At 45.9% G+C, this 116,868-nt stretch overlaps 1 protein-coding gene across 8 annotated transcripts; it reads left to right on the forward strand.

Annotated features, from left to right (window-relative positions):
* Window positions 1–22,084: 22,084 nt before the first annotated feature.
* On the forward strand, window positions 22,085–104,781 carry SMARCA4 (SWI/SNF related BAF chromatin remodeling complex subunit ATPase 4). 8 transcript variants are annotated; one of them, XM_081137355.1, is made up of 36 exons: window positions 22,085–22,385; window positions 37,669–37,710; window positions 38,760–39,009; window positions 41,015–41,147; window positions 41,276–41,680; window positions 42,007–42,105; window positions 43,044–43,302; window positions 45,585–45,711; window positions 46,299–46,472; window positions 47,902–48,075; window positions 49,306–49,473; window positions 49,560–49,610; window positions 54,202–54,332; window positions 54,495–54,552; window positions 61,874–61,995; window positions 62,343–62,493; window positions 63,883–64,046; window positions 64,663–64,729; window positions 65,618–65,728; window positions 67,362–67,604; window positions 69,439–69,552; window positions 70,495–70,602; window positions 71,707–71,793; window positions 72,608–72,654; window positions 73,764–73,930; window positions 76,390–76,553; window positions 78,683–78,910; window positions 79,163–79,261; window positions 79,518–79,595; window positions 80,267–80,485; window positions 84,654–84,907; window positions 99,386–99,494; window positions 99,846–99,947; window positions 100,769–100,901; window positions 101,106–101,248; window positions 102,745–103,249. In XM_081137355.1, exons 3-36 carry the CDS (start codon window positions 38,788–38,790, stop codon window positions 102,775–102,777), a joined length of 4,944 nt encoding a protein of 1,647 aa, XP_080993481.1. In that variant the 5' UTR covers window positions 22,085–22,385; window positions 37,669–37,710; window positions 38,760–38,787; the 3' UTR covers window positions 102,778–103,249. The 8 variants fall into 8 exon arrangements, with proteins under 8 accessions (XP_080993481.1, XP_080993482.1, XP_080993477.1 ...); XM_081137349.1 differs by having other exon boundaries at window positions 22,295–22,385; window positions 38,757–39,009; XM_081137352.1 differs by having other exon boundaries at window positions 22,295–22,385; window positions 99,389–99,494.
* The last annotated feature ends 12,087 nt before the right edge of the window (window positions 104,782–116,868 follow it).

The raw sequence follows: 116,868 nt of genomic DNA on the forward strand, positions 1-116,868 counted from the left end.
TCAATGTCCTGGGGTAGGTCCCAGGCAACCAATTTTTAATCCTCTCCAGGTGATGCCAATAAACAACCATGTCTGAGAACCACTACTCAAGAGGTTTGATCAGAATCCTTTTCAAGTGTTCCAGCATGTTCCTTCCTGGAGAGTGTTGCTTCTAACTAGCGCATCACTTCGAGAGGCATACCAGGTCTGGTTGTCCCACTAAGACTTGTCCCTCTCGTTAGGTTTCCTGTCAGCCTTTCTTCTAACAAAGTTATCATTTCGATCAGTGGGTGAATGAATTGTGTCATTGTGGCTGTGAGATGGAGCCCAGTACTCTTGCTCTTGGATCTTATTTGGAGCTGGAACAAGAAGCTTTCTAGGAGACTGCAAACAGCTTATACAGCCAAGGAGGGCCCACCAAAAACTTTTTCTTGGATCCACTGCAGTCCTCAGAGGTGTCCCAGGGATTCCCTCCCACGCCCTTTTTTTTTCTTATGTGACTCACTTTGAATAAAGGAAAAAAAATGCTAGGGTAGTTAGCACTGGTAAAGCTGTAAGTTTTTTATTTTTGTTTATTATAATTTTCTTTGTTGTTGTTAATCCTCACCTGAGGATTTTTTCCACTGATTTTTAGAGAGAGTGGAAAGGAGGGAGGGAGTGGGAAGGGGGAAGAGAGAGAGAAAGAAACATCTGTTTGTTGTTCCATTCATTTATGCACTCATTGCTTAATTCTTGTGTGTGCCCTGACTAGGGATCTAACCTGCAACCTTGGTGTATTCAGACGATGTTCTAACCAACTGAGCTACAGGCCAGGGTGGCTCACTGTAGTTTTAATTTGCATTTCTTTTGTAAGTGAGGTTGAACATCTCATAAATTTAAAAGCCATTTGTATTTTGTTGTTTGGTTTCATTTTGCTTTCTGTGTAGTGACAGATCATATCCTTTGCTCTCTTCCTCTTTGGTTGTTAATTTTTACTTACTGATGAGAACTCTTCATACTAGCATGTTAGGCTTTTCCCTGTGGTCTGAGCTGTAAGTATTTTTCCCAGTTAGTTATTGACTTTGGCCATAAAAAAATTATTTCTATGTGGTTGAATTTATCAATATTTTATTTTCTAGTTTTAAAAGCCATAGTTAGAAAAGTTTAGAATGGTATTTTCACAAAGTTCTTTCAAATAATTGTATGATTTCCCATTTCCTTCCCCCCTTAGCTTTTTTAAAAAAAAGTTTTTTGTTAAAATACGTGTAAAATTTCCGATGGATTTGTAAACCCCGGAGCAAGGTTCTGCCTACCTGCGGCCGCTGCTGTGCGGACATCACCATGTCTGCCAGGAGGCAAAACCTTCACCTGAGGACTTGGGGGATAAGAAGGAAGGAGCATACATTAAACTCAGTCATTGGACAGCATAGCGGTGCGAGTCACTTCAAGTGAGAAGGACAACACGTCTCAAGAAACTCGGAGAATCATACTGTCAAAAACAGGGCGTTCCAATGACGACACTCAGCTTTCTCTTTGAAGGTCAGAGAATTGCTGACAATCACACCCCAAAAGAACTGGGGGCGGAGGAAGAAGATGTGATTCCTTTTTTATCAGGAACAAAAGGGGTCATTCAACGGTTTAGATATCCTATTCCTCTCCTCTCCTCTCCTCTCCTCTCCTCTCCTCTCCTCTCCTCTCCTCTCCTCTCCTCTCCTCTCCTCTCCTCTCCTCTCCTCTCCTCTCCTCTCCTCTCCTCTCCTCTCCTCTCCTCTCCTCTCCTCTCCTCTCCTCCCCTCCCCTCCCCTCCCCTCCCCTCCCCTCCCCTCCCCTCCCCTCCCCTCCCCTCCCCTCCCCTCCCCTCCCCTCCCCTCCCCTCCCCTCCCCTCCCCTCCCCTCCCCCCCCCTCCCCCTCCCCCTCCCCCTCCCCCTCCCCCTCCCCCTCTCCTCTTCCCTCAATCTTTTTTTTTAAAAAAAATAGGTTTTTTTGTAATGTGGTGTTCAAAATAGAATTGAAAACTGACCCCCATCTCTTTAAAACATCTGGTAATTTGAATTCTAGTGCCCATTATTTATTATTGTTTGTTTTCATTGTGCCGATTTTTGGTGATCAAACCTCGGCCCCCTTCATGTTGCCCTCTCCTTTTGAAATAGTACGTGTGTGCACGGGAAGGCCACCTTTTTCAGGACTGCGCATTTTCAGGCTTGTGATAAATGAGCAAGTGCTCATAATGACTTCTAATTGGCCCTGAAGTTCTAGCATGTGATTGCTTCACTCCTGGGCTATGACTTTCAGTGGGAGGTGGAAGTTTTTCAGAGAACTGAACTGTGGAAAAATGACCTTTCCTCAACTTGAAGCTACTTCTAAAATATGAAGGTCGGGACCAAAAAAAGAGGAATATTAGGTTGGAGTCAAGATGACAGATACAGTAAAAGTAAAGACTAACTCCAAAGATGGCTTCATGAAGAGAAAGCATTTTTTTAAGAGGTTTTTCTTCTTTTTTTAATATATCTTTATTGATTTCAGAGAGGAAGGAAGAGGGTGAGAGAGAGATAGAAACATCAGTGATGAGAGTCATTGATCAGCTGCCTCTTGCACGCCCCTGACTGGGGATCGGCCCCCAGCCTGGGCATGTGCCCTCACCGGGAATTGAACCACAATCTCCTGGATCCTACGCCCATGCTCAACTGCTGAACCACACCCGACTGGGCTCCTTCATATTTCTTAGGTATCCTCTTTCTATTGCCCTGACCTGGAATCAAACCAGGATCTCCTGGATCATAGGTGGATGCTCAACTGCTGAGCCACGCTGGCCGGGCTGTCTTAACCATTTTAAGTGTCCAGTTCAGTGGCATTAGCAATTCACATTGTTGTGGAACTGTCTCTACCATCCATCTCCAGAACTCCTTCATCTTGCAAAACTGAAACTCTGTCCCCATTAAACACTCACTTTCCAACCCCTTCCACCAGCCTCCTGCACTTGCCATTCAGCTTTCTATCTTAATGAATTTGACTCCTCTAGGAACCTCATGCAAGTGGTTTTATACAGTATTTGTCCTTTTGTGTCAGTTTTTATTGCCAGTTATCCTCAATAAAGCTGTTTTTTTTTAATAGACTTCAGTTTTAAGTTTACAGAAAAAATGTGCACATAGTACATAATGTCCCCATAGACCCCCCTCTCCCCCATTCCCTAGTTTTCCCTATTATTAACAGCTCGTGGGGAAAATTTGTTATAATTGATAAACCAATATTGATACATGATTATTACCTAAATTCCACAGTTTACATAGGGTTTGCTTTCTATGTAAAGAGAGTGGGTTTGGACAATTATATAAAGACACGTACCTGTCATTATAGTACTGTACAGAATGATTTTACTGCCCTAAAAACCCTGCTCTCCATCTATTCATCCTTCCCCCACCCCGGTCAACCACTGATTTTGCTGTCTCCATAGTTTTGCTTTTTCCAGAATGTCTTACAGTTGGAATCATACAGTATGTATCCTTTTCAGACTGGCTTCTTTTACCTAGCAATATGCATTTAAGGTCCCTTTATATCTTTTCATGGCTTGAAAGCTCTGTTTTTTAAATCGCTAAAGCCTTGGCTGGGTTGCTCAGTTGGTTGGAGTGTTGTCCCATACACCAAGAGGTTGCTAGTTCAATTCCTGGTCAGGGCACATACCTAGGTTATGGGTTTGATCCGTGGTTGGGGCACATACAGGAGGCAATCAATCAACGTTTCTCTCCCACATCGATGTTTCTCTCTCTCTCTCTTCCTCTCTCTCTAAAACCCAATAAAAACATGTCCTCAGGTGAGGATTAAAAAGAAATAAATTGCAAAAAATAAAATCACTAAATATATTCCATTAGTTGGATCACCACAGTTTGTTTATCTATTCACCTATTGAAGGGCCCCTTGGCGATTCAGTTGTGTTGGTGCATTATGGGTGCCTGTGGAGCTGCACAGCCTCACGAGTGTGTGGCACGTAGTGACCACCAGAGGGTGCCAGATCCCGCCTTTTCTCTCAAATTGGGTGGGCGTCAGCCACTTCCCCATCTGTTCTAATCCAGGGTTCCCTGAACTACTGTTGATCTGGTCTTTGCCTGGAACTAGGATTGATCTGGAAAACACTGTGGGAAAAGTTAAATTGGACTTGCTTCTTTTGGAATAAAATCCAAGGATTCATGACTAGATGTTTTCCTTGGACTTGATGGGGGTGGGGTGTTCTTGCTTCAGCATTTATGGAGCTTTTCTAGAATATTACCCCCAAAGAAGTTAACTAAAGTGCCATCTGAATCTTCCACTGTAGAGATGAGCAGGGAGGAAAAGCAGACCCAAGTCCTGATTTTCCATGAGTGTGATGCCACCAACCTGTTGTGTTGGATGCTTGCATCTGGTTGGATGAGAAATCAGGGGCCGAAGAGAAGGGGGGATGGTTTGGGAATGTTATGGGTTGCCCTGGTCTAAGGGACCCATCTAGGAGAGGACATCTTCCTTCATCTAGTGATCATGTTGAGCGGCTGTTGCCTGCTGCAGACGGAGCTTTTTTCCCATGTGTGTGCAGATCCCCCCTAGTAGATCCCAATGCAGGTGTGACAGGCCACCACAGCAGTGACACACCTTGTTCACCCTGTGCTGTCAGGCTCTGTAGAGAAGATATTGCCTGTTCCCCAATTATTGATCACTTTTTAAGAATATGTTTATTAAGGATTTAGGGTGATAAGGGGTATGAATTTTTACCCGCAGATAGGTTTTTAATTTTTTTTTTTTAATATATCTTTATTGATTTCAGAGAGAGGAAAGGAGAGGAGAGAGAGAGAGACAGAAACATCAATGATGAGAGAGTCACTGATCAAGCCCACAACCCGGGCATGTGCCCTGACCGGGAATCGAACCCCAATCGCCTGGATCCTAGGTCGACACTCAACCGCTGAGCCATGCCCAGCCGGGCGGTTTTTAATTATTAATTCATGATGAATTATTATTACACACTGAATCCAATTGGGGAGAAATAGGGCATTTAAAGCCACTTAAGTGTTCTCATGGAAACTTGAGTGAAATTGGAACACTTTTAACTCTTTTCATTCCTTATTTCTTGCTCTCTCTCCCTTACCCTTTTAAAGGGAAATGACAACTCGTTTTGGTGAGAGCAACCTGGACAAAGATAAATTGTCTCTAACAGGGACTTTATAAAAATCCAGCTCCTGGCCATGCTTGTGGTACTTGGGTTCCTCAGACCCTCACACAACATCTCGTCTAGATCATCACATCCAGAAGCCAGGGGGACCGTGGATCACATGGGGAGATTTCTGGGGAACCCAGCCTGGGAGTACTGGAGGCCTCCAGGGTAAGGAGGGGCATCCCAGGCAGAGGCAACAATTGTGTGCTAAGATCACCAGGTCATGCCACCTTGGCCATGGTGTAGAGATGGACTTGGTCCTAGGCAGTTGGGATGGGACCTCATACATTTTGTAAAAACTAATAGCCTTTATCTTTTGGAACAGTTTTAGGTTTATAGAAAAGCTGAGCAGTAAGTAGAGTTTCTATATGCCCCCCCACTTCTCCCCACCCGAGTTTCTCCATGTATTAATATCTTGCTTTAGTGTGGTGCATTTGTGATAAGAAAAAAACTGACAGTGTTTGGTGCCCAGCTGGCGTGGCTCAGTGGTTGAGCATCAACCTAGGATCCAGAAGATCCCAGTTTGATTCCCAGTCAGGGCTTATGCCTGGGTTGCAGGCTCGATCCCCAGCACGGGGTGGGCAGGAGGCAGCCAATCAATGACTCTCTCTCATTGTTGATGTTTCTATCTCTCTCTCCTTTTCCCTTCCTCTCTCTGAAATCAATAAAGATATATATTTTTAAAAACCCTAGCTGGTTTTGCTCAGTAGTTAGAGTTTGGACTGTGGACTGAAGGGTCTTGGGTTTGATTCCAGCCAAGGGCATATACCTCGGTTGCAGGCTTGATCTCCCACCTTGGTCAGGGCACACGAGGGAGGCAACCAATCGATGTGTCTCTCTCACATCTATGTTTCTCTCTCTCTCTCTCTGCCTTCCACTCTCCCTGAAAAGCAATGGAAAAAATATTGTCTGGTGAGGATGAAAAAGAAAAAAAAGGAATGAAACAAAGTTGATACATTACTATTATTAACTGAGCCCCATAATTTACATTAGGTTTCACTCTTAGTGTTTTACAGCCTATGAATTTTGACAAATATATAATGACAAGCATCTACCGTCAGTCTCACAGAGAACAGTTCCACTGCCCTAAGACTCCTGTGTTCCACCTATTCCTTCCTCACCCCCAAACTCCTGGAAAATACTGATCTTTTATAGTCTCCATAGTTTTCCTTTATCCAGGATGTCTTATGGTTGGAATCATATAGTATGTAGTGTTTTCAGGCTGCTTCTTTCACTAAACAATATGCATTTAAGGTTCCTCCATGTCTTCTCATGGTTTGACAACTCTTAGTTTTTCCTTTTTCTTTCTCACATACATTTTTGCTAATTGTGCTGAGATACACATAACATAAAATTTACCCTAGCCAGTTTGGCTCAGTGGTTAGAGCATCGGCCCTCAGATTGAGGAATCTTGGGTTCGATTCCAGTCAGGGGCACGTGCCTCGGTTGCGGGCTCCACCCTGGCCCTGGTCGGGGAGAGTGTGGGAGGCAACCAATTGATGTGTCTCTCTCACAGCGATGTTCCTCTCTCTCTCTCCCCCCCCTTCCATTCTCTCTGAAAGGCAATGGAAAAATGTCCTCAGGTGAGGATTAAAAAAACAAACAAACAAAAAACATAACATAACCTAAAATTTACAATCATAATCCTTTTTAAGTGTCCAGGTCTGTGGCGCTGGGCGCGTTCACGCTGCTGTGCAGCCCTCACTATCACCCATCCGCAGGGCTCTTGTCTTCTCCCCCAGCTGAAGCTCTGTCCCCACTGAAGATACCTCTTCCTTTTTTTTCCATTAAAAAATGTGATAAACTACACATATAATAAAATTTACCATCTTAACCATTCTTGAGTGTATAGTTCAGGGGCATTAAGCGCATTCACGCAGCTGTGCAACCATCACCATCTACAGAACTTTGTCATTTTTTTCAAACTGAAACTCTGTCCCCATTAAACACTAGGTCCCCATCCCCCCCACTCCCAGCCCCTGGTGAATTTGACCCTTCTAGAGACCTCATTTAAGTGGAACCATACAGTATTGGTCCTTCTGTGACTTATTTCACTAAGCACAATGTCCTCAAGGTTCACCTATGTTATTGCACCTGTCAGAATGCCCTTCCTTCTTACAGCTGATTGCTAAGGTGGGACTTATTCTGTCATGTTGCTATTTGTTTCCTATATAACTTACAGCTTTTTTCACCTCTCATTTCCTGCATTACTGTTTTCTTTTGTGTTTAATTTATTGTAGTGAAACATTTAAATTCCTTTCTCATTTCCTTTTGTGTATATTTTATAGCTATTTCCTTTGTGGTTACTATGGGGGTTATATTAACATCCTAAAGACACAACACTGTAATTCGGGTTTATGCCAGCTTGTCAATAACATGCAAAAACTGTGCTTCTGTACATCTCCACCTCCACTCCTTTCAGTTTTGGGTTTAAAAAACTTACATCTTTATACATTGTGTGTTTGAAACAATTACATTTTTTTTACTGCTCCAGTCAATGACAGGGGAACTTTATTGAGGCCCCAGGGCCAGGGTTCAGGTAGGAGGCTGCCCTGCGGGCCCGAGAAGGCAGTGGAGAGGCCTTATTTGACCTTCTTCAGGGGGTGCCGGTTGTTGGTGTGGCTGCACTTCTTGGGGCAGTTGATGGCACAGGGGGTGCACGTGGGCATAACACTTACATCAGATTATCTTGTCACAGTTGTACTGGGCAAGGTGGCAGAGGGAGGGGTCGATGATGCCTATCCGCAGAGGAAGCACCAAGTGCAGGGTCGACTCTTCTGAATGTTGTAGTCTGGGAGAGTGCGGCCATCCTCCAGCTGTTCATCCACAAAAATCAGAGACTTCTGGTCCAGCAGGTTGCCCTCTCTGTCTTGGGTTTTAACTTTGACATTTTCAGTGGTGTCACTGGGCACAACCTCAAGGGTGATTGATGGTCTTGCCAGTCAGCGTCTCCACAAAGATCTGCTTCTCTGCACCTGCCAGGGAGGCTGCTTGGCCACCTTGTTGAAGAGCAAGAAACAATTTTTAAAATGTATTAGTCCCTTAAATTATGTATAAAAATATGGAGTTACAAACCAATATTATAATAATACTGGATTTTAGACTAATAGATTATTTTTTTAAATGTATTAATCTCTTAAATCATGTAGAAAACGTAAGTGGAGTTACAAACTGTTGTTATAGTAATGCTAGCTTTTGTAACTGCCCATGTTTTTACCTTCATTGAGCTCTTTATTTCTCCATGTGGCTTTGAGTTACTGTCTCATGTCCCTTCATTTCACCATGCAGGATGCCCTTGAGTATATCTTGCAGACCTAGCTCTTGTTTATCTGGAAATGTCTTAATTTCTCTCTCAGTTTTGAAGGACAATTTTGCCAGATATAGGATTCTTGGCTGACCATTTTTTTCATTTCTGAATATATTAGGTCACTGCCTTCTGGCCTCCACAGTTTCTGATGAGAAATCTGTTGATAACCCTGAGAATCCTTTGTATATGATGTGTTTCTTCTCATTTGCTGCCTTCAAGATTCTCTTTGGCCCGGCTGGGCGAGGCTCAGCGGTTGAGCATTGACCTAGGATCCAGGAGATCGTGGTTCGATTCCTGGTCAGGGCACATGCCTGGGTTGCGGGATCGATCCCCAGTCTGGGGTGTGCAGGAGGCAGCTGATCAATAACGACTCTCTCATCATTGATGTTTCTTTCTCTCTCTCTCCTTCTCCCTTCCTCTCTCAATAAAGATATATTAAAAAAAAAATTATCTTTGTCTCTGGCTTTGGACAATTTGCTTATAATATGTCTTAGTGTGGATTTCTTTGAGTTCATTCAACTTGGCGTTCATTGATTTTCTTGGATGTTTATATTCATGTCTTTCATTAAATTTGGGAAGTTTTTAAATATATATATATATCTTTATTGATTTCAAAGAGAGAAAGGGAGAGAGAAAGAGAGAGTTGAAACATCAATGATGAGAGAGTCATCATTGATCGGCTGAGGATTGAGTCCGCAACCTGGGCATGTACCCTGACTGGGATTTGAATCTCGATCTCCTAGATCCTAGGTCGATGCTCAACTGCTGAGCCACACCCAGCCGGGCAAATTTGGGAAGTTTTCATCCATTATTTCTTCAAATATTCTCTGCCCCTTTCTCTCACTCTTCTCCTTCTGGAAAATCCTACAATGAGTATGTTGGTTCACTTGATGGTTTCTCACAAGTCCCTCAGACTCTGTTCATTTTTTTTTCTGTTGCTCAGACTCAATAGTTACTATTATCCTATCTTCATTTTTGCTGATTTTTTCTTCTACCTGCTCTTTTTAGGATTTCTATGTCTTTATTGATATTTCCATTTTGTTCATACAGGTAGTCTTGCTGTCCCCTTGTCCCCATCTTACAGGCAAGTGGAGGGGTCTGAATTCAGACTCAGATAGTTAGGTTCAAGCCCAAGGTCTTAACTATTGTTCCTCCTTCCCCTGGCCACATATTCAACATTAGTTGACCTCTGTGGTGCATATCATCCTGGGGTTTCCTGGTTAGTTACCTAAGAAGATACAAGGCCCAAGGGGGCAAGAGACCCCATCAGATGACATGAGTTAAAGTGAGACCATGCATCTTAACCTATCCAAAACAAACAAACAAAAATACAAAAGCCTCTCCCTACTTTGTCCAGAAAGCAATTTTAGGTAACTGAAGTTCAGCACACACCACGCTAGGGCATAAGAACTAGATGACTTCCTTTCCTTCAGCCCTTGGCACTTGCTAAATGCTTTCTAGGTGCCTGTGCGGGGAGCACAGATGATCCAGTAACCACCAAAGTCTTCACAGCAGCCTGTAAACCCCTCCTGGTTCATCCTGCACTTCTCTCCCCTTGCCCATGCAGTTCTAGCTCTTTTCACTTTTTAAAAAAAAATATATCTTTATTGATTTCAGAGAGAGGAAGAGAGGGAGGCAGAAACATCAATGATGAGAGAACCATTGATCAGCTGCAGCCCACAACCCGGGCATGTGCCCCGACCGGAAATCGAACCCTGACCCCCTGGATCCTAGGTCGATGCTCAACCGCTGAGCCACTCCCAGCTGGGCTCTAGCTCTTTTCAAACACAAATACACAAAGCCCATCACACCTCAGTGCCTTTGCATTTGCTGTTTCTTCCACCCAAAAGCTGTTTTTCCCATGTACCTGTGTGGCTTCCCTTCATCCCGGGCTCTGCTCAGCATCGTCTTATTGAAAAGGTGTTCCTTGCCCACCTTTTGAAATCACCCTCTAGCCTCTTGTCCCACTTTACCTTTCTTGCCAGTCCTCATTAATATTTTCTCTGTCTGTCTCCTACACCGGGCAAAGGTCTGAAGGGCAGGAATCTCTCTCATCTTCGTTACCGCCTTTCCAGTGCCCAGCATGCAGTACACACTCAGTCTATGTTATGGACTGAATGTATATGTCCTCCCCAAATTTACATGTTGAAATCCTAAGCCCCAAGGTGATGATATTAGGAAGTGAAGCTTTTGGATATGATTAGGTCATGAAGGTAGAGCCCTCCCTCATGAATGGGATTAGTGCCCTTATAAAGAGACTCCAGAGGGTGTTCTTGCCCTCTCTTTCCACCATATGAGGACACAGCGAGATGTCCCTCTATAAACCATGAATTAAACTCACCAGGCACCAAATCTGCTGACACCTTGACCTTGTACTTCCCAACCTCCAGACCTGAAAGAAAGAAGTTTCTGTTGTTGATAAGCCACCCAGTTACGGTATTCTGTTGAAGCAGCCTGAACAGACTAAAATAGTCATTGTTTGGAGTTAAGTGCATGAATTTACATCCTGCACTTTGTTTTGTAGAGAGGGCATTGAGGTGACCTCCAATGACAGCCTGATTTTCTGCAAATGGAAAATCCTGTCCAATCATGGAGCAATGAATGACAATTACTAGAGCCCAGGCATTAGGTCCTGGTGGCTATAGATCTTATTTAGGCTTCCTGCCATCAGAATACTACTTTTTTTGCAAAGAGTAAGCTTCATCATTGTCTCTGCTCTTGAGACCATAGCTTAGAGGCTGTTCCATTTCAGCATGTGGTTGGGGAAAGGTCTCTTCACCTGTTCAATTTCCGGCCATTGCTCCATGAAGCTCTGCTTTGAAATGCTATTTTGCAAAGCAGCCGAGGCCCATTATGAACTTTTTTGCTCTTAATGCATTGTAAACTTGACTTACAGAGATGGTATTTGTTTAAATGGAGATTTTAAAAATGCACCAGGTCCTGGCCAGTGTGGCTCAGTTGGCTGGAGTGTTGTCCTGTACATGAAAAGGTGATGAGTTCAATTCCTGGTCAGGGCACATACCCAGATTGTGGGTTCGACCCCCTGTCAGGGCACATGCAGGAGGCAACTGATTAATGTGATGTTTCTCTCTCACATTGATGTTTCTCTTTCTCTCCCTTCATCTCTCCAAAAAAAAAAAAAAAAATCAATAAAAAAACATGCACCAGTATCTTTTCCCTTCCTGGTTCTACCTTGATCCCTGTGCAGCCATGTTTTTGGAGGGTTGAAGGTGACATTGATAAGGTACAATGTTGCTATGGAGATGATTGAGACTTGTTCTATGAACCATGTTCTCGAAGGGATGCAAATGACATCGATACAGCACAGTGTTACTATGGAAACAGCTGGGCCTAATTCTATTAGCTGCAATCATAGCAAAAACATTGTGAAGAAATTAATATGCCAGCAGTTCCTAGGATATATGACTGCCAAAAAGTCTATTATAGTTTGTGTTTCTACTGACAAATCAGCAAATGTCACCTGGAACTATTGTGAAAATGAAATACGCAAAACTGCCAGAAAGGATGTCAGAAAAATCTTCTAGTCTACCCCATTGTTGGAGACTTGTCCTATATTAATAGGAAGATAAAGCAGAATGTTTGCACCATTAGTTGTAAATATAAATGCAAAAGAAAGCAAGTAAGGCAAAGAACAAAATAAGCCCACCTTGAAAATTCATAGTTGGTCTACAAATCAACCTGCAGTAGTCAGAGCAGCTGGGTCTATGCCTCTATATGCTCTATGCCCAGATTTTTTAGAAGAATTTTAGTTTTATTTCAGTGGGCTTACCATTTTGTTTCTCTTTTTTTTTTTTTTAAATATATATTGATTTCAGAGAGAGGAAGGGAGAGGGAGAGATAGATAGAAACATCAATGGTGAGAGAGTCATTCATCAGCGGCCCCCCGCATGCCCCCAAATGGGGATCAAGCCCACAACCCGGGCATGTGCCCTGACCAGGAATCGAACCCAGATCGCCTGGATCCTAGGTTGACGCTCAATCGCTGAGCCATGCCCGGTCGGGCTCTTTTTTTAAAAAATATATATATTTTTAATTGATTTCAGAGAGAGGGAGAGGGGGAGAGAGAAACATCAATGATGAGAGAGAGTCATCGATCAGCTGCCTCCTGCATGCCCCCTACTGGGGATCGAACCTGCAACTGGGCATGTGTCCTGACCAGGAATCAAACTGTGACCTCCTGGTTCATGGGTCAATGCTCAACCACTGAGCCACGCCGGCCAGGCTGGTCTATGGTTTTGCCACAGTTTGCATGTTGCAAATTGCAATTCTCTGCTATTCCTGAATAAAACCATTTTTGCTGACAAAATTGTTTTATTTTTAAGGTCAACACTGGTATAAACACCGTGTACAAATATCTCTTTGAGACCCTGCTTTCAATTCTTTTGATCATATGCCCAAAAGTAGAATTGCTGGATCATATGGTTAATTCTGTTTCTAACTTTTTGAGGCACCGTCATATGTTTTTCCTCAGCAGCTGCACCATTTTAGATTCCCACCAACAGTACACAAGGGCTTGGATTTCTCCCCATTCTTGCCAACACTTGTTATTTTCTTTTTCCTTGTTAGTAGCCATCCTCATGGGTGTGAGGCGGTAGTCACTTCCCAGTGTTGAGTCTGCTTCTGCCTTCCTAGAAGTGTGCCTCGGGTTTATAAAGTCAGTAGAAGAACCAGGGAGAAGTAACAGCCAGAGAAACCCAGGACAGTGGAGCCCTTCCCCTGAGAGAAGCAGAGCCACTGAGGCCCTAACTACTGTGCCTTTCCCAAGGTCACCCTGCAGATGGGAGCACAAGTGTAGGCAAAGTTCTTGGAACCCCAGCTCCAGCAGAGACAGGTTCTTGTTTCTCCAGTTCAGGGTTGGACAACCTGTTCTGCCACAATCACAAATGCCACTCCCAGGCTCAATTTGCACTGCAAATGAGGTCAGTGGAAGAAAGGTAGGAGAAAGCACAAGAGAGGCAAAGAGAAGGCTGATGGAAAGGGGCCAGTGGGACAGCTACTTGGCTCTGTCACACCCATGCCCTGCTGCAGAGTCTGCACAAATCCTGGGGCTGAGATGACAAGTCATTCCTGCTATCATTGTCCCAAGACAGGTGAAGGCAAAAGGATGATTAGAAGCTATCCAAATCAGTGTTTCTCAATGGGGGCAATTTTGCCCTCCAACAGATATTTGGCCATGTCCAGAGACATTGTTTGGTGGTGATAACCCTGGGTTGGGAGGGTGGGAGTTGTTTTTTTTTTGTGTGTTTTTGCCCTAGGTGATGTATTGGTGAAAATACCGGTATGTGAGATGTCTCAGATTTTACTGCCTATGTTTTCTTCTAGGATTTTTATGGTTTCATGACTTACATTTAAGTCTTTTATCTATTTTGAGTTTATTCTTATGTATGGTTGTAATTTGGTGGTCTAGTTTCATTGTTTTTATGTACTTGTCCAATTTTCACAATACCATTTATTATTAAAATTTATCTTTATTGTTGAAAATATTACAGATGTCCCCCTTTTCCGCCATTGACTCCTCCCACCCTGCATCCACTCCCCACCCCAGGCCTTCACCACACTATTGTCTGTGTCCATGGTTATGCATATATGCATATAAATTCTTTGGTTAATCTTCACCCACCCACCCCATCTTCCATTGTATACTCTTACCTCCTTTTTCAAATATTAATTGACATATTGCTGTGGGTTGATTTCTTGGGTCTCTGTTCTGTTCCATGGTCTATATGCCTGTTGTGCCAGTAACAGGCGGTTTTGATTACAGTGGCTTTGTAGTATGGTTTGATATCCAGTATTGTGATCCCTCCAACTTTGTTCTTCTTTCTCAAGATTGCTGTGGCTATTTGGGGTCTTTTTTGGTTCCATATAAATTTTTGGAATATTTGTTCTAGATCTGTGAAATATGCCATTGGTATTTTATTTTTATTTTTTAAAATATAATTTTACTGATTTCAGAGAGAGGAAGGGAGAGGGAGAGAGAGATAGAAACATCAATGATGAGAGAGAGTCATTGATCGGCTGCCTCCTGTACATCCCCTACTGGGGATTGAGCCCACAACCTGGGCATGTACCCTGACCAGCAATCAAACTGGGATCTCCTGGATCACAGGTCAATGCTCAACCACTGAGCCATGCCAGCCAGGCACCATTGGTATTTTAATAGAGATTGCATTAACTTTGTAGATTGCTTTGGGTAGTATGAACATTTTAATGATGTTAATTCTTCCAATCCATGAACACGGTATATGCTTCCACTTGTTTGTATCTTCCTCTATTTCCTTTTTCAATGTCCTATAGTTTTCTGAATACAGGTCTTTTACCTCCTTGGTTAAATTTATTCCCAGGTATCTTATTTTTTTGTTGTTGCAATGGTAAATGGGATTTTTTTTTTAGTTTCTCTTTCTGAGAGTTCATTATTGGTGAATAAAAATGCCATCGATTTCTGTGTGTTAATTTGTATTGTACTACTTTGCCGAATTTATTTATTAAATCTAAGTTTTTTTGGGTGGAGTCTTTCGGGTTTTCTATATACTACCTCATGTCACCTGTGAATAATGACAGTTTTACTTCCTCCTTCCCAATTTTTGTTTTAATCCTCCCCTGAGGATATATTTTTCCTCATTGCTTTTTCAGAAAGAGTGGAAGGGGGGGGGAGAGAGAGAAACAGTGGTGTGAGAGAGGCACCTCGATTGGTTGCCTCCTGCACGCACCTCGACTGGGGCGGGGGATTGAGCCTGCAACCGAGGTCGTGCCCTTGGCCAGAATCAAACCTGGGACCCTTCAGTCCATGGGCTGATACTCTAACCACTGAGCCAGACTTTCCAATTTTAATGCCTTTTATTTCTTCTTCTTGTCTGATCGCTGTGGCTAGAACTTCCAGTACTATGCTGAATCAGAACGGTGAAAGCGGACACTCCTGTCTCGTTCCTGATCTTAAGGAAAATGCTTTTAGTTTTTGCCCATTGAATATGTTGGCTTTGGGTTTGTCATATATGGCCTTTATTATGTTGAGGTATGATCCCTCTATTCCCACTTTGCTGAGAGTTTTTATCAGAAATGAGTTTTTATCAGATTTTGTCAAATACTTTTTCTGCATCTATTGATATTTTTTGTCCTTCATTTTGTTTATATGGTGTATCACACTTATTGATTTTTGAATAGTGAGCCATCCTTGCATCCTGGAAATAAATCCTACTTGGTCGTGGTGCATGATCTTTTTAAGGTATTGCTGGATCCTGCTTGCTAATATTTTGTTGAGGATTTTAGCATCTATGTTCATCAGGGACATTGGCCTGTAATTTTTTTTTTTTGTAGTGTCTTCATCTGGTTTTGGAATTAAGATAATGCTGGCCTTGGAAGTCTTCCCTCCTCTTTAGTTTTTTGGAATAGTTTGAGGAGGATAGGTGTTAATTCTTCTTTGAATGTTTGGCGGGGCACTTTTTATTAACAAATTCTGGAGCCCCCAAAGAGGGTCTCATAATCTCCAGGAGATTTTCTGTTGTGTTTTTTTTTTACATTTTAATTAATTAATTTTTAAATTTTTATTTATTGATTTTAGAGAGAAAGGGAGAGTGAGAGAGATTTGTTGTTCCACTTATTTATGCATTCATTGGTTGACTCTTGTATGTGCCCTGACTAGAGATTGAACCTGCAACTTTGGCATAAGGTGACAACGCTCTAACCAACTGAGCTACCTGGCCAGGGCTCCAGGCTTGTGTTTTGAACAAGCCCCCTCAGCAGTTCACCTACCTATTGATTTTGGGGAGAGCTGCACAGGCTGATGCCCTTTCTTTGTATATTTCTCTAGGACATAACATCCACCAAGGCAGAGGAGTTGTACAATACACATGAAAAACCCAAGTAAGGAGTTAAGTCCTTTTTGTGGAATTGTCTTACCAGCCAATGTGACTATAGCTTTCAGAAAAGAGGCCCTTTTCATTTTAAGTTTCTTCTAGCAACTAAGGTATGATTATAACAGATAAGGGACCCAACATATCTTACGAGATCACTGATAAGTGGATGTATCTCCCTCAACCTGCTCATCTATTCATTTGCCCAAATTCATATGTGCTTTAAAAACCTGGTGAAGTTAAATAACCATACGTTATACACAGCTAATGATACAAAAGCCATGATGGTGAGTTCTACAGACTTCAGAATATAGTGCCTTGTTCTTACAGATCTAGGAGGGAAAGTAACACAGAGCTTAAACTGTTCCATTGTCCTGAGTAAGCTGGGAAGGAGGGGAAGCTGAGTGTACTGACCAGATCTCATTGTTGCTCCTGCTGCTTCTTCAGGAGTAAATAGCGAGAAAGGCCACAAGGGGTGTGATTTTACACACACACACACACACACACACACACACACACACACACACACACACTTGCACTCTCACACAAGACCAGCAGAGACCAAACATACCCAAACAAATACAGCTAAGTTTTCTTTGTGAACGTTAGCCTGCCCTGGCCCATGTAGCTTGGTTGTTTGGAGCATCGTCTCATCCACTGGAGGGTTGCAGGGTCCATTCCCGGTTGGGGCACACACCCAGGTTGTGGGTTCAATCCCTGGTTGGGGTGGATACAGGAGGCAACTGATCAATCTTTCTCTCTCACATCAATGTTTCTCTCCTTCTCCCTTCTTCTCTCTCTCAAATCAAAAGAAACACACATTAAAAACAATAACAACAACAAAAACCACGTTATCCTAAACACCTTGCTGACTTCCCTGGATGGCAGCTTAAAGACATCCAACAAAGTCTGCAGCTTTGCTTTGTTTAAGCCCATGTTAATATGTTTATGAGAATTTTTATCCCAATGATCTTTAAGATCTTCATATATATGTTTTAAAATCTTTGAAGGAGACTCTTATATGGCAGAAGCAAAACATTTGTGTAGTAGCCAAAATATGTAATAATGTTAGGATTAATTATCTGCATATTGACTTATTTTTTTTGTTTGTTTAATCCTCACCTGAGATTATATATATATAGAGAGAGAATGGAAGGAAGGGAGGGAGGGGGAGAGAAAGAGAGAGAAACATCAATGTGAGAGAGACATATCAATTGGTTGCCTCCTGCACGTGCCCTGATGGGCCGAGGATGGAACCTGCAACCCAGGTACATGCCTGTGACCAGGTATCGAACCAGCGACCCTTTGGTGCATGGGCTGATGCTCTCACCACTGAGTCACACCGGCCAGGGCATACTGACTTAATATTTTAATGGAAAATTTTATTTAGATTATTGTTCATTCATAAGCAGTTGTAAGAAATAATACAGATAGATCCCTCATACACTTTACACTTTATCATTTTCTCCCAATGGTAACTCCTTTTTTAAAAATTTGTGGTAAAATATACATAAAATATACCTAAACTTTACCATTTTTATGTGTACAGTTTAGTGGCTTTAGGTACATCCACATTGTTGTGCAAACATTCCTGCTATCCATCTCTAGAACTCTTTCATCTTTCCAAATTGACTTTCTGTCCCCACTAAACACTGATTCCACATCCCCTTCCCCCAACCTCTGTTCTGCTTTCTGCCTCCATTTATTTCCTGTTCTTGGTATTTCATTCAAATAGAATCGCACAGTATTTGTCACTGTGTCTGGCTTATTTCATGGGCAGTGTCCTCAAGGTTCACCCATGCTGTAGAATGTTCCAGAATTTCCTTCCTTTTCAAGGGTAAATAATATTCCATTGTATGTATGGACCACATTTTTTTATCCAGTCATCTCTCAGTGGACACTTTGGTTGCTTCCACATCTTGTCTATTGTAACTAATGCTGCTATGGGTGTACAATTAATTTGTTTGAGTCCCCAGTGGTAATCTTTTGCAAAACAATACTATAATATCATAGCCAGGATATATATATATAAAACATAACTCCATTATTTCCGCCCCCCAGCTTTCTTGAGCTATAACAGCCAGGATATTGACATTGATACAATCCACTCATCTTATTCAGATTTTCTCAGGTTTACTTGTACTCATTTGTGTATGTGTGTTTGTGTGTATTAAGTTCCATACAATTTTAACAAGTGTGTGGGTTTGTATATCCACCACCATAGTCAAGATACCAAACAGTTCCAATGATCTTCCACAAGATCTCCAGTGCTGCCTTTTTATAACCACACTCACTTCCCTTCTGGAAACTGCTAATCTTGTCCTTCATCTCAAAAATGGTGCCATTTCAAAAATATTATACAAATGAAATCAGACAGTATGTAAGCATTTTGAGAATGGCTTTGTTTTTTGGTCAGCATAATTTCCTGGAGATTCATTCTTCTGGGTTGTTGCATGAATCAATAATTCATTCCCTTTTATTGCTAAGTAGTAGTTCACGGTACAGATGGACTAGTTTGTTTAACAATTCACCTGTGTGAGGGACACTTTGTCTATTACAGATAAAGCTACTATGAACATTCATGCACAGGTTTTCTGCATGAACATGCATTTTCATTTCTCTAGGATAAAATCCCAGGAGTATAATTACTGGGTCATGTGATAGTTGTCTGTTTAGTTTCTTCTGAAATTTCCAAACTGTTTTCCAGAGTGATTGTGCCATTTACATCCCCACCTGCAATGTATTCACACATATTCCAATATATTCCAATTTCTCCACATCTTTACCAGCATTTGTTTTTATCACTAATTTTAAAATTTATCTTATTTATTGATTTTAGAGAGGAAGAAAGAGAGAGAGAGACAGAGAAACACTGACCTGTTGTTTCACTTATCTATGCGTTCATTGGTTGATTCTTGTATTTGCTCTGACCAAGGATCGAACCCACAACCTTGGAACATTGGGATGACGCTCTATTGGTTAACTGATTTACCCAGCCAGCAAGGTGTTGTCACTAATTTTTATTTTAGCCTATTTGCCATCTGTGGTCAAATGTCTAAATGTACCAAGCCTAGACCAAATTATGTTTGAGGGGTGTGTGTGTGTGTGTGTGTGTGTGTGTGTGTGTGTGTCTGTATGTAAAACCTATTGTTTACTTTTAAAATATATATATATCTTTATTGATTTCAGAGAGAGGAAAGGAGAGGGGGAGAGATAGAAACATTAATGATGAGTCATTGATCGGCTGCCTCCTGCATGCCCCTGACTGGGGATTGAGCCCGCAGCTCGGGCATGTGCCCTGACTGGGAATCGAACCCCAGTCGCCTGGATCCTAGGTCGATGCTCAACCACTGAGCCACGCCCAGCTGGGCAATTGTTGATTACTCTTGATGGAGGATTAAAGTGTAATAATTCAGAACAAGGTTTTAGAAGAGCGTAATAAATGCAACCTAAAATAAAACATACTATACCTAGAATAAAACACCTACAAAAATTTTGACAAATGTGAGCAGTTAGGTTTCCACCTGTAGTTGTAAGAAGGGGCATGGTTTAGTGCAAGCATAATGTGACATGCTGGTTATTGCTATGATGGGTTAAAACCATGGCTACCCACTGCAAGAAATCTATTCTGGGTTTGTCATTTGGAAGGACTGCTTCTTGTTTTCCCACACTACACATCTCACTGCTTGATTTGGGAAAATTGTTTTGTGAGGCCCGCTTTTCAGGGTAGTAGGTAATGTTTGAGGAATAAATACATGCCTGGTTAATAAATAAGCAATTTCATGTTGCAAGGAAGATCAGAAGAGATTACTTAAAAATTATTCACTTTCAGCGAAAGACAAATATCAACCACTGAGCCACACCAGCTGGGCTATGCTAGAGTCTTGAAGAGAATTTCTTCTTTGGGAAACCTTGGTCTTTGCTCTTAAGACCTTCGTCTGATTGGATGAAGCTCACCCACATTATGAACTGTCATCCATTTTACTCAGTGTTGACTGATTTAAATGTTAACCATATCTTTAAAAATATCTCCACAGCAACATCTTGACTGGTATTTGACCAAACAACTGGTGCCATACTCATGTTGATGCATTAAATCAACCATTGCAGAGAAAATTGATTTATCTTTTGACTCAACAATAAGGACTTGAAATAAAAAGCTCAACCGTATCCAATATGTGAAAAGTAAAATGCATCCTTTCAGTTGCTGCTTTTCATGGATTCCTCATAACCAGCCTATGGAGGTGGGCACCATTGTTTCCATTTTACAGGTGAAGAAAGGGAAGTGTAAACCAGTCCCATAAACTTTCCTGGCACCCCCAGCTACTGTCAACATTGGAGTCAGGTTTTATTTTTTATGTTTTTGTTAATCCTCACATGAGGGTATCTTTTCCATTGCTTTTCAGAGTGGGAGAGAGAGAGAGAAACATTCATGTGAGAGACACACTAACTGGTTGCCTCCCCAGTGCCTGGGATGGAGCCTGCACCTGTGTTGGAATCGAACCTGAGACCCTTCAGTCCGGAGGCCACTGAGCCAAACCGGCCAGGGCAACATCTCTGCCACTTAAATTGAGGGCAGGGAGACAGACAATAGAAAGAGGGTACCTAAGAAATATGAAGGAGCCCAGCCAGGCATGGCTCAGTTGTTGGGCATGACCTAGGATCCAGGAGATCAGTTTAATTCCCTGTCAGAGCACATGCCCCAGTAGCGAGCTGATCCCCAGTCCAGGTCCTGCAGAAGGCAGCCCATCAATGACAACTCTCTCATCACTGATGTTTCTCTCTCTCTCTTCCTCTCCCTTCCTCTCTCTGAAATCAATAAAGATACATTTTTTAAAAAAGAAATATGAAGGGAAAAGGAAGCAGTCACCAAAAAGGAGAGGTTTGAGGTGGTGAGCTGACACCTGAAAAATGAGGACGGGCAGGGACAATTACAGGCTGTGTGGTACCTGACCTTGGGGACCCTTGTTCAGTTGCAGAACTAAATGTGGTGGGCCCTGGAGATCCTTTTAGAACACAGAAGCGGCCACCTAGACGCTCACATGCGGAACAAGGCTCTCTCCCCCTCACTGCTTTCATGACTGCTTTCATGTCTTGACTCAAGTGTCTTTGCAGCGAGGCCTTTTAAAATTTCTGGCTGCCCCATTTTAAATTTCCATGACCCACCATGTCTCCCTCTCAACCCATGTACTTATTTCTCTTGCCTCTCGCCTCCCTCCCCCACTACTACACCGTGAGCACCACAGCGACTGAGATTTTTGCGTGTTCCGTGCTGTGTTCCGCCTGGGACACAGAAGCAGGTCAATAAATATTTGCTAAACTAATTAATAGCACAAGGTAGGCTTAGCAGAAAGGGCAGCCACGATCGAGGCTCCCTTGGCCCCGTCGAACAGGACCCACCATCACCCGACCAGGGATGAAAGCGACTTCCAGGCCTACGCTTGGCCGACTCTGCTCAACTTCAGTTCAGCCTCACGCATGACCTAGGCCCTCACTTCCGAGTCTCGGGCGCCTTGCCACCCATTCCCCGCAGACACCACCACCTCCAGTCCCAACCCCCAACCTCCCGCTACCGCCGCCGCCATCTCGGCCGCCGCAGTGCCGTCCGCTCTGCGCACGCTCGGCGGCGTGGGTGCGCGCGGCGTCGGAAGACGAAGACCCCGGCGCGTTGGCGCAGGACTGTCCCAGACAGAGGTGGGAGGTGCGTCGGCCTCTTGTGCAGTCCCTAGCCCCGCCCACCTACCCTGTTAACGAGGGGACGGGCATGCGCACTGGGAGCGGAAGAGCGGACGGGCGCGCGCACTAGGCTGGGAGGGCGGCGGAAGCGTGAGAAGCCTTCCGTAAGGGGGGGTAGAGGAGTCGTCTAGTGCGCGCGCCGCGGGGGCGCGGGCGGCCAGTCTGTGGGGTGGGGGGAGGCCAAGGCGGGCGGGCGCGCGCACGAGGTTTATCCTCGCTTGGTGGCGGCAGCGGCGGCTCCTTTGTTTCGTGAGGAGAGGCGAGACGCCCACTCTGCCCCTGGCCCAGAGCAGAGGGGCGGGGGCGGCGCTGGGAAGGCGACGGTGCAGGCGGCTCCCGGTAAGGAAGGAAGGCCGCGGAGGGAGCGGTACAGGGTTGGGAGGACGGTTTGAATGGAGTCGGGGCGCCGAGGGGGGAGGGGGCTGCTGGCGCCCGGAGCCGGGCAAGGGTACGGCGGCGCCCAAGGGTCAAGAAGCCCGGCCGGCACCGCGCGCGCCGGGAAAGCTACAGGGTAGTGAGGCCGCGGCGGCTCTAATATCCGCGGGCCGGCGGGGTGGGGGCCGGTGCCGCGTGGAGGCCGCGCGCCACCCGCGCGCGCTCTCACCGGATTCGCCGGACAAAGCTTGCCGCCCCCTTGGCGAGCCAGGGTCCCGGCCGCGATCGTGGTCTCCGCGGCGGCTGCAACAAAAGCCAGGCGTCGAGGATTTTCTGGCTACGTTATAACGGGTCCGACCCGAATGTTGTTTTTTGGGCGAGGTTGCTCAGTAGGAAGAACCCCTAATGTGTGGGGTGTCTCCCGAATACGAGCATTCGCAGTCCCCTTGGGCTCGATGACCTAAGAATCTTTTAAAATCACATATTCTAGATTTTCAAGGGAAGGTAAATAACTCGCCCCATGCCTTGCAAGTGGTGACTTTAAAACGTTTGTCCTGAGTGGAGAGAGGGGTCGGTAGCAAGTAGGGTAGGACTGGGGAAATTATTTGCTATTGAAAGCATTGTTTTTGTTTTGCATCCTTTCCCTTCTTGCCAGTTGATTTTCCAGATTAAGGTTTTTATTTAAAACGTGGACCTTTCAGGAGAGTGTTTTGTGCCAGCTTGAAGATACTGGTTTTGATTTTTTTCCCCTCAGTGAATCCTTGGGAAAATAGGAGATAAGTGTAAGAGCCACTTCCCAGGAATTTGAAACAAGTTTTCAGTTTGAATTGACAGACCAGATTATTGTTTGATTCCTGGCGCTGGCTTGGTCACTTAGCTGTGTGACTTTAAGCAGATAGTTTAATCTCTCTGAACCTCTTAGTTTCCTCTTTTGTGAAATGGGAATAATGTTACAAGTGGAGCTGGGTGAAAGCCTGTAAAATGGTTCCTGGCAAGTGGAAGCACTGTTACTGTTTGGTCCATTCTCTTTCATTGGTCAGAAAATCCGTGTCCCTACTGGGTGTCAGATGGTTGGGAGAACCCTCTCCAATCTTTAGGGTTACTGGTGGGAAATGTGGGAACAAATCCCTCTGGCCTATAATTTCATCCTCGCAACTCTTTCTGTGAGAGCAAAGCAGTGGATGCCCAGGGGAGTGGTGTGAGCCAGAGATCAGGAAGGTTGCATAGGAGGGGACTTTTACTCAGAATTAGGGAGGATGTCCAGTCTCGTATTTTGAGTGCCCTGTAACAGTCATTGTTCCCTCTGCTACACTACCATAGTGCCTCTACCCTCTCCTGTGTAGAAGTTAACCTCAGTTTGTAATTAGACATCAATTTTCCGAGGGCCATCAGAGCAGGGGGTTGTGTCTCCCATAGCTCCCTGGGTCTGGCACGTGGTAGGCCCTAGTGAACATTTGTGCAATGAATGAAGGGCCCTTGGAAGGATTGAGTGAACATGTGTGTGAAGTGCTTGGCACAGGACCGGGGTGGTTGTAAGCAATAAACATTAGTTGCTGTTGTTGGGTTTTAACTTTCCAGGCCATTGTTTCCCAAACCTCATTCTCCTGGGAAGGAGAGAGTATGGGGTGGTAGTGTGGGATGGTGGTGAGGAGTGCTGGTTCTGGAATCAGACCTCCTGGTTTCACACCCAGCTCTCTCAATGTTTTTAAAAAATATATATTTATTGATTTTTAGAGAGAGGGGAAAGGAGAGGGGGAGAGAGAGAAACATTGATGTGAGGGAGAAACATTGATTGGTTGCCTCTTGTATGCACCCCAACCAGGGATTGAACCCACAAAGTGCATGTTCCCTTACTGGGAATTGAACTGGCAACCTTTTGGTGCGTGGCATGACGCTTAACCCATTGAGCCACACAGGCCAGGGTCCAGCTCTCTAAATCTTAATTTTACCTTAAGCAAGGCACTTACTAGTGGGGTTCCCCACTTGTGAAACAAGTATGACAGTGATGCCACCTCAAACAGTGGTTGTGAGAGTTGAATGAAATAATGTGGGTATATGTTTAACACACTGCAGTGCCTGGCGTGTAATGAGTGGTTACATATATTTTTTCCTAATTTGTTTTAAAATCACTGCATACCTAATTGTGAAAATAAAAAATGTTTTTCCATGTGCCACCTAAAATAATTTTGTGTCCACCTCTTCAGGAGATTTTGGTCTTGTGGATTTTAGAGTCAGGGCTGGGGGATAATGTCAGAGCTGTGACATCATCAGTGTCTGATCGCCAAACTTTTTCTGTCTGTGAAAAGCAAACATACACATTTTTATTTGCACACCTTTGCCACTCCTTGTGGACCCTCAAAATACTGGGAGGTAACCCTAGAGCAGATGTGGGAGGGTGGGAAGAATTAGGTACTTTGGGTGACTGTCTTGTGAGAACATTCTGCTGGCAAAGAAACACATCCAGGGGTATTTCTTCACCAGGGACTCTCCAGTCAGCCACCCTGGGTTTGACTCCTGGCTTTACCACTTTCCTAGGTGCCTCAGAGAAATGGAAGTCTCAGTACCTGGCACATAGTAAATCCTCAGATGTGCCAGCTGATTTTGGCCCTGGTTATCATCCCTTGGCTGCCATGGACAGAGGGACCTATTCACATTAACAATAGACTGAACACAATGTGAAAGGCGCCCCCTGGAGTTGTGAGAGAAGTGGCTCAAGAGGGACTCATTCACCAGCCACAGAGAGAACACAATGTGAATGGGAGTTGTGCAAGAAGCAGCCCAACCACTCATTCCCCATTCATATAGCGAACAAACGTGCATTGAGTGTCTGCCATGAGCTAGGCTCTGCTGGGGGCTTGCGATTCAGCCAGGAGCAGGCAGACAAGGGCCCTGTTCTGGTTCTTATTTGCAAAGGGCGGCAGTAATAGTACCCAACTTGTAGGATTGCTGTAAGGACTAAACAACAACAACAAAAGACAAATGTAAATTGCTTAGAAGGGTGCCTGGTGCATAGTGCTAAACAGTTGGTAGCTGTTGTTATTTATTAGAATTCCTACAGCATATTGGTGGGTACAGAATATATTTTTGCCGAATTGTAATCATTTTGTATGATTTCAAGGTGGTAACAAAGGAATAGACTCCTCCATTTTTCCTTAATACTTAAAAATTGTATGCTTTTCAGTTTCATCAAAAGGCATTGGAAAGGAGGAAGCATGGTTGGTGGCATGGCTTTTGAGAAATAGCAAACATTTATTGTTCATTTCACATATTTTCTTACAACTTGTAACATTGATTGGAACACTTCAGAGCAAATTGAAGCTTTTTAAAAAATTAGAATTAAAGGGCATGGGAAATGAAATTCGGCTGGTACTCATCTTCCTGGTGGGCAGGGAGGGAAAGCACCAGGTGTAGCTGGGTTTATGAGGAGATCAGATTTCACAGGGCAGAGAAAAAGGGGATGCATCGATTTCTCTCTAATTCTCTCAGGTCAGGTGCTTTCTTTAGAAAACAGGTACATGTTAGTGGACATAAACCTGCCCTGGCCCCTTCCTGGCCTCTGCACACCCAAGTGGTTTCCACAGCTTCACTTTGGTACTTGTTTACTTTGCTAAAGGAACATGTCTTCGTTTTTGCACATGGACACTTGTCACTGGGAACAGTCTTGAGTTTTGCTCAGTGTGAAGTTCACCAGCCTTGAGTGTGGTAAAGGAGGGTTGACTCTGTTTTTAGTAGCAATGGCCTTTAAAATGGTTCTTTGGGCTGGTTTAAGTTCTCCTTTAACCGGCAGGTTGCACCCCGCTGGCTCAGGAAGCAGGTGGCTGCGTGACAGTTGCTGCTTCACGTGTTACAGTGGGAGACTTGAGTTGGCAAGTTTGATGTGTGCCACCCTGACTTGCCCTGAGAGTCCCAGTAAAGTGACACAATGTATGGTCTCACTGTCCTAATGGTGATGCTGAAGCACAGTGAGCTGTTCGCTACACCCTGGGAGCTGCACCTGGCCCTGGTTACTGCTCAGTGTGTTTCCGATCATGGCCTGGATTGCTGGCACACTGAGCACCCTTGCCCATCTCCCCAGAATACCTCCTGCGTGCTCCTCCCGCCTGTTGAGGGGCTTCTCTTTGCCTGCACTCCACACCCTTCCAGGCCTTCTTATACCTTCTGATCCTCAGCCGGAATCAGTTACTTATACCTTGTAGTCAGATAGACTTGAGGCAGAAGTCTACTCCCTGCATGGCTTTGGGCAAATGACTTAACCTCTCTGAGCATACAATCCTCTGTTCCTCCTGTAGTCTCTTCAGTTGTCAATGCTGAACCAAGGGGATGTGAGTTGGGGCTGAAATCCATCCTGGCTGGGCTTTACCAAGCTTGGCTCCAGTGTTGGGCAGCCCCAAGTAAGGGGCACCTTTTATATTTCAAATGGCATGTGCTAGCTGAGGCCCTCCTAGTCACCTTGGTTATCCTTGATTCTCACCCCCACATCTGTTCCATTAGCATGTCCAGAGAAATCTAAAAGCATCATCAAGTTGTGTCACTGCCCTGTCCATAACATTCCAGTGGTTTCCCATTCCACCTAGAGTAGATCCCTGACCTCCTTACCATTGCCCTCAAGATCTGTAATCTGCCCTCCCCACCAATATCTGACCTCATCTGCCACACCCCCATCACCTGCTCCACTCCCATCAAGGTCCCACCTCAGGGCCTTTGCACTTGCTGGTCCCTCTGTTCATATATAGCCATGTGGCTCCCATTTCACTTCAGGTTTCTGCTTAGATATGTCCCCATTACTGAGACCGTCCCTGACCACCATGATTGAAAGAGCACCTGCTGTCAGCTTGAGTGTTAACTCCTTGATTATTTTATCAAAGCACTTCCACCCCCTCTATGATGTGTTATATTTATTTGTGTGTTTGTCTCTGTCACTCAATTATCAGTCCCACCAGACAGTGGGTGCCCAGTGCCCAGAACCCTGCTTAGCCCAGAGTCAGTTGGTATTTGGAGTGGTTGGGAGGGCCTATCCCAAGTGATACTCAACATGTATAGGTGCCACTCCTCCCTGCCCACTCTTGCACTTTCTAAGCTCCTTTCTTGGGGGACTTCCCTCCAGCCCTCTCCACAGATCATGCGTCTTGCTCAGTGTTGAGTATATAGCAGGCCATAACAGACCCAGCAGTGAGTCATGACATCCATCTAGGGTTGACCAGCCTTAACAGGAACAGGGTCAGGAAAGATTTGTAAAGCTTGTTGCAATTACTTGGTGTATATTTGTGTTGGGCCAGGTTGTGACTCAGGGTCATGGTCAGAGGGTTTAAAAAACACACATGTAGTGGATAGATAAGATAGTGTTTGTAGTCTTGAAGTATAGACATTACACCTCCCTGACAGATTAGACTGAACTTTCTCAGGGCAGAAAACCAACCTGGTTGTCATGTCTTCTGGCATGTTGTATATGGGGAGGTACTCATCAGTGGATTTGAAGGGAATGGAAAAACTTTAAATGGGCGAGGGTGGATTCCAATGAATAAAATGATATATAATTCCCAGTGCTAAAAATAATACTTGAGCCTTGGCAGGTGTGTTTTGGCTGGAGTGTTGTCCTGCCCTGTACACCCTGAAAGGTGTCAGGTTTGATTCCCTGTCAACACACATACCCAGGTTGCAGGTTTGATCTCTGGTCAGGGTGCATGCAGAAGGCAACCGATTGATGTTTCTCATATTGATGGGTTTTTTTTTTTTTCTCTCTCCCTCTCCCTCCCTCTCTCTCGCAAATCAATGGAAACATATACTCAGGTGAGGATTAAAAAAAAAAATTTATTATAATAGTAATACTTGGTGCCAATTCAGCATGCCTACCTTTTAAGTAGAACCAAGAAGACATTAATTTATCATGACATGACTTTTCCTTTCCGAAGTGAATTCCCTTTTAAATGCAGGGCAAGGTTTTGCTACTTAATTGTATTGCAAGGAAAGTGCTACTGGACACATAGTGATGGGGAAGCTCAGTCTCAAGAATAAGCCATTTCCACAGGGTCCCTAAGACCACAGATACTCTGCCCTTAACATCCTTTTAGGTTCATGGACTAGAGCACCTCACACCATCAGGTCTGGTGTGAAGGGTTTTTCTTATATTTGTTAGGAGGGAAATGTTTTGTATTTTGAATGTAAGGAATGGGGCTGATTTTACCCAGCTGTCATTGATGGGTATGAGCACCCTGGTATGACTTGACTGCAGTGTTATATCTGCTGATGAAACATGTCTGTGAGCAAATTTCTCCACACGCCCCCCAAAACACATAGCAGATATCCTGGGCCAACTTGAAATATAATGCTGTTTTTCTGGTAAGATGAAAAAAACAAAAACCCGTCATACTCCCAGCAAGCAGATACTAGATGGTCCAGATTGCCTGTTAGCAGCTTGTCCTACCACAGTGGCTGGCCACTGGAGTCCTTTTTTATTTATAAAACAAAAAGCAAGGGTGTTAGGAAAGAAGAAACTCGACCTTTAATTCTCCAGCAGTCTGGTTCCGCATTTGAATGTTGAGGGACGTTTCTATATTAAATAATTTTGATGAAGTAGATTAAAAATAATGCAGTCTCAAATCCTTTCATCTTTCTCTTTTATTTCCACAAAGGCACTTCTTGGGCATCTTTTCTGGGTGTTTGTTCCCAAGTATTTTTCTAACCTAGGCTTTTTTCCTTAAAAAGTGTTTTCTAGCCCTTGCCAGTATGGCTCAGTTGGTTGTGTGTTGTCCCATGCTCTGAAAGTTGCCGGTTTGATTCCCAGGTCTGGGCACATGCCCAGACTGTGGGCTTGATCCCCAGTGGGGGGGTATGCAGGAGGCAGCTGATCTATGTATCACTCTCACATTGATGTTTCTCTCCCCTATCTTCCTCTCTAAAAAAGTCAATAAAAAATCTTAAATTTTTAAAAGTTTTCTAAAAATCTGATTACAAAAGTAATAGATGGTTATTGTAAAAAAAACAAACACACAGAAAGAAAAAGACACCAGAAATCTCTGATATGGAAAATGTTACATTCCCCATTAAACACCTCCAGAGAGAGCTGCTGGTTGCTACCGACAGTTTGGTGTGTTGGCTTCTGTGCTTGGATTAACATGCATATACAGTACAGTTGATCCTTAAACAATGTTGGAAATCTATGAGTAACTTTTACTCCTCCAAAACTTAACTACTAATAGCTTACTGTTGATGGGAAGCTTTACTGATAACATAAGCAGTTAATTAATACATATGTTATAGATACTACAGTATAATAAGCTAGAGAAAAGGAAATGTTATTAAGAAAATCATAAATAAGAGAAAATATAGTATTTATTGGGAAAAAATCTGTGTATAAGTGACCCTTGTTATTCAAGGGTCAACTGTATTATTATTCTTACCAAATTGGGGCTTAAGCCAAGCATTTTGATCTCTTTTTCCCTGCTTTGTTTTGGACCATCCTCTGTGCACAAAGTTACCTTACTCACTTTTAATGGTGCCACAACTTCTGCAACAGGGATTGTGTGGGGGTCCTGATTCTTTGGCATTTGGGGTGCTTCTCAGAGAAATAGAGGTGACTTGGTCAAGTCACTTCCAGATTCTGTGACTGGGGAATCTGGGAGCCTGTTTTTATCTTGTGGCCTCCTGAATGTCTTAGCTTTCAGCTTTTTGATTCTTGCCGCAGTATTCACATTCCTTCTGGCTGCCCACTTGGATTCCCAAGCTCTGTTCCCTCGTGTGGAACCCCAAACACATCCAACCCATGGGCCACACACGTCTTGATTAGGCTCTCAGATACACATGCTGGCAGTTTCGCCATTTTGGCCCCTGTGTCCCCTTGTCCTTCGTTTTGTGTCTCTGCTTAGGTGCAGCTCTCTGGTTGGAGATGGATTTCAGTGTGTGTGAAGTTGCCCTTACTTTCCCAACCAAGTGACTTGTCAGAAAAGGGTTCATTGTGGGAGTTTCATGGCAGCAGCATGGAAGCCACCTGAGACCTACAAGGCCTTAGGACTACCCTTGGGACCGAAGGAATTTGTTGGAAAAGCCAACTCTTTAGTTTCCTCTGTAGAAAGGGCAGGGGTGTTTGGTGGTGAAGAAAGAAGGGATGGGGAAGAGGGGTGTTCGTTGCTATAGGATCTCACCTGGTCAATCCTGTCTGGCCCCCCTGAGTAGGCATCTCGCTGGAGTACTGTGGTATCCTTTCCCACACCCTCTCCAGCCCTCAGCAGGGCCAGGCCCACTTCCTGCCCCTCAGTTGGCTAGCTAAAAGGAACTTGATAATGGCTAAACAAATTGCTTTTGTGGCAGTGGGGACCAAGAGGGCAAGGGGGAGTTTGCAGCAGCCCAAATCCTGGCCATTGATTGCCAGGCTGGACCTTGTTTGCACCGACCTGTGTTGGTCTTCAGGCAGCCTCTGCCTCTTGAGGGGAGAAGCAAGACTGTTGAGGGATGGGAGCATTAATCAAGGTTTGTCCCTTAGCAATTTAGCAGGAAAGCTAAATTTAGGAAGCAAATTCTCTACAGTGGTTACTTATTATGTGGCTAGTTTACTCATTTTTGGGGAAAGGAGGGTGGAAACTCTTAATCTGTGTGACATTTCTAGGGCAGTAGTGACAAGCAGTAAGCAGCTGTTTAGTAAATGCTAGGACCCTTGATTTCACCAGATTTGTGGTCACGCTTTCTGCCTATATGTGCCTTGCATGTGTTAGCTTATTTGATGCTGGCTGTGACCCCTGAGGAACTGGTCTCAGCTCCAGCCTACAGAAGAGGAAACAGGCTCAGAGAAGTTAAGTCACTTATCCAGCATTGTGCAGTTAGTAGGTGACAGAGTCCTCACTCAGAGTCTGAGTTGCACTGTGATCTTGGCTTTGTGACCCTATCTCCTCCACTGACCTGTGTGGCTTCTGAGCCTCAGGGACATCTCTGTCAGTGGGACCAATGATATTCCTTTCCTGTAGTGTGGTGGTATGGCTTGGTGAGTAAATCCGGTTCCTTACCACCAAATGGGCCCACAGCTCTCTCTGGCTGGATCTTCCTTCCTGTGATTTTGCATCCGATGCATCCTCAGCAGTTGTAAATCACTAGGGGCAGGGACAAGGCACAGTCCCCTTGGATATTAAAATATTCCTTCCCTTCCTTTATCCCATGACCTTGAGGTAGTAGAGGAAAACCTGTTTCCTCTGCTCACATTTCTGACATCAAACGTGGATTTTCTACACCAAGCAATTCTCTACAAGTTTCTGCTGATGCTAATTGTCCCGTAGTTCAGTTCTGGCACTAAGTAACTGGAGTTAGTGCATACCCCACAGGTTAAGGGTTCAGTCCCACAGGACTGTTCCCCAGCTCTGACACCTTTGTAAGTAGTGGGTCCTCAGGTTACCCACACTTCTGTCCAACTTAGCTACAAACCAGGGTTTCCCAGAATCCCTTCCTCAGTTTTGAAAATTTGCTACAACAGCTCATAAAATCAAGGAGACATTTACTTATGTTTACCAGTTATTGTAAAGGATACAGATGAACAGGCAGATGAAGAGATACTTGTGTGTTTTTTTTAAAAATATATCTTTATTGATTTCAGAGAGAGGAAAGGAGAGGGAGAGAGATAGAAACATCAATGATGAGAGAGTCATTGATCAAGCCCACAACCTGGGCATGTGCCCTGACTGGGAATCAAACCCCGATCACCTGGATCCTAGATTGACGCTTAACCGCTGAGCCAAGCCCGGCCGGGCAAGAGATACTTGTAAGGTGAGGTCTAGAAGGGTCCCAGATGTAGGAGCGTCTGTCCCTGTGGAGTTGGAATTTACCACCCTCCTGGCATATGGATATGTTCATCAACCCAGAAGCTTTCTGAACATGTAGTTTAGTTTTTATGGAAGCCTTATCATGTAAACATCCCTGGAGGGTGAAGATTGAAAGTTCTAAGCTTCTAACCATGGCTTGGTTTTTCTGGCAACCAACCCCCACCCATCCTGGAGCCATCCAGGAGCCAACCAAGAGAAGCCTCATTAGAACAAAAAATACTTTTATCACTCATGGAGTTCTAAGTGATTTTGGAGCTCTGTGTAAAATGATCCTATCGCCCCTATCACTTAGGAAATTACAAGGGTTTTAGAAGCTCTGTGTCAGGAACAGAAGGTAGATTATGTCACAGGTAGACAAAAATTTCTTAAACTGGACCCCAAAATCATTAACCATAAAAGAACAAACTTGATAAATCAGACATCATTAAAATTAAGAACTTCTGTTTATCACAAGACACTTGAGAGAGTGCAAAGGTGAGTCGTAGACTGGGATATGATAATTGAACCACTTATTTCCAATAAAACGTTAGCAGAAACGTAGAGCTGTTACAGAAGTGCATATCTTGATGGCCAGTAAGAATATGGAAAGGTGTTTAACAACATTAGTCACAAGGGAAATGCAAATTAAAATCATAAGATATTCAGGGTCCATTGCATTCCTGTGGAGCCTGTGGGTAACAGGGTGTCACCTGGGCTTTATTTCTAGTGACCTCTCGCGTTCATCTCCAATTTGGTACTAAGGTGTGATCATTTGTTACCTCTGCAAGTGAGCTAGACTGTAAGATGCTGCAGAGTAGATGGGATTAGGGCATGGGCCCTGCAGCCTCAGCACCAGGGAGGAAGGCCATGGCCCTGGGAACACTTGGACATTTGTTCTGGAGCAGGACAGAGAGGTTTCTCAGTGAGCCAGGATGGAGGGGTAAAGATGGTGTTTCTGAGGCCCAAGGAAGTAGTGTTGGGATAAGAGAAGGAACAGGCTGGGGGCTATGATAGCCTCCAGGTCCAATGCCCGAGGACCTCTGTGTGCTAAGCTTGAAGTTTGCCGTCTGCTGGTTTACTCTTCACAAACTCCAGCCCCCTGTTGGGTGAACTGCTGGGTAGTCCTCTTTTTGACCAGAGTCCCACCAGGATACAGGCTTGGCCATGGGGGTGGTGCTGATACTTCGGCTCGAAGTTATCTGTCGACCCTATAGACATGGGTTTATGAGACCTGAAGTCACTGTCTCCTAGGAGCTCCCCGTCATACCATGTGTGCCCTGTGTTACTGCAGCTTTACCCACATGGCATTCTAGTTTTGTTTGTTTTTGGTGTCTGTGCCTCTTGGTTTTGGTATGTTTGTTTCCTGTATATTGGTGTTCTTACATCACCCTGGTGGAAAGTACATCTGTGCCATGTACCTGGTGGCTCGAGCTGTGGGCTGTAAACACACTCTCACAGAGCTGGTGGTCTTGGGCCTGTGGTAGTGCAGACACTCGCTAGTCTGGTGTTTACCACTGTTATTTTTATTGTTCAGAAATACAACTTTCCAGCTAGTCAAAATTGTTGAACTTTTACTTTGTAATCCTTTCACTCCTTCAGTCCTTATTAAGCAAGTATGTTCTATATCTGGGGTAGATGTTCTCTTTGCTTTCTACTGGTTTCCTGTGGCCTACTGTCCATGTGGTCTCCTAATTCAGACAATGCCACACTGATTGCTACATTACTCCCCAGCTGCCTCTGCACTCATCGCAATGCTCCTGTCCGGCTGCCTGTTAGTAACTGTTTTTCTGTGTAATAAACATCTGCCCATAAAATATTATACACCCACCAGAATGTTACGAATTAAAAAGACTGGAGCTTCCGGTGGCGGTGGAAGGGTCTGGGGAAGGAGTAGCAGGCACCGTGTTTAGCCAAGAAGGTGGCAAGAAGCAGGCCAAGGACATGGACGACGAAGATAAGGCATTGGAGCAGAAGCAAAAAGAGGAGCAGAAGGAACTAGAGTAGCTAAAAGCGAAGGTTGCAGGAAAGGGCCCCTTGGACACAGGTGGAATTAAGAAATCTGGCACCTGGCTGGCGTGGCTCAGCAGTTGAGCATCGACCTATGAGCCAGGAGATCCTGGTTTGATTCCCAGTCTCAGGGCACATGCCCAGATTTTGGGCTCGACCCCAGCACGGGGCGTGCAGGAGGCAGCTGATCAATAACTCTCTCTCATTGATGTTTCTATCTCTCCCTCTCCCTTCCTCTCTCTGAAATCAATAAAAACATATATTTTTTAAAAATCTGGCAAAAATGAGCTGTTCCTTGTGCCTGGGGCAGTGGTGATCCGTAATTCTATTCCTGTTTGAACATCTGGATTCTCTGTCAATATCTGTTGCCACCTATAGAATGAAGTGTTGCCTTGGAGCCTGTTGTACATTTAAGAATAAACTTCTGTAAAAATAATAATCATGCAGTGGCTCATCTCTTTAGTTCTTTTCACTCTGTCCTTTCAGTCTTGCTGTGAGGTCAGAGTAAACCCAGTCCAAAGTCTTGCCAGAGTGTGTTCTTCAGTCTTTGTTCTATCCAGAATTCTGTACTGCCTGTAATTAAACAAATTCATTAAAAAAAAAAAAAAAAAGAAAAAAAAAGCAAAGCACCAAGTGTTGGTGTAGATATGGAGGAACTGAAATGCTCGCCCACTGCTAGGGGCAGGGCGGTATGTAGGATTGTATTCCTAATTTGGAAAACTGGCAATATCTACCAAAGCTAAATTTATGTTTCCCTTATGATCAACAGTTCCACTCCTGGATACTCAAGAAAAATGAGCATCTGTGTCCTGCAAATGACATTGTTCATAGCAGCTTTATTCGCGCTAGCCCAAACCTGGTAGCACAGTATCTGTGAACAGGACAAATAAAGAATGAATGACCACTATACCCAACAACATGGATGCCTCTTCCAGATGAGCAAAAGGACAACTACTTGTGTCATTTTCTTTTCAAATGCAGTTCAATAGCAAGTGAAACTAATCTACAGTGATAGGACAGTGGTTTCAACTGGGAAAGGAACTGAGAGTGCCTTCTGGAATGTTGGAAATGCTATGTCTGATCTAGGATTCATCCAGATATGTACATACAATCAGGGCACTTTAGGTATGCCCTGATTGTCATTGCAAGTCATTACAGATAATTAAAATAAAAATCCGCTCCTCAGTACTACACTGAGAACCAGAGAGCTGCTCCCAGTTCCATTTTCCTGTTCACCACCATGACGGTGCTTGTCCACATGTGGCACCAGCACCCTGATTGGGCTCCTCAGTGTTTGACAGAGCTCTACCCTTTGTGCTGCTTGGAATGGTTTTGTATTGTATCTGCACTTTTTTTGGTCCCCATCACTGTTACTCCCTACATGTGTCTGAGCTTTTACTCCAGAAACGAGTTTGCTGCTGATGGTGGCTCTGTGCACTTACCTGCTTTATTGCAGCCTAACTCTTTAGAGGTGGCAGCTTCTGAAGCAAATATTTTTAAAAGTGTGTCATGAAACCCTGTGCTTCTCTCAGAAGTGGACAGTGTCATACTTAGGCACATAAATCTTTTTTGATGCCCTTCAGTGTCTTTGGTGGGTGCTGTGTTGTCGATGAACTTAGCCCTGCTCGGTGGAGGCAGTTAATTTCTGGAGGTATCACGTGCATTGATGGGAAGAAGTGGGAAGGTCTGATTATAAGTATAAACTATCTTTAGAAGAGCCATCATTCCAAAGGTACTTCCCAGTGTTTGCTTGTCAGCATGTCTGCCTTTGGATAGGGAGATGATGTTCCTTAGGTGGTATGGGTTCTATTTTGCTGTCAGTTTCAGTTGGCTTGACTTAGAATAGAGACCTCCATGTGAGAAAGAAACCGTGAGTTGATGGATGCTGCAGGATTCTTTAAGGATTTGCAGAACCACCATTCCTCTTCCCATTTCACTGCAGTGCTCTGTGGGCCTGAGAGGGCCTGTGGACATGAAGGGGACAAAGAGAAGCCCTTGGGGAGCCATCATCTTTTGCCCAGCTGTGCCATGTCAGTGTTGCTTGGTTTCCCACCTGTGAAGCGTGACTGCAGGTGCGTCCTCCTGGTAGACAAACCCCTGGACCAGAAATTTCAGACTCAAGAATCATGATTTTAACAAAGGTGATACAGAATACATGACAGAGACTGGGGTGGAGTCTCGGGATCAGCAGGATTCTGTTTTGGTGGCAGAATGTGTGAATACTCACACAGAGCTGAATTAGGTCAGATGTGGCTTCCAAATGGCTTTGAAATGAGTTTGTCTTAAATGTATATATATTTTATTTTTAATTTTTTATTGATTTGAGAGAGGAAAGGAAAGAGAAGGAGAAACATTGATTTGTTGTTCCACTTATTTACACATTCATTGGTGGTTTTTTGTATGTTCCCTGGCTGGGGATTGAACTTACAACCTTGGTGTATTGGGATGATGCTCCAACCAACTAAGCCACCTGGCCAGGGCTGTATATATTGTTAAAAGTTTGATTTTGTTTCCCTGAACTTACTGGATTTGGATTTATGAAGAAGGGATTGTGAGCAGACACAAATTCTCCAGTACTCTTGTGAGGTTGATTTAAGGTCCAGCACTGAGGCTTCTTGAGCTTCGGATGAAATCTGGGTGGCCCAGAGGATGGAGGAGCATTTTCTCGCATGTTGGGGTCTCTTCACAGTCAGGCTGATGTGTGGCCACTGGTTTCTGCCTAGCCAAAGTTTCTGATCCTCTCTGCTCCAATTATTTGGTCATGAAATTGGAACAAAGAAGTTTGGGCTTTTGATTTATTATCAAGGAAAATGCCTCCACCTTTCAAATTAAATCAAGAGAATTAAAAATGTTCCTGAGCTTCTTACCAGGATTTATTCCTTAGAACCAGAAATGCTGGGTAAAGTCTAGGGGCAGTAAGACTCATTGTAAAAACCAAATAAATCCCCAGAAACAAACCAGATTTGTGACATGCCAAGAGGAGAGTGGCTTTTCAGTAACTCAGGATGCACAGGATGAGAGAATGGGGGGGGTGTTGAAGTCTATTAAATTATGAAAATCCTCATAGCTATGATTATGTGAAAAAAAGCTTGCCTACAATGTGCTGAGTAATTTTTTGAGAGAGTGTGTGTGTTTGTGTATGAGGGTGTGTCTGTGTGTGTCTGTATGTGGAACAGTGTAGAAGGACTGATGCACTGAAGTGTGATGGGGTCCCAGAGACACCACCAGGGCATCTCTCCGTCCTAAGAGGGCCCACCCTGGATGTCTCAGGTTCATCCTCACCACTCTGGGGGTCTCTGAAGGTCTCTTGGAAGCCCTCCAGCCCTCTCCACACACCTCCTGCACCATGCTGGGAAGGGTAAGAAGGGCACGGTTGCTTCTTCCTCTCTCTAGGACCAGCAAGCACTTATTTCTGTGTCTGGTAGGATTTTAAGCTTCTGTATTCTCTTTGTGTTTTCCAGATTTCACCACTGAGACTGTATTACTCCATCATGATGAAAGAGGTTATTAAAGAAAATTTTATTTAAGGCCATCTAACCACATAACTGATTAAGGGTTACTTGAAAATTGAACCCTTGTTGTAGGAAGCATTTATAGAATTTATCAGCTCATGATTCTTCTTAGCAAGAATAATTTATCAACATCATTGAATTTTTTTTTAGTTCATTTATGGAGTTGTTAGAAGCTTTGGGTCATAGCTCTGGGTGACAGTTTTTAGTTTACAGTAATATTTATTAAACTTTAGACACTTGATTATCACTCTCGAAATATTTGAGGTATCTGAGTGCCATTATTTACGTAATACTTCTTTTTAATTGAACCTGCTTTTTAAACTTATTTTCTTTTTATTTTTTTAAGTATGTTTTTATTGATTTCAGAGACAGACGAAGGGAGAGGGCGAGAGAAATAGAAACATCAATGATGAGAATCATTAACGTGCTGCCTCCTGCGCTCCCCCTACTGGGGATTGAGCCTGCCGCCTGGGCATGTGCCCTGACAGGGAATCAAACCTCAGTCTCCTGGTTCATAGGTTGACGCTCAACCACTGAGCCATGCCGGCTGGGCAAATTCAGTTATTTTAAAGGAAACTTGGTCTCACTGCCTTAAGTGGAAAACCAGTATTACTGAGCACGACTATTTGTTTTTGTTGACTTTATGAGGGTCCAGTCAGATGCTGTTGCTGGCAAAGGCTTTGAGCCTTAGTCATGCTGTCCATTTTTGTTAAATTGGAGGGTGAGCAAGCATTAGAGTGGTGTACAGATCAGTGCCACCCTTTGTTGTAATCAGAAAGATGGCAAGGAAAGCAAAGCCCCCCTGCCCCCCCTTGTTCTACCCCTTCCTCGGGATTCTTATCTGATTTTGTGTGTCTGATGTATGACCTCCTCCCAGAGGAATGGAGGAGAAAGGTCTAGGTGACAGGGACTTGCATGTCAAAGGTGCCAGCTCCCTGTCAGATGGGTGCTTCTGACATAACTCTGGTCCTCTCACAATGCCCTGACCCACCCAGCTGATGGCCATTACCCTCAGACTGACCTCCACTTCTCTCTAGCAGGAGACCACTGTCCAGAGCTCCTGTGAAGATGTCCACTCCAGACCCACCCCTGGGTGGAACTCCTCGGCCCGGCCCTTCCCCAGGCCCTGGCCCCTCCCCTGGAGCCATGTTGGGCCCTAGCCCGGGTCCCTCCCCTGGCTCTGCCCATAGTATGATGGGGCCCAGTCCAGGGCCTCCCTCAGCAGGACACCCCATCCCAAGCCAGGGGCCTGGAGGGTACCCTCAGGACAACATGCACCAGATGCACAAGGTAAGGAGGCCTGGGCCCACTGCTCTGACTGGCTGGGTTTTCTCAGTTAGAGACGGGAGGATGAGCCATTCATTCTGAACCCTGCTGTGAGCTGACAGTCATCATTTCACCCAACTCCCCCCACCCCTGGGTATCTCTCATACCCATTGTTCTAGGTGGGAAATGTGGTAATATTACTCCTAAATTGCCTTTTTTTAATGAATAAAAATTTCTAAATCGCTAAAAGATTGCTTAAGGCAAGTGGACTCCTCCACTCTTGTTGCTCTGTGCACCCCAGGTAACCCACAGAGCAGGGCAGTTGTCCTCATTTGGTCACCACATACCTGACCCAAGCAGGGCTGCTTTTGCCAGTGAGGTGAAAAAAACCTCTCAACACAAATAGTTTCTTCTTTCTCTGTGTTCCTGGGAGGTGGTTGGAGGAAATGAGGAACTATCCTCTTACATGTATTAGCATCTGCAGAAAAGGGTGCCATTTGCTAGCCTCAGGGACCACAGGAGACCCACAGGTAGAAGATGCAGATGGTGCGGCCTGGGGGTGAGGGGACCCTGGTGACCCTCTGGGCTCCCTACCTGGGCTTTCCATGTGTTTGCACCCCATTCTGCTCTCCACCCCCACCCATCAGGTATAGGTGAGTGTTATGCCCATTTTATAGACAAGGAACCAGGGTCTCAGAGAGATGGGCACTCAGTGAGTTAGTGGCAGAGTCATCTCATCCTTCTGCTGCTCCCTGTGCCCCTGGCCTGTGCCACCTCAGTGGGCTCCAGCACAGCCAAGCACCCCCATCCCTGCCCTCCCATCTCCTGTATATTTCTGTCAACTTTGGTACAGTATCTGTCTTGTCACTGCCTTCCTGGGAAGTTGTTGGTGACTATCCTCTCCACACACAACACTGATTTAGGCCAGCTTCTCCTCCAGCATAACCCCCCTTTCCCTCTCTGCCCATTTTGTTTTTTCCTTCTAGAACCACTTATACACACTCCAAGTACATTTACAAACATCTCTCAGAGGCCTACTGTGTCTCCAGCCTAGTGTCCAGAGCCTAGGAGCCAGGGTCTGGTGATGATGGGGCACCTCTTGTCTGTACAAAGCTCCCGCTCTGTGTGGAGGCAAGCCCATTGGGCAGGCTCCCACCCAGGGCTCCTGTCAGCCTCCCGAGGGCCCCACCCTTTTTCTGTGTAGACAGTTGCCCCTCATGTCCCAGCCAGGCACCCTCTTGGCCTCCTCTCATACTGTACACATACTGAGCTGCAGGTGACTTTGCTGGGTCACCATTTAAGTTCTCGGAGAGCAGGACATTTGCGTTGACCAGGGCTATCAGAGTGTCCTGGAAGGGTCTTAGAAATGTCCCCTTTACCAGCCATTCCTGTAGGGGAAGTGCTTAGTGCTGAGCATTAGGAGGGAAAAAAGGTGTCATCGTTCTGCCAAGATCTGATAGGGCCTCCTAGGAGGGACAGAGTGATGCTGTAGATAGCCTCCCTTCCAGCTAGCAGGCAGGAGGCCAATCTTGGATCAGTTAAGACATCTGATGTTTTGTTATCATACTCATGGGCAGAGGTTTCTGTCTGTCCCTCTGATTTACAGTCTCCCAAGGAAGAGGGTCCCTGATCTGAAGATTTGTGGTGATAAGGTCTTCTTGTGATAATTACAGTGAGTCCTGAGTCCTAGCTAAAACTGCCCCTGACCAGGACCTGTCACTTGTGTCCTTTCCTTGTGGGATTCTGGCCATCTGAAACTATCTCCTACTCTTGCTGGGTGCCCTGATCTGATTGTCCTCTTGCCTTTCAACCACCGGTCTCCTAGGCAGTCACCCTCCATTGGTTGTATCTGCTTGACACCTAAGAAGCTGCCCGAACCATGTCTTGGACCTAAACTGCTTGGTCATGTTTGCAATTCAGTAAATGCCATGATGTTTTCAGTGATGTTGAACTTGGGCTGTGCTTTGCTGTGCCACCTCATCCTGTCCCTGCTTGCTAATCCTGCTTTGTCATTAATCCCCTTTTACAGCCAATGGAGTCCATGCATGAGAAGGGCATGTCAGATGACCCCCGCTACAACCAGATGAAGGGGATGGGGATGCGGACAGGGGGCCATGCAGGGATGGGGCCTCCACCGAGTCCCATGGACCAGCACTCCCAAGGTATTACTTTGTTTCTCTTCTTTTCTCGTAGGTACCAGTGTAAGGCTGGCAAAAAGGTTATTGTCTTTGCCTTAAAAATCACTGGATGTGTGCTCCCAACTGACCTCTCAAATCTTTATTTCCTACAGGTTACCCCTCACCACTGGGTGGCTCCGAGCACGCCTCTAGTCCGGTTCCAGCCAGTGGCCCATCCTCGGGCCCACAGATGTCGTCTGGACCAGGAGGGGCCCCGCTGGATGGCGTTGACCCCCAGGCTTTGGGACAGCAGAACCGGGGCCCAACACCATTTAACCAGAACCAGCTGCACCAGCTCAGAGCTCAGATCATGGCCTACAAGATGCTGGCCAGGGGGCAGCCCCTGCCTGATCACCTGCAGATGGCGGTGCAGGGCAAGCGACCAATGCCTGGCATGCAGCAGCAGGTGCCAACACTACCTCCACCCTCTGTGTCTGCAACAGGACCTGGCCCTGGCCCTGGCCCTGGCCCTGGGCCCGGCCCAGGACCAGCACCTCCAAATTACAGCAGGCCCCATGGTAAGGCCCACTACCCCCAGCCCTCAGGGAAGGGAGGGGTCTCAGCACACTGACTAAATTGGGGCAGCAGTGTCGGGCAAACTTGGGCTCTGCTGCCTATAGATTTCCCCCTTGGGGCTGGCATAGTGCCTGGTGCTCAGGGCGCACAGGTAGGCAAGGCTGCTTTCAGGATAAAAGTTCTTTCTCCAGCTCCCCCTCTCTCCCTTGATGCCCACATTGAGTGGCTTGTTGGGTGTGTCCTCTGGAAACAGGACTGCCCACTGGGGTGGGTAAAGGATGAACATAGGACACATTTTAACTTATTGTTTGTTTCTCCCTGTGTGTAGGTATGGGAGGGCCCAACATGCCCCCCCCAGGACCCTCAGGTGTGCCCCCCGGGATGCCGGGCCAGCCGGCTGGAGGGCCTCCCAAGCCATGGCCTGAAGGTGAGTTCCCTCTGTCTTGGTGACATTTCTGTGCCCTGATTCCTGTTACAAGCTTATGTTGTGTGGACCTTGAGATGAGCCTGGCTAGAGAGAGAGAGCCAAGGACAAGTCCTTGTTTCTTCCTGCTGTCTTTTTTGTGTCTTACCTATCCCTGGTTATTTCCTAAAGGGTTAGGTTGGTTTCACTCCTCCCTTGTCCTGTCCTGTGGGTCACTTACGGAGATCCTGGGAGTCTTTGATTTGTTAACAAGAAGAGAAGGATATGAATGAACAAGTCCACTGTGACTCCAGTAAGAGGCAATGGGGAGGTATGGCTGCAGCCACAGACATGACGCTTAAGGACATGATGCCTACAAGCCTATAGGCCACAGCTGACTCCCCCTTCCCTCCTGTAATACTCCCCAACACTATGGGAGGCCGGCAAGATAACAGGGTGGCTCAAGGTTCTGTCTCCTCACTGTGCAGCTTCTCTTTCTTCTACCAAATGTAGTCATCAGCAAGTATTTGAGGGTCAGTTTTGGGTGGAAGCAGTAGACAAAATGGACTTGTTTCCTATCCTCTTAGAGTCTGGGGTTTAGTAATGGGCATAGACAAGCTAATCACTTAAATCAGATTTCATCTGAACCGTGGGAGATGGAAATCAGAAAATCTTTCTTGCCCAGAAAGACTGAACTCAGGGTCGGCACTTGGATCAGTGCAGGGCTTCCAGAAAGGGCATGTAGGCTGAGGTCTGGAAGAGGCTTGAACCTTGAGGCAGGAGAGAGGAGACCCCTGAATGAGAAGCTGCCTGCCATGTCAGGTCAGTGAGAGGTGAGGAGATGGGGAGGTGTGGCCTACGCAGTTTGTCCCCGGGGCAGTGAGCACCAAGCAGGCTTTTTATTTCCCCTTGGAATTGACCTGGAGCTCAATGTTGTGCTCCTACTACCTGACTCTCCCCAGGACCCATGGCAAATGCTGCTGCCCCCACAAGCACACCTCAGAAGCTGATACCCCCTCAGCCTACGGGCCGCCCCTCACCTGCGCCTCCTGCTGTCCCGCCCGCTGCCTCTCCTGTGATGCCTCCCCAGACTCAGTCGCCAGGGCAGCCTGCCCAGCCTGCCCCCATGGTACCGCTACACCAGAAGCAGAGCCGCATCACCCCCATCCAGAAACCCCGGGGCCTGGACCCTGTGGAGATTCTGCAGGAGCGGGAATACAGGTGAGAGCACTGTTGCCAACTGAGTCAGCCCTGACAAACGTTGGTGTGGTTCACAGTTCCAAAGGCCAACGGGGTATGCAACCAGAAATCACCGCACACCTCTCTCTCCAGGCTCCCAGCTCCTTAGTTGGTGTATATCCTTCCCAAAAAACTGTGTGCATATGCAAGCAGACAGGTACAGGTAGCCATATTTTCCCCAAATGGTTCATGATATATGCACTGTTCCTCCCATAGTAGAGGTCATCCCCTGTCTGTCCAAAGGGCGCTTTTCTTTTTTCTTGTTGCACAGTATTCTCCCTGGTGAAGATACCATCGTTTAATCAGCCAGTTCTCTGGCTGAGTGCACATTAGATTATTTCTAATCGAGTGTTAATACAGTGTCATAGTAAATGCATTTGTGTGTTTGTTTCTCTTTTCACACGTGCACATGTGTGAGAATAAATCCCTGAAACTGGCATTGTTTGGGTACAGGGGATGTACACAGGAGAATTTCATAGATTCTGCAAAACTGCCCTCCACAGAGATCTTACAGATATATGTTGGAGGGAGTGAAAGTACCTGTTTTTCCTTGCCAACACAGTGTATCCATCTTTTGGTCATCACACTAAAAAAACACACCAAAAAACCCTGTGAGCTCTGCAATGGATCCTTCTCACACATCACTAGTTACTGGCTGCTGTGCCAGGACCTCCTGGGTGCCATGTAGGATGCCTGGCACACAGTAGGTCTGTGATATTTCGTCTCACACTGCCGGGGGTGCCTGAGATTTACTTCCTGAGCGCCTTGCACTTCCCGTTTCCCCATTGCATTTATAACTTGTTCAGGGCAGGCCTCCCTTGTTGAATGTCAGCTCCATGAGGAAAGAGGCTGTGCCTCGTTCACTGTATATACCCAGAGGCATCAGTAAATCTTTGCCTAATGACCATCTCTAGAGTGCATTCCAGCTGTGGATGCTTTGGAGCTTCAGCCTGTGTAGCAAGGTGCCTCCCTCCAACTTGAAAATGACTTGTCCAGATATCTTCATGTTCCTCTGCTTTACCCTCCTGTCTCTGTTCCCATATACCTTCTATCTAACAGCTCATTGGGCCACAGACACTGCAGCCCCTCCTTCATCCCCCTTTGCATAGGTGGTGCATGACCCCTTGGTTAACTGATTCATCTCAACTCCCCTCCCCAGGAATGGTTCTCCCCCCTCACTGTTAACTGCCACTTGTCTATACTTCCCTGAGGCCTCCCTGCTCTCACACTTGCCTATGCATTTTGTTTCCACACAGTAGTTGGAAGTCTCTCTTTACAACTTACTTACATTAGTTCTATTCCCTACGTTAAAACCTGCCATGGGTTTCCATTTATCCACCTAGTAAGCTTTCTGTTCAGCCCCTACCCTATGCTTTGTCCTTTCCTATCCTACTCTCCTTGTTTGTTTGTTTATTTCTGTCTTATGGTCTTTGCTTAGGCCTCATTGCTGAGGTCACCTCCTCATGGGGGTCCTGCCCACTCCCTCACTTCTTGCCCCCTCAAAGTACTTCCCAATCTCTGGAATTACCATAGACGTTTAATTTTTTTTTTTTAAGCCACCTGAGGATATTTTTTCTATGGATTCTTAGATAGAGTGGGAGGGAGGGAGGAAGGGGGAGAGAGAGGGGGAGAGAGAGAGACATTGATGTGGGAGAGACACATCTATTAGTTGTCTCCAGCACGCGCCATAACCAGTACTGCAGATTGAACCTGCAGCACAGGTATATGCCCTTGACACTTCGGTGTGCGGGCCACAGCTCTAACCACTGAGAGACACCAGCCAGGGTCATAGGTGTTTAATTTTTTAACTCCTTTATGGCTCGTCTTCCCAATAAGGCTGTGGGCTTTTAATAAACATGTGTGAAAGACTGAGTAAGGGGATTGCCCCATCTGACTTTAGACCCAGCCTAGAGGTTGCTCTCAGGGATCTCCCCAGTTCATAGATGTGGACACTGAAGCTCCCAGGCCAAGTAGATTCTCAGGGCTTGGAGGGAGAGCCTGGCCTGCTTGACTCCAGAGGCTGGCTCATGCTGCTGAAATAAGTCAGCTGTGCCCTGCCTGGTTTTCTATTTGCTGTAGCTCTAAGTCCTCTTTGGCTGCCTTCCTGTGTGTTTTGTGGCTGGATCCTTTTCTGAGCCATCTCCTGCCTCCCTCAAAGGATGGATTTTTATGAGGCTCCAGCTTTAAAGAAAGGGCATAGGTGGGCTCCTCGTAAGCAGTCCTCTCATTCATTGCCTGTCTTTTTTTCTGTCTTTGCACCCCAGGCTGCAGGCTCGCATCGCTCACCGAATTCAGGAACTTGAAAACCTACCCGGGTCACTGGCCGGGGATTTGCGAACCAAAGCAACCATTGAACTCAAGGCCCTCAGGCTGCTGAACTTCCAGAGGCAGGTGGGCACATGCTCAGGCCTGGAGCCTTAGGAAAAGGGCCCCTTCTGCCACCCCTGATGCTTAGATTCAAATAACTGCTTGTTGGGCAATTATTAAATAAATGTTCCTTGACCATTGAAAGCAGCAGTGCCCACCTACACTTGACTAGCTTACTGTGCCCTCCTTCCTCTTCACGATCTGCACAGTGGTGGCACATTGGGTATTCCTGGTATGAGTAAGCGTGGTTCCCTAGGGCGGTAGTTACCAGCTTAAAGCAGGAAACTTAAATGGATCTGTATCTGAGGGTGCTGTACTTTCGAATGAGCCATAAGAAAAATTTTGTGTGTGGTTGAGAGAACGCAGAGCTAGAGACCTGAAGGTATAAGAGGACCTTCTGCTGGGTATCCAGAAGCAGTTGTCTCCTGACCTGTGCTTGTCCCCTGACCCTTGGGCACTTACCAGACTTCCTGCACACACACACACATTTGTGTTTATGGCATTTTGCAAGAACCCTTCTGGAGGCAGGAATGTTCTGCCTGGCTTGCATGGTGTAATTGTGCATTTTGTGTGGACATTACCAATGTGTGCCCATGTTTCTCTTCCTGAAGCTGCGACAGGAAGTGGTGGTATGCATGAGGAGGGATACCGCCCTTGAGACAGCCCTCAACGCCAAGGCCTATAAGCGCAGCAAGCGGCAGTCCCTGCGTGAGGCCCGCATCACCGAGAAGCTGGAGAAGCAGCAGAAGATTGAGCAGGAGCGCAAGCGCCGGCAGAAGCACCAGGTGTGTCCCCAGCAGCTGCACAGCTTTCCCTGCTGGCCCACCTATGTACCTGGATGCTCACTGCTCGCACATTGTTGAGTCTTGTTTTGTGTCTAAACATGCTATTTCTCTTTTTTTTTGTATGATAATAGTATTCTAGGAACTAAGAATACATTATTGAACAAAACTGAGTGGTAGGGGAAGATGGGCCACAACCAAGGGCATGTAACATGTTGGGAGGAGATAAGATATAAAGAAACACAAAGCAGCAATGGAGGGTGATGGGCAACTGTTGACACAGGATGGTTGCGGAAGTTTTTTTTGAGGAGGTGAGATCTGAGCAGAGACAGAAGGGAGCCCTGTGGATATGTGGGCAAAGAGCTTTCCAGATAGATGGGGAGGTCCAAATGCTCTGGGGCTGATACCTGCTGTGTGTTCTGTAAAAAGCAGGGATCCCTGTGTAGCCAGAGTGGAACAAGGGGGAACGTGGGAGGAAGTGAGGACAGGGAGAGGACAGCCAGAGTGTGCTGGGCCTTGTGAATCAAGGGGAAAATTGGACTATTGCTCTGAGTGAGGTGGAAGCCTCCGTGGAGTCTCTTGAGAGGGGGAACTGATCTAAGTTAGGTTTTTACAGGATCAGTCAAGGAGACTAAAATTTCTACTGAAGTAGGATTTGGAATGATTCTCTTTGTTGTTCACTCATTATATCTTCTAAAGTTTTCCTCCAGTCAGTATCTATTACTGGTGTAGTTTAAAATAATATAAGAAGTCAGTACTTGGTGTAGACCACTGTTAATATTTTGGTACATATATCATTCAGCCTTATTCTGTATATATATAGTAATCAAACACTGGGGTAAGCATTTTTCTTTTTTTTTAAATCCTCACCCAAGGATATATTTGTTTTTTTATTTTAGAGGGAGAGGAAGGAAGAGAGAGAAAAACATCAGTCGGTTGCCTCCTATATGTACCCCAACTGGGGATCAAACCTGCAACCTAGGTATGTGCCCTGACTGGGAATCGAACCCGCCACCTTTTGGTATATGAGACGACACTCCATCCATCCCAGCCAGGGCTGGGCTAGACATTCTTGTTTTTGAATTTTTTTTGGCCAAGCTCTGCTATTTCCATAAAAAAAAGAAATTCTTAGCAATGGAATAACTTGGTTGGAAGGTGGGAATATTTTGAAGAGGTTAATGTTCATGTCAGCATGTCTTAGCAAGATTGGTTGCCTGTTCAATACAAAGGAGCTCCCTTCCAACCACAGTTAGAGCACAGAGTTTTATCCTCACACAGAGAACACTGAACCTTATAGGCAAGCAGTGTTACAGTGTTATTTGAATATATCCTCTTGGTTTTAAACAAGCTACCTTTAAAGTTTTGTCTCTTTCAGGGAGGTGTTACAGTGACTCCTGTGGAGTAGTCAGTCTTGTCTTGTGTGTCCTTGTAGGAATACCTCAACAGCATTCTTCAGCATGCCAAGGATTTCAAAGAATATCACCGATCAGTCACAGGCAAAATTCAAAAACTCACAAAGGCAGTGGCCACATACCACGCCAACACAGAGCGGGAACAGAAGAAGGAAAATGAAAGAATCGAGAAGGAGAGGATGCGGAGGCTCATGGTAAAATTCTGCATTTGTAACCCTGTATCCCTTTCTGTGTGTTCTGGGCTTTGCAGGGACTAGGATCTATCACCCTGCAGTATGCTGAGGCATTTTGCTGCTCAGAGTTTGAGGTGGAACAGAGAAAAAGAAAGGGCTTGGATTTGAGAGTCTGAAGGAACTGGCCTCAGACCTTTGTCCGCTCATACCAACCATTAGAATGACTGTATGATCTTAGCCAGTTAGCTGGCTGCTCTTTGTCCTCCAGAAGATAAAAGTGGCAGCCCCTCCTGGCTGTGAGCCACCAGTGGTACAATCCAGATCCCCCACTCCCACCCCGCGTTTCTGACCATTTATTCCTGGATGATTTTCTAATTGGGTAGATATTAAAAGGCATTACTATGTGTACAGATGCCATAGTAGTAAAGAGAAGGACACAACCCTGCCCTCAAGGGAGTTGTGCTAGTGCCTAAGGAGATAGGTGCCCAAGCAAAACACACAGTTTTGGGTGGTGGAAAGTGCACTAAAGAGAATGAAGCAGGGCAAGGGTGGGATTGACAGGGTGTACTGAAAGAGTAGGCATGACCCACAAATCCACACATCTGGAGGAAGTGCCTCCTAGGGATTGAGGAACCAAGGTCAAGGGCCTGAGGTAGGAAAAAGGCAATTGCAAGGTACAGCAAGTGGCCCCTGGAACAGAATGGTGCAGGGGAGGAGTGAAGTCCGAGTCCCAAAGGCAGGTCATGTGGGGGCTTGCAGGCCACAGGGAAGGCTTTGTATTTCATTCTAAACATGATGGGGAGTCACAGAGGCTATAAGTTGTGGAGTGATCTGATCTGATTTATTCTTAGAAAGCTGGGGTGGGAGGGCTTACTGCAGAGGTCTGTGGAAGAGATATTGCTTGGGCCAGGTAGAGAAAAGAGTTTGGATTTGGGACATGTTTATGAATAGAGGGGACAGAACTTGATACTGCCTTTATAAATAGCTCTGGGCAGGACCATGTCTGTGCAGCCAGGTCCCCGCAGGGCCTATCTCTGGGTAAAAATTGGAGAAATACTGAAGGGAGATGTGATAGTTATGTGAAACGCCTACATACAGCACAGCACAGGGTGTGACTAAGAGCTCCCTTAATGTGGGTCTGATTGCTGGTTAACAATTCCCAGTGAACTTCTCAACTCTGGTTTGCCCGTCTTGGGTGCTAAGGAATGAGCATGTCTCTCAAGCAAATGCTGTATCTGCACGTTTTTGCAGGCGGAAGATGAGGAAGGGTACCGGAAACTCATCGACCAGAAGAAGGACAAGCGCTTGGCCTACCTCTTACAACAGACAGACGAGTACGTGGCTAACCTCACGGAGCTGGTGCGGCAGCACAAGGCAGCCCAGGTTGCCAAGGAGAAAAAAAAGAAGAAGAAAAAGAAGGTACGCTGGGGACTGGATTGGCTGTCTTGGCGTGTGTTGCCTCAGCCTCCCCATCAGGGAGTGACTTTCTCTCTCTTTATTTCCAGAAGGCAGAAAACGCAGAAGGACAGACACCTGCAATAGGACCTGATGGCGAGGTGAGGAACCAGGGTTGTTTTATTCATGGAAATGTCAGCCCATCCCTGGGCCTTAAGTCTATTTCATTCTTTAATTTTTTTTCTTTCGCTTTTTATTTATTTAAATTGATCTCAGAGGGAGGGAGGGAGGAGGGGAGGGAAGAGAGAGAGAGAGAGAGATTGATTTGTCGTTTCACTTATTAATGCATTCATTGGTTGATTCTTGTTTGTACCCTGACCGGAGATCGAACCTGCAACCTTACATATTGGGACAACGCTCTGAGCTACCTGACCAGGACTGTATTTATTTTCATGCTCAAATTGTTACAGTTTGGGCCAGAAGGAGCCCCTTCAAATTGGTTCCTGTGTCCTTTTGATGTGTCTCCATCATTCTTTGGGGGCTTCCTGACTTCTTTGTACATCAAAATGGTCCAGACTTACCTTCTTTTCCTGCCTGAGCCCTGGAGTCAGCCATTTCTCTAAGGACCCCTGATTCCTTTTATCAAAGAATATTTCGAAATCAAAATCTAGGCGTGCTCATTGCTCCTGGGTGTCATTGCTTCTAGGCCCTCTCAGCAGACAGATGTAGGAAATAGGTGTATGTGTGCATATACACATGCACTGTTATTTAGATATACAAATATTAAAAAACCTGAAATCACACTGACACCACCAATTCTAATCCAATACCCTGGGTTATTTCTATCCTTCTCCCTTTTCATACTGAAACTGCAAAAACCTGGCTCCCATTAGCCAGGATACATTTTCCTATTTGCTTAGTCCTAGAATACGCAGGATGCACATTCAGAATTGCTCACGTGTCCCCCTCTATAAAAGGAGCCTCCAAGCTAGAGATCAGTGTTTGTTTTGAGTTCTTTAGCTCGAGAGCCTATTCTCCAAATATTGTGTACAGAGCTACTTGAATTAGTTCTCCCCTTATGCCCCTGTTAGTGTGGTTTCCCCCACCCTTGTTGGTTTTATTTACTCATTGATTTATTTAGTGTGTGAAACACTAGCTTGCTCCAAAAGTCAGAACCATACAGAGTGGCCCACTCAGAGAGGGGTTGCTGTTCCCACCCATCCATCTTTCCACAACATTCCTGCCCATCTCCTGAAAGCAACCGTTCTGGCATAATACAGACAGTTGGAAGTAGGATGTGTAAAAGTGAGATGTGTAAATGAGAAACATTGTTTTTACTACCTTCCCTGCCTCTTTTTCATCTCACTTCCCAGAGGGAAACCATGAGTAACGGAATGCTTGCTGCTGGCCTTTCCTATGCATGAGCCACTGGATGTTTTTTTTTTCACCTAGCATTGTCTCTCAGATATCTCTCCATGTTACCTCATGGACACTTACCGTATTCTTACTATATTTAAAAAGTTTTTTATTTTATTATTTTACTTTATTTTACTTTTGACAGTATTACAGATGTCTCCCATTTTCTCCCTTTTTGCCCCCCTCCACCCAACTCCTGCCCCACCCCAGACCTTCACCATGCTATTGTCTGTGTCCATGGGTAATGCATATATGTTCTTTGGTTAATCTCTTCCTGTCTCCTACTCCCCCCACCCCACCCTTCCACTGAGATCTGTTATTCTGTTCCATGCATCCATTCCTCGACCTATTTTATTCATCAGTTTATTTTGTTCATTATATCCCACATATGAGTGAGATCATGTGATATTTGTCTTTCTCTAACCAGCTTATTTGGCTAAGCATAATAGTCTCCAGGTCCATCCATGCTGTCTCAAAGGGTAAGAGCTCCTTCTTAGAGCCACATAGTATTCCATTGTATAAATATACTGCATAGTATTCCATTGTGTAAATATATCACAGCTTTTTTATCCACTCATCTATGGATGGGTGCTTGGGCTGTTTCTAGATCTTAGCTATTGTAAATAACACTGCTGTGAACATAGGGGTGCGTATATTCTTTCTGATGGGTGTTTCGGGATTCTTAGGATATATTCCCAGAAGTGGGATCCCTGGGTCAAACGGCAGATCCATTTTTAATTTGCCTATTCTTTCTAATGTCTCTGAAATGTAATACTTCCTATAGAAAAAATTTAAATGATAACATGAAAAGCGGAAGCCCCAGGCATGCATATTTATTCCTGGTTCACGTCTTCTCTAAACTTCCCAAAATCTTGTTTTTTTGTGTTTTTTTTTTAATATATCTTTATTGATTCCAAAGAGAGGAAGCAAGAGGGGGAGAGAGATAGAAACATCAGTGATAAGAGAGTCATTGATTGGCTGCTTCTTGCACATACCCTACTGAGGTTCGATCCTGCAGCCCAGGCATGTGCCCTTACAGGGAATTGAACTGCGATCTCGTGGATCATAGGTTGATGTTCAACTTCTGAGCCACGCTAGCCAGGCACTTCTGAAATCTTTATGCTTATATCCTCTTTGTTTTATTTTGGGACTATATGGGTCAATCAGAACATTAGTTAGACCTTTTCCACTTAGCCCAATATCTTGTGCCACTTTCCATATCAAGTCATTAGTTCTATTTTCATTTTATTGTGTTGACGTTAGAATCTATTTCATTATTTAGATTGATAGCTCTTTAGGTTGCTTCCCATTTGTAGCTGTTACAAAGATCCTGCACTGAGCAACTCTTTACCTACCTCCTCCCCTATTGGTGCCTGTTTCCATTGTTTCCTTTTTTTCCTATTGCATACATTGTTATAATGAGCCTCCTTGTGTATTACATTTTGATGCTCTCTCAGTCGGCTTGGGCTGCTGTTACAAAACACCATAGCACAGATAGCCTGGGTAGTTTAAATAACATTTATGTTCTCACAGTTCTGGAGGCTGGAAATCCAAGATCAGGGTGTAGCAAGGTTGGTTCCTGGTGAGGGCTCTCTTCCTGGCCTTTTTCATAACAGAAGCATAACTCAGTGGTGGCTGTGAATTGTCCTTATTCCCAGCCAGTGGTTCTCAACCTTGGCTGTACATTTGAATTACCTGGGAAGCTTTTATAAAACCCTAGAGCAGTTGAATCAGAATTCTTTGGGTGGGCAGGTGCAGACATCAGCACCGTTAAACGCTCCCAAGGAGCACTTGGGTGAAAGTCACCAGTTGATGGTTTGTGCATCTGAGGTTAGTGTCTCCCCCCCCACCATAGTGGACCACTTTGAGGGCTAGGTGGTCTCGTGCACAGAGACTAATCTCTCTCTGCTGTGTGGGTGGTGCTGGTAGTGCAGCACTTTGGACAGAAGGGAGGATATAAGTCCCTGGAAGATGCTGTTAATAAAATTTAACTAAGTAAATTTGAAGATCTAATTGGTTTTATTTAATGATTCATAAATCAGGTAGCATCTCATCTAGCCAACAGAGAGCCACCCTGAGCAGTTATACTGATGAAAGGCTTTTATAGTAACGAGGATGAATTAAGAATGTCAGCAAGAGAAAAATGAAAATTCATTGGAATAGAGTTCGGGTGATGACAGTTTCTCATTGTTTGAGCTGGGTTTCATTTGACTGGTCTTGTTGCCGTGCAGGAGGGAAGCCTTCCTCCTGCTGCAGTAGTATAGTAGATGCACTTCCTTGTGGGACTGCAAGGTAGGTCTCTTCTTACTGGGATCTGTAATTTACTTCCTGTTTGACGTAATTGACTTAGAGTGGTAGGGCATGAGAGCTCCCTCTACAGGCCTTCTGGACTCCAGTTTTAGTTCAGTTTAATTGGATCCAATTTAGTTGATCTAATTTTTTGTTGGTTAATTTTCACAATGCAAAGGTTTAAATTAAGAACTTCATCCTTATTCTGAAGTCTTCAGGAAATTTGAAGGAGGAAATGTTCATCCAAAGTTGATATCTCAAAATGAGAAATCAAAGAATTTCATATTTGTTGCTAGGAGGAAGTTAGTTGTTTTGTTTTTCAGATATTCCAGTTAGCTATTTAACAATAAAGAACGAGGATCTTTGTTGAAGTAACAAACACATCATAAATGGAAAAAAATCAAGGACCAGAAGAGTGTGAATAGTTCAGTCATTTGTGTAAAAATGGGGAGAAACCAGTCCTAGTTTCTTATGCATGGAATTGATCTGTAAGGATGCACAAGAAACTGATATTGGTGGGCATCTATGAAAAGAGAAACTGCCAAGACGGGGTGGGGGAGAATCCATGCTCTACACCAGAGGTGGGGAACCTTTTTTCTGTCTAGGGCTATTTGGATATTTATAACATCATTCACGGCCATACAAAATTATCAACTTTAAAATTAGCTATGACAAAAGCTCCTAGATTTATTGAATTTCGAGTCCGCCTGTGGTTGCCTTTGCAGGGCCAGACCACATGATTTTGCAGGCCGGACGTTCCCCACCCCTGCTCTATACTCTTGAATTTTGAACTATGTGAATATATTACCTATTTGAAAATAAACACATGTATGTCAGTTACCTCAAAGAAACTGGTGTCATCAATGGAATATATTTTTTCCTGAATTATTAATATACAGGAAACCCATTTTCACAACTACTGGCCATGGTTATGTGCCATTTTTTGGGCATGGAATTTGGAGGGCACTTCCCCAGGTGGCATGGTTAGTGAACATCTGAGATATGGTCATCACAGAACCTAAAGTCATACATGTGGCTCTCTTTCAGCCTCTGGACGAGACTAGCCAAATGAGTGACCTGCCTGTGAAAGTAATCCATGTGGAAAGTGGGAAGATTCTCACAGGCACAGATGCCCCCAAAGCAGGACAGCTGGAGGCCTGGCTTGAGATGAACCCAGGGTGAGTTGACCCTTGAGTTCCAGATGCAGTGAGGATCCTGAGTCAGCTGGCTGGCAGATGGGGGTGATTTTGATTGCATTTGGAAAAAAGCCAATTTGCTAAGGTAAATGAATTATGCTGGTTTGGGGGAGATTTATATTAAAACACTAATATTTTTTCTAGGTATGAAGTAGCTCCAAGATCTGATAGTGAAGAAAGTGGCTCAGAAGAAGAGGAGGAGGTAAGAGTCCATTTCCTTCTGTCAAGACCTTCAGTGCTCTGTAGTGTGACTTCTGTCCCTTGTGTATCAGTCACCCCTGTATGCTGTGATCGTCTCCCACGCTGCCTGGGATAAGAGATGGGCAGAAGGCAGCCAAGGCCCAGTCCTGATGGAAAGTTGGTGCTTTATAGCTGCCCTGTCCCATACAGTAGCCTCTAGCCACACATGACTGTTTTAATTTTAAATTAATCAAATTAAGTAATTAAAAACCCTCATCCTTGATCATATTAGCCCCTTTTCAAATACTCGACAGCCTTCTGTCCAAAAGAAATCATCAGTATGAAGTTGTAAGCATTAAATCATGTACATGTTTGCTCAATGTAATCTCTTCATTGAAAATATTATAAATGGTTACTTTTTTGTGCATATGCTTTAAATCATTTCATTATTCCATGTTAAAGTGACTTCTGCTTTTTCCGTGGTTGACAAAGCTATGAGGAAGAGCCTGCTCTTCTACCTGTTGTGCATTGCCTCCTTGGGAAGGATAACTCAGAGGGAGCTAGGGGTTACACTTTCTGAAGGCCGTGTTTGTTTCACACCGCATCAGCAGAGTGGTCTTCACTCCCCCTTCAGCTGGGATGAGATTGTCTTAAAAGGCTTTCAAGTGCCTTAAAAAGTTTTGCCACTTCTATACATTTTTGAAAAGGAGATTTTTAGCCCTAGCCAGTTTGGCTCAGTGGTTAGAGCATCGGCCTGCAGACTGAAGGGTCCTGGGTTCGATTCCAGCGAAGGACAGGTACCTTGGTTGCAGGCTCAATCTTTGGCCCTGGTCAGCGCGCGAGCAGGAGGTAACCAATCGATGTGTCTCTCACATCGATGTTTCTATCTCTCTCTTCCCCCCTTCCACTCTCTGAAAAGCAATGAAAAAAAATATCCTCAGGTGAGGATTTTTTAAAAAAGGAAATTTTTACAGGCATTTACTTGATTGCTGTGAAAGTTGAACATTTTGGAGGGGTGTTATTAGGTTTCTTCTGTGAATGGTTTGCCTCATTTTCTTACTTCTAATCAGTTGTGAGTATTCTTAAACTGAGTTTTTAAGTGCTCTTTTATATTTATCCCAGCCTAAAATCAACTTACTGTTCACCTAAATATATATCTTTCTCTTTGTCCCCAGTAGTACTAGGTGAATTGGCATATCATCAAACCCATCCCTTCTCCATTGACTTGTGATATATTTTTTAAGTGGTATATTTTGTTTTTATAGCCACTGGAATCTTTTTAGGGCTACCTGTTCAGTTTTGTCTAACATTCTAATGATTCTTAGACTAATTGAACATTTTTTTGTAATTTTTTAATAGCTTTATGGGGACGTAATTTACATACCATAAAATGCACCCATAGTAAGTGTACAATTCAATAATTTTTAGTGAAGTTATGGAGATGTGCAATTATCGCTGCCCACCAGCTTTAGAATGTTTTCAACCCCCAAAGTTCCTCCTGTCTGTTTTCAGTTTGTTCCTGCTCCCTTCTCTAAGCCCCAGGAGACCACTGATGTGCTTTCTATCTATAGATTTGTCTTTTCTGAGTATTTCATATAAAGGGAGTCATATAACATGTAGTATTTTGTGTCTGGCTTTTTACACTTAGCATTTTTTTGAAGTTCATCCATTTTGTTCTGTGTAGTAAATGGTCTTTTTTTTTTTTAATTCTCACCCAAGGATTTTTTTTATTGATTTTTAGAGAGAGTGGAAGGGAGGGAGGAGGGGGGGAGAGATAGAGAGAGATTTGATTGAGACACATCGATTGGTTGCCTCTCACACAAACCCTGGGGTTGGGGCTTGAACCTTTAACCCTTTGCTCCATGGGTTGATGCTCTAACCACTGAACCGAACCAGCTAGGGCATCATTTTTTTTTTTTTTTTAAATTCCTGAGTCATATTTCATTGTATGGATATACCACACTTTGTTTACCCTTTCACCAATTAGGCATTTGTGTTTCCATTTTTTGCTATTATGAATGATGTTGCTGTGAACATTTTTGTACATGTCTATGTGTAGACATATGTTTTCATTTCTCTTGGGTAGGTACCTAGGAGCAGCATTGAGAGACTGCCAAACTATGCTCTAGCTGGTTTGGCTCAGTGGTTAGAGCGTCGTCCCTCAGACTGAAGGGTCCCAGGTTCCATTCCACCCAAGGGCACATACCTCTGTTGCAGGCTTGGCCCCGGTTGGTGCGAGTGCAGTAGGCAACCAAGCAATGTGTCTCTCTCACATCAATGTTTCTCTTTCTCCATCTCTCTCTCCCCCTTCCACTCTCTCTGAAAAACAATGAAAAATATTCCCAGATGAGGATTTAAAAAAATCACCTGACAAACTGTTTTCTAAAGTGGCTGTACCATTCAATGGGATCCAGTTTCTTCATATCCTTATCAGCACTTGGTTTATCTGTCTTTTTGATTATAGTCTTCTTAGTGGGTGTGTAGTGGTAGCTCATTGTGGTTTTTTTAAAAAATAATTTTTATTTTCAATTACAGTTGACATCATTATGTTAGTTTTGGTGTACACTCCCAGTGACCAGACATTACATAACTTAATAAGTGATCACCCCAATAAATCCCACACCCATCCAGCACCACTCCTAGTTATTAGATTATTTTTGACTATATTCCCTATGCTGTACTTTACATCACCATGACTATTCTGTAACAACCAATTTGTACTTCTTAATCTTTTCACCCATCCCCCTAACTCCCCCTTCTCATTTGGCAACCAACATATTTTTCTGTATCCATGAGTCTATGTCTGTAGTGCTTGTTCATTTTGTTTGTAGGTTCAATTGTTGATAGGTATGTATTTGTTACCGTTTTATTGTTCATATTTTTTATCTTCTTCCAGAAGACTTTTGAACATTTTGTATAATACTGGTTTGGCTATGATGAACTCCTTCACCTTTTTGTTGTCTGGGAAGCTCTTTATATGTCCATAGATTCTAAATGATAGCTTTGCTGAGTAGAGTAATCTTGGTTGTAGGTCCTTGCTTTTCATCACTTTGAATGTTTCTTGCCGCTCCCTTCTGGCCTGCAAAGTTTCTTTTGAGAAATCAGATGAACAGTGTTATGGGAGCTCCCTTGTAGGTAACTAACTTGCTTTTCTCTTGCTGCTTTTAAGACTCTCTGTCTTTAACATTTTGCATTTTAATTGTGATGTGTCTTGGTGTGGGCCTCTTTGGATTCATCTTGTTTGGGACTTTGTGCTTCCTGGACTTGCATATCTATTACCTTCACCAAGTTAGGGAAGTTTTCTGTCATTTTTTTCAAATAGGCTTTCAGTTTTTTGCTGTCTTTCTTCTCCTCCCAACATTATTCTGTTGATCTATTTTTGTTCTACTACCACTCTATCTTGATTATTGTAACTTATAATTACTTTTAAAACCAGGTAGCGTTATTCCTCTAGCTTTATTGCTTTTATTGTCTCTTCTAGATTCTTATGTTCCTATATAAATTTTAGGGTCAGCTTATTCCTACAAAAATGATTGCTGGGATTTTTATTGGGTGTGAGTTGAATCTATCAATTTGGGGAGAAATCACATCTTAACAATAGTTAATTTTCCGGTCCATGAACATGGAATGTTTCTCCATTCATTTTAATTATCTTTAATTTCTCTTAGCAGTGTTTTGTAATTTTCAGAGTACAATTTTTACACTTTTTTTGTTAAATTTATTATTAAATATTTTATTCCTTTTGATGCTGTTATGAATAGAACCTTCTTAGTTGTATTTTTTGGATATTTTGTTGCTATTACATGGAAATACAATTTTTTATATCGATGTTTTGAAATATTGAGCTTGTAGCCTATGAACTTGCTAAACTCATATTGTTAGTTCTGATAGTTTTGTTGTTTTTGTAGGTTCTTTAGAACTTTTACATACAAGATCATGCCATCTGTAAATAATGGCAATCTTACTACTCTACCTGTCTGTGCCTTCAATTTCTTTTTTCCTGCCTTATTGCACTGGCTAGATTCTCCAGTGCAGTGTTGAATAGAAGTGTCAAGAGCAGACATCCTTGTTTTTTTCCCCTCTTAGGTATAATAAGTTTAGTCTGTTACTGCTCTTTGGTGTTAGCTGTAGGTTTTTTTGTAGATGGTCTTTAACACCTACATCAGGTTAAAGTTTGAGTAAAGTTTCTTTTAATCCTAGTTTATTGAAAGTTTTTATCATTCTGTCTATTAAGTTGATTGGTTTTTATCTGTTACCTGCTAATATGCTTTATTAGATAAGTTAATGTGCTTTATTATGTAAATTAATTTTTGGATATTAAACCAAACTTGCATTCCTGGGATAAGTTCTACTTTGTCCTGATCTACAATCTTTTTTGTATGTTGTAATGTTACTAGTATTTTGTTGAGGATTTTTGGGTCTGTATTCATGAGGGATATTGGCCTGTAGTTTTCTTGTGATATCTTTGTGTGGCTTTGATATTAGGTTAACATTGATGTTCTAGAATGGGTTAGAAAATGTTCCCTTCTTCTCTACTTTCTGGAAGGGTTTGAGAAGAATTGGTATTAGTCTTAAAATATTTGATAGAACTCTCCAGGTAAGCCACCTGGGACTGGCCTCTTCATTGTGAGAAGATTTTTTTAAATAATTTGTGTCTTTCTAGGTGTTTGTCCATTTTATCTTAGTTATTTGTTGGCATAAAGTTATTTATAGTAGTTCCTTATTACCATATTTCTGTGGGGTTGGTAGGGACATCTTTTTCATTGCTCATTTTGGTAATTTAGTAATTTGCCTTTCATTTTGATTCCTAGTCACTCTAAGCTTTTGTTATTATTTTAAAAATATTTTTATTGATTTTTTTTTTTTTTTAGAGGGGAAGGGAGAGGAAGAGAGAGAAACATAAGTGTGAGAGCAAAACACTGGCTGCCTTCAGCATGCTCCCTACTGGGGATCTAGTCCGCAAGTTGGGCATGTGCCCTGGCCAGGAATTGAACCAGCAACCCTTTAGTACACTGGACGATGTGCAACCAGTGGAACCACACTAACCAGGGCTGAGCTTTTATTACTCATTTGAGACTTTTTCTGATGTAGGTGTTTAAAGCTATAGGTTTTCTTCTATGCACTGCTTAGTTTACAGTCCATACATTTTAATTTGTTGTTTCTGTTTTCATTCAGTTCAAAACATTTTCTTATTTCCCTTGTGATTTTTTAATTTATTTATGTATTTATTTATTTAGACCCTTGCATTATTTGGAAGTGTGTGGGGTTTTTTTTAAAAAAATATATCTTTATTGATTTCAGAGAGAGGAAAGGAGAGGGAGAGACAGAGATAGAAACATCAATGATGAGAGAGTCATTGATTGAGCCCTCAACCCGAGCATGTGCCCCGACCGGGAATCGAACCCCGATCGCCTGGATCGTAGGTCGACGCTCAACCGCTGAGCCACGCCTGGCTAGGCAGAAGTGTGTTTTAAAATTTTAAGCATTTGAGAATTTCCCAGATTTTTTTTTTTTAAATCTTCTATCTCCTAAGGAAAACAGCACTATTGAGTATCTATTATATCCTTTAGAGAACTTCATTCTAAGATCATAGTGTCAAGAGCTCCTGGTTTTGGTTCCATAAACTGTCTTTGGGATTACCTGTTTTTTATTTTAATTCTCTTGTATGCATGATTTTAATTTTTTAAAATTTATTGAGATTTATTTTATGGCTTAGCATTCTGGAGGATATTTCATGTTTGCTTGAAAAGGGTTCTGCAGTCTTTGGGTGGGAGTGTTCTATTTATGATAGTTAGGTTGAATTGCTGGATAGTGCTGTTCAGGTCATGTTTATCTTTGCTTTGGTTTTTTTCTCAATCCTGCAAGGAATAGGACACATTTCTTCATAACTTAGTAGTCATCCAATGATTGGGCAGAGATTGTACTCAAACACCTAGTAAGGCTTTTGTCTCCTACCAATGGATTAGCGTATATAGGGGAAACACCTTTCAGGTTAAGGCCATTTTTAAGTTCTCCCTGGCTTTTATTTTCTGCTGGACCTTTTCTTGTTTCCTCAACACATGGGCACAGCCTCAGTCAGTAATATGCTTTCTCAATGCCAGCTGAAAGCCTCACCTCCACCGACAGTGCCGCATGGGTATCGCCCACTGCCATAAAATGACTGAGTCCCCAGGTGCCAGTCCTCATGGCCTCCTGCCCTGGCAGAATATTCATGATGAACCTGGGGGGGTAGGACAGATGGAAGCAGTCCCAAATAAGAACACTACCAATTTCCACCCTTCTTATCCGAAGTTCAGCAGTTTTTCAAGCATTAACACTTCTCAGTCTCCTTGAGCTCTGAAATGGTTGCTTTTGCCAATTTTGTCAAGCTCTATAGTCTTGTTTTGAAGAGAGAATTTGCCTACAATCTGACTCAGACTCAGCCAAAAGTCTCACCCCTATATTAACTTCAGACATGATGATATCAGTTAGGGTAAGTCTATACCAGTTATTATTTTTTGTGTGTGGCCCCAAACGTTTGTGCTGTCGTCATCTGTTTATTATTCCAAATGATCTATAAAATCATTTTGCATGCCCTGAGAAAATTCCCACTGGAATTTTATTGGAATTTTTTAGCAGATGAATGGAATGCTTTTGTTTTATAGAAGTTCCATTATACATAAAGAAAAATAACTATTGGGACTTTGTATCATTTATACAGGAATACAAGGATGGTTTACTACCAGGAAATGCATTTATGTGTATTTTATTAATAGGACAGATGGAAAAATCCCTTTATCATCTCAGTAAATGCTGAAAAATCACTTCCATGAAACAAAACTTATACTTAGTTTACAGGTTTATAGAATACCTCTTATTAAACTAGGTTGCTTGTTATCATTAGTATTATTTGATGTATTTTAGGCATTTTAGCCAATCAGTAAAGCTAGAAGTAAATCAAAAGCAACAAATATTGAAAATTGGCTATTATATATTTTCTTCTTAGAAAATCCAAGAGATTCCAGTGAAAAACTGCTTGAATAGGTTATGCAAGGAATAAATTTGTAGTATATATTGTGTAATCGGGGCAGGGGCATGAAGAATCTATTAGTAGCAAAAGCGCACGGAGTACCCTGAGATAGCCTTAAAAAGAAGTATCCGAACTCTGTGCTAGGAAAACTAAAAGTAATATGCTGAGCAATTAAAAGCAGATGCAAAGAGGAGGCATGACACATTTCGGGATAAGAAGAAGGCATGAGGATTGTAAAAACATCGGTTGCTTCCAAAAGTGTGTTTTCTCCCTGGAATCCCTTTGCCTGTCCCTGTGAGATGTCTTGAGGTGACCCGGGCTTGTCTCTTGGTAGGAGGAAGAGGAGGAGCAGCCACAGCCAGCACAGCCTCCCACCCTACCTGTGGAGGAGAAGAAGAAGATTCCAGATCCAGACAGTGATGATGTCTCTGAGGTGGATGCCCGGCACATCATTGAGTAAGACATCCCTATACATGCTCCTACTCCACCAGTTTCCCTCACAGGGGGCCCCCGCAGAAAAATAGAATCCATCTTCTCCCTGGATGGCCCCAGTATCCACCTGGCAGCCACTGTGAGACCACAAATGGGAGTCCAGTCTTGGCGCTGTCCTCTTCCCCCATTCGTCCCCTGATTTCTGTTTGCTGCCTTGCTTGTCCTTAGACTGTCCAGTTATACTTTTTCTTATCTTAAGGCTCATGTCACCGGGCCTCAGACAGAAAGAGCCTCTCCAGAGTCTTGTGTCAGAAGTACATTGTCACAGATAGAAATGTGTATCCTTAGATGGTGATTGTGTTTGCTTCCAGGAATGCCAAGCAAGATGTTGATGATGAGTATGGCGTGTCCCAGGCCCTTGCTCGTGGCTTGCAGTCCTATTATGCTGTGGCCCATGCTGTCACCGAAAGAGTGGATAAGCAGTCGGCGCTTATGGTTAACGGTGTCCTCAAACAATACCAGGTGAGTGAGGCAGGAGGGAGCTGTGCCTACATAGCAGTCTCGACAGATGGGTTCCCAGCTTATGGGAGGCTGCTGAAGTTGAGCAAGTTCACATTCTACTTCTTGTCTCTGGGTACCTTACGCTTTCTTTCTCAGCCTCAGTTTCCCCATCTGTAGAGTAGAAACATGATCTGTTAGGTTAGCCACCAGGAGGAAATGAAATGGTACAGTTTATCAGTATCTGCTGGGTGCTTGACCTGTGCAGGTCAGGATAATACCTTGTTCTATGCTGTTAGCTCCTGAATCCCCAACGACTCTGAAGTCAGCACTCATTCTCTGCATTTTATAGGATGGGGGGGTGCAACTGAGAAACAGAGAGGGGCAGTGATTCCTCAAACTCTTACAGCTTGGGAGTGGTAAAACCAGTACCAGACCCAGGTTTGGACATAGGTCCATGTTCCCTGGAGCTCTGTGCAGTGTGGGACAGTGAGGGGTGAGCTTAGATGTCTGGAGCCAGAAGCCCAGGTCTTAGCTCTTCCTTCTATGGAGGTGACATGACGCTGGCACTAAAGCTCTTTGTCAGACCTCTCCTGGAACAGCCAAGAATTAGAGCTGCCGTAGTAGAAATTTCTTTTTTTGTGGCTCCATATCCCACGCTCATTTATAAGCTTCCAAGAGGCAGCTGGCTTATATTCGATCAAAGAACACATCTCCCTGATTTTCTGTATGCTTGTGTCCCTTATATCCCAACTTCCCTTGAAAGAACTCTCAGAACCTCTATGCCAATACTGAGTTCCAAAGAGGCGAAGCCAATGACCAGTGGAAATTTCCAGTGGCTAGTGGAATCAAAGGAATCAGAACTTGGCCAGAAATTACTTCCTTAATCTGTTAGAAAATTCCCAAATTTTCCTTCATAACATTATATTCCACTGAAAACGGTCTTCTCTTTAATTCCCGGTATTGTTGAAACCATGCAAGCTTTGGGAAGCTCTCAGTTCATCTTGACATGGTTAGGCTAATGTTGGCCCTGTGGTGGATTCATCAGCAGGTTCCCCTGAATCCCTAAAGATCTCCCGAATCAAGCGTCACATGGTTGTGGGCAGGTTTGTCCCAGTGAGCTACATGGCTTGGTATCAGGCAGTGACAGATGGACTTTGTAACAGAAATTTAAGTTCAGATGTGTATTTGAAAAAGAGATTTTGTATAATGTATGTATATTATTAACATAGCAACCCTATGATTTCATAGGAATGATTGCTGAAGATAAGCCTAAGGAAAAAAGGAGTAGGGTGATTGAGAGCAAAACACCAAATAAAGATGGCTGTGGGCAGTTGGTGGCTAGGGCCGAACTTGTTCCTGGTCGAGTCTCTGAAGCATGGGCTTCAGTGTTGGCCACCTCTCTCCTTGCAGATCAAGGGCTTGGAATGGCTGGTGTCCCTATACAACAACAACTTGAATGGCATCCTGGCTGACGAAATGGGCCTGGGAAAGACCATCCAGACCATTGCGCTCATCACGTACCTCATGGAGCACAAGCGCATCAATGGGCCCTTCCTCATCATTGTACCTCTCTCGTAAGTGAGCCCACCTCTGGAGGTCTGGGTGTATCCAGGGCATATACCACGCTGTCCTACTTCATTGGCACCCCAGCCTTCATTCAGACACCTGTGTGTTAGTTTACTCGGGCTTTCCTAACAAAGTACCACAGCCTTGTGGCTTAAACAACAGGCATTATTTTCCTGTAAGCCTGAGGACAAGGCATCAGCAGAGTTGGTTTCTTCTGAGGCCTCTGTTTTAGCTTTGCAGATGGCCATCTTCTCCCTATGTCCTCATATAGTCTTCCCTCTGTGTTGTCTGTATCCTAATTTCCTCTTCTTATAAGGATACCAGTCATTGGATCATGGCCCATCCTAATGACCTTATTTTAATTTAATTACCTCTTTAGAAACTCTTTTTCCAAATACAGTCACATTCTTCCCTGCCCCTGTCCCCACTGTCACACTTTTGTGTGTCCCTATTCCTTCCACCAGACCACCTTCCCTCACTCGCCCCCATTAGAGATGATCAGTTACTCTGCCAGCCCGAGGGTCATGGCCCCGTTGGCCTCACTTCCCAGGGGACATTGATATGAATGGTAAGCTATTGTTGACTCCTGTAGAACCTGACTATTCCTTTCCTTGATCCCATTAGAACGCTGTCAAACTGGGCTTACGAATTTGACAAGTGGGCCCCCTCTGTGGTGAAGGTGTCCTACAAGGTATGTCACAGCCTGCGGAGGTGGACATAGGTGAGGGCAGGGCAGGAGAGTAGGGAATGTAGAAAAATGAATAGGGAAGTCAACTTGCATTAATAGCATGAGGCATATGTGCACATTTTCCTGTTATACACTTGGGATTGTGGTGTTAATGCAGGTTTGGGATCATTTATTTATTTTGGGGGGTAATGTTTATTTTTGATCATTTCACCCTGTGTAGTGGGGACTATTTGTGCTTGTTTTCTGGTGGGGAAACTGAGGCAGACAGGGCCTCATGCAGCCACTCAGTGGCAGAGCCAGGTTATGCCTGGCCACTGGGCTCTGGGGTTCAGGCTTTTCACCCTGTGCTATGAGGCTCTCTGCCTGTGATGGGAAGAGGAGGTCTTGGCAGAAGGTACTGCATGTGTGGAGAAACCTTGGTATGTTTGAGGAGTTAAAAGTAGTTCTAGCAAAAGCTTATGGGACCCAGTGAAGACCATTCTGTGTGGAATGTGAACCTAGAGAATACTGGGGCTCTGGTCACATGGTTTAGGAGTTTGTACCTGGGAGAGGGCCTGGGCAGATTTGCTAATTGCAAATAATCTGGAGCTTCGGTCAGGGAATGACCTCGGTGGCCAGCAAGTGGGAGATTTTAAGGGGGAGGCCCTGATTTTCAGCTTGGAGAGGCCTGAGGGTGGGACCCAGCAAGAGGTAGGGAGCTGATTTGCCACTGAGACTGAGGCAGATGGTGGTGTAGGCAGCAAGCCTCCCAGTGGGCCCAGGCTACCAATGTCCCACAAGCCTTTCTCCGCTGCATTTGGCACTCAGCACATTGGGGTTGGAGTCCAGGAGCTGTGATCTACCCCCATGTCCCTGGGAGACTGACGTCGTGTGCATGTCTTTTCTTCACAGGGCTCTCCAGCAGCCAGACGGGCTTTCGTCCCCCAGCTCCGGAGTGGCAAGTTCAATGTCTTGCTAACGACGTATGAGTACATCATTAAAGACAAGCACATCCTTGCGAAGGTAGCATGTCTTCGTGTAAAACACCAGCCCTAGGCACTCAGTGCTGTCAGGGAGCCTGTGATCCTGCCCAATCCAGGATTGTCATGTGTGTCACACTTCCCATCTTCTCAAAGTCCCTTGCAAGTAATTTTGCACTGATTCCCCTGCACATGTGTATAAAGACAGCTGCTATGTATGTGAAAAGCCCTGGTCAAGGTGACCTTGGGTTTGCCTCTCTGACTGTTCTAGGCTAGCCCATGGTTAGATCTAGAGACAGGTTCGTCTGTGTAGCACGTGGGCTAGCTCCTCGTGGGGCTTTTGCCCAAAGAGTCTGGTCACACCAGATGCTTCCTGACCTACTTGCTTGTCTGCAGTGTCCCTGGTAGGGCCATGGAGAAGCCAGCCTTGTCTTTACCTGTCTAGCGACCTCAGCCCTCTGTCCCTGCTGACTGTGCCTCCCTCAGCACAGCCACGTGAAACCAGCCCATGATACTCTCTGAGGCCCTCTGGCCTATCAGCCTTGGGCTACTGGGCTGGCACATTCATGGGGGCTGTGCAGGCCCAGGCCCCTTAGCTGACATAGTTGTGAAGGCGGCTGTAGTTAGGCCATAGTGAATTACTGAGAACATACTGTAACCCAGATATAAAACAGACACCATCCCTTGCCTGCAAAAAAAGCTGTTTCCTGGTTTGAGGAGGGGTTGAGGCTGAAGATGATGCATCTGGTCTCACCACTAACCAGTGGAGTGAAGTAGAGGGTAGAGTCTTTGACCCAGGGATGGAGGAGATGTTTACAAGTTACCACGCCTCAGGGCCTTGGTCAGAGTGATATTATTGGGTGCTTGATAGGCGTCTCCAAGCCTACAAGATGAGGAAAGTGGGGCCTAGAGAGCAGATGTACATTGTGGGGGTCATCCTCTGACTCAGTACAAAGCCATCTGTGTTTACCTGACAGTGGCTTTAATTAACAAACATTCTGCAACGGGGTTTCCTCATGGGAGAAGGCTGCTGCATCCTCCCCCCAGTCAGATCTGCCTCTGATGTGCACTGCCTCACGCAGACCTCACTGTGTCCCCAGGAGGCTAAAGCACAGGGCAGCCACACACTGATAGAATCAATGTCTAGCCCCTATCCATCAGATGTGTAGCCACCCACAGGCTCTGGAGCACAGCCCCGGCCCCCAGGCTCACACTCAGAACCTGCCTGTGATGCTCCTACCTTTAGAGGCACAGCCTGCTGGTTGGAAAATGTACTCATTACTGTACCACATCCCTGCAGAAGCACCCCTCCCCCCATGGGGCCCCTCTGATCAGTGAGGGGTATGTTGTTTGGTGATTTTTCTGTGCTACATACTAGCATACGTAATTTTGGGAGGGAAACCAGAATACTTTTTTGCAACTTGTTTTGTTCATCCAGCAGCAGTTCACCGGCATGTCTCTCTGTTTGTCCTCACCCCATGCTTTATAGAGGCATGTTGTGTGGCTATCTCTTGGTGAGCTGGTCCCTTGTCAGGGGACATTCTCATGCCCACATTCTCCACCTCAACGAGCTTTTCCACCTGGAGCCCTCTTGCCTAATGGTTGTGAGAGTATCGCTCAGCTGGGGGTAGCCCCACAGCCTCTCCTCCTCTGAACACCTGCTCTTGGGCCTGCAGATCCGCTGGAAGTACATGATCGTGGATGAAGGCCACCGCATGAAGAACCACCACTGCAAGCTGACGCAGGTCCTCAACACACACTACGTGGCCCCCCGCCGCCTTCTGCTGACAGGCACGCCGCTGCAGAACAAGCTCCCTGAGCTCTGGGCACTCCTCAATTTCCTGCTGCCCACCATCTTCAAGAGCTGTAGCACCTTTGAGCAGTGGTTCAATGCACCCTTTGCCATGACCGGAGAAAAGGTGGGTGTGCAGGGCCAGCCATGTGGTGGTGGGGCAGGGAGGTAACTGAGCTGTGGTTGTGGACCGTCCTCAGAGAAGTTGGGTGTGCACTGAGTGCCCACCACAATGGGCTGGGACTGTGGTAGGTGTTAGGGCTGGAGTCTGTGTCTTTGTGGAACCAGGTAGCCTTGTTCCTGAGGCTGGAGGAGCCACAAGGGCCCCAGAGAAGAGCAGTGATGGAAGTGGTGAACTCTGGGGAAACATTCAGGGCTTCCATGACCCTGTGCCCCGGGCACAGAGAGGGCACAGTGGGAAATATGGCCTTGAGGAAGCTGTGGGGCCAGAGCAAGGTTGTGCAGGTACAGCTGGAGGGCCCAAGGGACCTGTTGATCCATCTCTTTAGGGAGTTTAGGTTTTACCCTAAGGGTAGTGGGAAGCTCGGATGTTTTTACTCACAGGAACAACACGGTCAGATTCTGTGTATTTTTATTTTAAATATCTCTATCGCCAGTGTATCTCAAGGTCTGTATGACCATGGGTAGTATTGTCAGTCTGAAAACCAGACTGTGGCCCATGGGTTGTCAGGGGCCAGGTCTTCATCATTTGATGAACTCCTCAAGCTTACTCGAAAATGAGCTGCCATGCTATTGAGCTGTGTTTGTGGGCCAGCTGCATTTTTGTTGAAAGCATTTAAGCCGCCAGAACCTGTCAGCGGAGGAAGTAGGTACAATTGTAGTGGTAATGAGGAGTGTCACTGCCCTCTAGTTCCCAATTATGAGGTTTTCCTTAGACAGATGCAGGACAGCTGGGGGAACCATACCATGTGTACGAAGGGGCCTCTGCCAGCATCATCTACGAGGTACCCTGTCCTTGACACCAGCTTAGGCTGAAGCCCTTCTGAAGGAGAACCTGAGGCCTTTCCAAGAGTCCCAGGACCCCCATCCCACTAGTTGAAGAGCAAATACTCTAGTTTCATTTATTTTCAAGTTGAGCAAAAGCTTTGCCAAGAGATTTTTTTAGGGGACCCACAGAAGAAAAAAGTTCGGGTGTCAACTTATTTTGCACTTTTTTGTATGTGTAAGTATGTCATTTGTTGTTTTAATTGATTTTAGAGAGAGAAGGGGGAAGGGAGTAAATGAGAGAGAGAAAGAAAGAAACATTAGTGTGAGAGAGAAACATCAACCAGAATCGAACCTGAAAGCTGGGCATATGCCCTGATCAGGAAGCTCACCCTTTACCCTTTGGTGTACAGAAAGACTCTTCAACCCAGGCACACTGGCTAGGGCTTATTTTTCACTTAAAAAAAATTTTTTTTAATTAACTTTTTATCAGAGTAGCAGTCACCGTAGGAGAGCAGTATTTCTTCCTCTCTGTCCCATCCCAGCTGAAATGAGAGTGAATGTGGGGCTCCCAGTGGTAGAGCCCTCCACGAGAATCATCTAGTTTACACCAACTATTTTATGAATATGGCCCCCATAGTGCCACTTAGCTTTCATTTGGATGCGCTGGCAGGGAAACTACACTGTATGCTGTTGTGTTTCTCTTCATAAGGCCTGTGGAACATGGTGCTCTGGGGCCTTTGGTTCCACGTCCTGGCATTTCTAGGGAAGGACCCAGATCCTTGCTTTTTCCAAAGGAAGAGGGTGCCTTTCCATACCTCATAAAGCAGAAGGCAGTCTGAAAAGGAGGGGCAAGGTGCAGGGTGACTCCAGATGGCCCAGCTTAGCCCTACCTCCCCGTTTCCTACTCTAGATGTTTTGTTTGGGCCCTTCTTTACCTGAGCTGTGCACCCTTCGTCATGCCCCTTCCCCCCTTTGGAAATAACGCTTGGTTTACAAGTCTTGTGGAATGCCAGGTGGACCTGAACGAGGAGGAGACCATCCTCATCATTCGTCGCCTCCACAAAGTGCTACGGCCCTTCCTACTCCGGCGGCTCAAGAAGGAGGTTGAAGCTCAGTTGCCTGAAAAGGTACCATGAGGGTTTTATGTAGAAGAAAGCACAGTACAGCATTGTACGGGGCTTCCCTGTGTTGGGCCTGGTTAGGTGGCTCTCCTGTCATCCCTGGCCTATGGTCTCATGGTCTTGGCCTTACACTGGCATTCTAGAGTCACTCCATCCTGGCGATCGCCACTCACCCTGTCTGGATCACTAAAGTGGAAGGCAGGGGTGGTAGGTTAGAGTACAGAATCCCATGTGTTGTCAGTGGGCTAGATGCCTGGGCAGGTCCTGCCCAACCACATCACAAGAGCTTGGAGGCCATGGGCTCTCAGGGCTGCTCCCCATCATGAGATGACCCTGAATTCTTGTTCATGGGACCAGTAGTACCACAGTGGCCCCAGGGCTCTCTCTCCTCCCCACTGGCCAGATGGGCTTCTTGGCCACAGTCACCCTTCCAGTCATTCTTGCCCTTTGTTTTCTGGCCAGCTATAGAGAGGCCTTCAGAAGGTGACCACATGTGTCCCCCAACAGAGAAACAGCCCATCATTTCCCCAGAGTTCCAGGGGCTGGCTGTTATTAGGCTGCTATGAGCCACATGCCCATCTCTTCATTGCCCACGTGGCTGTGGAGCTATCAGTGGTCAAGCCTGGAGCTGGAATCAGTCTTGTACCTGCTGGAACCTTGAGCACTGAGAGTGGGAAAGAGAGGGAGGGAAGCAGATGCTGTAGAGGGTAGGAGCAGCCCAGGACTCCCCCTCCATGTTTCTCTGCCCTGGTATATCTACCGTAGTCCATGACTTCCTTCATGCACCCAGTTGTGAGTCACCCTCATGTGCCTCAATCAGAGCACACATCCCAGGGCCCGGGATGACATCCTCAAGAGACATCCTGCCTCAGAGAGAGATGGGCTCAGGTGGGGGATTATGCTCAGGGCCCCTGGACCCCCACTGATGGCGCTGTGTGTCCCTTGCAGGTGGAATACGTCATCAAGTGTGACATGTCTGCCCTGCAGCGTGTGTTATACCGGCACATGCAGGCCAAGGGGGTGCTGCTGACCGATGGCTCCGAGAAGGATAAGAAGGTTCACCTAAGCCCCCCCTTCCCCACCTAGGTGTCCAAGGCGGGTGGGTTCGGGGCAGCCAGGTGTGTGGGGCTTGAGCGCACTGTAACCAGTGGGCCTTCCACCTCTGGAGCTTGTTGTGGTCTGGGCCCCATCTGGTGGTGATCCTGAGGGCATTACAGAGCTATTGCTTAAGTCATGGCTGGTGTGAACAGACTCAGCCAGTAAGGCTGTGCGAGCAGAGGCTCATGGGCTGATTTTGGGGCACACTTAAGTCCCTAAGACCCTCCCGAGTCAGCTGTTGTCTGGTGTCCTCTTTGTTTATGAAATGTTATCCCCCATTGTTGTGACAGCGGGAGCATAGGGACCAGCACTAACTCCCACAGAATTAGAAGGTTTTAGTGAGCCCCACCTTCCGAGCTGGGAAAAAGCTGCCCCAACAGCCATGAACACTTAGCCCCTTCACCTTGTTAGCAAATGACATCCAGGGGTGAGGCTTGTTTACAGTGGAGAAGAATGGGGGCTGGGCTGGCTGCTGCCTTCTGGGATCTCTCTGAGGTCCCAGTGCCCCCCTTGTCCAGCTCCCCTCACCAGAACTGAAGTTATCTTCCCAGGTCTCTTGATTATGCACCCAGTACCTCGAACTTAGCCCTACCTCCCTATTTCCTCCTCTAGATGTTTTGTTTGGGCCCTTTTTTACCTGAGCTGTGGCAGCAGCATGTTTACTGGTTTACTTCTATCCCACAACACCCACTAACCCCTGAATCCTTTCTCTCCCTATAGCCAGCTATCTTACTAAATCATGGCTACAGCCCCAAGGGACTTGCCACAATTCTCATGAATGAAGCTAGCCTCGCAAAGTGTTTCTGATTCAGCCTCAGTTCTGTCAGTCTTATTTCCCTTACTCCCTACCTTCCACCCCTCCAATGTGCCAGGCAGGCTCTGCTCCCCCCAGAACTGGTTTCAAGCCTCTGACCCCCCACAGGAGCTAGCTCTTCACTCATGATTTCTCTGCCACAAGCCATACCTGCCCCTAAAGCTATTCTTCCCATAGTCCTCTCTCCACCACCCGTCCTACCCCAACCCAGACAAGACCCGATTTGGGAGACTCTTCTTCCTCTGCAGGGCAAAGGTGGCACCAAGACCTTGATGAACACCATCATGCAGCTGAGGAAGATCTGCAACCACCCATATATGTTCCAGCACATTGAGGTGAGGCCCCCTCTGCCCAGCCTGGCGCTGCCCTGAGCACCCATCACCAGGGACAGCAGGCACAGCTGAGCCCCCAGGCAGAGCTAGATTGCTTCTCCCTGACAGCTTAAAAAAAACCAGTTTATAAAATTTTGAATAGGCAATGCCTGTACATTTGTCTCTGTTGATTTGCTGTTTGCAAGTGCTTATGGGAAGGAATCCAAACAGTGCAGGAAAATAGAAATGGAAGCCCCTGAAAGCCCACTGTCACATAACCACAAGTTATTAGGAAACTCCTCTATACGTCATTTTTCACCTGGTGGGGTCATACTGCCTATCGTTACGTTGTTCTGATTTCAAAGGTACTAGCGTTTCCCACTCAGTGACATGTGGGGCCATCTTGGGTCATTGCATTAACTCAGAACAGCTTTCTTCTTTATGAAGTCTCCGGGTCATAACCTTTTGGGTCATGGTGCCCTTTGAGAATTTTGATCCCTACTCTTGGAAAGCACACATATGTTCATGTTTTGGCATAACGTTTCAGGGTTGTTGGAATGCCCCTGGGGTTCCCTTTTAGCACTCCCAGGATGATCTCTGGCGGGCACTGTCCTCGTGTGCTCATTTTGGTGGTTTAATGTTATGTCATGACTTCCTTTCCTTTATTGGAAGAACATGAGGGAAGGGACATGGGTGGCATAGAAAAGCTGTGTTTGACATCTGTGTGTGGCCTCAGAGCCACTGTGGGCAGTTACTAAGCTGGTATGAGGGGTCAGAGGTGTGGCACTGGGCAGCCTCTTTCTGCCTTCCCACTGAATTCTCTCTCATTTCATTGCAGGAGTCCTTTTCTGAGCACCTGGGGTTTACTGGCGGCATCGTCCAAGGGTGAGAACCTTCCCCACTGGATAGAGTAGGCAGGCTGGCCACGTAGTAGTGTTTCTCACACATTTTCACGGCTCTATTGCTATTGTCACATTGGTCCGATTTCAGAGGCATTATGTTCATGGCAGAAAATTTAGAAAATGTAGACAACTCAAAGAAGAAAATAAAAACCCTCTACAGGTTGAGAGTTGCCCACCATTAATCCCAAGAGGCAGAATTCCTAAGGCTGACCTGGTTTCCAGGCCCCACTCTGGCGCTTCCCTCAAGGCTCTGTGAACCTTGCCAGCTTTCGTCACCACTCTGAGCCTAAACTGTCTGCTGACAGAGAGATCCTCTGTATGGTGTGCTACCTACCTTGCCATGGTTCTGTTTTCTCTGGCATTGTTTATAAAGTACAGCCCAGGCTTTATTAAGCCCCTGGTGTTTGACGTGGAAGCTGCATCTGAATTTGCCCATTGCCAACTGCCTTGCTAAAAACGTTCATGTAGCTGAAGTCACCATCATTTCTCCAGGATACTAAGCCACTTTCAAGAGCAGAGGCACCACATCAAAGAGCAAAGAAGTTCTTTTGAGGTGTATTTTTTATTCCAAATTGCATAATGGGGTCCCTCAGATGAGTTTGAGTCCTGCCTCAGGCACAGCAGCAGCTGTGTTGTGCTGTCTCCCTAGCCTCAGTTTCCACATCTGTAAACCAGGGGTTGTAGACTGAAGTGACTAAGAGTACCTGCGGTGGCCCTTAGCCATGTGTGGTTCAATGTGGGCACTCTACAGCATGAGTTGTTTTTCCTGGTTCTTTAACAAAATGGAGACATTGTTGCTGCATAGTTACTAATAGCACCTCTTCTCACTTACAAGTATCCAAGTTGGACAGTGGTCACCCTTACCAAGGATGGCCTGAGTTTATTTTAGTAGGGTTGAAATGGCTTTGCTGAATCTTTATGGAAGAAAGTGGATGCCTAGGAAGTCACTTCTGTGCCCTTGAACCTGATGACCAGCCCATGTAGGCTGGTTCAGTTTAGCCTGGAGACAGGACTGTGCCTCCTCCTTTACCCACCTGCTAGGTGCCGTTGTTAACATTATGTGTATTCTTCCCTTCTCCCTCTGCTCGCCAGGCTGGACCTTTACCGAGCCTCAGGGAAATTTGAGCTCCTTGATAGAATTTTGCCCAAACTTCGTGCCACCAACCATAAAGTGCTACTCTTCTGTCAGATGACCTCCCTCATGACGATCATGGAAGATTATTTTGCGTATCGCGGCTTTAAATACCTCAGGCTCGATGGTGAGTATGACCAAGGGAGACATTTGTTAGGGGTCTCATTATCTACTGCTGGCAGAGCTTGTGGCCAGTATGCCCTCCCTTGTAAAGCCGAGTGAGGCCCAGAGACTCTAGGTGTACTAGCAGGAATGAGCCCAGCAGCATGCTCAGTTACATACCCTTTCAGAACTGGGAGGGAGGGCTCTGGAAGCATTGTAACTGGATCAGAGCCCATGGCTCAGGGGAGTGGCTAGATCTTGGCATTACAATGTTGGGTCCAGTGGTTAAGGGGTACCCAGCAGTCCTGTTTTGGTTGGAAGTGACAAACCCATAGCCTGTGTGCATAAAGAAAACAGCCTTGATAGACTCACATAACAACCACAGCTGGATCCAGGTGTCCAGATGATGTTGGAGGGGTTTTTCTGGAGCTCTTGGCTTCTTTGTCCTTGGGCATCTTCTCTAGGGTTCCCTTCTGCCTGCTCATTGTCCCCAACAGAGAGGCAGCCTGTCATTTCCCCAGAGTTCCAGGGGCTGGCTCTCATTAGGCTGTTATGAGCCACATGCCCATTTCTCCATTGCCCAGGTGGCTGTGGAGCTATCACTGGTCAGGCCTAGAGCTGGAATCAGTCTTGTACCTGCTGGAACCTTGAACACTGAGAGTGGGAAAGAGAGGGAGGGAAGCAGATGCTATAGGGGTAAGAGCAGCAAGACCCTCCTGGGAACACTGCTTGGCTGTGACCCTGTACACCCATAGGGAGTCCTGCACACCTGCCCTTTTCCCACTGCATGGGAGCTTGGGGCAGGAGTGGGCTGGGTAAGATGCTGATAACATGCAAGACATGTGATGTAACATGTCAAATGGCCAGGGAGGCCCTACAGGGAGTCCCCATCCTCTGTCAGATGGCGGGATTGAATAGGGCTCATGAGAAAAATGAACTTGGGAGCCATAGGGGTGAACATGGTTAAGAAGGTTTCCTCATTCCCCGCACAACTTCTCAGAATCTTTAAGCACATTGCCAAGTCCATCTCCATGGCTGGACACCTCAAACCCCTGTGCCCGTCTTTTTTTTCACTGTGCATCTTTTGGAACTGTGGTTTCACAGAGCCTGGACTGGTGGTTGCTGGGCTAATTATCGGTTGATCTCTGCCCTTCCTGCCTCCACCCAGAACCTGCCCTGAATCTTGCCTTTCTCAGCCTTTTTTGGAATTCTGTCAGGGCAACCTTTAAAAACACAAATCTGATCATGTGTCTTACCTTGCCCCTCTCTCTGTGCCTTGGCCTCTTCAGCTGTTCCATCCTTTGGGAGGGCTCATTTTTTTTCTGTGTCACCATTTCAACCCCCCAGAGGAGAGGCTATATGGTATTTGGAAAGCGTGTTTTCACCCACCACAGTGCCCCTCCACCTACCTTTTTATTCCCCTTTTTCTTCCATGACAAGCGTTATTTCCATAAAGATGAAGACTTTGTGGGTTAAGCATAGTTCATACCTAGTACTTCTCATGGTCTCTGACACATAGGTAGGACGTCTAGTAAAGGATGGAGGAAGGGTTCAGTGACACATTGTGAAAAATGAACCTTCCACTATCAGAGTGGTAAGAGTAAGGGTGTGGGCTGGGGACCTGGGAGGTGGTGCCTCCTCCTAGGCATCTTCCTGCCCCACTTAAGGCCTCAGCCCCTCCTCAGATATGTTGCAGCTCTGGGCACATTTGGAGCCCAGGCTCTGATGGCCAGCAGGCCATTGTGCTGTTCATTGGGACATGTAGGTGTGTTTCAGAAAGTGTTTAATTTTTTTGTTTCATCACCAAAAATGACTCCTGAATTTGGCAAGGCACCTCTGCTCTGAGCTGGCAGCAACATGAGGAGCTTAGATGCCTTTCTGACACATGATGCTGAGGATCTTGTCCTGGGCCAACACCCGAGAGTCACTGTAACTCTTGGAAGCCTACTGCCCAAAGGGATATGAGCCCCTGAAATAAGGCACCTGTGTGCCTGACTGTAGGCAATTCTCTCTGAACTGAGAAATCCCATTGCAGTAGGGTTGAGGGCAGGCTCTTAGCTCTGGCCAGTTGCTTGTTTGGGAGTTGCAGTGTTATCAGCATTAGCTGGTGGGCAGGGGTTGGTGGTAACAATAGCACTGATGGGGAGCCCTCGTTTCCCGGCTATTTGCTGGGCTTCAGCCCCCACATGGTCTAGTTCTTACAGCTTCCCCATTTTATATGGAGGAGGTGCAGCCATCTTTGTGGGGCTTATTCTTGCCTTCTAGGGTGGGGAGAGTGGCATTCAGTAGTATCACTATAAATCTGAGTCATCAATTGCAGCTCAGGGCTATGAGCTGAGTGTGGCTGTGCCTCAGGTGGCCCCAGTGGGCCACATGTAGGTGTGGTCTTTGTTCACCAAAGCACAGTTCCTTTGTGTCTCACCTTGCCACCACTTACCTCCCCCTCAGTTACCCCACTAACCCCGTTCTCATCATACTTGGCAGGAACCACAAAAGCGGAGGATCGGGGCATGCTGCTGAAAACCTTCAACGAGCCTGGCTCTGAGTATTTCATCTTCCTGCTCAGCACCCGGGCTGGGGGGCTCGGCCTGAACCTCCAGTCAGCTGATACTGTGATCATTTTTGACAGTGACTGGAACCCCCACCAGGTAAAAGCCTCTGGCACCCTGAGGGGAGAGGCATGAGGCCTCAGGGAGACCCTGCCCACCGTCATGAATGCCACTGGCATCTTTGACATTTCCCAGGCCCTAAAGCAACAGCAGCACCTATAGCTCCTGAGACCTTTGGAGAGAAGCTCAGAGTATCCATTTCCCTCTGTTTCTCAAACCAAAAATAGTTTTTTGTTCAAATCATGCCAAAAATATATTCCATTGTTACATATATAACATATATACAAAGAATCTTGGTATTAATGTAAATGTGGAAAGAAAACAGAAAGGCCCCAATCCTACCAGCTGGCAATAATCGTCGCTGTTTTAGTGACACACGACCTTCTAGGCCTTGTTCCATACGAGCACTCTCACACTTGTGCTTTTGTAAAACAAAATTTGGGGCGTATTTTATGCACTTTGTGTACTCCTGCTCTGTTTCTTTCCTGTATACACTCCATGGGGTCATATGCCAGTAGATGGAAGGATGTGGTATCTTATAGATATAACAGTTTTAAATATTTAACTTTTTTCTATGTTTTATTATAAATAACTTTTTTAATGCAAATATTGGTAACAAAGTAACATAGAGACCATTTTTTTACCCTTCCCCACCCATCTTGCTCTTCTCTGAGTGTGTGCCAACATCTAACCTGTGTGTTTTTCACAAAAATATAGCATTTTCCAGGATGTTACCCTTCCCTTTAGCTGCTGGTGTGTTTTGCCTCTGTGTGAGCACACTGGGTCTCTACTGAGCCATTAATCAGCTGCTGGCTGTCTCAACATATGGTGGCCCTGAGACTTTTAACTCAAAGTCCAGTTATCAGGTGCCTGGGTTTCTGTTTTTTCGCATGACCACTAGCCCCTTGGGGAACCCTGTTATTCCTCTCTTAGAGCACCAGCCAGGTCAACCTTGAGAGGTGGAATTGCTTGGTCCATGGGTGTGTCCCCTTCATGATATAGTTGCTTTTGCCCAAGTGGCCTCCAGTAGCTACTCCCAGGTTTCTCTCCTACAGACGGAGCATGAGTATGCCTTACCACAGCCTGGCGGCATGGCACCCATTATCAGTGTGTAAATGATAGCCCATCTGATGGATGAATACCCTGGGTGTTTGCTAGTATCCCTTCCTACTGTCAGCTGGGGGAGTAATTCCTACCTGGACCTTAATTACTGGCTGATTTCCCAAGAGGTGTTTGGGGTATGCCTCTCGTGTCAGCAGGCAGAGGCGCCTATGGAGCCCTGTCCTCCCTCTGTCACACTGGGAGTGTCAGAGGCCACTAAGCTCACTGCAGGGCCTAGAAGCTGTCATCAATTGCTGGCCCTGCCAGGGCGCCCAGAAGTGAACACAGGGCACTCATGTCTCCAACTGTGTGTGGCCTCTGCATCTCCCATTAGATGCTAATTTCAAGCTCAGCCCCACATAGCACCGGCCCCCTGACAGTATATCATGGGAACCCTCCTGGTTCTGTGCTGGGGGTGATGATATAAATAGGGTTGGCAGTCATGGCTGTTACTTTATCAGAGCTTAGTGATAAGCTCTGATACCAGGCACTAGGCTGAGCACCCAATGCCCACTTGCTTCTCTCATGCACACAATAGCCAGGAGAGGGCCTCGTGTCAATAGAGTGAGTCCTGAGGTTCAGAGAGGCTGGTTTCAGTTGCATAGCAAGGAAGTACTAGGGTCCATAACCAAAGCAGGCACCGCTAACATGCTGTACAACTTTGCCCCTATCCTGTAAATGATACCCTTACCATGATACGGTCACACCAAGCACAGGGTCCTGTAGGCAAGGGGACCGATGCAGCTGTGACAGGAGCTGCTTGGGAATATAACTACCGGGTGTTGTCCTCCAAAACTGAGCTATCTTCTTGAGTTATTTCTGAAGTATCCCTAAGGTAGAAAGTGATACTTCTGCAGGAACTTGGGATGAAATTGTCCTGGTAGAGGCTCTACATCCTGTACCTGAACTTTCAGCTGTGCAGCTGCTGGTTGGGGCTGGCAGAATGGCCAGGCAGGAGGCAGCCACACAATAATCAGAAGCTCCTGCCTCTCCCAGTAGTTTCGCAAGTCATCTCCCCTTAAAACTCTAAAGAGCTTGCTTGGAACTGACCAGTGTTTCTTTCCCAGGACCTGCAAGCGCAGGACAGAGCCCACCGCATTGGGCAGCAAAATGAGGTGCGTGTGCTCCGCCTCTGCACAGTCAACAGTGTGGAGGAGAAGATTCTGGCTGCGGCCAAGTACAAGCTCAATGTTGACCAGAAGGTGATCCAGGCCGGCATGTTTGACCAGAAGTCCTCCAGCCATGAGAGGCGCGCCTTCCTGCAGGCCATCCTGGAACACGAGGAGCAGGACGAGGTGAGGGCAGCCCCAGCCCTGACCCCCTCCCCAGCGTGAGTGGTGAATGCATGAGCGGCTTTCATTTTTGTTTTTTTACCATTTTTGCATTCTTATTTTTTTTGCATCCCTTTGGAGTAAAGGGAGTGTGGGCTGAAAGGAAAGAGGATGAGTACTTGCTTTTTCTTTGAAGTGGTTTTTTTTTTTCTAAACTGCTGGTGAAAGATGCCGGATTGACAGCCCTGGAGACTGAAGTCCTCTATTTATCCACAGAGCAGACACTGCAGCACGGGCAGCGGCAGTGCCAGCTTCGCCCACACTGCCCCTCCGCCAGCGGGCGTCAACCCCGACTTGGAGGAGCCACCTCTAAAGGTGAGAGGGGTAGTTCAGTCTCCATGCCCATTCAATCCTCGGCTTCTCGGCTGAGACGGCCAGCAAGGGCCCTGATCCCACGGAGCGTGCGTGTGCGTGTGTGTGTGTGCCTCTCGCTGCTGTGTGGGTCTCCATCCACCGCAGCCGGACTGGGACCACCAGCTCATTTCCCATGGGTGCCGCCGCTCACCTCGGAGCCCGGCCACCACCCACCCTGGCCTCTCCACCCCCAAACTAATCATGTGAAATCTTGTAGGAAGAAGATGAAGTGCCCGACGACGAGACCGTGAATCAGATGATTGCCCGGCACGAAGAGGAATTTGACCTGTTCATGGTAAGCACCACAGGCAGGAGTTGAGGTTGGCGTTTCTGTCTCCCACACCTCCAGGGAGCTCGGTTTTCCACCCACATGAAATTGGGAGCCTGGAGGGGTTCATGTGTCCCGGCCATGATGATCTCAGAGCAAAAACACTTAGTTTTTTAGGTGTTGTCCCTGGTGGGTAATGGAGCCATAGGTGGCCTCACAATGCCTTCTAATTGACCCATCTTTCTTCTATGTCCTAAGAGTGTCAGAGGGTAGAGGGACACATACCTAGCCATCCTTCCGTTTGTGACCCTCAGTCCCCAAATGTCTGCCCTTCTGAGTTTGTTGTCCTTGAGGCTCCCTTTCAGAGGATGTTAATTCTGCCTAAAGCCAAGGTGCTGGCGAGGACCTTCGTCACCAACACATCATGCTCCTGGGTGGGACGGGCTTTTGGCCCCCCTTCTGCAGCCTCCCTATTTTTTACAGTTTTCTCTGCCCCTAAAGCAGAGCCCCTAGCCAGGGCCTGATGTAGGAGCCAGGCCACCTTGGCCATAGCAATACCCAGAGCTGCTATTTAACTACTGTTGTGGCATTGGTCCCTGAGGCAAAGAGCAGCCCCTTATCAACATGCCCTTTGAATGTCCCATTGGCTGTCCCTGGGCTGACGCTGCTCTCCTGTTCCCACCCTTCCCTCTCCCTAGCGCATGGACCTGGACCGCAGGCGTGAGGAAGCCCGCAATCCCAAGCGGAAGCCGCGCCTGATGGAGGAGGACGAGCTCCCCTCGTGGATCATTAAGGACGATGCCGAGGTGGAGCGGCTGACTTGTGAGGAAGAAGAGGAGAAGATGTTTGGCCGTGGCTCCCGCCACCGCAAGGAAGTAGACTACAGTGACTCGCTGACGGAGAAGCAGTGGCTCAAGGTATATGCTGGAGAGGGCCAGTGAGGGTCAGGGCTGGGGGAGGAGAGGCACAACCACAGTGACTCGGCCTTTGTCAGAAACCTGAGGTTCCCTTCAGCCGTTCTTGGTTTTCATTCACTTCTAACATAGGGTCAGGTTTGCTCAGTTCCTCCTGACCAGATGCAGGAAGGAACACCAACACCATCCCCAAGCAGCTCAAAACTCACTGCTGGGTGAAATTGGCCTTTTCAGTGTGAGGGTTCACTTCTTCACAAGTCTTAAGTAAAACAGTGCAGATCATACTGAGACCATACTGAGGTCAGGTGTCCTGAGTGTCTGTCCATAGGAAACACAGCAAGAGATTAATGAACATACAGTCGCCCTGCGAGGTGATTGGAAGCGCTGACAGGGTCAGGGAGCCTCACTTTGGACACATCGCCCCAACAGCACGTCATCTTTAGGACCTGGACTTCTGGCCAGGCTGGGAGGAGGGAGGAGACTGCATCTACACTGAGTGCAGAGGTAATGATTAAAAATCCAACCTGGAAGTTATTTCATAAAAATGTCCCTGAAGCACCTGGCCGGTGTGACTCAGTGGTTAAGCATTGAACCATGCACCAAGAGGTTGCTGGTTTAATTCCTGGACAGGTCATATGTGAGGATTTCTCTCAGGTATATACTAGAAGTGGAATGCTGGGTTGTGGGCTCATCCCCAGTAGGGCTTGCAGGAGGCAGCCGTTGGATGTGATGTCTCTCTCTTCAATGCTTCTATCTCTCCCTTTCCCTTCCTCTCTCTCTAACATAATTTTTTTCTTTAAATGTCCTTTAAGCAACTCTTCCCAGAAGATAGGTGGTGGCTTTTGCTTTACCCTGCTGAGTGCCACATCCCAGAATGAGAGATGCTGCCTCTGGTCATACACCCTGGGGTTCTCCTGGGTTAACTGTGACCCTGTCCCTGCCTGGGAGCTTAGATGACCCCACACTTGCAAACTTGCCCACTGAGCTGTGCATGAGAGGGGCTCTTGAAACATGCCAGGGAACCAGGCTAACCTTCTTGTGTGGTGGGTGGAGTATCCTGTTTTCTGCCCAGGGCTCTGGGACCAGGAAGAAAACCCCTGACAAGGGAACTTGGGCCCAGTTACAGATCTGTAACAGCTTCTGTGGAGCATCACCAGCCCCACATTTTTGAGACAGTGCCTTTTGCCCATATGCTAATAATGTTTTGTACCCTTTTTTTTTTTTGAGGTATAATGTATATACTGTAGAATTCACCCACTTAAGGTGTACAAGTCAGTGGTTTTCACTGTATTTACAGATTCATACAACTATCATCACAAATCAATTTTAGAACATTCTCATCATCCCAAAAAGAACTCCTTTCCTCTTTAGCGTCTTCCTTCCCTTTATTCCCCCTAGCCATTGACCGTCACCCTATTCTGGACATTTCGTATAAATAGCATCATGCAACATGTGATTCTTTGATGTCTGGCTTCTTTCACTAGGCATAATATTTTCATGGTTTATCCATGCTGTAGCACATACTGTTTCTTTTCAAGGCTGAATAATATTTTTTTTAATAGATATATACCACATTTTGTTTATCCATTCATCAGTTGACAGACACTTGGGTGGTTTCCACTTTTTGGCTATTTTGAATAATGCTGCTATGAACATTTGCGTACAAGTTTTGTGAGGACATATGTTTTGATTTCTCTCAGGTATATACTAGAAGTGGAATTGCTGGATCAAATGGTACTTCTATGTTTGACCTTTTATGGAATTGCCAAACTCTTTTCCAGAGCAGCTGCACCTTTTTACATTCCCCCAAGCAGAATATGAGAGAATTTCTCCTCATCCTTGTTAATACTTGTTATTATCTTTTTTATTTTAACCATTTCAGTGGTATAAAGTGATGTTTCTTTGTGGTTTTGAATTCCATTTCCCTGGTGGCTAATGGCATGGAACATCTTTTCATGTGTTTATTGACTACCTGCATATCTTTTTTACAAGTCTCTTATCAGATGTATGATTTGTGAATATTTTCTCCCGTTCTGTGGGTTATCTTCTTCATGGTGTCCTTTTGAGCACAAAAGTTTTTTAATTTTGATGAAGTCCAGTTTATCTGTTTTTTTCTCATTGCTTGTCCTTTGGTATCATGCCTGAGAATCCATCACCAAGTGCAAGGTCACAAAGATTTACCACTATATTTTCTTTCAAGTTTTAGAGTTCAGCTTTTACATTTATGTCCATGATCCCCTTTAAGTTCATTTTGTATATAGCTATAAGTTAGGGTCCAGCTTCATTCTCCTACATGTGGATATCCAGTGGTCCTAGTACCATTTGTTTAAAAGACTTCTTTCCCCATTGAGCACATGCCTTTTTATATGTCATACTCAATAAAATTTACACTAATAAAAAATATGTTTGCCCAAAACAAGGATGCTCCTTTCTTAGTGGTGGACGTGTAACTGGCACCACTTTTTTGATAGCTACTCTAATGCCCTGTTTGCCAAAATCCTCCAGAATCATCCTGGTTCTTGCCTTGCAGGCCACGGGACCAAAGATTCTGGTATTAGATATTCCTAGGGCTGTCATAACAATTACCACAAACTTGGTGGCTTAAGACAGTAGTAATTTATTCTCTCACAGTTCTGGAGGGCTAGGAGTCTAAAATCCAGGTGTCAGCAGGACCCTGTTCCCTCTGAAGGCTCTAGGGGAAGATCCTTCTTTGCCTCTTTCAGCTTGTGGTGGCTCTGGCATTCCTTGGCTTGTGGCCCCATCATTCCATTCTCTGCCTCCACCTTTATGTGGTCTCTACCCTGTGTCTATCTGTGTGGCCTTTTCAGTCTCTCATAAGGTCACTCTCATTGGATTTGGGGCCCACCGTAACACAGGATAAACTCATCTCGCTCCATTCTTAAGTAATTACATCTGCAAAGATTGTTTCCAAGTAAGATCCCGTTCTGAGGTTCCAGATGGAATTTTGGAGGATAGTATTTAATCCACCCCCATGGGCCTGCAGTACATGCCCTCCCCCCATGCCAATCTTCTTTCAGTCTCTCCTGTTTGCCGCAAGCCCTCCATGGTGCTTCTTTGGCCAAGATGCCTTTATGGATGCCTTTACCTCACCCCACCCTTCATTTCTCAGCTTCAATGCCACCTCCTCTAGGAAGCTCTCTCCAACACCTCCAAGCAGGACATGTCTCACCCTTCGCACCACTCACCCTTCTTCCTGGCACTCAATACAGTTATCACATTTGTGGGAAGTCTGTTTGGTCAGTGTCCATCTGGCTCTGTTCATTGCTGTGTCCTCCATGCCAGGCCCCCTGCCCATTTCATAGTCATAGCTGATAAATGAGAGATGAGTGACCAGCATATCCCTTTGGGTCCAGGCCCCACTCCCTTTTTTGATTCCAAGCTCACCTGGAAACCTGGCTTTTCTTTTTGTTTTCAGGGATAAACATGCAGGTTACTTATTTAGAATGAATAAATCAGGATCATTTTAAAATTAATATGTCCTTCAACTCAACAGTTTCTCTTCTACTAATCTGTACAAAAAAGACAGATGTCAGTCATGGCCTTATGTAGAATAGCCACACCCGCCACAAATAATGGAAATGTAACAAAATACTAAACAGGCATTAAACATTATGTTGCAGAAAGACGGCAGGAAATGTATCCAGGATATAGTAAGCAAAAGCATGAGTCATTATATGGTATGTGGTAACGATTCCATGCTGTCTTAGTTGTGCATATGTACATGGAAAGGGAAGGGAGATCCTGGATCTGGATGGTGGTGGTGGCTGCACACAATGTGAATGTACCTAATGCCACTGAACTGCGCACTTAAAACTTGTTTACCCCAAATTTTTAAAAAAGATGCAGTGGGTCCAAAGCACAAGTATTAAATATCACCTCTGGGTGGAGGGATTACAGGAGTCCGTTCTCATGGGCTCCACACAGTGAAGATAAAACTCTTTAATTCTTAAAGTACAGCCTTCTGTTTGTGAAGGACAGACATGGGTGGGGTGTGCTCTGGAAAGGCAGAGCTAGCCTTTCATGGCCTTTCGGAGCCTGTGAGAGCCCTGGTGTGTGTTCCGCCCCAGCCAGACCCCACGGGTTTGCGCCTCGGCCTCTCCTTGTCAACCTCGGTGCTGGCTGTCCTATTTTACCACTATTGACCCTGAAGGCCATCGAGGAGGGCACGCTGGAGGAGATCGAAGAGGAGGTCCGGCAGAAGAAATCATCTCGGAAACGCAAGAGGGACAGCGACGCTGGCTCCTCCACCCCAACCACCAGCACCCGCAGCCGTGACAAGGATGAGGAGAGCAAGAAGCAAAAGAAGCGTGGGCGGCCACCTGCCGAGAAGCTCTCCCCCAACCCGCCAAACCTCACCAAAAAGATGAAGAAGATCGTGGATGCCGTTATCAAGTATAAGGACAGGTAAGCCGAGGAATTGGGCGGGTGAGCAGACATTGGGGGTCCTCTGAGGTGCCTTGCCTGGCCTTCCATGTGCCTGTGAGTCCATTAGTGGCTCAGTCATTCCACAGACATTGTTTGAATCTATGTGTTGCAATGCCCCTGCCCTCATGGAACTTATGTTCTGGATCAAGGGAGCATACAAGTGATGTCGGCATGAGGAGAGGGAAATAAAGCATGGTGGGGAGGTCCAGGAGCCCTGAGGAAAGGAGATCTGGGGATGAGATCTCCAGCGAAAGCAACAGCAGGTGGAGAGGCCCCAGAATGATGAGGAGTGGCCTGCAGGTTTGAGGTTAGTGATGAGGTGAGGTGAAAGGAGAGGAGTTCTGTGCTATGATGGGCGCTAATCTCATGGCCAGTGGTTTATGATGGAGGCTGGAGTTACTGGAGCTGAAAGGGTGTGACTTTCCTTCTATAGACTCCCCACTCACTTCCCTGTCCCCATACTTATACGATGAGCAAGCCTGGTTTTCATGTTGGGCCATCGCAGGTCAGCCACATGTTAACTGACCGCACCAAATACAAGACAGTATGTGATTTCAGCTGCAGTGGATCTGTTGGTTGGTCACAAGTACCATTTAAATAATAATAAAATAGTGGTTCTCCCACAGCCTTCATAGGAGACGTGCACATTCTACCAGCGCAGGGTGCTGTAGTGTGGAGCTGTAGAAGGTGGCTAGGGACACAAGGCCTGCACCTTGCCCAGAACTTGGCTTATGCTCTCACTCGCTCATGTCTTATTACACTTTCTGGTTCATACCAGCCGATATGACTGTCCCCATAACGAGTTGTACAGCTTGATTTTATAGTAATGCTTTGCAATTAGTCGTGAAGCAAAGTAAGGGAGAACTTAAATCTGTAGGAGCAAAAAGTGTTGAGGCATAAGCTCTTAGTGCATCATTTGGTGGGACTCTTACTAAGCATGACATTTTGGGGGGGTGACAACTGTGGTATCCAAGTAAAACATACAGTGACCTTTAAAAAGAATCTTATGCCCTGGCTAGTGTGATTTAGTGGTTAGAGCATTGGCTCACACACCAAAGGGTCTCAGGTTCCGTTCCTGGTCAAGGGCATGTACCTGGGTTGCAGGTTCATTCCCTGGTCCTGGTTGGGCTGCGTGCGGGAGGCAACCAATGGATATGTCTTTCTCACATCAATGTTTCTCTCTCCCTCCCCGCCCCCCCTTTCCACTCTGTCTAAAAAATCAATGGAAAAATATCCGCTGGTGAGGATTAGCAAATAAACAAAATCTTATTATGGCCCTGGCCATTGTGGCTCAGTTGGTTGAGCGTCACCTCATGCACCCAAAAGTTGCCTGTTGGATTCCCAATCAGGGCATATATCAGGTTGCAGGTTCAGTCTCCAGTTGGGGTGCGTACAGGAGGCAGCCAATCAATGTTTCTCACATTGATGTTTCTCTCTCTCTCTCTCTCTCTCCCTCCCTCCCTTCTTCCCTCCCTCCCTCCCTCTTCCTTCCTCTCTCTTAAATCAACTTTTAAAAAAAAAGGACATATTCTTGGGTGAGGATTAAAAAGATTCTCTTTAAAAAAGAAAACAGACCCCATGTTTTTTTCTTAATGGTATTCTTGCAAGGGAAATTTAAAATTACCAAAATAAAGAAGACCCTTGAAGGTCAGTGAGGCAAGGATGGACAAAAAGTCATGCTGGTCTTTTGGATATCCATGTAGACCTTCACCCTGCATCACATCATACACATATATTAGTTTGAAATGGATAATAGACGTAAATGTGAAAGGTAAAACAAAGTTCTAGGAGAAGGTATGGGAGAGAATCTTCATGGCTTTGAAGTAGGCATAGACTTCCTCAACAAGATACAAATGCCACTACCCTTAAAAGACTTCCCTAAAAGTAAGAACAACTGTACATCAAAAGACACACTCATGAAGACAGTGAAAACTCCTGCCACAGACTGGGAAAAGAACACCCAGTTTTAAAATGGGCAGAAGGCATGAACAGCCACACCTTCTGGAAGAAGATGTTTTGATGAGCAATCAGCATGTGAAAAGGTGCTCAGGATCATTGCATCGACAACATCAAATGAGAGTGAGATGCCTTACACACTGAACAGAGTGTCTTCAATTCCTTCAGGTGTTGACAAAGATGTGGAGCTGTTGGACCGCACATGCTGCTCAAGGGACGTGCAGCTCTTTGGCAGTATCTTCTAAAGCTCAACATAAAGGATGAACTTTCTGACCCAGCAACTCCAATCCTAGTTGTAAACCCAAGAGAGCTGGGTGCATGTCCACCAGAAGACTTGTACAAGCATGTCCACAGCTGGTTTGATGGTAACTTCCTCCAACGAAACAGCTCAGTGTCCACCCCCGGAAGAATATCAATGGTGGTCCAATTGTACAGCACAATTCTAACTGCCACAAAACCAGAAATGTCACTGCGCCTTGGAATAATCTTACATTTGTTGAGTGAAAGGAGCCAGACACTAATGAGTACCTACTGTGTGCATCCAGTTATATGAAGGTCAGAAGCTGATCCACAACAATGGGCATTTGAACAGTATTTACCTCAAGATGGAGAAGTTGACAGGGAAGGACCACGAAGGCACTTTCTGGGATTTTGGGAATATTTTTTCTGTTAGTCTGATTGTATACATGAAAATGGTCATCAAGGTGTATACTTAAAGATGTGTGCACTCCCCTATATAAGGTTATACCTCAGCTTTAAAAAAACACTTGGCAACGGCAGCCTGAACTTGTTAATGAGGTGTTAGATGTTTTCTGACCCCAAAATATATGTCAAATATCAGCCCACTTTTTTTTTTTAAAATATATATATCGATTTCAGAGAGAGGAAGGGAGAGAGACAGAAACAGCCATGATGAGAGAGTCATTGATCAGCTGCCTTCCGCATGCATCCCCCTGGGGATCGAGTCCACAACTGGGGCATGGGCCGCTGACCAGGAATTGAACTGCAATCTCCTGGATCGTAGGTTGATGCTCAACTGCTCAGCCACGCCGGCCAGGCTCAGTTCACTTTCTTAGTTGTCCTATGACTCACTAAAAGACCTTTCTTAGCCTCATATTTAGCTGTATATCATGCTCCAAAAATGGCTTCCGCAACTGTTACAGTTTTCTCAGCCTGTATAAGGTTTGAGTGAGAAATCAGGCAATAAATGAAAACTAGCTTTTAGGATTCAGTGACCCATTGTTAAGACCATTCTATTGCAGAATGACAAGAACCTGGTAGGGATTCTGAGATCCAGTCTGATGAGGACACCAACACTGGAGTCACAGAGCTGCACTCCCAGCTGATATCAGACCCACGTGGCAGGGCACCTTATCAGAGGGTGTGAGGCATGGTTTACATTTATTCTCACATCCTCCTGATATGGATAGTGTCACAGAACTGGGATTTCTCCATTAGACTGGGAAGAACTATAGAGGAATTACAAATGAGACAGCAAATATGACCATTAAAGGAAGCTACCATGTCCTAGCCTTGAGAAACATTTGGTTTGAGGTTGGAGCAAGACCTCTGCTTACTGTTTTGCCGGTGGTCATATAGAAAGAGTTCTCGCGCGCATATAAACTCAGGATAACAGCCACATATTCCTGGTTGCAAAGTTACCTCATCTTGCAGATGCTTTTAAAGATGATGTTTAGGTACAAAGTTGACTTACGTAATGGATAATATTTCTGATGTTCTTAACAAACTGAATTTGAAACCAGAGGGAAAACAATGTGGTTCATCCTGTTGTGAGGTTAAGTGACATTCCATAGACCACCCTCACTTCTGACACCATCTGCAAAGTTTGGGGTCCCTAAGACCACCCTCAGGCTCGATTTTCTAGAAAACTCTCAGAACTCTCTGAAAGGTGTTATACTCATGCTCATAGTTTATTACAGCAAAAGGATACAGATTAAAATCAGCTAAAAGAAGAGGTGCATGGAGCAGCATCCAGGAGAGCTCCACGCCTTGTGCTTTCTGTTATCCTCTCCCTGGAGGCCAAGATAGCACTGACAACGTTATGAGACAATATGCACAGAGCATTGCCAACTGGGAAATCCTTGTTGCCTAGATTTTTTTTGATAATTTGTTCACATAGACATGACCGACTGCCCATGTGACTGACATGTCTCCAGCTCCTCTGTAGGTCCAAGTTGATACCATGTAACCCAGTGCCCCTGCCCTAAATCACATTCTCAGACTATCTGGGCCCAGGGTACCCATCAGGCAGGATACTCCAGAGGGGTTGAGAGACAGTCTCCTAGGAGCCAAGGGCAAAGGCCAGACTCTTTCTGGGCCGGGTTAAATTTTTTACAACTACAACACACTGGGAAGATTGCAAAGGACTGGCCACTGCGCCACACCAAAGAACTGGGGTGGAATAAAATTGGAGGGTGTCTAACTCACACTTTCTTGTCTCAAGCTTTCAGTTATTCCATTCCAGAAAGAGAAAATGAAACATTTGTATTTTTTTAAAATTGCTTTCCAGAACCCTATAATTAGCTAAATTCTATACTTGAGTTCAATCTGGAGCCCAGGAGAGAATGAATTGTTACATGATGGTTCTTCCTAGATGCCAAAGAATGATATCAGGACGTTGTCAGTATTTGAATTTAATGTCGGGAGCCTGCCTCGTGGAGCAGGAGGGTGTGGTGCTGCTGTTATTGTCCCAGGTGACCACAGGTGGGAGCCAGGGTTGCACCTTGATGCAGTAATTCACTAGAAGTGGCTCAGCTGTGCCTCTGCTGCATGTCTGAGCAGGGCCACCTTTCATTCCGCTGGTATCACTCCAAATGTTGCTTTTCACTGTTTGTTTCAAGATCCCCCAGTTGTATTTTAAACACCAGTGCAATCTGGTATAATATTATCTTTGTATTTACATCCCCGTTCATATGAAGATAATGTCCTGTTTTGTAAGCTTTGCTTCCTTCATGTGTGTTCAGATTCAGGGCTGCCCTGCCCCTCCCTCCCAAAGCCCCGTGTGCCCTGTGAGTGGCACTTCCTGGAGTTGTGTGGCATATGGCCTTTGCAGCCACAGTGGTCCTCAATTGGATCGTAGTGAAAATGCACTTCGTGCTGTAGGGCTATAGTGGGGAAAAGCTTGGAGAGTCTATAGTACTGTGCCTTTGACCTGTGCTGGCACAGACAACCCCAGCGCCCAGGGTGGCCTCAGGTAGAAGTGCCTCATACGCAGAGCCTGAAGGCTTAGCAGGGTCCCACCAAGGGAAGAGGAGGGAACGAGTGTCACAGGCAGACAGGACAGGATGGACGTGCAGAAGCCTGAAGGCCGAGTGCACAGGTTTCCCAGAACCAGAGGAAGCTGAGGGGCCCCTACAGGGGTCAAGTCAGAGTGCAGGGCATCACACGCGTCACCTTGGTGATTAGAAATCTCAAATGGCATCAAAGAATCCACTGGTCAGCCAGAATCAAAATCCAAATTAAGGAATTAAGTTGGAATTAGAGTTTGCACTTCAAAATGTAAGCATGCAAGTAAGTTAGGCACAGGCTCCTGGGTCAGGTTGGGACCTTTTCACAAGGCTGTGCATGCTGCCCCTTCAGAGGTGCTGTCTGCAAGAGCCAGTTAGCAGGTGTGCAAATGCCCTTGGGGATTCGGAAAAGGTTTCAGAGAAGTGCAATTTACTGAGGCACTGCCTTGGCAGTCAGGCTCCAGAGGGCCCCATAGGACCTTTTGTGTGCTCCCCAGGCTGCGGTAGTTGTGGGGACAGTGGGGCTTGAGTGTCAGAGATCTGGTTTCAATATGCATCTCTCTGTTTCCAAGTCTGCAGCACAAAAATTGAAGCCCCTACATTGGGTTATGGAGACCCCCAATGGGTCAGGCATGCAGCACAGAGACAACTGTGGGTGAAAAAGGGCCCCAGCCAGATCCATGGTGACTGCACTTTACCTCTGCCCTTGCACCTCTTTGATTAGAATCAAAAAGAAGGTGGCTCTTCAGAGTTGAAAGGTTATACCTTGATTTCCAAGAAAAACTGGGACAACTAACGAGCCCAGGGAAGGTTGTCAGGTTGAAGCATTCTCTAGGAGAGGTCACTGCAGGTGGTTCCTAGGCCCTCAGGATGGGCCCCTGGAGGGGGGAGAGAGGACAGAGAGTGAGAGTGGTACCCTAAGGGGGCAGGGATCCCTCAGGGTTCTCTGGCGTTGGCCTTCGGAAGGCCAGATGGCCCTTCATCTGGAACCCGAGCTCGGTCAGAGTGGGTGTGCTCCAGAAGAAGGAGGCGACTCTCTGCCTGCGGGTCCAGGTATGGGGTCAGCACTATCTGCTCGGCACCCTGCCAGGAGTTGCACATGAGAGGCACCGAAATGAGATGCCTTGAGAAAAGTGCTGATCCCATCATCAAGCCCGGGGCTAGCCTGAGTGTGGGTGCAGGCTGGGCTAAGGGCCCAGTGGGGCCCAGAGCCACAGGAGGATTAGCCAGACACCCTTATGGAATCGTGCTGTGGTTCTGAGCCCGCCATAGAATTTGCTGGAACAAGTTCCACCTGCCTTGTTTTTGTTTTTGTTTTTGTTTTATCTTTATTTATTTCAGAGAGAAGAAAGGAGAGAGAGAGAGAGAGACATCATTGATGAGAGAGTCGTTGATTGGCTGCCTCCTACACGCCCCCGACTGGGGATTGAGCCCGCAACCCGGGCATGTGCCTTGACTGGGAATCGGACCCCGATCACCTGGATCCTAGGTCAACGTTCAACTGCTGAGCCATCCCCGGCCGGCCCACCTGCCTTGTTTATCAGACTGTTATCTCACAAAACAAAACAGGCCAGCAGGTTTAGAAGAGTCTTAAAACTAGAATCAAATCTTCAAACAGGACAGGGACAGATACCTGGACTCTGGAAACAAGTAGGTTTGGGTGAACAGGTTGAACCTTGATCGCCTCCCCTCTGCCTGCCTTGGAGTCCTGTCCTTGTGAGAACCTTCTAGAGTACGCAGTGCATTTCCACAAGCTTGTGCTACTTTTGTATGCAGGGAAAACAGAAAAGGGATGTTCATAAAAATAGGAGATAGTAAACAGGTAGCACAGGAGGTATGAAATAAAATGGGGGAAAGGAAGAAAAGCAGAGGAAAAGGATGGCAAAAATAGTCTGAAGATGGGGTCGAGTAAATAAGAAATTATAAAATATAGGTAAAATTTAAAATTTAGCCAAGAGACAGCTAGATAAAAGGATAGAAAGATGAATTCAGGAATGTTGAACTTCTGAGATGAAACTAGTTAAATGTAAGTTGACTAAGGTAAAAAATTAGCTGGAGGGAAGGTAAAAGGAGTAGGTATGAGGGTCTCAAGGTAGTTGTGGAGGTGGGTCCGTCAACCCTGTACTGCAGCAACATTTTCCCAATCTGTTGACCCCAGACACATTCCTACCCATTCTCTGGATAGACTAGAGCACCCCCTGGGTGCCCTCTATTCCCAATGTGGGGATCCTGCAGTGCTTGGCACTTGAGAAGGGGCTTGAGGCCTCCTCTGCCATGGACCTGCTCAGCACTCTGAGAGCTGCTGACACTAATTCAGAAAAGAAAGCACGTTTCTTGAGGCCATGGTCCCCCAGCTCTGCAGAAAGTAGCCTTGGGCCTCCCGACACTCACATGACCACCTCTGCCAGCCTCTGAGAAACACTGTCTGCAGTACCATAAACCGGTCATGGGTACTTTGTTCTATGTCCTGGTCACCCACAGCTAATGCCTTCTGAGTGCCTGCTGCAGTAGAACACAGCACAATGTGGACCCTTGTGGCATTCACAGTCTGCTTGAGGAAGCTGGCACATACACACAAAGTACATGCCACACTTAGGAGCATTCCTGGATTATGATCCAGCTTCTGCCACTTGTTCTGTGACCTGAGCCTTCTGTCTTTCTCCTCCAAAACTCAGGATCTTGCCTCCAAAATGCTGATTTCAAACTAAGCTGTTTCTTTTGGGTTATTGGGTTGGGGGCAGGAGGTCCAGGGTTTTTTTTATTGTTGAACTATATTAAGAGACATGTGCCCTCAGATGTGTCATTGGCTTATTTGCAACTATGAGCTCATTAGAAATGTTGGCTCATTAGATACTTAATCACCATTGGAACCTACAGCCAGTGTAGCCCTCAGCACATGGACCCTGCAACAAAGCTTCCCCCACTCACTCACTGTGCTGGAAAAGTGTCCTGGGAATGCAGGGCAGCCTACAGACCATTCTCATTGGTAGGTTTCTTGGTGAAATATCATTTCCCTCTTACTCATGCTTAGTCAGATTTTTTTCTATACTATAGAGCTGTAAATTCAACACTGAGATTCATCTTTTAAGGGTGGATGGATTCTCAACAGGTGGAGGCTCTTAGTAAATATTTGTAAGTAAGTGGATCTGCCCCAGATTTCTTACTTTTCTAATCCTTAATATATCCTTGACTTGGTAATGTGCCCAAAAATTGAGCCTAGGAAATAATTCTGTACTAATACAGTTCTCTTTTTATCTGTTTCATCATTTTATTTTCAAAATTTTGTTTATGGAGTACCTTCTGAGATTTGTTTCAGATAAATACTTTGCTAAATCAGGTTTGCAAATACTGAGTTGCTCATATCCAGGACCTTTGCTGGCTCAGTTCACTGGTTGAGAGTCAAAAGAGAAAATGAACCCAGGGCTAGAAGGTATCATTGAGAGATGTCATAGGAAAATTGTCTGAACTGGACTCTAGGGAGGAGAACAGGGCTGAGGGAGTCCTTCCAGGCAGATCGGGACCACTTCTATACTTGGCAAGGAGAATCTATCTTGAGCACCACCTTCGATTGATTGCTTGTGCCTGCTTGAGACCATGGGAGCTCAAGGGATAGTGCTGTGATCCATTTTTTACATCTGCCCCATCAGAAGATGTAGAAGTAAGGACACCAAGCAGTATGGTACCATTCCTGTTAAATTTTTTCTGTTGTTTTCACACCAGAGGTCAGCAAACCAAATCTCCAAATCAGCAACAAACAAAAGAACCAAAAAAATCTGGCCCACCACCTGTCTATGGATAGCCTGTGAATTGAGAATGTTGGGATTTTTTAGATGATTTTGAGAAAATTAAGAGACTACTGTCTCATGATGTGAAATGATAGGAAGCTCAGATTTCATTGTTTATAAGTGAAGTTTTGTTGGAACATAGCCAAAGCCCATTCGCCTATGTAAAGTGTGTGGCTGCTTTTGTGTAATAATGACAAGTTGAGTAATTGTGACAAATACGGCACAGCCCACAAAGCCTAAAATATTTACAGTGACTGTTTACAGACCCTTGATTTAGAGCAGTGTATGGTAAAGGATGATAGAGTCCCTGACTTAGCCTAGGCGACTTCTTCTCAAGTCCTCCCTGCCACCAATTTTCTGTGTGTCTAGCCAGCTTTCATAGCCTCTGTGGTTTTTCCATCTGTTTAGGGAGGGGTATGGATAGATGATCCCTTAGATATTGAAAGTTTACGGTTCTGTCTTTTCAGGGTGCTGCTGTTCTCTTCTGATTCTCTTCGTTCCTCCTCCATCAGTTGTAGTTTTGTTTTAAGGCTAAACCCAATAATATACTCAAAGGGATGTGTCAGTTCAGACTTTTGGCTTCTATACGTCAGGAACCCAGTTATAAGCCCCTCAGTCAGAGTAGGGATTTCTTTGGCCTGGAGGCCATGGAGGAGTTAGTGAAGATTAGTTCTTGGAACCTAGAGTCATCAGTCACCTCTCTCCTCCCACACTTCTCATGGCCGAACCATGGCTACCACAAGCAACCACTGCTTCTCCAGCTGCTGGTAGAAAATCCTAGGGAAGGACTCTGGTTGGTTGGCTGGCTGGTGCTGTGGTCCCACTCGATGATGGTCAGCCCCACCAGAACCCCAAGTTGGTGTAGGGGAGGGCACTTTTCCACAGAGAGGCAGACACTGTCTAGACAGGTTAAATAATAAGGGTTCACACCAAGGCTATTTGGGCTCCAAGAAGAAGGACTTGTAAAATTAGACAAGACTTTGGTCTCTCTGAGCACCGCCTGCATAGTGATGAGAACTGGGTGGTGACAGGGTTGAGGAATATCTCCCTGCTCTGGGAGCTAACACCCAGAGGCAGAATAACAGCATCATTGTTATCATCATCATATGCGTTATCAGTTACAGCCATGGTTGCTGTTGTTGCCGAATCGGGTGACAGCCTGGGCTGGAGGCATAAGGGCTGTAGTGGGCTCTTCCTTCCTTCATGTCTGAATTGGGGTCATAGGGCTGATCCTGACAGCCTCAGGATTCTTCCAGGCTCCTTCATTTCCATCCCGCCCTTGCCAGGGAAGCCAGACATGGGACAGGGCTGGGGATGGAGTTCTGAACAACTATTTCTGCAGAAGCTTTTTCAGAGCAAGTTTCACAAAACAGGAGGCTGGTGTGGTATGCTCTGTGTGCAGTGGGACTCCTGAGTTTTTCTATAACAGGATGGTATATGAATGACTACGTGGGGTAAGGGGTGGTCAGCCACCCTAGTTAGAGGTGACTCTCATGAGATGCAAGTTCAAGCCTTGCCCTGTGACCCTGAAACTTTCACCCTGAGCTCTCTTCCTCCATCAAATGTTTATTGAGTACCTACTGTGTCCTAGGTTTTGTTCCAGGTGCCAAAGATAGAATAGTGAATAAAACAGGCAAGGTCTATGCCCTCATGGCTCATGTTTTGGGTGTGGTGGGGCGGATGGTAAGTTCTATGGATGGAGACTAATCAGGGCAACCGACCTCATATCTAATAATGTAAAAAGGTGAAAATATCAAAGCTTCTAAAAGAAAATGTAATACCTCTGTGACCTGGGAATAGGCAAAGATTTATCTAACAGGACAGGAGAACACCCAGTATAAAAGGAAATATTGATAAATTAGGCTTTGATTAAGATCTAGTCACCAAAAGACCATCTAGGTAATAAGACTGGAGAAGGAGTTTGCAATGAATGTGTTCAACAGAGCACTCCTCAGGGAAGCAAAGACATGAATAGGTGTTCCTGAAAGGCTGTCAGCCCCCCAATGCACCTGTGAAAAGGTAGAAATGTGAATTAAAACCACAAGGAGATAGCATTGCACAACTAAGACATAGACCACCCACATTGAGGAGGAGCGACAGGAGCAAGTGCAGCTACACGTAACCAGACACTCACCTGCTGTTGGAGGACTGGACACAGGCTCAGTATCTACTGAAGCTGAGTGGCCTCTGTCCTGTGACCCAGCACTTCTGCCCCCAGGTAAATTCCTGAGAGATGCGAGCCAAACAGACACAAGTGTCCACAGCCACTTGTTTTATATAATATCCAAAAACAGATACAGTCTGAGTGCCTCTCAACAGCAATTGGATGGACAAGTGGACCGCTGAGGGGGATGCCTGCTCTAGAGCACAAAGCAGTTATATAAACTGTGAGCTGCTACTACACGTACCAACAAGGATAAATCTCACAGATGGTGATGAAGGGTGCTGCCAGGCCTGGGAGCTCTCCCTGTGTGATCCTGTAACATCAAGAAGAGGCCAAATTCAGCCAGTTTCAAAGGTCAGGGAGGCTCACCAGGAGTCTTGGGCACCTCAGAGAGCCTAGTGCTGAAGGTGTGTACCTTTGTCTTACAGCTTAAGCCTCCTTTTTTATTAAGAGACGTGAGGGCAAGGTGGGCACGGGTCAGAACACTCACAGGAGAAGGTGATATTTGTGCTGAGATGAGGGCGGGAGCCTGGGTTTCTTGGAGCAGTGACATTGTGGGCCTTGAGGTGGGTATGAGGAGATACAGAGGGACACTGAAGTCAGAGGCCATGTACAGCCCATCCTGGAGGACTGTGCAGCTATCAGAAGGACTTTGGGATTTATTCCCAGGAGGTGGGAAGCTGTAGGGTATCCACCTCTAATAAAGAGATGAGGGTTGGTGAGCCAGTCTGGATGGCTCTTGGCCTCAAGGCAGTCTCTTGGGGTTTGGGGGATTGACTCTTCAAGGGACTTCTGAGCAATTAAAATCCTACATCAATGGCTTTCCAAGAGGCTTTGGCTGTCTGAGAGAGGACAGTTTTAAAAGTCCCCAGTGGTACTGGCACCTTCTTCCTCCCTCACGTACACCCAGTTCGAAGCCGTCTGCACTCAGAGCTCATTACAGCTGAGAATGGTTATCTGGCCGGGGGTGGTGCGGGCCTTTATTCCTCAAAGACTCAATTTCCCTAAAGGTTTATAAGAGGAGGCCCTCTTTCTTTGCGTTCAAACAATTTCTTAGGCTGACAGAGGAGAGAGGGTTTTATTATGAAGTTTTCTGCTGTGTTACAGCACTTGAGTCCCACCTTCAGAGCTTCCTAGAGGGCCACATGCACCCCTGAGGCCAGCCACCTGCGTGGATGTCACATATGATGGGGCACGTGGCTAGGCCCAACTGGCCCTGGCACTGCAAGCGGCGCTTTTCAAGCTGGGAGTCTGTGTCCATTAGTGGGCTGTGAAATGAATTTTGTGGGTCCCAGTTGGCATTTCTGTGAGATAGAGTAGAAATCAGAGTCCACTGCACTGTGTAAGGGAGACTGTCGCCCCACGGAACTTACTATTTACGCCTGTGGGTGCGAGTCCTGGGTCAGAGTGTAAAACACAATGCTCCCCAGCATCGTGCCAAAGTGTGGGATGACACTGCCGTGAGAAAGGAGGGCTCTTCACTTGTTTTGTTACCTGTTCTCATTTTTGGAGTTTACATAAACGAATTTCAGTTGCTTGTTGCCAAACCACCCACCAGCCTGTTCATGAGAGAAAGGAAGCCTGTGCCTCCAGGGAGGGGCTCCTTGACTGGGAATGACAGCCTGGGAGTGGCCCAGCCTCCCTTACCTGTGACAGCTGGACCTGGCACAGGGCAGGATGTGGCTGAAAGGAAGGAAAGTGGGAGGCTGCCTCTTGCTAGTGACCCCTTGTAACGGAGGAGGGCAAGACACCAGGTAGGCTGTGTCCAGCCAAGGCAGGTGAACTTTTGCCTCAATTCCCTCATCATAACAATTAAAATAACTGGTTAGAACCCATGTTAAAGTGTGCCTGGCCTAGAGCAAGGACAAAGTGATGGCGGTTATCCAAGACAAGTAAGATGCAGGGACCAGGTTCCAGCCCCTGTCTTTCAGGCCAGGGGCCTCATGATGCACAAAAACCCCAGGTGAACAAAGGCCTCCAGGGATCCCACTGGGAACAACCTCAGAGAGGCAGTCCTCACCAAGCTGCTCCTTCAGGCCATTATGAAATTGGGGCATCCAGCAACAAAACCCGAAAAACAATCGTGTTGTCACTGCTGTCTTCCAGTATAGTGAACAAAAAGAATGGAGTGCGGGCAGACAGCAGGATAGGGTGGGCAGGCTGCTCTGTCCTTTGAGAATTCTATAGGAAAGAAATGGAGCCAAAGGGGCTCAGCCCACTGGCAGCTCTGGGCCCAGATCAATGGTCTCTGAGAAGTGGCTGAAAAGTACGAGTGGTGAAGCAGCCAGAGGATCCGGGGCAGCCGAGCAGGTCAGACATTTTGACAGCAGGACCTGGATAAAACCATGGCCAGAATGTGTGGGCATCTGGGTCCCCACACAGGAGGAGAGGGGTCCTAGAGAACAGGGCTGCCACCAGGTCACCAACTGCTCAAACAGCAGCCCTGGGCCTCTGCTGCTTGTTTCTGGAGGCCCAGTGGGACCCCTGGGGCAGGTTAGGTTCCTGGAGACAGAACCACCATTCTCAAGGCTGACTGAACAGCAAGGGAGACTGGCACAGTGAGAATTGTCTTCTCCCCTGGTCTTTCAGGCCTTGAATCAAGCTCCTGTTCACTCCCTCCCCAGGAGTGATGTCACCTCTTAGCTTCTCTTCCTAGCACAGGACCAGGCTCGGGTGTGGCACGACCTTCTGGCCTACTGCACAGGTTGCTTCAAAAGTGAGACCCAGGAGTGGATACAGGAGGCCCAGGCATCTCGTGGCCACACATGGCAGGGCTTTCATCAGTTCCCTTGTGGAAAACAAGTGCTTTCTCAATGGAAAAGACTGAAAAACAGCTTTTATCTTTCATTAACATCTTGCTGGAGGGCATGTTTCCTCCTGGGTTTTTGCCAGATTCTCTGAAAGTCACTGCTCCTAATTGCTGCCTGCAAGAGACACACAACATGCTTGCAAAATATCACCTCTCTGAAAATGCTGGTGCTTAATGCTTCCAGTACAAGCAAATAGATTTTTGCATTGTGCATAATCATTTTTCCAATGCGAAGGCTGGCTTTGTGTGGCACATGGGCTGAGGTGGTCAGGGAAGTTGGGTGAGCACAGAGCCTGGATTGAAATGCATCCCTGGCCTTTCCAGGCATGGTTGCCTCTCAGGAATGTTTCAGAGCACTCAAGATAGCACATGTACAGGAAATAACTCCTGAGTCGGCTTTGACTTTCTCGTCCTGTCTGTTATCAAACCATGGGCGGTAGGGGCTTCCCTCAGTTGGCAGGGCCTGTGAGTGATGCCTGCTCTGTCCCCTTACAGTAGCAGTGGACGTCAGCTCAGCGAGGTGTTCATCCAGCTGCCCTCCCGCAAGGAGCTGCCCGAGTACTACGAGCTTATCCGCAAACCCGTGGACTTCAAGAAGATTAAGGTAAAGCTGGATTGGGGGAGGGGGCTCTCTCACTGACCGAAGACCTTGGGCCCCCTGGCTAGAGACCCGATCATTGTCTCTTGGGATTTCTCATGGGCTCAAGTGTCCCAAGGATGTGTCACCAGGCAACCAGCGTCAGGGCTCCTTCAGGGTTACCCAGAGCTCAGGCCTCAGTCACTTGGCTCTTGTGTTCAGTGGGTCTGAGCTCCTGAGTCTACACAGAGGAGCCTGGAAACTCAGCTGCGACGTTGTTAAGCAGAGGGACTCCCAGCCCCAGGGTCCCCAGGCACGAGGTAGAGTCCCAAGGTAAGGCTGCTTCTCCTCCCCCTCCACCTCCCTCTGCCCTCACAGGAGCGCATCCGCAACCACAAGTACCGCAGCCTCAACGACTTGGAGAAGGATGTCATGCTGCTCTGTCAGAACGCTCAGACCTTCAACCTGGAAGGCTCCCTGGTGAGAAGGCGCCTGGGGCAGGGAGAGTAGGCAGCCGTTCCCAGTCTTTGCCACCTTTACAGCTGGGCCCCAAACCTACATGCCCCTTGCTCCATTTTGAATTGACTGGTTTAAAAATAATTCCCAACATCTTGAAATGTTTTACAAATTACAAAAGCAGTGTGTGTTCGTTACTGGGGAAAAAAAAAGAGCAAAAAATAAAGACAAGTAAAATAGAGAAAGACAGTCCCATCCATCCAGGATGACTCTGAACAATTCATGTTTACCTTGGAATTTTATTTTGAATTCACTAGGAGACTCTTGAATCCTATGGATGTGTCCTCTCTTATTATGAAACACACACACACAATCTCAGAGTAGCAAAGTTTTCCCATGTGTTTTTGGCATAGGTGCCTCCTGGAAAAGAGGTTTTACAGTCATAAATATGGGGAAAATGCTGGCTTAAACAAGGGATGTGCATTTCTGGTTACTGCAGACCTCCTCAGAGCCTTTAAAAGCACTCACTATGATTCTGGGGGAGGATCCTTTGGCTGTATCTAAACTCACACACCTGACCTTTTGTCTGGAACCATTTCATAATCCTGATGTTCTCTTAGGCACCGATTAGGAAAGGATAGTTGAAATGTCCCTCTGCCCCACGTGGGCTACTCTGGCCAGAGCTGTGGCTGGGGTGGGGTGGGGTGGAGTGGGGTGGGGTGGGATGGGATGGGATGGGATGGGATGGGATGGGATGGGATGGGATGGGATGGGATGGGATGGGATGGGCAGGCAACCCCCACATTGGGCCCCAGCCCATTCAATCCCCGGGTGTTTCTGCCCAGATCTACGAAGATTCCATTGTCCTGCAGTCCGTTTTCACCAGCGTGCGGCAGAAAATAGAGAAAGAGGATGACAGTGAAGGCGAGGAGAGTGAGGAAGAGGAGGAGGGCGAGGAGGAAGGCTCGGAGTCCGAGTGTGAGTCCCAGGGTGCCTGGGTGGGTGTTTGTGGCTTCCTGGGATGGTTAGGATCTCTGGCTTCATGCCCACCCGAGAGAACCAGCGGTCTCGCACCCAGTCCATTCATAGCCCTCCTAGCTCCCAGGTGCTCCCAACTCAGGAGGTGCTGTGTTCTCGAGAGCTCATGTCTTCTTCTTTCCCCCTTTCTGATCCCCACCCCAGCCCGCTCAGTCAAAGTGAAGATCAAGCTGGGCCGGAAGGAGAAGGCACAGGATCGGCTGAAGGGGGGCCGGCGGCGACCAAGCCGTGGGTCCCGGGCCAAGCCAGTGGTGAGCGACGATGACAGTGAAGAGGAGCAGGAAGAGGTAAGGCCTCAGGACCCTGGGACAGGCAGGAGGTCCAGTGGCAGTTGGGTCATTGGAAATCCATCCTCATGCCAGGTACCTTATACCATGGTTCCTATGAGGGTAGATGCTCTCACATCCCCACTCCACAGGTGGGGAAACTGAGGCTCATTGCTATATGGCATGTAACTCAAGCCCAAGTCCATGTGACACTGTAGAAGCAGTGCTCTTAGCACCAGTGGGTGTCTGGGAACAGGGTGGGTGTCCCATTCTGTTCCCACTACATCAGCCTGCACAGCTGTTTGGCAGGACCCCAGGCCTGTCTTGCCATGGCCCAAGGTGGGACCAGGTCTTTGAGCTCAAGGGCAGGAGACATTGAGATTCGAGATGCCCCCCATATAGTCCCTATCCCCTCAGCATCTGTCCTCCCCAAGCCAACTCAGTGCCTTGCTGTCCAGCCACAGCTGCCATTGTTCTCACCCCATGTGACATATACCATGTGCCCAGGTCTCTGCTCCTGGCTCTGTTCTGACCTGCCTAGCAGGATTTCCTAACAATGCTAAAAAAAAAAAAAAAAGAAAAAAAAACACAAAAAGCAAAATCCCTGGCTCCCCAGTTACAAAATGACATGGAACAAACATCGTGAATGGGACTGATGCATGTCCCCTGTCACAAGTTGTGGTCCCCACACACTGGGGAGAAGCTGCAGGCTTGTCAAGCCCACAGTGGGCAGTTTTTGGCGGGTAAGGTATGGGAGCAGACCCAATTGCTGGGTTTAAGTAAGCTTTGCCTCCTGATCCCAGTCCAGACACCTGGCCCTTCCCTGCTGTGGGACCTGGGCAGTTCACTTCACTTCTGAGCCTCAGTTTCCACTTCTACAAAGTAGGGAGGTAGACTAGATTATGGGGCCAGGCTCCTGACCAGACTCAGTAGTAAGCACCATTTTGGTGGTGGTCTTCTTGTATAGCCATTTGCAATAACAGCAAAACTAAGTATCTTGGAATAAATCTGACCAGAGACATACATGACCTTATGATGGGGTCGATGATGTCCTGAACATGGGGAGGGGTGCCCATGTTTCAAGAGAGGAGGTCTGGGCTATAACAGTGCCCCAGTCCAGATCCATCAGGGCATTTTATGGCCCTCGCCAGGCTGCTTAAAATGTTAAACAGAAGAGTAAAGATCTTTAGTAAAGATCTTTCGTGGTTAGGAACAACCAAGGTGGTTTTGAAGCCCAAGGTCAGGGGCATAGGGATGGAGCAGGGAGGGCCTGGTGAGCCTCCTAGATCCCAAGAAAGAATCAGTGTGGGCACAGGGGCCAGTCCTCAGGAGAAAAATCGCATTGGGGTGTGGCGTGGCAGAAGGGGCTGAGGCCAAAGACCACTCCACCCTCACAATCCCTGTGCTGCTCACATACACCCAGGAAAAGCAGTTCCATTGCCTGCGCCAGTGTTTCAGTCTCAGGGTCCCCTCAAGGGTACAGACAACTCATACTGTCTCTTCCTCTCCCCCTCCAGGACCGCTCAGGAAGTGGCAGCGAGGAAGACTGAATCTCGACATTCCAGATTCTCGACCCTAACTCCCTCGTCCCAGGGCCGAGGTGGTGTAGCTCTTAGCAGTAACGGGTAGCAACAGATGTAGTTTCAGACGTGGGGTAAAACTGTATAAACGAAAATCTTCCATATTTATACGGCAGAGAAGATGTAGGACTGTTTGTGTCTGGTCCTGTCCTGGCTCAGTAGAGTTTGTTAACAGCATTAACTGTTTAAAATGACAGAGAATTATGAATCGGGGAACACACGACACCTGTTTTTCTTTTCCTTTCTTGGCAGTACTGTTGCGGCCGCAGTTTGGAATCACTGTAGTTTAAGCTGTGGATGCATGTGTGTAGCCGTCCACTCCTTGTACTGTATTTTTTGGACAGGTCACACTTGCCGGGCCCGGGGACCGCAGGCCCGGTGAGGGTATGTCAGTGTCACTGGATGTCAAACAGTAATAAATTAAACCAACAACAAAATTCATAACTTTGCCTTCTTCTGCTGGACTCAGTCCCGGCTCCTAGCACATTTTCAGTAAAGCCCTGGCAGCCTTCGTGGAGCCTCCTGTCACCAGATCCCAGGTAGCCTCTTTCACGGGTGAATACTGAGGCCCGGGCTTCACACCAGCTAATGACAAGCTCAGGCTTTTGGCCCTACTGGGTGCCACTGTCATTCCCCATCATTTGTTCAAGCCCGCCCTGTCACACAGGAAGCAAGCAGCTCTGTCCCTTCCCTACCAGCAGCCAAGGTGAGATCAGGGAGATGGTCACATAAACAGGCAGGTGCCATACAAAGCGGTCAGTGCATGACACACAAAGCCCAGGGTATGTGGGAGCCCAGTGAACAGGGAGGGCTCCCAAGTTCAGAACTTCATTTGTGTTCTTTTCTCTAATTTTTGTCTCTTCATTAAGACCTTCTATGAATCATTGTTATACTTGCCTTTAATCCTTCAGTTTCCTTTAGGTTTTTTAACACAATGGTTGCTTTGAAGTCCAACATCTGGACCCCTTCAGAGAAAGATTCTATTGACTACTTTTTTTCCTCAATGTTGGTCACACTTTCCTGTTTCTTTGCATATCTTGAAATTTTTTGTTCAAAAGTTGACATTTTATTATTTTTATTTATTTATCTTTTTTAAGAGAGAGAGAAAAACATCAATTTGTTCCACTCATATACGCATTCATTGGTTGATTCTTCTATGTGCCCTGACTGGGGATCAAACCCCACAACCTTGGCATATCAGGATGACACTCTAACCAGCTGAACCAAAAGTGGACATTTTAAAAATAGTAGATTGTAACAACTCTGAATTCTGATTCCTCGCATGGGGAGTTGTGTTTTTGTTTTGTTTTTTGTTTACTTAGTCATTGCTGAACTAACTACAGTCTCTGTCTTCCCCACAGTGTGCAGCAGCTGATGACTGCTCAGTTTTTTGTTTTTGTTTTTAATTCCTTATTTTTAATCTAGGTGTTACACTAGGTCAACTTAGCTTCGAGGTCAGCCAGTGATGGCTCAGAAGCGGTGCTCAAACACAGGAATCAGTGAGGCCTCGTGCCAGTGGCCTGGGCTCATTTTGCAGACCTACCTTTGCTCCCTGCCTGTCCCTCTTGCGTTTTCTCAGCACATGCACACAGCCTCCCTTTTGCGCAGGTTGCACCGATTTGTGGATTCATGGGGCTCTCTCCAGCTCTCCCATGCATGCATGCAGCCCTTTGGGATGTGTGGGGCCAACTGAAGCTGTCTCATTCCCTGGACTTCCTGTCTGATTATATCAGTCTCTTGCAACCAGGATCCCTACCTCAAGCTAGATAGGAGACCTTGGCCTAGCCCATTCATTCTACTCTGAGATCCCTATTTCCAGTATCCCCAGGGGCCTAAGGTTTTTCCACCCAGCTCCAAATCAAGTCAGTCCCCTCCAGCAGTGATTTTTATGGCAGTGGGAAGAAGCTGGGAGGCCCAGGCAAATAAAACACAATCTCCACTACTCTGCCATTCAGTTGGGGGGTTTTTCTCTTTTTTTTTAAAGAATTTTTGTGAGTTTATTTTGAGCCAAACTGTTGAGAGGTACCAGGAAACAGAATTTCAACGGATAACGGGGTCCCACAGTGCTAGGAAGGCTTATTCCTAGGAAGTCTCAGTGTTAACGTTTGTCTTGCTCTAATCTGGGCCATTAGGGATGGGGCAAGACTATAACCTTAGATGACATTCAGTCTTCTTGAATAAACTCTTAATTTGTCAAATGCCTTTGATAAACCTCCAGAATCCTGATATGGTTGTTTTTGACAACTCTGTCTAGTTTCATTTATACTATTAGGGATGAAATTTGCCAAGATCCTCACTCCATTATTTTGGAAGTTCACATTTTTTTAAATAGCTTTGATTTTATTTTAATACATTTGAATTTATTTTAATTTTTACTAAAAATGAGTCCCTTGACTGTGTGTGGGGGGGAATACACTTAGAACTTAAAAATGAGAAAAATATGATATAGTTTGTTGGTGAATGGCAACAAAATCCAAAATTATATTGACTTAAATTAGACACGAGTTCATATCTCTCTTATGTCAGAGTCTGGAGTTGGTGCCTCAAAGTGCAAGAGCACATGCCAAGGTCACCTCATGGCCCAAGGTGGCTACTGGGGCTCTATCCAATACACATTTCCAGCTGTGAACAAGGAGGCACCACCCCACCCCAACCTTTAGAGACCCTCTCTAGAAACTGATACGTCACTCTTATTCGCTATTGGCCACAACATAGTCAAATGGTCATACCTACCTGCATAGGAAGCTGAGAGATGCAGCCTTTCTACTGTTGACTGTGTGTCCATCTAAAGGTGCAGTTCTGTTGCCAAGAAAGGAGGGAGCCAGGCATTGGGAGCCACATTGAAAAGGAAGCTTGTGAAACCTGAAGACCCAGGAAATGAGGTGTGAGCTCACTACCCATTAGGTGATTATCCCATTTTCAGATGTGAAAACAGGCACAGAGAAGGGAAGCATTTGCCCTATACTGCACAGCTAGTCTTGGAACAGGTGGATCTCAAGCTGGGCTTGCCACCAGATGGTCAGGGATTTGAATCCTGGCCCTGCCACTTCCAGCCTATGTGACCTTTGACAGCTCTCTGCACCTCAGCTGGGAGAAAAAATAAAAAAAAGATGTTCAAGAAGGTTTCCACTTCCTTCTTCAGGCATTACTGTATTTTCTGTGACAATGAAAAGGAAAACAATTGTTTTGAGGAAAAAATGAAGGGAATCAACAGACAGTGTTAGTTTGAGCATCCACATGTGCAAAGCCAAATGTCACAGGCTCTGGTAGGGTTGAGAGATCAGAGCTGCAATCTCTGGCCTGGCTCTTCCATATCAACCTTGGCCTGAGGCCCTGGAACCAACCTCATGTGGACACTGGCCATGAACCAAGGGCCTCCACCAGCCTTAACTCCTGAGACTCCTGGTAACAGCTGCTTGCTCCCTTCTCCCACCCCACCAGCCTTTGTTCTCAGCACCCATCTATCAGGATGGCCCTTCCCCTCCATCTCTGTCCTGCTAGTCAGTGCCTTCCCCATTTCTCCCACCAACCCTCAGTGATGGGGAACTTTGTTCCTATTTCACAGATGATAAAAGGGGCTCAGAGAGTTGAGGCACTTGCCAAGACCACACAGATTTTTTAAAGAATGTATCTTGATTTCAGAGAGAGGAAGGGAGAGAGAAACATCAATGATGAGCCACTGATTGGCTGCCTCCTGCACGCCCCCGACCAGAAATCAAACCGCTGTCTCCTGGATCATAGGTCAGTGCTCAAGCACTGAGCCATGCCAGCTGGGCAAGACCACAAAGATTTGAATTCACGTTTGTGGCAGGGACCTGTACTGAGTCTGGAGGAAAGGCCTTGGGTCTGGCAGAGTGAAATGGCTCCATGGAAAGCGTGGTAGGTTGAACAGTGGGGTGCAGGTCTCTGTGTCCAAGGAGGCAGGGGAGACAGCAAGCCATGGGTGGGGATTTCCATGGAATGGCTTAAGACTGGGATGTCAGATGTCAAGGCGAAACAGGAGCCCACAGAGTGCCTTCAGAGCTGGGACTGGGAGAGGGTGATCAGGAAGATTGGGACTTCGTATGTGACAGAATGCCACAATGACATCTCCCTTCCCACTTGCAGTTGTAGAACCTTGCAACTCCCCTCATCAAGACATAGGGTCTGATTTTTTAAATTTAATTTATTGGGGTGACATTGATTAATCAAATTATGTAAGTTTCAGGTGTACAATTTTATAATCTATATATTGTATGTTCACCACCCCAAACCAAGTCTCCTTCCATCACGATTTATCCCCCCTTTACCCTCTTCTACCTCCCCCACCCTCCTTTCCCACTGGTAATCACCATACTGTTGTCTGTGACTATGAGGGGTTTTTTTCTTTGCTTAATCCTTCACCTTTTTCACCCACCCCCAACCCCCTTCCCCTCTGACAGCTCTCAGTCTGTTCTCTGTATGAGTCTGTTTCTATTTTGTTTGTTAGTTTATTTTGCTCTTTAGATTCCACTTATAAGTGAAATTGTATGGTGTTTGTCTTTCTCTGACTGGCTTATTTCACTTAGCATAATATTCTCCAGGTCCATCCATGCTGTAGCAAAAGGTAAGGTTTCCTTTTTTATGGCCAAGTAGTATTCCATTGTGTAAATGTCCCACAGCTTTTTACCCACTCATCTACTGATGGATACTGGGCTGCTTACAAATCTCAGCTATTGTAAATAACACTGCAGTGAACATAGGGTTGCATATATTCTTTCGAATTAGCGTTTTGTGTTTCTTCAGATAAATTCCCAGAAGTGGTATCAACGGGTCATAAAGCAGTTCCATTTTTAAAATTTTTGAGGTAACTCCAGACTGCTTTCCACAGTGCCTGCACCTGTCTGCATTCCCAAATTCTTCCCTTGAGTTTAGATTCAGTGATAATCAATGGAGACAGTAGAAGTGACACTGTATGACTGCTAAGAGTGGGTCATACATGGCACCACAGCTTCCACCTTGCTTGTTGGAACACTCACTCTTGAAGCCACCAGCTGCCGTGAAACAGCCTGGAGGCTGCCATGTTTTGAGGAAGCCCAGACAAGCCCAAGCTGAGAGACCACCCAGACCATATTAGAAAGGAATGGCTGGCCAACCTCCAGCTGCTCCAGCTCTCTTCCCCCATCGTGTGCACCCACCTAGTTGAACCCTTCCCAACTGATTGTTGTTTTAAGCCACTAGGGTGATTTCCTAAGCAGCAACAGTAACTAGAACATCCAAAACCAGTTTTTTTTTACACAAGTTAATTAAACTAACATGGAAAGATCTTTAGAGCACTGTTAAGGATAAAAGCAAGGTGCACAATGAAATGTCCAGCAAGATGCCATTTTGGGCACACACAGGATGCCGAATATTTGCTTTGGATCATATCCCTGCCCTATAAGCGTTTAGAGAAAGGTGTATCAGGATACACCCCAAACGTACCAAATCTCAAAGCACTGTTACCGCTAGGGACAAGGGATAAGAAGATGAAGTTGGGAGCTTCTCCAAGCTGGGGAGGTCCTGGACATGTGTTCATACATTTTAAGAACCATTTCTAGATTCCCCACCAATGTGTGCTTCAACAGAAATGTTTACTTTTAGTTTATGTCATGGTCTCAGATTTCTACTGCAGTGAGGTCACTCATATCTTCTGGAGCTTAATTAATACACTTACAAGGTGGCCAGAGCCCAACTCATCATTCCACCCACACCTTCTCCTGTATCTCTACCTCACAGGTGGCCCCTTTGGCCCCCAACTATCCAAGTCAGCTGTCCTTCCCTCAGGCTCCACCATTTAGTCAGTCCCCCAGCTCAGCTCATTCTCCTTTCTAAGTAACTCTTCAGTCCATCCAACTCTCCATCCTTAGCCCCCACCTAAGTCACCACCACCACCATCACTAGTCTGGAACAGTGTGGTCAGCTCCTCCATGGTTCCCCAACTTCCACTCTCATTCCTCACCAGGCTGTTTGTCCCATGTGCCCAGAGACTTCTAAACTTGTAATTCCTGAGTGCATATGGGGCCCTGATCATCTGAGCCTGACATCTCTCCAGCCATATCACTCTAAACCTCAGGCACAGTGGAATTTAACACTGCAGCCTTCCAGACATTTGCACGCACATGTCCCTCTTCCCATAATGCCTCACCTGGCAAATCTCCTGAGCCTCATCTCAAATGTCATTTTCCTTCCCTGGCTAGGTGCACAGTTGGTTAGAGTGTCGTCCCAGTGCACCAAGGTTGTGGGTTCAATCTGCCCAGTTAGGGCACATTACAGGAATCAACCAATGAATGCATAAGTAAATGGGAAAACTAATATGTCTCCCTCCTCCTCTCTCAAAATCAAATTTAAAAAAAAAAAAGTCACTTTCCTGCCCCTTCTTCCCTTTGTAGACAATCTAGGGGAGGGAGCATGTAGGTCCTCCCTAAAAGAATCCGAAAAAGGTATGTTTTCAAGACATATTTCATGACACCCATGAAGGCTTGTTGGTAAGTAATCAACAGGAGGGGAATGTGGGAAAGGTGAATTGGTGGAAACTGAAAAATGCTCGCTTGTTTGCTGAATACTTTGAGGAACTGACAGTGGAGTCCTTCCTATTTGCTGTTCATTTTCAAAAGCCCCACAAAGAAGAAATACAAGTAGGGCCCTGGCCGGGTGACTAGGAGCATGATCCTGTGCACCAAAAGGCTGGGGATTCAATTCCCGGTCAGGGCACATACCCAGGCTATGGATTCGATACCCAGTAGGGGCACATATGAGATGCAACCGATCAGTGTTTCTCACATCAATGTTTCTCTCCCTTCTTCTCTTTAAAAAAACCTATGAAAAACATATCCTTGGATCAGGATTTAAAAAAATAGCCCAGCTGGGCGTGGCTCAGCGATTGAGCATCGACCTAGGATCCAGGAGATCGCGGTTCAATTCCTGGTCAGGGCTCATGCCTGGATTTTGGGCTCAATCCCCAGCAGGGGGTGTGCAGGAGGCAGCTGATCAATGACTGTCATCATTGATGTTTCTGTCTCTCCCCCTGTCCCTCTCTCTGAAATCAATACTTTAAAAATAATAATAAATACAAATTGTTTTTCTTTTTCTATTTTTAATTGTGGCAAAATACACACCATAAAATTTACATTTTAACCCCCTTTTAAGTGTACAGCTCTGTGGAGTTAAGCACATTCACATTGTTATGCAAACACCACCACCCACTTCTAAAACTTTCTCATCTTCCCAAACTGGAACTCTGCCCATTAAACGCTAACTGCCATCCTCTCCCAGCCCCTGGAACCTACCATCTACTTTGTGTGTCTATGGATTTAACTCCTCTAGGGACCTCCCACAAGTGGGATCACACAGTATTTGTCACTTTTTTTTTTTTTTAAATCCTCACCCAAGGGTATGTTTTTCATTGATTTTTTTTTTTTTTTTTTTTTTTTTGAGGAAGGAGGAGAGAAAGAGAGAGACGTTGATGTGAAAGAGAAACATCCATCGGTTGCCTCCCATACGTGCCCTGACCGGGGATTGAACCCACAACCTGGGTATGTGCCCTGAGTGGGAATCGAACCCACCACCTTTCAGTGTATGGGATGCTGCTCCCACCAACTGAGACACACCAGCCTAGGCTTCACTCTTTTCTTAATCACACAAGTAAAAATACATGAAAATGACGCATCCTTCTAAGACATCAATTGTAGGAGGACATGGAGTGAAAAGCACTTGCCTTCTCAGAGTGGAACCCAGGGGTATGAGCTTCCCAAGGCAGTAGCCACTTGCTACCCAGATAGTGATGTGCAGTCTTAACTGGACTAGAGTCAGGACCTCCAGCCCACCTTTGCTCCTACCCACATCTTCCTCTCCACCTCGGTTCTTCAGCAGTCAGGAAACTCAGGAGCATAGTTCTCAGCAGCCTCGGAGAGATGCACACCCAGCTCTGCCATCCAGGAGGCCTCGCAGCCCAGGCCTTTGCAGACCAAGAACACTGCTGGCAAATGAAAACCTGATCTTAGCCTTTGGGACTTCCTGTGGCATCTCAGCCAAAATGTAAACAGAATCTGACCATTCCTCATCACCTCCATGGCCCACTCAGATCCCACCCCCATCATCGCTCACCTGGGCCAGTACAGTCACCTCCTCCCTGATTTCTCAATTCCCACCCTGGGCCCCTTCAGTCTGTCCTTCCCACAGTGGCCAGAGGGTGCCTATGAGCACTGAGTCAGGTCCCATTCTTCCTCTGCTTAGAATCCTCCATGGCTCCCACCTTACTTGGGGCAAAAGCCAAAGTCCTGCCCAGCTGGCGTGCCTCAGCAGTTGAGCATCGACCTATGAACCAGGAGATCATGGTTATATTCCAAGTCAGGACACATGCCAGGGTATTGGGCTCAATCCCCAGTGGGGGGGGGGGGTGCAGGAGGCAGCTGATAAATGACTCATCATTGATGTTTCTCTCCCCCCTCCCTTCCTCTCTCTGAAATCAATAAAGACATATTTAAAAAAAAAAAAAAAAAAAGCCAAAGTCCTCCCTGCCACCAACAAGGCCCTACACCACCTGTTCCTGTCACCTCCCTGCCCTCTCCTCCCCCCACTCCATCTAGCCACACTGGCCTCCTTTCTGCTGGAATGTTCTAACCTCAGTCCCACCTCAGGTACCTTGCACCTGCTCTTTCCTCTGCCCACAATGCCCTTCCCTCAGCCAGGTCCATTTGGCTATCCAGGTTTTACCTAAAATGTCTCCATCCTCAGAGAGCCTTCCTTTCCTTTCCATTATCTAAGGTCAGCCCAGTGACGGGAGGTACGCAACTAATATTCTCTATCTTGCTCCAGGTGGTGGCTACACAGCTGTAATAATATAAAACAAATCTCTGGAGCTGAATGCCTGAGGCTTGTATACTCTGTTGTATGTAAGTTATGTCCCAATTAAAAAGTAATAAAAATAGGCGCCTGGCACACTAATCCCTCCTCATGTTATCATGAATTTGGTTATCCGAAATCATCTTGCTGATTTGTTTCCTGCCTGTCTCCACTGGAGCAACATCAGCTCCAGGAGGGATGAGGTCTTTGTCTTGTTTCTGCTGTGTCCTCAGCACCTAGAATGTTCCTGAAACAGAGTAGAGACTCGGGAGAGGAATAAATAGGGGAAAAGAGAGACCCAGAAAGGAGAAGTGATTTATCCAAGGTCACAAAATTGTATTAATCAGGAGGGAGTGCTGACTCTTCCCACTTCTAGCAGACTTCTCAAACCTCTGAAGCTTTCCAGGTTCTTCCACATCATTCCAGATATTTCAGAATCATCCAGGAAACTCTCCACCTGGGAGCAGTCTGTAAGCCATGCATTTCACATGGACATATTTTGTAAACAATGGCAAGGTGAGAACCATTAATGACTGAACTTGTCATTTCAGGGTTTAAGTGGATAAATAACCAGCCCGAGAGTTAAGTATAAAGTATAACCTAAGTAGTGTGAACTTCCCCCTCTTTCCCGCTTTCTCTCCCTGCCCCTCCCCACTCTTGCCCAGGCCTCCTATCACTCTCCCTTCCCCTTTCTGTGACCTAATTAATGAGTCATCTGCCCAATTTACCACTTTGATCCTGCCATTCCCAGCCTTGATGGCCTCATTGGCTTCTCACTTCTCCTAAAATAGCTTCCTTTACACAAGGGGTATGCGAAGGCCTCTGGTGTCCATCCCAATTTCATTCCCACTTCCTACCATGCCATACCCCCCCCTCAGCTCTCCCCACCTCCACCTCAGCACCTCTCCTGCCTGCTGAAATCCTGTCCATGGATGACCTCATGTGAAAGCCACCTTCTCATCCAGAACATTCTTTAGGAGACATTATGCAGTGAAAGCAGAGGGTTCAGACTGTGCACAGGTGCTGCACTTTCCAGAGAAACAAAAGGAGGGAACTGTGACATGCTTACTTTTTTTGCATATGCTTAAAATGTTTCTAGAAGGATACACTTGAAACTGTCGCAGGTCCAATGGCCAAAGGGAAGGAGAACTGGGAGCCTGGAGTGGGAAGAGGTTTTTCACTGTTTGCCTTTTGGACTGTTTTACCTAATTTTTTAAAAATTGATTTTAGAGAGAGAGGGAGGGAGAAACATTGGTTTGTTGTTCCACTTATGCACTCATTGGTTGATTCTTGTATGTGCCCTGAGGATGGAACCCACAACCTTGGCATATCAGGATGATGCTCTAACCAACTGAGCTGCCTGGCCAGGGCTCCTTCTAGGTCTTACACCTTCTGGCCTCACCTCCCCACAGCCCCTAGGCTGTTGTTACAGTGGCCAGAGGGAGTCTGTTAAGAATATGCCCCTCCTTTGCTCAGAACCCGCTGCGGTTCCCAGCTCTGTCAGTGTGAAAGCTGAAGTCCTCACTCCCACCCAGAAGGCCCTGCATGAACTCCTTACACACACACCCTCACCCCATCACTTGACTTCCCTCATCTTCCCCTACTCCTCCCTTACTTGTGAAAGTTTAAAAAAAACCCTGGCCAAGGGGGGGGGGGATGGGGACATCTGTAATAGTGTCAACAACAACAACAAAAAACCCTGGCTGGTGTGGCTCGGTTGGCTGGAGCATCATCCTGTGCACCAAAATGTGGCAGTTGGAATCCCAGTCAGGGCACATACCTAGGTTGCTGGTTTGATCCCCTGTCGAGGCATGTACAGAGGGAACCAATAGATGTTCTCCCTCACATCGATGTTTCTCTCTCCCTGCCTCTCTTTAAAAATCAATTAAAAAAAATTAAACAATAAAAGAAAAAAATAGCCTGGCCAGGCGTGGCTCAGTGGATGAGCATCAGCCTAAGATCCAGGAGATCGTGGTTCGGTTCCCAGTCAGTGCAAATGCCCGGGTTGCGGGCTCAATCCCCAGTCAGGAGCATGCGGGAGACAGCCGATCAATGACTCTCATCATTGATGTTTCTCTCTCTCTCTCTCTTCCTCTCTCTGAAATCAATAAAGCTATATTTAAAAAGAAGAAGAAGAAGAAGAAACAGAAGCCGTGGTCGGGTAGATCAGTTGGTTAGAGCATCGTCCCGATACACTAAGGTTGTGGGTTTGATCCCTGGTCAGGGCACATACAAGAAGCAACCAGTGAATGCATAGATGGGCAGAACAACAAACCACTGTTTCTGTCTCTCTCTCTCTGACTCTCTCTCTGCCTTCCTCTCTCTCTAATATCAATCAATAAATGAAATTTATTTGATCATACACGCAAGAGTTTACTTCTGAGCGCTCTATTCTATTCCATTGGCTTATCTGTCTTTCTGTCAATGCCACAATGTTTTGGTTACCATCACTCTGTTGTAAGTTTTAAAACCAGGAAGTATGAGACTTCCAAATTTGTTCTTTTTAAGATCATTTTCGCTTTTCAGGGTCCGATGAGATTCCATATGAATTTTAGGGTTGATTTTTTTTTTCTTTTTCTGCAAAAGACATCATTGGGAGTTTGATGGAGATTGAATGGGATCTGTAGATTGCTTTGGGTAATACTAACATATTAACAATATTAAGTCTTCCAATCCATGAACTCAGGATGTCTTTCCCTTTATTGTGTCTTCAATTTCTTTCAGAAACATATTTTAGTTTTTAATGTATAAGTCATTCACCTTCTTGGTTAAATTTATTCCTAAGATTTTTTTTTTTCTTTTTGGTGCTATCATAATTGAAATTGTTTTCTTAATTTCTTTTTTGGATTGTTTTTTGCTAGTGTATGAAATACAACTGTTTATTTGTGTGTTGTTTTACATCCTACAACTTTGCTGAATTCATGTATTAGTTCTAACAGCTGTGTGTGTCTGTGTATATTCTTAGGGTTTTCTACACATAAAACTTCTTCGTTTCTACATCTTCCTTTCTAATTGGATGCTTTTTATTTATTTTTCTTACCAAATTATGGCATCTAGAATTTCCAATACTATGTTGTTGAACAGAAGTGATGAAAGAGGGCATCCTTGTCTTTTTCTTGATCTTAAAAAAAATAAAATTTTATTTTTGAACCACAGGAATGTTTTCAATGATTTGAACTAAATGCAAATATACTCTTTTTTTGTGCTAAAATTGGCCTCTGCATTCTCAGGCACTTTTCAGCCCCGTGTTCATAGACATATCCTGCCTTGTTCTCTCTTCTGAAGTCTTTGAGGACAAAGTGATATCTTGTTCAGTTTTGAACACACACACACCCTGACTTAGGGCTCGCTCTCTCAATGTTCTCAATACAGGCTTGTTTTCAAGTCTGGTGTTCTATTTGAAAGGAAGGACTGATAGCCCAGGACAAAATTTAAATTCCAAATTATCAAAATCCCAAGAAGAGTGGAATTCAGAAACAGCACATCTCTGATGTTGCAATCACACCCATACTTGCTCTTATTTTTCACTTATTTAACCGTTACTCCACACAGGTATTGGAGATATAAGCCATGGTTTCTGCCCCCACGTGGCTAATGGGTGTTTTATGGAAATAATTGATGGCAACCAAGCCAAGGCAGGTCCCTAATCGCACCTACTGGAAAGCCCCAAGGCACCTGCAGTTGGTTACTCATCCTTTCTCTGCTGACTGCTGGGCCAAAGGCCAGACCGCATCTGCCATGGCTCACCTCTGCCAAAAGGCCCGACTTCCTCGGGTGGAGACTATTGTAGTCTGAGCCACCTGGTGAATTAGAGAGGTGAAAGCCAGGACAAGGCGGGCTGTCCATTAGAATGAGGAAACAGCCTAGGCAGGCTGGGTTGTCTTAAATTATTTTGCAAGCCCAGGAACTTTCAAATGAAGTGGATCCACAGAAAGATTACTTTTAAGTGCCTAGGAAAAAGAAAGTCTTCCCTGAAGAGAAGAAAAAAGATGCAGTTGCAACACTAAGACAGCTCCCCCAATCAAACCCACATAAGATGTTTATTATACCAAGTATATATAAATTTACCTAATAACCCTCTGAGCTAATTGCAAAAGAGCAATGGAGGCTCCAAGAGGTAGAAGTAGAGAAATTGATCCGTGTGACCCTGTCCTTGGGGCAATGTATGTCCATGTGTGGCGTTAGGAACAGAAGGGGCCTTGTGATTTCCACAGGCAGGTAAATGGAAGACTTGGGAGAGCTGTCCTGGGGACCTTGCACCCCAGGAATGTTCTTGTCAGAGCTTTGTGGCCCTTTTCACATCTAAGTAGGACTAGCTCTGGAGACATAGTAAGCTAAGTTCCTTTCTGAAGAAAGCCTCTTCGTGGTCATTACTTCCAGACCTATTGAGAAGGGCCCCATCAGATGGTTAAGGGAAAGCTGTGCTCACCACAGAAACAGAGCATGTTATATCTTATAATTTTTCTGAAGGGAAATCAAGCCTATGATCCTAATTGATTGAAAAAAGAAACATAGCATATGGTATAAGGAATGGATTTTTTTTTTTTTTAATCCTCACCTGAGGATTTTTTCCATTGCTTTTCAGAGAGAGAGAGAAACATCGATTTGAGAGAGACACATCAATTGGTTGCCTCCCTTATGTGCCCCACCCAGGGCTGGGAATCGAGCCTGCAACTAAAGTACGTGCCCTTCTCCAGAATTAAACTGAGACCCTTCAATCTGTGGGCCAGCGCTCTAACCACTGAGCAAAACTGGCTAGGGCAGGAATGGAATTTAATGGTGGCACATTCATAAATGTTGCAACTCCCAGAACCTGCCCATCCTTGCCCAGGTGATCGCTAATTATCTCATTTGACCCTGGCACTGAACTTGCCAAGTAAGAGAAGAGGGCATTATTTTCTCTCCTTCCCAGGTTGTGAAAGCTAATTTATTAACCCAAGGTCTGTCTGATTCCAAAGTTGAGGCTCTTAATTACCACTCTGCTTATAAATTTCTTCCTCTGTAATAATCACTGTTTTTCTTTCTGAAGGTTCAATTGTCCCTTTTTGCCTCTTTTATTTTTAATTTTTATTTATTGATTTGAGAGAGAGGAGAGAAAGAAACATCAATCTGTTGTTCCACTTATTCATGCATTCTTTGGCTGATTCCTGTATGTGCTCTGAGACTGGAATTGAACTGCAACCTTGGCGTTTCAGGACGACACTCTAGCCGACTGAGCTA

This window comes from Miniopterus schreibersii, assembly GCF_964146895.1.
Source record: "Miniopterus schreibersii genome assembly, chromosome: 4".
Classification (NCBI taxonomy): Eukaryota; Metazoa; Chordata; class Mammalia; order Chiroptera; family Miniopteridae; genus Miniopterus; species Miniopterus schreibersii.

Excerpts from the sequence above, each read along its gene's own strand:
- SMARCA4 (XM_081137355.1), top strand. The coding sequence starts at position 38,788 with ATGTCCACTCCAGACCCACCCCTGGGTGGAACTCCTCGGCCCGGCCCT. Across the intron at positions 41,148-41,275 it reads CATGGACCAGCACTCCCAAG|GTTACCCCTCACCACTGGGT; the intron begins GTATTACTTTGT and ends TATTTCCTACAG. Across the intron at positions 42,106-43,043 it reads TCCCAAGCCATGGCCTGAAG|GACCCATGGCAAATGCTGCT; the intron begins GTGAGTTCCCTC and ends GACTCTCCCCAG.